Source organism: Tyto alba, unplaced genomic scaffold, assembly GCF_018691265.1.
Source record: "Tyto alba isolate M040663 unplaced genomic scaffold, T.alba_DEE_v4.0 Super-Scaffold_18, whole genome shotgun sequence".
NCBI lineage: Eukaryota > Metazoa > Chordata > Aves > Strigiformes > Tytonidae > Tyto > Tyto alba.
In genome coordinates this window covers 4,381,096-4,502,991 of record NW_024881280.1, presented here as the reverse complement: position 1 = coordinate 4,502,991, position 121,896 = coordinate 4,381,096, and the positions used below count along the sequence as shown (strand labels likewise).

The following is a 121,896-nucleotide window of genomic DNA, read 5'->3' as shown; positions in this document are numbered from 1 at the left end:
TATATGTTGGGAAGTCTAGGGCCAGTTTATTTGGTGTACTCTTCCTTCCTCACTGGCTTCATCTTAGAAGTCAGGACCTGTCACTGTAAGCAGAGTCCATTCAGTCAGTGTGGTGGGAACTCTTTGCAGCCAAGAGAAACTCTGGGCAATGGGGAGTCGGTCATCCCCAACCAGCAAGCTGCTCCATTTGCTGATTGGAAAAAGACCCACAGATTGCCCCAGTGGTGCTAGCATCTGAAACTGGGCGTTTGGGTGGAATGCAGAATCTGGCAAGGGCTTTGGAAGCAAGAAAGGGATTCACAGCCAGAAAATCCCTCTTCACATGGCTTCCCTGTTATCTCCTCCGATGGCCTGTAAGAGGTTTTTATTCCGGCCTCTGTTTTCAGTCTCTTCGGTCAGATAATAAAGGAGCAGCTGGAAAACGCTTTCCTGAAGGCTGTGGTAAAATAAGCTCAGCCCAGCACACATGGAAAATGACCAGAGTAATTCCTATTGCTTGCTGGAAGTGTGGTAAAGGCTTCTCTCAGATGAACTGCAAGATCTCTGAAGTGTTGTCAGCGCCGTTGATTAGACAGAAAATAAAAACTACAAAAGCGTCCTATTTGAAAACACCCTGTGTGGTGCAGAACCCTGTGATACATGTCCAGAGTAATGTGAGACACTGTACCTATTGTATGGTCTGGATCTGTATAAATGCACTCTGTAGCTCATTAATCCATTGAGGCTGGGACTGCTGTTAACTAACTTTCCATAAACTTAACATATTTAAACAATCCCACAAAAGGCACAGATGACTTCTCAAAATACATTAGCACATGGAACTATTTTGGAATAGATCATGTGCTAGCTAGTGGACTTTGAAGTTTTGATATTATGTATGAAAAGCTTATCTTGTCTTTTAAAAGTCTCCCCACATCTACTATGTAGGCTTTTCCTTCCCCTTGAACAGCTAAATTAATGCTACCAAAAGATCTTGGCTTTCTAGAAAGGAGGAGATTAGTATTCCAAATTGAGCATTTAACCTCTGTGATGCATTCCAAAAATGCATTGTGGCATGTGATGTTGTAAAGGTTTTATTAGAACAAGCTAGGGATGCCCTGCATATCTCACGGGTAGCTGTGCCAGAGGCAGGGTCAGAGCAGCAGTAGAGGGCTGCTCTGCAAGGGGCTGAGGGTGACAGCAGGGCAGGCAGGGCACTGCTCTCACCCACGGGAGTGCAGGCCCACAGCACACGAGCCTAGGGGATGCCCCTAGACCTAGTTCATGCCAATGACTCTTCTCTATCACCCCAAAGCTATCAATGCACGTATTAGCATCAATACCACGTTCTTTCTTCCTTTTCCAGCTCTTCCTAATCTCAAGAGGTGGTAACTCTCAAATCAGCGGATGCTACACCTCCATCAAGCAGTGCCCAGTGATCAAGGATGAGCTATTTTGTCACAGTATGGAAAACAATACACAGGTCACTATGTACTGGCTCAGCGGAAGAACCTAATGAAATCTCCAGAGCAAACAAGCAAACAGAAAAAAATCTATAGCATGTTACAGAGACACGCTCTGAAACAGAGCCACCCACATCCACAACCATTCACACAACACAGCGCAGGTTATTACAAAATTATATTTGTTTCTGAAAAAGAGAAAGAAAAAAATGTTTGAAGTTTCTTTCTCACTACATGTTTAGAACTTCTGATTCAATTTCCTCCCACTCTCCATTTGGTTTGATTTGACTAAGTATACCTTTCTCCTACATCAGCTATTTAAGTGGCATAACAGTCTCTACCACTTCAACCCATCATCCATGGACCTAACAGCAGCTGAGGTGGCTCCTGTAGCATACCTGAAATCAGATAAGGCTGCCTTGGAAACCTAAGGGACAGCCTCCTGATACTGCCAGAACAAAATGCAAGAGATGTTGGATATACAAACGTGCACAGTAGGCCCTGGAAGCTGAACCTGGGAAAAATCATAACTGAAATGCAGGCTATATGCTGAAGAGTATCTTCTTTGCTGCAGGAAGAAAACAAAACACAGCCCTTACAGAGTAAATCCAGACAGCTACAAGAAGAACCGTCTGGCTGAATCCTTGTCATTGCTCAGCCAAAACTTCGGGAGCATGCATCAGCACTGGTATCCAGACCCAGAAAGTTTGCCACTCCTATTATGCCATGCAAAAGACATTACTCAGGTGATGGCACAGACAGACACGCAGGAGATGGTGAAGCTAACTGGCGACACCAATTAACGCTGTGTTTTGTCATAGTCCCTTTAAAGACTCAGATTCAGATCCGAAACAAACTCAAAGTCAGGCGAGACTTGGAGATCAGCATCTGTCTGTCTGTTATCTAGAACCTGTTGTTGGTGTGTTTCTCATTCAAAACAGTAAAAACTGAAACACTCAGCAGTCCAGCCAGAGAGCAGATTTTTCACCCTAGACTGAAAAAAACTCCAAACCTAAAGGACTCACAAAAAGAAGCCCCTGGTCAGAAATTAGAAATGTTAGCAGTTTTGTCAGTGGAAAAAGCCCACCTAATGTCTGCTCAAGCAGCGTTTGGCTCTAGCTTGCTGCTTCTGCTTTAGCAGTGCTGAGATAATCCTGAAACTATGCAAAAAAAAAAAAAAAAAAAAAAAAGCGATCAAGAAAGAGAAGTGGGAAGCAAAGCAGTGCTGAGAATTTAATCTTTTGGTGAATAATAGCTCTGTGCAAACTGATTCCATGGCTGGTGAAGTAACACACTATGGCAAGAGGAAAAGGGACTAGAAAAACAAGAAAAGGAAAACAAACAGTCCTGTCTCACTCAACACCACCAGAGACTGTGAAGGAAGGGAAGAGGGTTCTCCTGAGCTTGGTACATCCCTCTACAGTGGGAAGGTCACAGGACGGCTTTTGAAAGTTACTGACCTGGAGGCCTTCCTGCTCTTTGAGGGCCACTCTTTCCACATCATGGTATTCCAGAAAACAGAGACCATGTCTCACAGTTGACTTCAACCACCAAGTCAAGGTCAAGGTAGTAGGAAAGCAGTTAACATTTACTAGGAAAAAATTCTTAGTATTTTCAGAAGCATCCTTGGCTTGGGAGGGGAAAGGTTAAATTAGTAGGTTCACTGTTGAAAAAAAACTACTGTCAAACATAGCCTAAAGGATTATTTTACTGTTAATCAGTGGATTTTATTGTAATCTGAATTAAAAACACACTGCTGGATTTCAAAGCACACAGGCTTAATCGCTGAGTGGGGCTTTCTGTAGTAGGGACCACAGGAACTGGAAAACAAGACTTCGAATGTAAGGCTTATTCTATTCAATTAATTCAGCTTACAGAAGGGAAGTTTTAGAGGTGACATAATTGCTGAATATAGGGATTTACACATAGAGAAGCATTTAATAGGAGGCGGAGGCAAGCAGGCAGGCGTTTCAGTCTTTCTGACAAAGACATAGTGTGAGCCAACAGTTGGAAGTTCAACAAGACAAATTCCGTCGTATTTAAATACGATGTAATTTCTGGGCAGTTAGAAGTACAACAGCATAGCTGTGGAGGCCACCATCTTTTGGAGCCTTTATGACAAGACTGTATATCTTTTAAAAACACACTTACTCCCTAGCTTCAGGGGAAAATTTGCAAAGGGTATGTTCAGGCTGGCTACTTCCCTCGCAGAGTCAAGATACCTCTGTGGCCCAGGCATTGTGTAAGCAGCCGAGGTCCAGTGCCCCCCAGCTACCCTCGTACGTGTGAGACAGCAGACCAGCAGCTTCGTGCTGCAAAGGTCTAGAAGGCTATTATGATCAGTTAAGAACAACTTGCCCACCGCAGGGATCATGTATCTTCCTCTGAAGCATTTGGCAGTGGCTAGAGCTAGCACGCTAAAAGAGACAGCCTCCTGGGCAGACACAGTCTGGCAGTTGCTATATCCTTGGCACAGGCTGATCAGCACACAGGGTGTCCTTGGAGGTCTCCTATGCATGCATCGACCAGAGCTGACCCTACTTAATTTATGAGCTCTTCTGAGATCACAGCCTCATGTATTATGGCTCCAGGCTCTATTGAAATGAACTTTATTAAAATAAATTCCAGCTGCTTGGAAGGAGTTAGAGAAATGACAAAAAGAAGGCAAACTCCTCCATTCCCTAACTCACTGAGAGCAGAAAAAAAGAAATAGTTGCAGGAGAACAACCAAAATTCAGCTGGCTCAACTGAAGGGGCGTAAGAAAAAGATTTGGTCAAGGAACAAGCAATTTTGATAAAAGAGGATGGCTACAAACGCTGAGGCAGTACTCACAGCTAGGCAATGTACAGGGCAAACAGGCTTAAAGCACGGTGGCAGAGGGACAAAGGGTCAGGGGGGCACTTGATAAAGCTTCTGACCAAAGGTGGGTTGCACTTTAATAAATCAGATTCATTTGCAAGGGGTCTTGAGTGCTTGTCCCTTTCCTGTTTTGTCTGTTCCCTGGCCTTTGGTCTGCTGTATTTCCTTCCCCAGGATGCCTGTGGGCTGTTAATGGAGAATATTAGGGAGCAGCACCAGGATGTACCTCATTTTGCATGTTGTTGCCAGCAGCCTACATGTTGATTATTGTCCCTATTTGGTAGATGCTTTTTTTATCCTTGCTTGGCTCTTTGAAAGGATGAAATTTCTAATGAAGTCTGGCATTCCTGTCCAGCCACAACTGACCAGAATTGCGATCTGCTAAGGATCTCAGAAGGAAAGCTTGACTTTTCTGCCCTTTCATGGGCCAGTGGCTAGGAGAATAGATCTAAACCCTACCAGAGCAGCAGAATTGCTCTTCTTGATCACGGGGTTGCCAGGAAGAGTGCAGTTTCCAGAGCTCAGATGCTCAGAAAGCTACTGTTGTGCACAGTGGGGAAAGAGATGAGCAAATGTGATTGGTTTCTGATTTAGGTGGGAACTAACGAAGTGTTTATGAAGTACTCACGAACTACTTACTTTTATAGAAGGTACAAAAGCTGTAACATTTATCCCTCTTTCACCGTCCCAGGCTGACTCCGTGCTGACCTTGGCGATGTGGAGAGCAGTGGCACGGCGGAGCCACCCACCCACCACCTTACGTATCATCACTGGAACTGCCTCTTGATTTCCACTGTGGGTGCCTAAGCCTTTGAGAGTTAGGGAGCTGAGACATCAGCAGTGCTTATGTGACCTTATCCCCACGCCTATCTTCCTGCTTCCCAGCAATGAATTCTCATGGTTTTCTAACAGATTTCTCCAGTTTTAACCAACGTGGCCAACAGCCTGATTTCAGCGAGGAATTCTGGAGTCTCCTCACAGTCGTTACTTGAGAGTCCTGAAATAGCCTTTCCTGCCTGGTGTCAGGCATCACAGGCAACATGACTGATATTTTACCTGATGTTCCAAGATCCAAGCCAACTATAGTGTAAGATAAAGCAAACAAACAAACAAACAAAAAAATCCTAGTGGTCTGAGATCTGTTAGCTTCAGTGAAGTGGAAGCAGCACATCTCTAGTATAGACAGCAAAGCAAAAGCATTTTCCAGATAATCCTGTAAATAGGGAAGATCTGCAGCTCTTCAACAGTTTCATGGCACGTATTACCACTGTGGGAAGGATATGACACCTCAGTAGGAGCAGGTTCTACTGAATGAGATGAGAACATTCCAGTTCAGCAGTCATTTCACTTAACGTCAGCTCTATAGCAGGGGTTTACTGTGAATAGCGTAGCTGAAAGCCGTTAGACTTTTCCCTCATGCTAGCATCAACCACTTTTGGCAAGGCCTGTTAAATGGAATAACTTGCGGAGTGAGCCAGAAATAGAGCCTGGGGAACATATTCTTCAGATCACAAATGTTAAACCATGGAGATGGATTGGTGACAAAGAGGGTGGAGTGGCGAAGTTTCCACATACCATTTTTCCTCCCCCCATCACCACCACAGATGTGGTCTACACCCCAACATATGTTCGCAATGAGTCTAGCCCAAGAGATGTTCCAGACCTTACTCAAGAGTTGAAACTTGAAAGAATCAGCTAAGTTTAAAATGAATCAAAGGGCAGGGTAACCATGTGTGCTAAGTGTAACGGAGTTGCCCATGTTCAGATAAATGGCCCTGTAGTAGTGCCACTAATCTGTAATCTGACTCTCCCTTCAGCAGGTACTGAAGGGCTCAGATCCCAGTTTAGATTAGGTTTTCGACTGTGGCTAGACTATCAGTTTAGGCACCTCAGGGATGTTCCCAAAGTTAGAGAGATGAAGCTTACTTTGGTGAAATCTCCGCTTTTGGAAAAAGACTCTTTAAATGGTTCTTTGAATTTTATGTCTCCTTCCTTTCTTGCCCCTACCTCCATCTCTCTCCCCACTACCACTGAACTCAGACCCCAAGAGAGTTATTCTGGTTTACCAATTCTCACAGAAACTCCCTGAGCATAAAAGAAAATGCCTCCTCATTTAGCTAAATCCAAAGTATGCCAGGATAAATGGTTGCTGAAGAGTAAATACCACATCAAGTCAGGTCAGGTCAGAAGTAAGGAAGCTAAATGTTATTAGCAAATAAGAAATGAAATACATCAAGAGGCTTACTGTGGGTCACAGCGTGTTCATGCTGTATCTCATACAGTTCTCCTAAAAATTGAATGTGTATGTATATGTTCATTGGAGATTATTTTGGAAAAATAATTTTCTAAGTTTGATAGACTTGGAAACTTAGAATTTCTTTAAAATTCCTGAAAAGATATTACAGAAAAGCAGAAATACAAATATATGTAGTAACACACTATGCTGGTAATGTAAGTTAATTTATGAAGCACCTATTAGGAGAATGAGATAGTTTGTGTAAATATGTTGCTTTATCACAGATGTTTGTGTACTAGATTTAAAAGACAGCTAAGTATTTACTAGGATCTGGGATATAGGCTGGGGCTTTTTATAGTGCTGTAAATGAAGAGGGAGCAGAAAGATAGAAGAAACACACTTCAAATTTACATACCCAGTACTGAGCCTTGACCTACATTCAGAGCAACAGAACAATGTTCCCGAACAGCCACAGCTCTGGCACATGCGACCTGTTAGGTAACACCTCTGATATCACTATGGAAAAGTTGGTTGGGACATAACCCACTAATTTTTGGCTTAAGTAGAATTTTTTCCCAGTGGAGTAAGTGCAGTAACTAAATAAAAATTTGTGGAATGGGCTGAACGCTGCAGGTCCATATCTTATCAGAGTTTGCGCCTATGTTCAAATGATGAATTAGTTTTGGCAACTGAATTTAGAAATTTATAGCTTTAGTACTGTGAATCTATTTATTGCTGTTTTTATTTTTCTTCAGTGAAGCAAAGGCTAGCAGCCAGGAAGGAAGCCTATAAATCTTAACATTAGAGAGGGGAAAGGGTAAGGTGTTTTACATACACACAGGGGCTAGACAAGAAATTGGGTTTTTTAGAGATAAAGGGCAATGTGTGGCAGATTTCTTTCGAAGATTTTTTTGGTTACTGAAAAATAGAAAAAAATCTGCAATGCACATCCCCTTCATTTTATTAATTCCAGATTTGATCAATTTTCACAAAAAATTTGTAGGCTTTTCAACAAGAAACAAAGACATTGTTTCTTTTAAACAAAAAAGTGATTGCGGATTATTGCCAGAAAGAAGAAATGACAGAAGAAAGCAAATCTGTTTATCTTTTTGGAAAATGATATGACCTTTGAGTTTTTCTGGGATGAGAAGAATTTGGGAATCACCTCACCTTTAGATGAGGTATCTGACCCAAACTGTTGTTTGCCGCTCTCTACTATGGATCACGCGTGGGAAATGCATGGTCCCCGTGCAGAAAGAACCAAGTAGAGCAATATGTGGCACAAGACTGCTGAAAGGGTGATGGGAGAAGCACTTCTAAATGATAAAAAACCCCTGGCATCAGCTGAAAGTAGTCTGAAGAACTCCAGCCTCTGTGGGAAAGCAGAAGTGGCAGCAGATATTGAACCGTTCTCATAGAACTTTCCATTGGCTATTTGCAGTGATTCTTCCTATCCCCGGGTGAGGTGAACAAAATTGCCTAATTAAGTCCACATCTTTGGGTGTCCCAATTAAACCAGCTTCTCATCTTCTCTTGCTGAGAGGCACCCTGCACTCCCTGATTGAAGCTGGCGGCAGCATTTAATGTAGTATGCTGGGAGCTTACGGCTAGAGTAAAATTTGTAGCTCTGAGAATCAATCCCATGCCCTTGAATTTGGGATGGAGCCGGTAAGCAGCAGGCTCTAGAAGGAATATGGATACTTTTGTTTGAAATGAGCCACTGAGGAAGTTCATAAACTCTCTGGTAATAGCAGGTGACGACAAGAAGCACTCGAGGGTAACGGGCTGGCAGTAGCTTCAGAAGAGGCTTGCCTATTACCTTGGCAAGCACAGGGGAAAATCCCTCCTCCTCCTCTTTCCCTTATACCAAAACAACCCCACTTCGAGGATTTTGGAAAGGAGTATCATTGCACTAAGGCGACAAGGCGGTCTGCCACATGGCTCTGAGGAACTGGTTCCAAGAAAGAAATCCTCAGACACACAGATCACAGGAACTTGAGCCCCTTCCGTATCAAAGCGACTTCCTCAAAGGCCTTCAAAATGCATTCTCCTTTCCAAGGCCTAATGAAGTTGGAGACCTTCAAGGGATGAGAAAAGGCAGATTCCTGCCAAAGAACCCCGCTCCCTGGATTTTTAAGAGACCAGAACATTTCAAGCTGCTAGTTCTGCAACTAAATACAGGATAAAACAAGATATTTTATCCTGTATAACAACACTGTCTTCATATTCCTTTTTTTTCAAGTCCCTAGTTTGAGAAGAGTTAGGGAAGGGAGAGGTAAGGAAGGGAGAAAAATTTCTAAAGGAGAAAAACTGCTAAAAGACAATGCAATGACATTTTAAAAACAAAAAAAACTTATTTATCCCAAAATATCATTCTATCATTGGAAGAGACAAGATCAAACACATCTGTGAGTTATTACCTAGCATGACTCTTGATTTCCAAGGAGTAGAATCAGTGCTTTGATAACGTTGTGTGACTCTCAAAAGAACAGTTTCAGTGACTGTAGGACAACGGTGGCAGCGAGATCAGCAGCTGATCACTCTGCAGCACCCTATCTAAGCTATTCCGGTGCAATTTCCACTCAAAGATCAGATCAGCTTGTGGCTGAGGTGCAACCTTAGATCACAACAAGCTTTGCTGGTGAGTATTTCATGGGAATCAGGTAGAAGCAGGCAGGAAGGGCTCTTTAGTGGTTAAACGTAAGATGAGAAGTGTGGGGGGTTCTAGGGTAAGGTGCTGAGTTCAGTACCCAGTTGAGATCTTGGTCCTTCTGGAACTGGATACTGGGAAGTTTATCGAAAGAGAATTTTCCAAACATTCAGACTCATGTCAACACAAAGAATATACTGAAGGTCTCATGAGGACTCTAGATCACCTGATGTCTCTTCTCCCAAAGGTAGCTACTGGTCCAAGCCTTCATCTGAACACTGTATATCCTACAGAGCTCACTGATAAGCCCATCCCTAATAACCATTCTTTCCTGATCTTAGTTTTAAAACTAGTCCAGCAACTACTTTCCACATTAAGCCTCATGCATTTGCCAAAACCTTCACCAGCCTTTCTCTTAATACTACAAAAACTGAATCAATCACCAAAACCCCTTTTAGTCCCCAGCTCTCCTGAATGCTGCCTAACCCTAACCTCACCTCAGGCTGTCTTGACTGGGACTTAAACATCCATTGGCCCTTCTTGGAACCAGCCCTTATTCTTGCCCTGTAGGCAAGGCAAGGCAGACCAGAACAATAAATCTTAACCCCAGCCCAAATCCTGGCCTTGACTCTGGTGGCACGACACCAAGCAGTTCTGTTTAGGGTCCTGTTGCCTGTGCCAAACTTCAAAGCAGCCCTACGACTCCATGCTCTCACTAGAAGATAGACTTAGGAATAAAATTACTCAACACTAAATTTGTATTCACAAACACATCCCAAAGCATAGACATCAGTAACATTCTAGAAACTACCACTGCTTTGAGACCGTTGGGCTTTAGCAGACAACAGTTTAGACTAGCATTAGGAGGTAGTAATAAACAGCTTTTACTGCAATACCAGAAGGCTTGCAGACATAATGAGGCTGTTGTGGCAAAGACCCAGTGGCTCCTGCTGAGCTTGCAGGGAGGCCTATTTCAGTGCTAAGTGAACTCCGGGGTTCAGATTGGATTTATACTTCTTTTTCCAAAATATAAGCATCAAAGAATTTCAGTCTGTTTCCTACATGTAGGTTTGCAAACGTATGCTGTGACTGTAGAACAGAAGGCTCCTCCAAGCCATGATTACATTGAGGGACACAGTGCCTCCAGCAGCCTTCCATTATGTTTAGGATTACAGATAGGAAGTGACTGTGAGCTCCTTTTGTTGATGAATCCCAGAAATTGGCACAAGTGGGCAAGAACTGTTGCAGCTAGGGCTCCTGGCCTTGTGCTTTATTTGTGGCTGAGCCTGCAACATCAAACTGTCTTGAACGTTGGCAGTACAGCTGGGGTTAGGATTTGCTTTTGGAAGATACGTACGGGCCATGACCAGTTCTTATTATGCCCTCAAGGGTTGCAGAAGTAGAGCAAGAAAGCAGCAGCATTCAGAGGTGTTTTTTTAAAAGACACAGGGTCTCAGCAGTCATGATGTAGTGTCAGGGTTTGCAAGAAAAGTGAGGAGAACGTGAGTTGTTTTTACATACTAAAATATTTCCATGGATAGTTTAAAGAACTATGTTCGGTAAGATCCTATAGCTTGCAGTTACTTCACTGACACCGTGTTGTGACAAAGTCTAGGCCTAGGAAAGAATCAGACTGAACTTTTCTCTCCCCTGACCAAGTAACAAAGTACTGGAAGTGGGTTGACCACAGCTGCTGGTTATTCTGAGCACAGTCCTGAAGCACTGCTGTACCATGGGTGCTGAGATAAAATCAAAGGCTGTTCTAGGACCTTGTGACCAACTGGCACCAGAATGTTTTGTATTTACTGTCTAAATATAATCAATAGCTTGATCTTCTTAACTCATTTCACCACAAATTAAAACATTTTTTTCTTTTTCCCATGTTACAGGCTTTTTAGAATTCAGCAGTATGTCCTCAAACTTATCCCAACCCTAAACTAACCCTAATTTTAGCCATATATTGATAAGAATTTCCAGTGCCTGAAGTTTTCCTAAACTAGAACCTCCTTGCACAGCTACTCATCCTTCAGTCTTAACTCACATCTCATTTAATTCCCATGAACAAGATGCTAGTGAATCTAAAGAATGCTATCAACATGAGCCTTCATCCATTCCTGAGGACTGGGCAAACTCCAGCTTCAGTGTTTCTTGCCCCAACCCTCACTGTATTTGTAACTATACCAAAAAAAAAAAAAAATGCTGTTAGACATTGCATCCACACTTTTCATTCACTACTGTACACTGTGCTCTTCAAACACTTCCTGCCTAAATTCTGGATAACCCTAAACCTGACACAGCACACCAGGCTGCTCCTCTCAGCAGGTCTCACAGCAGCAGTGGTACTTGGGCAAGCTTAGACTCCATGACACAAATAAGGGGGTTTATAAGAAAGATGGGGACAGACTTTTTAATAGGGCCTGTTGCAATAGGGCAAGGGTTAATTATTTTAAACTAAAAGAGGATAGGTTCAGACTAGGTATAAGGAAGACATTTTTTACAATGAGAGTGGTGAAATGCTGGCACACGTTGCCCAGAGAGGTGGTAGATGCCCCCTCCCTAGAAAGGTTCAAGGCTGGGTTGGACAGGGCTTTGAGCAGCCTGGTCTAGTGGAAGGTGTCCCTGATCATGACAGGGGGGTTGGACTAGGTGACCTTTAAAGGTGCCTTTCAACACAAATTATTCTATGATGATTCTATGAAATATACCCCCCCACACCCCTTAACCCGATTATCAAGACATTCTCTGTTTCTGTCACCAGTTAGTCCATTATAAACAGGTGGGATTTACAGTTTTAACAAGGTTTTTTTTTTGTCCTTGTGTGGATCCTAACCATAATCTTTTCTTTCTGGTGAGGCAGGCTTTGCTTTACTGATGGATTCTGACAACAGCACCCGTAAGCACTACAAGCCTTCCAGGATGCTGAAACATGTCAACCATTCTGGTCCTGGACTCTCATCCTTATGTGAAATATCTCTACATATTATAAACCAATTACATCCTCAACTGGAGTCCCCTCCCTGCACACAACAGTTAGCTAGTTTTAATGCTGAATTCTAGCGTGACCACACACACAGGAGCACAGGCAGGTAGAGACTGGCGTATTAAGGGCAGAGTTGGGATTGTGTTTATGTGGCACAGAACTGCTGGTAGCACTGCAAAGTCCTTACAAGGTCCCAACGGTAGTAACTGGAGCATGTGACAGAAGTTCTCTTAGTTCAGGAGAACAAAGTGTTGAGAGGGAAGCAGTTATCCTAGAGATTTCGCCATTAAGACAAGAGCCAGCGCGCTACCCTTCCCTGCCAAGCTGATTTCAGGGTAGAGACAAAGAGACTGCTTCCTCCTCTACCTCTGCTTTGCCCTCCTCTTTGCTGTTGGAGCATAGGCATCCTCAGCATGGCTTGTGATGAATTCAAGAGAAGAAGAGATGAGAAGATCTCATTACCATTTTGCTGCCTATTAAAGAGTGAGACGATCTAGCTGTGGTAAAAAAGAAATAGCTGTATACAGTTATGAGAATCACCAGACATCTCATTTTATGTCAGGCAAGACTATTGCCTAATACGAAGACAATGTAATCCTGCTGTTGCCTTGCTCAGATGAGAGGTGGCTTTGAGCTAATTAACTTCTACTATAGCCAGGCATGAAATTGCCAACTTTATGATAGCCATCTGATCAGTGATGTGCTCTCTGATGTGATCTTCTCATCACATAAAAGCTGGTGTAACAAGCTTCTTCATTACTCTAACAAACTGCAAGCTCCTCACTAATGACCACTGGGATACTGAGGGAAATCTAAGAGAAAACAGGAGAGGGTTCCCAAATCCCAGACACACCTCTGCTCTGCAGCCTTGGTCCCCGTTCAGACATCTTCCCACTTCTGCTCACCGCTCGCCAGAGCGAGGGGATGCTCTGCAGCCAGGAGCCTGCAACCCACAGCATTCTGCAGCCAAATTTTCTCATCGAGTTTTGGGACTTTGCTAGCCAAAGCAGGCGTTGCTGGGGACTTCAGAAAGAGCCATCAAGCGTGAGAAAGAACATTCAACCCGGGGTGTTACAAGAGGCAGAATATTGTTTTCATAACATCTGCGGCGAGACTGAATAAAGCAATAAAACTGCCAATACTTGGAAGTGCTCAAAAGGCAACTCTGGCAACCTAGTAGATTGTTTTGTAAACAATTGGTTTCAAACTGATCCTGAAATTAACGGGGATGGCAGCAGAGTCACTTAAGGATAAAGGTGCTGTGGTTTCTGCGTTCCTTGCTGACTACTTGCACAACAGCAGCCACACACGGGCGTGCTCCTGCTCGGGCACGGGAGCTGTGCCGGCCCCCCCTGCACCCCGCTCCCGCCACGTTCCGTGGCACCTCACGGAACGGGGGAGCGAAGCCTCGAGGAGGCAAAGGGCTGCTGGGTGCCCTGACTCCGCCGCCAGACAACTCTCGCTTGGCTTGCAACGGGCGAACGTCCCTGAGCGGGGTGGTCTCGCCATTGCCCAGCGGATCCCTACCGCCTCCCCACCCCGCTCACTGCCGGGGCCTGCCCTCTGCCCCGGCTCCCTCTTGTCAGGACAAACCCCACGCCACCTCCGTCTGTCCCAGACGCCTTCCCCTCCTTCCCTTCCCACCTCCCGGACGATTCCAGAGGCTTCCACGCTGCCCCGGCCCGCCTTCCGCACCGCCTCACTGCCACGGGCTCACACCGGCCTGGCACCAGCGCATTCCCACTTCGAAGCCAAACAAGACATAAAAAAAAAAAAAAAAACCACCCCAAACAACAAATAACCAAGCCCTATAAATCTGTATTGATGAAATACTGTCGCCAGCGGGTCAAATATACAAGTTGCTGGGATGTTGCTTTTCAGAGCCACTGAAGTACAGGCACGTTGTTGGCTCACAATGCACTTGTACCATTTACTAATTTTACACACAGCTTGGAGGACTTATTTCTAAGGGGGTTAAAATACAAAAAAACAAACCACCACACAAAACAACAGCCAGACATGACTTTTGTGCATTTACATTTCCACCATAATATTGAAGTATCACCTCTTTTAGATTTGATTGTACCAGAGAATTCCCTTTCCTCTCCCCCTCCCCAGCCGAGCAAACATCCAGTTAAGCATTTGCAGCAGGAACAACATGTGGCACTCAGATAAACAGTGCCACAGGCAGCTGGGATTACCTCAGGTGGGATTTCATGTCAGGTCAGGATTTCACAGCTCTTTCCGTGGTTTTAAAAACTTAAAACTGCTTTTTTTTTTTTTTTTTTTTCCCAACTCCATGCACAGGCTACACAACGTACAGTTTTTAAAATAACCTTCCCAGGAGGAAGTTGCATCTGCCCTTGTTTATTTAATAGCTCTCGATGGACTTTCCGCCCCGTGATCTTGTCCAATCTGCCTTTGAACATACACAACATTGTCATCGGTGGCAGCATTTCAGTGCCTCCACCACTCTCACAGCACACGAAGAGGCACAGTTAGCTCTCCACCAGGCAGCAACGTGAAATCGGTGACACATCTACTGCCACGAAAGTCGAAGGTCCTGCAAAACTATATGCCATTCCCAGGTGATCACAAAGAGTGTATTGGTTTTGAGGAAAGGGCACCCACTGTTTTCTCCAGGCAGCTTCTCTCATACACCGTGGGGGAGCCCACCTCGCAGCTCCTCTGCCCTGCTGAAGCCTGGCTGAGTTCTGCAGCTCTGAAGAATTGCCCATGGGGTCTAGAGGAGCTGCTCCAAAATACAAAGTGCTCAGGTGTGGGGCTCTTTTCCCAAGTCACAAGTGATAGGACAAGAGGAAATGGCCCCTCAAGTTGCACCGGGGGAGGCTGAGATTGGCTATTAGGAAAAACTTATTCACTGAAAGAAGTATTAAGCATTGGAACACGCTGTCCAGGGAACTGGTTGAGTCACCAGCCCTGGAGGCATTTAAAAGACATATAGATGTGGCATTTAGGGACACGGTTCAGTGGTGGACTTGGCACCGTGAGGTTAACTGTTGGACTCAATCTTAAAGGTCTTCTCCAACCTAAATGATTCTGTGATTCTAGGTGGTGTGTCAGAGTGGACCTGGTTTGCACATTTGTTACAGATAACTTTGCTTGAAGGGGAAGTATCAGCCAGCCCCTGTCAAATTCCGCACAGTCTGGGGGCAACAGTGCTATCTTTGATAGTTTAGTCTTTTGGGTTGGTTTAGTGTTGGAGTTTCCCCCCTCTCCTCTTTTTTTTTTTTTTTTTTTTCTCCTTGTTTCTTCAAGGCCCAGATATTAAGAAATACAGATTTAGAGGAGAAAAAAAAAAAAAAAAAAAACCAAACCCAAAACTTATTTCTCTCAGATTCAGCCAATTGATTATTCACATGGAAAAAAATGTGCTCATCTCCCCAGTCTGTCCCAACTACAGAAGACCAATACACGCTGGTGCTAGGTCACATATTTAGAATACAGTTTTATAACCCTATTTTGTCCAATTCCAAGTCTTTTACATAATATTTACTATGAGGCAACCACTAAGAAAGCTGAAGAAACCCCTCCATCAGAAGTTACCCAACTATTCTCAGTCCTGCTTAAGCAGAAGAAAAAACCTCATAAACAAAACACACTTTGTTTTATAGGAACCTACACCCTCCAGGGAAAACCTGTTTTGCCAAAAGAATTCCCAACTAGTGCTAACCAGAGTTAATTACAACATGGTATTAAAGGGACAACTTCTTTTCAAACACTTAAGAGCATCGTGAAACAAGCTCTGCCAAAATTAAAGGTCTGCTCTCTGCTGGGTTACTGTTCCAGGCTGTCTGCAGACCTCATTGCATGAGTTATACTATTCTGACATCATTTTGCAAGTTCAGTACCCAAAGCCCATGCCTGTACAATAACATGGCCTTGACAGGACCTCACATTTCCACCCCAGTAAATCCTAAATAGATTCCAGAAGTGCTATGTAGAAAATACCCAGGAAGCATGCTGGGTAAGCAATTCAGATGATCACATGCTCTGGGATTCTTGCTGTCTCTGAAGAACTTCCATATGTCCAGTCTGTAACTCTAAGCAGGTCAAAAAGAAGAAAGAGTCAGCCTGACACACGTTCCTCTGATCTCCAGCACTGCCACAACCGTTGTTTTGCAGTCAGTTACCTGATGCCAGGGCAGCCAGATCCAGAAATCGCTGCAGACCGAGAACTTCCAGGGAAATTGCTTGGACAAGAAGAGACAACATGGAGAAGGCTTAAGGTTATGAAAAGCAGGTAATGCTGGCAAGAGACACACGACGGACAGGGTCTACCACTATGGCAACATCGCGAGGATCTGGGGTCCTGGGGGAGATCTACATCTGATACAGGTCCGGAGCAGCAGCGTGATGGCTCACAGAGGTGTAAACCAGTAGTTCCCTAACCTGGTGAGCACTCACAGAACAAAGAGCAGTACTGAGATAACCCCTGAGCTGCTGCCAGTGCTCAAAGCCACATGGTGAATAGGAACGGGAGTTCCTAACATCTGGAGACTATAGGAGGGAAGGGAAATGCTCTCTAGTTTCCCAGACATGAGGCCTGTTGTGGTTACAGAAGTAGGTTTCTATGTTTTCTGCTTAACTCTAGGTTGTTGTGGACACACAGGTCACCTCAGGATGCCATTTGTTAGTGAGAAAGGTAGAGGAAAGAAGACACCAGAGAGATATTTAATTCAAGTGTGTGCAAATACCATCCTTGGGGCCTCAAGCAGGACTTTTCCCTCTCGGATTCCACACCTCTTAGAGTATCCACATAGTACTTGGAGCCTTATCCTTCTCTTAAACCCCTATTTTAAATGGGGGTAGTATTTTTGCCTGGAGAACTGAGAACATCTTTTCTCCAGATACAGAGCATCCAATATTCCCCTAATCCCTCCCCACAAAAGCCAAGCACACACACCCCAGCCAATTGTATTATTAGGAGTTTAGAAGGGAGAAACCAGAAAAGTCATACCTATGAGAAGTAAGAATATATGGATAGGTTTACATAATCTACTTAAGAGAATGCAATTTCCCATGTTTGGCAGAAGAGATTCTTGCCACAAGGCAAGAAATTGCATGCGTTCTACCAGCACACGCCTGCTAGAAACTGATTATAATGGCTAAAGCACACTTAGTAGCTTTACTAGCAATATTTTACTAATAGCTTTGGTTCACTAATAGCATAGTTTTATGTTAAGGATCTTTTGCCAGCTTGCGAGTATTTGAAGACTTCCACGTTAGTACATTTTACACTAACAAGTTTCTGGTGTCAACCTGGCTTAAGATGTCATTCAGAAATCCTGGCTGCTAACCGAGGTTTATTCTTTGTAATAAAAGGCCCAGGCTAGAGCCAAGAGTCTCAGAGGCTAATGGGTTAGAGCCAGACCATGAATAATTGAGGGTATGTTCTCCATTTATGGCATTGAGTGGCAGCAACTGGCTGTGAAAATGCATTTGTGGGAATCCCAGGGTCCTCAGGCTTCTCAGCCACGAGGCCCCGTGGCTGCTGCTCCTCAACTTCCCCAACCAAATCACGGCGTCTGACACCACCACTTGCAGTCTGTCTCTCAGCAGCCAGAAATCAGATCTTTTCTGAAGTCTACCAAATTCAGCCTCAGTTCCTGAACAAAGCTGCAGGGACCAGCCACACCACCACGTGGGCAAGTTACAGAGAAAAGAAGAGCTGCCACGTGTTACATTTGAGTATGTGTTGTGCAGAAACCATCACAGAAAACAAGACGCATTGCGACCTATAGGTTGGGCATGGGTAAGCCTAATGCAATTCCTCTTCCTTTTCCAGAAGAAAAAACTCACCTCAGGGGAAGAATTACAGGAGCTTCTGAGTTCTTTGTGATCACTCAGAGTAAGGAGCGTCACCAGTTCATTGCTTAAGGCCAGAAGGTCACCACTATACTCTTGCAATATTCATTATTGGCCTGGGGCAGCTATATAGCAGCTTATTGCTTACGCACAAAATGCTTCCATGTGCTGAGCTACTGCAGAGGCTGGCACTGTAGGTTTTGCTAGATGAACACTGCAGCTTCCAAGAAGCCTGAGCACTGCTCTATTTCTAGTTCCAGCAGCACACCTTTACCTCTGGAGATGAGCCTGGCCCAAGGAGCAACAGCAGGTTTCTTTCTCTCAGAAAGTCTGAGGACTTTCTTGATGGAATCCTTTTTTAGATCAGGTTTATAAGCATCAAATGCCCCCTCCTTCCTCCCAGATCAGCCACACAAAGGAACTGAGGATGGAGAGAAACAGGAAGATGATGAGGACAAGGAAAGCAGCAGCAGGAAAAGCTCCTCACGTTATCTTCAACTTCCAGAGATGCTTAGTGCAGAAACCCAAGAAGCAAGCACAACCCATATACAGTAGTGGAAGACATGAAATAAAATATCCAACTGTGTGCTGCTAAGAAATGGAAGGGAAAATTATCCCTAAAAATGCCACGCACGCAGCACAAATCGTTTATGAGGAGAATACATTTGTAATTACAACTTATTTTAGCTACCCTGCTGCCAGGAGTAACTAGGAGCAGAAGGAAGCGATCAGTGTCATCATCTTGCCCCCCCAGGGACCAGTGGATGCTGCTGATATTGCAGCACCCGGGCTGAGTTTTCTCGGTGGAACATCTCCCTCCAGCGGCCAAAGGCAAGTGGTTTCCACAGAGCTCGGGCAGTTGGGGACAAGCAGCGGTCCTCACCTTCCCTCCTTTCTCCTTCCAGCTTCACATCAGGCTGCAGGAGAACCAGCAGCGCCCTTCCCCACCCAGCAGCCGCCTGGTCAGGTTGGGCAGCTGTGCCATGAAGTGCAGCCCTCCAAAGCGTGAGACCCTGGGGAAACATCGCCACCTGGTTAAAGCTCTGGGAAACCAGCCAGAAAGAGGGGAGACCCCGTACAACCGTGAGCCAAGCCCTCCTCAAGCACAGCCCAGGACAGCCTAAAGGAACAAGCTGTAGTCACAGATCACTGCACCCTACCCTGGGTTCGGGATTCATTTAAGCACCTCTCGCTCTGCACTTGGCCGATCAGGAGTCTTGACAGCCATTTTAAATGGCCAGAAACACCATGGGGCAGGATCTGAAAGAATTTTGAGATCCAGCTTATGTCCGCTTCTTACCTGCTTAGCTGAGGGAAGCAAGAAGATTCATAGCTGCTCTACCTACTTCTCAAGAGCTGTTCAAACAATCAAGCCCAGTGTGTGGTGGCATAACCTACGGAAAAGGCTACCTTGGCTTTCTTTCTGCTCACAGTGATAGGGCAGGGGCTGAGAGATCTTTTTTTAAAATAGCAGCCTGGAGGCAGAAGCCTACTGAAGGTGAGTAGGAAGAGGAAAAAATGATAAAGCTAAACTAGCAGAGGCTGCATGCACTGTGGGCCTAGCAGCAAGGTTATATTCTGTCAGTTAGTCCCTGAGGCTTATGACTTCACAGAGTGCAGGCTGTACAGATTTGAAGCGATATCTTCAAATAGAGAGATCGCTTAGCTTAGGAGGTAACAGGTAATTCAAAGGAACTACCACTTGGTCAGCTCACCCTAGGACTGCCATACTTCTTAAAACAAGGCTAAGTTTCCTCTAGAATATAGCCCAGGAAAATCGTCATCTCCCTCTGCTGGGCAGTATCTCCACAGTCCACACTGATCTCCCATGTGGCCTCAGAACAGCTCTTCACAGGCCCTGTGCTACCCCCAACAACCAAGGTGTCAGTGATTTGCATGTAAAGCAGAAAGGCGTGGAGAGGAAGCAAGGGGAAACCACTGCAATGCACAAGTCGTAGGCAGAGATATGTATTTTTTAGCAAAGTCTTTATTACAGAAATATTCACCCTCTAGACTTTTATATCTGTACATGCATTTCTTCCGGTAGGAAGATGTTACTAAAAACAGACAAAAAACAAAAAGGAAACCCAGCATGGGCTCCTTTTTACTTGCTGCTCAGCATTGGCATCTGTAACTGAACAAGAATCTTACAAATGAGAACACTTTAGAGAATAAGCTTTGTGCTACAAAAGCTAGCAAGCTTTACTGCTAAGAAGGGTGCCTTCTGCTATAGCAAAGGTCAGCTTGAAGGATCCGTGCAGGAAGGGGCAGGTGTCTCAAAATAGCAAAGCCTTAGACCTCCGTAAAAAACAGTCGCCCAGTCTCATCTACTCCCCCCAGTCACTGCTGTCCAGAGATTAGGACAGAGCAGGGACCCACTGCTGGGGCCTGGATTGCCTGCATGAACCTTTCTTCCCAGAAGGAAAACCGAGTAGGTAGTGAAGCCATCCCTTGGAACTGCTTTTTGTGTTATTTCCACCATCCCCGCCCCTGACAAGGGGCAGTCCCGGGACCCTCTCTGTAAGGCAAAGACTCTCTCCCCCGGGTGCCTTGTACCAGGCCTCAGGCAAGGACCAGCCACTTCTCTCTCATACAGCTCCCTGCTGTCAGGGTGCTCGCACGCACGTCCAGCTGGAGGAAATCTGTTGTGCCCAAGACACCTCTAAGACTGAGGATTTGCACCCAGCTCCCTTATCGAAGAAGTTGGGGCAGCTGGTCACATACATTTCCTACTTTCTTCTGCTCTACACCGCTCCCTGCTGCTGGCCGAACAGCCCAGCCATCAAGTACAGAAACCACCCAGCCCGTACGACTGCAGAACCAGCTACTTGCCTGCTGCAGCACTTCCACTAAAGACAGAGCTTAGGCTGCAGCCACGGCTCCAGACCCCAATGGAGTCAAAATACCGGACAACTGAAATCAAAGCAACTTATCCTTGCATCCAAACTACAGAACCTAAACTGGGCACTGGTAGCAGTGATATCTCCAATATACAGCACCAACAGTCCAGTCAGATCCCTCCGTATTCCTAACTAAAAGCACAGCTAACAGATTTTATGTTCATAAAGGGGCCAGGGGAAGAATCAAGTCAATCATAACCTCTATAAAAGTTGGCAACCCAAAAATGCAACCAGCAGAGTCAGCCCGGGGCTGAGTCCCCACTACACAACAGTCTCTGAAGTGCCTCCAAGCTGACAGAAGCCAGCAAACCAGTGCTAGGGGGAGAGGAAAAGGTAAAGAGGCGAGTGGGAGAAACATGTTAAGTGTCAAATCCAGCACCCAAGGGACCCAATCCCAGAAGCAGCTGAGCACCACCACCACAATCTGCCAGGCCACGCTAGGAACAGGTAGGCTTGGCTCCCTCCCAGTGGCTTCTCATCACACTCAAAGGGAAGAATTCCGCCGAAGGCAAGGCGCAGCTGACTCCAGAAGCAGGAGAAGCAAGTATGAGGGTAGCGCTCGGTGTTTCAGATGAGAGCCTTTGCGGGAAGATGCACAGTAGGAGCCAAATCAGGTTAACTGCAAGGGAGGAGAAGGCCTATAAAGCACAACTAGTTACCACCACAAGTCAGGGAAGTAGGTGAAGCTGCAAAAGCACTGGAATCTCAACAGCAATCCTGGCTCATGGGACAAAGAGAAGGGACTTCTAGGGGAAAGAGGGAAGATGGGTGGGAGGACAACGAGGCAGGAGAGGAGTTATTGTATGTTAGGCCCAGTGGGTTGTAGAATGGAGATACGAATAGTATGATTTAACACGGAGCAGGCAGCAAAGGCATTGTCCCCTCAGGTTAATTGGCGTCTCGTGATATGCGACAGTTAGGTTCTGCTTCCTGAAGTAGAAATAATCCAGAGGCAGGATGAAGGTGGCCCCAGGGCCCTATTGCCAGAAGATCAGGCTGTATTGCAGCTCTAACAGTTCTTAGCAGAGTGGTATCAGAAATGGGATGTCACAGGAATAATGGTCAATGGTTGGACAGTCTGGGTATGAGGCAGGAATGTTCTGTTTGCTCCTTTCTCTGCGGTGCCGTAGCTCTGGAGCCAGCCAACTCAAGACTTGGGCACTTTGGTGTAGTCTTCGCTGTGTATGTTCTTGCAGAGCGAAATGGACAGTATCATCCCCAGCAGCTGGAATAAATAATGAAGAATGGAAACAAAATCAGTGACCAGACAGACAGTAAGGTGACACCACACAGGTGAACAGAGTTGCTCCCCAGTGCAAGGAAAATGTAATAAAATCAGAATAACAAAAATATTTTGCTTCAAAAAAAGGTGTGCCCGTATCTGGAATCTGTGTTATGGGCTTTTTAAGGCAGTAAGTGGGATCTCACTAGTGGGACATTGCTTGTCTCTCTCTTCCTAGTTATGCATGCAGTGAATTGCCAAGCATCAGACAGAGCAGCAGGAACCACAGGCAGACACAGGGCTTTGTTCAATTTTTAACCCAACCAATGCAAAGCAGCAGTCCAAAAGCTCCAGGCAGACACAACCAAGAGCTAGAATTGCACTGCCGTTAAACCAGGTGTCTATTACTTGAAAAAAACAGATTTGCCTTTAAAAGAGTCTCCACGGTAAGACAGTATAGGTTCACATCAGGGAGTGGCTTACCTCTATAACAGCAACACCGGTGCAGACCCCGAGAATGACACCAAGGTTGTCTTTCAACCACTTTTCTACACCTTCCATGCATCCCTAATGGAGAAAACATGGTCACAATGGAAGGAAGCATGAATCTAAATATCTCAGGGCTGAAAATCCATAACACATCTCCTTGTGCACGCAGGGATTATCCCAGCGCTGTGCTATACCAAGTTTCACAGTAGTTTTAGCAGAAAAGCGCAGGATGCCTGTCCCTCCTTGCCCCAATTTCCGCAGATACTTCAAGCAATACTGACGTGAAAAAAAAGTGCTCTAAATAATTCCCAGAGGAACAAAGACAACTTCAGTGGAAGCTTCACGGGGCCCAGACACAGCCACTCACCTGCTCATGAACAGGCCAGTCAGCATACGTTGCAGTGCCATTGATGGGGACATCCAGGTTACAGAAACCGCTATCTACCTGAAAGTCCTTGGAGCTATTGGAGCAGGAGCAGGGATACTGAGTCATGCTTCGGTTGATAAGAATCTCATTATTTTCCCAGTCCTTTGCTCCAGTCCAGCCACAGCAGGCGATCTAATAAAGCAGAGAGAGATCATCACGGTCTTATACTTTGTACTGGTAACATACTGCACGTGAAAACAAACAGGCAGTGGAGGTGGAAGAACACAGGTGCTCTCTGTGTATCAACAACAGTCAGGCCATGCAGTTTGCATGAATTAATTGAAGTAGAACATCATCCTGATTACCAGATGATAACCTATGTATAGGGCCATCCAGAAGACAGGGGCATTATTTCCTTCCAGAGGATCACTCTGCCAGCAAGACAAGAGTTACAGGGCCACTTCTAGCAGACTTTGAGCATAGTAGACTATAATAGCCATAAAGTTCTAGCACACTAGTCATGCTAGAATACGAATCCTTCACCAGCCTTACTGCATGAGGACTAGATACTCAGATTTCAGCAGCCCATACAGCTTGACATCAATTCTAGAGAGTGTAGTTTTAATCGGCTTTTGCAGACTAAATACTAGCAAATCTCATCTTATAGGCAGGTGACAATGCTAAACAGAGGTAAAAGTACAAAACAGATGTTGCTGGTGGGCCAGCTGGAGGAGGGCAGTTGTCCTGTGTGACACATCTGAAAGGGTTTTTTTTCAGTCCCTCCAGTTCATCGTCAGCAGATTGATTTGGTGAGGGAGAAGCAAGGCTGGCAAGAGACTCATGTGTTAACAAGACATCATGTGTATTCAAAGGCATCTCAAAAGGATTACTACCTAGTCTTCCACTAGCAATGCCATTTCCATAGGTTTGAACGCTCGGAGTTTTTCTTTGAGTAGCACGCATTTTCTGAGCAGACACGAAGCAGAAACTTTTCATTTCCTGGTTGCCATTTGCAAGATATCACTGATCTTAAGCTGTGGCCCCCGGGGGACACCCGCTGCACAAGGGTGATGACACGCCACCGAGTCACCACGAGTTCGATGTGGCTGACGTGGAGACTGGCTGGAAGATGGGATGAAGAAAATTTTCCATCCAACCAAACATTTACATTTCTATACAGCCGCGTGATAAAAGTGCCATTGTTGGAGGGGAAAGCACATCGGGAAGTCCAGGAAAGACTAAGATCTTCTTAGGCATGGATCCCAGTGCTTGTACAGTGGTACAGAGCGGAAAGGCTATCACACTTCAAGTTGGAAGTTTAGGGGAAAATCCCCCTCTGCTCATAAAAGGAAAAGTAATGTTTCACTCTGACGTAACAGACATGAGAGCAGAAGTACAAACAGCTGAACACCCACACCAGGATGAGCATTTGGTTTCCAAACAAGTGTTGAAGATCCAGCCCCCAGAAGAAACTACCTCTGCTTTACAGAGGTTTGGGCTTTAACTCCAAGACTCATCTACAGAACACCCACCCCCTTTCAAATGCTAACTTTAGTCTATGAGAGGAATTAGACTCCTAACACTCGACTACACCTCTACAAAACCTTCTTCTGTTCCTACATAAAAGGGCTCAAGCAGGATCCTCTCTCCACAGTAGACTCAGGCTTCTCTTGAGTTCACTAGTGAGGAGATGTAGCTACAGTGATAAAACATAAATAAATCATTCTGCCTCCAAGGGGAAGAAAAACTGCAGGTCAGTGTTTTGCAGACTGAAGAACAGACAGAAGAAAAATGCTATTACTTGTACTTACTACACATCAGTCCCCTGCTGGGCATGTATTTAACCACCACAGCCAGCCAGCTCTCAAGCTTGTGTTTTGGCAGTAAACAGCTATCATGACACCAGTGTGCCTGAACACCGACCTAGATGCTCAAGCACTGACCCTGATGCTAAACAGAAACTGTGGCCAGTTGGATGGCTCCCAGGAACGCTGACACTTGCAGAAGAGCCATCACAATAAGCAAGCAACATGCACCAAGTAGTAAGGCAGGCAGTGCTGCTGACTTGCCTGGCAATAAGCTAGGGACTTCACTTGCTACAAAAATAGTATGCACCGTGGCTTTCACACAGGCTAGTATCCTGGAGACCCTGCAGACAAAGAGAAGTATTGGGGTGCCGTTTGGTAGTCCAGATACATTAGGCTGTGCAGCCAATACTAGCTAGTTCTAACACCCAGCATGCAGGAATCATTCAGGGTCTTACCTAGTAATAGCAAGCAAGACAGTTTTCTAGTCTGCAGGCACCAAACTTCACAGGCAACTCTGTAGATCAACCAGATCAATGTGCTATAGTATTGCCTCCTGCAATACCTGTTTCCCTGTCCTCAGCCTAGTTTTAAAGGCCATTGCCTGCACTGACAAATAGCATCATCTGCCCCCTGTGACTCACCTGTGTTTGCACATAGTCCCATGCATATTGTAAGTTCCTCTCATCGTCATTCAAAGGGTCATAATTTTCAATCAGACTTCCAACTATGTGAGACAGCTCTTCTTTCAGCTGGCAAGGAAAAAAAGGCCGGAGAGTTAGGTTAGTCCGTCCCCTGTAGCCTTTTCTTTGGGGCTTAGGGTACATATATGCAGCTTTGGTCGCTCAAAAAAAGCTAACTGCAAAAAGTGATAAGGTGATATATACAGCCTCAATCTTGAGGGGAAGGTAAGACAGAGGCTTTGCTATGTAATGCAGCAGCCAAAGCACCGGTACTTCCCAGCAAGTCCTTTCCTAGACACAGAGAAAGGCTACAAACCTGAAGAGGAACAAGGAAATGGTTATCCTGGTAAGAAAGGCTGAACAACTGCTGCCTGCCCCAAATGAGATAGAGGTGAAAGATAAGTGCAAGCTGAAGGACAACACTGCTTTAAGTACTCACAGGTGATGTACTTCTAACTGTGCACTGCCAGCGAGACTCTGTTCCAGAATCTCAGTCATTGCAGTTCATCTCCAATGCTCAGGGAAGGTAGGAGTCACTCTACTCCTGTATGCAACTGGGTTTTCTGACATACAGCTGGTGGAAACTTCCCTTTTTCACAAGGTGTTGATCTGCCTTTCCCCAAACTCCTAGAACTGCTGCTTCTATTTTAAGTCATGAAGTACTACAACTATCTAAACTGCTCAGTAACAGCCTTACCACAAAGCTCAGGTATATAAAATCATCCCTTCACCCTCATTCCTTATCCAGACACATTTACAACACCTTCCAGTCTCCCGAGAGGTGCAGGCTACCACCTGGCAGACTGCTTCACCTTCTTCCTTCCACTTTCTGAGGAGAGCTGTTATTGCTAAGGACAAACCCAGGTCACAAGAGGCTGGAGAGAAGTGTCTTTAGACTGCTCAACAGATGGGATAGACTTAATTAGCCAGAGCACCAGGATGCTCCCATCCCATGTATTACCTTTTTGTCTGTGGTGCTACAGCATATTTCAGATCAGTGGAAACGGTTTTGCCTCGTTCTTTCTACTGTTAAGCATTGCAAATGACCATGGCAAACCCAGGGACACCCAGCAAGAAGAAGGAGTGACTCCCATTAGAGAGAAGCTTCTCTACATCAGCAACTCTTCTTCCTAGGAAAGCTGCAGCTCAGCTCGCTGGGATCAGCTATGTCTAGGCCAGACAGACAGGAGCTGCATAATCTTTCTTCTCAGGATGTCTAGCTCTTCCCCTTTTAATTACTTTGCTTCCCCTTTTTCTTCCCTTCAAATCAAGGCAACCTGACCTGGCTCTCACTAATGAGCTTGGCCTTGGCTGCTGCCATAAGCCTTATCAGTTACTGAACCTCTGAGTTCCCACCCTCACACTGCTGCTCCATGTGCCGAGGGAGGCAAGAAGAGCAGGGTTTGTTGTCCTACCCTGGGGCCCATCAAGCCCCTCGGCTACTAGGCCAGATGAAGCCTAGTGTCACTTCTGCAAGAATCCCAGTCAGTGCCTCTCTTCTCCATCCCAGGACCCCACCACAAGCAGAAACAGGGCCGAGCCAGACGTCCCCAATCGCAGCTGCATAGGGAAGCTGTGTCCCCGTTCTTCCCCTACTCTTACTCAAGAACAGGCAAGAAGTCTTAACAGATAGCTCTAATTTCAAAAGGTGACGCATTTCAGTTAAAGAAAAACTCAGGCATTCTCAGGTGTTCCAGAAGGTAATTGGAGAAAGGGGAAATATTGCGCAAACAATAGCATGGCTCTGAAGAGCACACACAGAGGCAGCTTGTTCGTGGGTTTAACCAGCAGAGCAGCCCGAAGGGGAAACACAGGCACCTGCAGCTGATCACCATTCTATACTAAGCAGAAGAAAACTGAAAGAGCAACAAGCCAGAAAGGCATCCTGAACACTCAGGCAGGCTTTCAACACCCTCGCCACCTTTACCCACTTAAGGCCCGTCAGGACTGAGGGCTCTGCGGAGCGTGACTGCCTCTGGAAATGGTTACCCCTTGCTTTCTGGGCTCCTGCTGCTTCCCAGCTCTAGCTGGCCCGCTGCCCGAAGGCACAGCCCTGCCATGCCACAGCTGGGCTATTCAAAGCCTGGGCACCAAAGCCACCGACCGCTGCCAGAAAGCGGCAGGGCTGTCAGTGCCCCCCTCACGTGGGCTTGCTGAAGAGGGAGCTCCGGAAAGCTGAACACCAGAGGCAGGAGTGTAGGTCTTCGATTCCAGTCTTGTCACGCAGGCTTCTTCCACTGTCAGACACCATCGGTCATCTATCCTGTCCCTCTGACACTCAAGCTAGATCCTTCCCCCAGCGTTTATTAGCATCTAGCCTGCATATGAAAATAGGCTCAAAAAAACAGAAGCGGGCCCTCACCCCCGCCAGTTACTTCAGATTCTGAAACTAATGCTTAGTCCACACCCCTGGACAAGTTGCTGAGTGCAATCCCCCTGGCCTGTTTGCTGCAAACAATAGCTAGCAAGTAGAGCAATTCCCAAAAGACCACTGCTCTCCTTCCCTCAAGGCATTTAGAGCCAAGCTGCAGAGAACTGCGTGATCGAGGCCAAGAGAGACCTTGCCCTGACTCTCGCATGTTTAGGGGCTTGTGATCCACTAGATGTAGGTGAGCAGCTCACAAAGCAGAACGCCTTTTGCAACATTTGTGACATTACTATTTTGTCGGCGCTAAAAAAAAAAAAAACAAAAAAAACCACCCCACCACACTGTTTCAGTGGCCAACAGAGGTAGGGAAAAGGATGTTGCATCAACATCCTCCCAATTAGTACTGGGCAATTCCAGTCTGGAGGGGCATTCCTCTAGCAATGCCCATGGGAGAGGCAAAGCAGCAGCCTTCCCGTCAGAGGCTCAGCCTTTTACAGTTACACTAACTCTGTTTCAGCATACTTTCGTATGTCAGAGGTGGGGAAAGATTTTGACACTGAAAAGGAACAGATATTCCAATCAAAAAACATCAAGTGAACCGGTTCCGTAGCTACTAATCAAGAAAAGGGCAGGTAGAGAGGAGTACAACAATAATCCTGCTTATTCTGCACTGCAGAAATAAATACTTCAGTTACAAGAAGTGGAGGAGCGAGTATCATCTTGCTACGTTCTGGCTCCAAGATCCTTTTCCTTGTTTTATATCCAACCAAGATCCTGAGGTCAGAAAGAAACAAACACAAAGAACGCAACAGAGATCTGGGGACTGGATCTTGAGCAGTTTTCAGTTTGCTTCGCTGTGCTCCGAGCCCCCCCGGGGATGACGTACATCAAGCGAAGCAGAGCGACATGCGTAGCGTCGCCGAAGCGCAGCCACAAACCAGCGTGTGGGAGGTTTCAGCCAAGACCTTCCTGAAACAGTTTTTCTGAAGTGCTCTAGGCAGGTGCTCCGGGGGATCTCCGAAACAGAAGGGCTCTAGAAGAGCTTTTCAGTAAGTTTTGTTCACTGAGGACTGAACAGGAGCATCTGCTCAAAGCCCGGCTTGCCCTGCCGTTCTGCTGGATCCGTACAAGTGACGATCGCAGCCACACTGGCTCCAATGGCTGTGCAGAACAACCCCCAGCCCTTTTAGTCTCTCCCTGGTCTGACTGAGGTGCAGATGAAGATCCACAGCTCAAAAGCTGGAATTTTCTAGAGCAGAGTGACAGCTGGAGGAGAAATACCAACGGAGGTACGGAATTTCATGGTCTCAAAAGTCACATTTCCCTGTCGCAGGGGAATGCCCGGCCCCACACCTCCTCCTCTGCATTAGTCAGAGCTGTTTGCTGAGAATCAGCAGCTTGTTTAAAGCTGTAACTTTACACACCAGCTAGCCAATGTTTCAGTTTCTCCTTCAACTCCAGCCAGCCCCGAGAGCAAGCTACATTCTCACACCATTTGGCAAGGAACCCAGCCAGCAGCTGCTCACAGTCACCACAGCTGCTTGCACAAAGCTCACATCAGGGGCAGGCACCTTCCCCCCCACCCCTAAACTTTCACCCCCGAGTCCCCCCATCCATAACTTCCTCAGCCACCTGCTTTCTGTAACCACCTAGCAGGAGGGCTGGCTTTGAAGAAGTAAGCACAGCCGTGCAGTGGTACGGATAGAGTTATGTGGCAAAGGACAGGGTTACCCACAACTGGTACCAGAAACCTGCATACCAGGACAGAAGCCAGCAGGGACCCCACGGTTATAATTTGCTCCCGCTGTGGTAATGTGGCTCCCAGTTTAGCTGTCAAACAGCTGGAAGCCTGACTGGGCACTGCCCTGGCCAGGGAACCTATAGCCAGAATGGGCTGTTGCAATGCACTTAAGAGGCTCAAAAGTTACTCCCTTTACACTACCAAGTTCATTGAAGCTCTAGAAGCATACACTGTGACACTGCACTCCTGACAGAGAGATCCACTTCAGAATGTTAAACCACTTGGCTTTAAGCTTACACTGTAATAACAGGAACTGTCAAGATACTTGGGTTTTCCCCCAGGGAAAGAGGACAGCTCTTCCAAAGAGAGTTTTACATACAGATGCAGAAGGACTGAAAGGACCCAACAAGATGACACAAGGAGGGAAGCCAGTCAGCAAAGCAATCACTCAGGTTGGCAACCCCTCAAGGCACCAATGACAGCAACATGGTACTGGTAATCACTGCTACTACATGCCCAAATAATAGACTGCAGCAGGATCAAGAGGAGGTGTGGTTAAAAGCCTTTCAGGAATTTCTTTTTACTGTTCCCACTACCCAAAAATAAAGCCTGCATAGCAAACAGTGCTTCATAATCCTTGAGAAAGTAGCGCTACTGAAGCTGGCAGATACAGAAGCAGCAAACTGTACAGCAAAGCTGCTGAGCTGGGATAGAGGAAAGGAGAATCCAGTTATGCCTGCTAATGGCATGGCCCAGTTTGGAAGAAAGAATTTCCAGGTGTCTCCAGTTCCCCCAAACCAAGACCAAGGAACATATGCACAGTAAGAAGCACTTACCATTTCTTTCTGGAAGTAAATGACCAGTCCAGCAGCAACCTGAGTTATGAGGATTACCATCAGGCACGTAAAGTACTGGAAACAAAGGAGAATAAATGACCACTATCACTTTAGAAAGGTCTGCATGTAACAGCACAAGTTTTAGTAAGATTTCATATACAGGAGGAGTCACAGCACTGAGCCAACACCTTTGCCTGCAGACAAGCTCTGCTATCAACAAATGCTCTCCCCAGCAACAGGCTTAAGTACAAGCATCTAAATCAGACCAGTATGCCTCAGCACTTCTCCCATCAGGCAGGCTTCAGGAGGGAGAGGGTTTACAAGCACCCTCTGTGTGTGTCATTCCAGCCAGAACTCCCTCTCCTCCCAACTCCAGCTCCATTCCCAGACCTCAATCACTCAGACTCTGCCTACCCCAAGCCTCCATGGCAAGAAAAGTCAATTTTAGAAACCTATATTTTTAAAATTATTATTTTTAAAGTCAATTACCTTTTTTTTTTTTAAAAAAAAAAAATGCTATTTAATTCGTTTGAGGATCTAAATTTAAGATTCACCAGCAAAATGCTTTTAAGGAAAGTTTGACATCTGAGGTTACTTTTAAACAGTTGCATCTACTACCATTACATTAAGAGATGTTCTTAATACCAGGACACACAACATGGCCATACTTGGTTTCCTATACATATGTGCTCTGAATAAGCAGGAGCCAAGTAGCAGGCTGAGGTGTATGAAGATAGTGACAACCTCATCCATCAGAGATGGACAGAAAACTTCCTGTAAATGAACCATTTGAAGAGAGGTCCTGACATACAGGACATTCCTAATCGAGTCTCTTGCACTTCCCACAGAAGATGAACTTTGCAGCACAGGAGGACACTGTACTCTTCTCTCTCACTGCCACTGATATTCATCCTCACACCAGTAAGAGCACAATTCCAACTGGGAAGTTGGGGTGGGGGGGGCATGAGGTACAGGGTCCCCTGGGACGTCCCTCCCCAGCTGGCGGTCCGCAACCCACTGTTTGCAGAAAGTGTCAGTGACATCCTCTCTCATTTTGTAGAGTTATTAGCTCATTGTTAGTAATGTCTGAGGGACAGCTGCTGCAGCCTCCTGACTGCTGGAGAAGTTACTGTGTGCAAATTAAGAACTGGATCCAAGTTGACCTACCAGAAGTACCATCCCCAGGAGACCTGAGCCCAAGCTACACTCCAACAGATATTTTGCAGGAGAGGTATGGATCTAAAACATAGCATGAATTTTCTCACCAGACCCAAGAGACATCGGATTTCATTGACTGCTCCAAGACAGCCCAGGAACCCCATCAGCATGGTCAGAGCCCCAACACCGATGAGGATGTATGCACCAGTCTTCAGGGAGGGAGATGACATCTCTAAAGGGGCCAGGAGAGGAAACAAAATTAGCTACTGACAAGAACTACATCTGCCATCACCATTTAGAGAACTGTCTCCGTTTCTACTTAAAATAAATAGTCTGTTGCCTTCTACAAAGGGACTGCAGAGGCATGTGGACCGTGGAGACAGAAGGCTGTTTCTGGCTGTCTTCTGATGAAGGAAGACTTTTAAAGCCAACCTGCAGGTCTCCATTATCTCAGAGCCTGGACGACTCAAGGTCACTCCAAACAAACGAACATTGTTTAGAGAAAGTTAGCTGCTTACTGGATTTTTAAACCCCTCATGAATGCACTCTGAGTAAGATAAAGTATGTTCTACTCCACGACTGCCTTTTTGCTTCACTTCACTGTCTTCAGAGAAGCTTTTTTCCAAGTCCTAAAACCCCTTTTTGGTTTGACTTTTCAATTTAATGCATTACTCCTTGTTCCAGCCATTCTGTTTTCATGTATTCACTTTCAGTCAACAGTGGGACACACAAACTCAGTGGAGTGAAACATGACACAAAAGCTACAGCCAGCGTTGAGCACAGATGATGTGACAGGTCACTTGAGTAGTCAGAGTTGAATGGATGGTGGCTGGGCACTCACTGCAGGCTGTGGCAGCACCTGTGCATGACCCCCTGCAAATAATACATGCTAGGTCAGGATCAAAACAAGTATCATGACCAAAGTAGCTACTTTTACATATCCTCCTAGCTATTCCCTGCTTCTGTGTCTGGAATGACTATGCTTTTGAACACAACAGTTTTTCAATCAAGTTTAGATAGTAGTATTTCAGACATGCTGGTGCTGTCAGTCCTCTCCCCTCAACATTTAGTACTCTGAGCAGCAGAAGAAACAAGCTCTTAAATTTGGGTTGGTCCCAGGACTATTTCTTGCAGAATAGGACTGGAGGGAGCAAGCATTGTGGCATAAAAGTTGAAGAGATAATCTGTCTAGAAATAGTAACCAGAAACCTCATTTATCATTAAAAGACATTCTTAAATCTGCAAGCTGCACAATGTAGGGGAATTCTGGATGTCCAGTGATTAATGAAAATTATGTTCCTAGAGCTCAGCATTTAGTTTCCTGGACAGAAGTCCAAGAAGGCAAGCTTCCTCTGAGCTCCTCCTGAAATGAGTTGAGAGAGAGTAACCGATTCCAGACCAATACTCTCCCCCCCTAACACATACCTCCCCCCACTTCTGATACCTGGTGCAAGTCACCAGCTTCCAAATTTTTTCCCTGGAACACGCTGAACAGAGGAAGAAGGTCAGTTATCAAAAAAATGAACCAGAGCTGTTTGACACACAGGTCATTGCAGGCACATCAGCCTTGATCCATTTCCAGGCCAGACTCTCCCTGGCTAGATGTCCTGGTTTTGGCTGGAATAGAGTTAATTTTCTTCTTAGTAGCTAGAACCACAGAAACCAGGATCCTGCTCTGCCTTCCTTACCAGTCCTGGAGCTCTTGCTCTACAGGTTAGGTGCTGATACTGCAAAGCATTTATTGAGCTAGCAGCCTTACAAGAGTGGCCTTCACAAGACTTCACTATTCCCTCCCTCAAAATCTGCTCAGCCATCACACAAGTGTGCAAGTGCCCCGGTTGCAGCACCTCCACAGTGCTAGAAAGCAGTTGCTTAGCCAGCTTCTCATCATAAGAAAGAAAAAGGTATTTCCAACTCAAAAGAGCTTTGGAGAAGCACCAGGGGCAGGGGGACAGGAGCCGTGCTTACACTTCTCACCCACAGTACATGTTGTCTTGCAAAAGAAGGCTCGGCTGGCACGACAACTCCTGCCCTGTTTGCTGTCCCTCCGTGTTTTCCCCTGCGCTGGGCAGGCGGCCAAGCAAGTACAACAGGCTCCTTTGGCCAGAGAGCCCTGCTGTGCAGAGCTCCCTCCCCATGCCTGGGTTACTAAAGCAGAGGGAAAAGAGGGGTAAGGCACGGGAAAGGAAGCAAGGGGGCAGGGAGAAAGAGCTGATGCTAGAAATCTCCAGGAAGGAAGCTAAATCCTTAAGTGCTCTATTTGCAGAGATTCTGGGTAAAAAATAAAGAAGCAGAGCCAAGCTCAGAGACGTCGTACCTCAGCCTGGGCGAGCAGCTGCTGGCCCACTGGTCCTGCCTCGGACCCTGAGGGGTGCTGCAAATAACCAGGCCCTGGTAAGCTCCTTTTTGTCTGCCTGTATTAAAAGCGTGCCTTTGCTCATGCTGCCACTTCATTAACCAACACCCCTTGTTGTGCTTCTTGCCCTTCCAGGACTGCAGCAGCAAACCAAATGTGGCAGGACAACAGAGCAAGGGGCAAAATCTGTGCCTATGGCATTAGTGGGGGTGTCACCTCCTCCCAGCACCTTCCAAAGCCAGGCCAGGGTGTTCAGCAGGACTTGGGAGATAAAGCACTTTGCAGGATCAGTGTGGTGGGGAACAGGGCTATGAATGCCATTGCTGTTCACTCCTTGGGGCTGCACGCAGTGTGCAGGCAGCTATCCTGCAAACACCTGACGCTGGTGCCAGAGTCAGCAATTCGGGAGGCAGTGGCAATGGCTAACCAGACAAGTTATGTGAAGCCTCCTCTAGGAAAAAAGCACAAAGGAAGCAGAGCTTGTGAAAGATGGAGCCAAGCTACTCATTTGGTGAGAGTCCACTTACAGCCCAGCAAAGCCCAGGCTCTGCTAAGCCAGCTCAGTTTTTTGGTTGTTGCAGAAAGCAGACCCTCTGTTAAGATTCAAGTTGATGCTTCTGGCTGACTTAAAGGAGAAGGAAGCTAGCCCCTTGCACGTGCAGCAACACAAAATACCTCTGATGGCTGAGTCTCATGAAGTATATAATCAAGTATGTTTTAGAAGCTTTTAGAAGTCAGAGCACTAAAGACTTCACAGACCCACTCCTTCCATCCCCGTTCAGATCTACATCCTCTACTGTTTAAGAGCAAACATACTGGCTACTTTCAATGCACATTAAGCATCAGTAAAACCAGGTTCTTTCTTTGGCATTTAAAACAGTCAAATTGAAATAGATCATTACAGAAAGCAGTGGGAGCATAGTGGACTTGCATAATAAAACTACATTAAGGCACCGGGGGCCTTTGGACATGATGGTAATAGGGAGGCTGTCACGGAAACACAGAGCAGGCAGTGAAAATAGGATTAAATACTAGTCCCTAGGTTTAAAATGAAGTATTTGGATTGTTGAGTGAAGAGGCAATGGTCTCACTCTGACTCTGGTGTTGCAATCCACAAGGCCAGGAGGAACGCTGTGTCTCCAGGGTTGCCCCCTTCCACCCTGTCCCCGAGAGGGTTCCATCTCACTATACACCACACTACTGATCGGGTCACAGGCCATGCATAAAGTATTGCCATCCCCAGACTACACCCTGGTCAAGCACAGTCCCGGATGAGACAATTCAGAAGGAGAAAGAAGATGAAGAAACATGGTCTTACGTAAAACTGCAATGAAACTGGTTTTGTCAGCCAGAATCCATATTCCAAAACCCAGGATCACAGCACCCAGGATCTGAAAGAATAAGAACAAAACACATAGAACTGGCTTATTAATCTAGACAAATAAGAAGAGGCAGTCACCATTACCCATATTTCAAGAGAAGAAACAACGATTCTTTTGCTGTTCCCACCCATGTCCCCATGGTACAACTCCCAGAGTAAACAGGATTAGCATGGCTCCAGGAAAAGCGTCTCAGTCAACTGCACAGGAGCCCCAGGTTCTGCTCGGATGTCCTTCACGTGGTATTTCAGTAGTACGTGATGTTGTACAGGAAGACTGTTCAAAACAGTCCAAGGAGATGCCTTGCTGCTAGAACCTTGTCAGAAGCAAAAGGTAAACACACTGCTTCTGTGAAGAACTGAGGAAGGACAAACATCTAGCACAGGATTTTAAAGATTTTTTTTGAATAGAGAAATCCCTGACCCTATGGAACCAGGCTGGGAGCCAGCTGCCAAAGGATTAGATATCTGGCAGCTGGAACCTTCCCAGGAAGGAAATCTTGGGCTTGTCAGGCTCTGTGATAATGTTATGGCTTCAACCCACAAAAGGAAAAAAACATAGCAGCATTCATTTTGCATGAAGGTTCCCTTGAGTGAAGTGCTTTGCCCCTTCCAAAGCCAAGCTTAGGCGTTTTGGCTTGGCCACTACTTTATGCCAGAATACCCCAGGCCCTCAAGTCAACACAGCTTGCCACCAACAGAGAATCAGGAGTTACGAAACGTCAGCCGTGATCTCTGCCTCGCTCACCACACAGTCTTATTTTATCTAGGGCAGGGATTAGTAAAGCAATATGTCCCTGTGAGGACTCAGCAGAATCCAGACATTGAACTGAGAAGGCAAGAGACATACAGTTTTCCCATCACATTTTGGAGGAAGGGGTGTGGGAAAGCATGCTCTGTTTTAGCTTCCACGTATCACCATGTTTTTTACTACACTGTGAGGTGTTTGCATGTAGATGAGCCTGGCTCCCACATTAGAGAGCACCATTATACCCATAATAAAGTAACTACGCTGAGAAGCTTGTAAGTCTGCAGGTTTGATAAGAAGTTGACACTTGTGCTCTTCTGCCATCGAGAAGTGGCAAAAGCTGAAAACCACTTGTGCAAAGATCTAAAACAGACTTTGAAGAAACAAGGGAAGAACAAGGGGTACAAGTGAGATGCTTCCAGAGGACATGAACTGCAAGCAGCAGTTCTTACACAAGCAGGGTTTCAAGATAGGATGAAGTGAAATACTAAATAAACCAACAGGGCTGAAGAGAGATTGCAATTCGGTGCTTTATTAGAGAACGTCCTGATATTTGGGAGACAAGAGAAATACCAAACCACCACCTGAAGCAAGTTGGCAGGGAGGGTTGTATGGACAGGCATCAGATCAACATTTTGCAAGTTTATGTTATGCTCCAGCTCTTCATACAAAGAAGCTTTTCTGAGCAAAGATAAAGCAATGGTCTGAAATAAGCTGCCTGCAAGCTTTCCTGGTTTGGCAGAGGGCACAACACATAGTTAGTTAGCTCTGGGAACAGGATTAGAAAGTCACCAAGCCAGTTCCCATCTGTGAAGATGGATGAAGAAGACTGACTCAGCACCAGAAAGCATGTAGCTGTTGTATCCCAGAAAAGAGGAAGAAAAAAAAAAAAAAGATAAAAAGACAGGATGGCAGTAACAAGAATTCCCCCTTGCCTTATGTCTCAACATGCTGCACCACAGCACTCAATCCACTGATCAAACTAGAAAGGCCCCTTGAACACACAACAGCTGTGGTGCCTAAAAAATTCCTCTCAAACTCGGTATTGCCAATAACTGCCGAATTTACAGTTGAAGGCAGTCTCACATTTAAACTGTAGTCTTAGTAAAATATTTGTTTTAACAAAGATGCAAACCGGGCTGTATGTGACATCTCTCTTGGCTCGCTGACCCTGAAACGTCACCTAAGTTTTGCTGTTGCTGACAAAACACAGACCAGCTGCAGAGCCCAGTTCCTGGGAAGTTATTTGTTATGAGGTGCTCAGGCTATCCAAGGCCTGTTTTCACTCTGATCTTTGCTCTAGTCCACAACTTGTGTGTTTGCCAGGAGCTGCTGTGGAAGACACTAAGAGGAGAAGACAGGGAGAAAATAAACCACAAGGAGAAAACACTGTCCTATTAACAACAGAGTATTTACCTCCTAGCAGGATAGTATCTATGGTCAGCATCTTCAGGAGTTTGCACGAGACAGAGAGGCTGCTTCTGCCACTGGCTTAGCTTCAGACTCTCCACGGAAGAAATCATGTCTGCCCTCAGTGGGGTTTAATTCCTCTGCTCCACTGCTTTAAATTCCTGAAGTGGGGGACAGATGTCTCCCCTCAACCATGGGGTGGAAATTTCACCCTGATTTCAGCAAGATCCCCTTCCACACCCAAGCCAGAAGGATGCAGGTTCCTCGAGGCAGGACCAACGGTTTCCCAGGGCAGAGCCCAGTGAAGAGGGACCTGGAAGAACTAAGGTGTGATGAAGCTGACTCACCTTTCTGGAAAGAGCAGCCGGGGGTCCCCGGCTGTCCTCCCCCAGCACCGCCTTCCTTCACACTCAGATTGCACGAGGGAACGTTGAGCCTGGCACAAGTGCCCACAGAAAGGCTCTTAAACTCCAGGCTTTTAGGTCGTAGCCTTCTGCTCCATTTACAGAAGGGTTTAGAGATAGGACAGACAGTTATATATTCTAAACAAATAGTTTCCAGAGACTGTTGAACTTGTCTCACAGAACTGTCTTCCCTTTAAGGAGATGCATCTGCTGTGGCCCACGTCTACTACCCCAGAAGGTAGAGATGTGTTAAGTTTTGATTAGAGAAACAAAGCCTATACTCCAAGCTTATGCTTTTGGTATCTTTTGTAGCAAGCAGGCAAGCATTCCAAATAACCTTCTTCCCTTTAATCAGAGCAGATCAAGCCCTTTCCTGAAGTAAGGCTCCAAGACTGCAAAATACTACCAAGTCCCTGAACTACTTCTGCTATAGCAAGGGACCTTCTCACAGACCTCTAGCTGTACATAAGCGCTATTTCAATTACTAACTTCTAAAAGTCACTGGCATGTCTCCAAGGGCGTAATTCGTCATCTCCAAGCAAGGCTGGAGAACACACTTCAGGCAGCAAGGGCTGGCCTGCACAGGGTGCAATCAGAGAGGCTCAGCTCAAGGTCCAGAGCAGACACAAATCTCCATCACCAGCATTAATGTTCACATTTGTGCAAGCACTCTCCTCAACAAAACTCAGCAGCTCTGGGAAACCAGCACGAGGTATGGAAAAACCTGTCCATGCTGGGAGCTCACAGCAACTCAACAGAAGCAGTTTCTCGGCTAGATTAATATTGATTTACAACATTTATCACATTGCATAAGCTCCAGAATCCCTCCCCTGCATTCAGACCTTGAACAATCGTAACGGAAAAAGCTTCTCATGTCAACTACTTCCTATGACAGGGAGAGAGTAATGGATACCACCTTCCTCAACATCTGGCACGTGCAAAAAGCCTGTCATTGGTCAAGACAGAAGCACGCTCAAAATCTTCACTCTAGAGAAGTATCAAGCTCCCCACCAGAACACAGTGGCTTCAGAGACCTCACTTCCACGGAGCAGCCGGAGGGGAAGACAGTGACCATGTCGCACGGTGGGCTCAGCAGAGAGCTCATTCAAGCAGCTTCTCCCTTCAGTCAGCACAGACCTCCTGACACCCCACCTTAAAACTCTTACTCTCCAGGCTCAGCTCAGTGCATCAGAACAGCTTTCCCTGAGAGGGAGAGGGGCTGGCTGGTACACGAGAGGAGTTGATTTGGAGCAGGGTGTGTGCAGGACAAAGCTGCTTCCCATCATCTGCAACCCAGACAGGAGTGCTCAAGCCCCACCCGGGAGCTGCAGAGGGACTCGGCGCCTGCCATCCTCCCAGTCTTGCAAAATGTAGGAAAATGCAGTTCAGCACTGACACAGGTCAGCCTGACAAAGCAGTTCAGCTCTGCCTCCTGACAGCACAGCTATCCCCACAGGCTGCCCGTGACCGTGCCTGGCTCAGCAGAGAGGGGAGAGGAGGGAAACGTGGAGTAGAGATGCCACAATGACCCCTGAGAGCATGCAGCAAAAACAGCAACACTGCTGTAAGGCATCATAGTATTTCAGGCTGTTGTCCTTCCCCTTTGCTCCCATGCTAGGCTGGCCTTCTTGAAAAGAACTTTCTCTCTACAGAGGTTAGCTAATGAACTTGGACCTAGGCTTGGGGATAGAGGAAGGGGCTTCAGGGAGACTCAAACACTGCCTTAAAAAGTGTAGCTCTTTTTCCCAGGGTCGACTAGTTAAAATATTTGCTGCTTTAAAATTATCACCTCTTCAAGAGAGGAGATAGCCTGGATGTTAAATCCTTCACAGGAGTCCTGCACTAGTAGAACAATAGGCCTGGACTCAGCTGGATTTTTCCTATCCTTAAAGCGGACCAAATCATACCCAGAATGATCTAGTCGCACTTGAAAAACCTCTTCTCTCCCCTCCCTCCCAAGAGTCTTCCCCATGGATGCTCTGAGCACCCCTGACTTTCAGCCCTTAGACCAGAGCTAACTACTCTTCAGACGGAAGCAAAATGCAGAGAGGAAAGAGCCAGCAGAGTAAACCAAGGGAAACAAGATCCAGATGTGTCTCAAGTTCAAGCCCATGTGCCAGCAGCACAGCACAGCCATGCAGGAAGCAAGAATGAAGCTGTGTGCAGGGACAGAGACCAGAAAGCAGTGCTCACACCTTATTGTGCTCCATTTCCCTCCCTGCCCTCCCAGCCTGGCCCTTCCTTCCCCTTACACGCTGCACAAAGAGTAAAAATATCAGACAGGGTATTTTCTTGCCGGCATGTGGAAAGCTGAAACCTTGTGCTTCCCCACTACGCCATCCCACTGCAGGAGGGAGGGCAGCACCAACAGTACCATCACCGCCCACACAACACACAATACCTGAGCTTCATGAAAGGATGCATGCAAGAACATGTACGGCTCTCCCAGACCCACTCTGATCCAAAAGAAGCTCATCTTTTGCTGAGCCTCATACTTGAAAATAACTGCATCCAGTGGGCTGCCTCATTTCCCCAGGCAAGCCTGCCCCAGTCTCCCCCACCTCCCTTTCAAACAGGGTACTTGGACTAATTCATCTTGTTAAAAATCAAAAACAGCCACTGGGACTTGAACAAAATTAGAGTTGCTCTTTGAAGCCTGCCTGGCCTATTTAGGAGGGCATTGCCATTAATTGGCAGGTTTTGTAGCTTCTCTGCTGCTCAGGGGCAGCTCAGCTGCTGCTCCAGATGTGGCAGAGGAAGCAGTTACAACTACTCTCCTTCTAGAAAGGACTTGTAACTCCCGTTTTCCCTGCCCACTGCAGGAAGGGAGCTGTGTGCACTGAAGACAGCAGGTGGGTACTGGGAGCAGAGCTGCTCGACGTACCTGGGAGCTGCACAGCAGCTCTGATGTCCCTCGGCTTCAGGGATTCCCTCCCTCCTTCTAAAACTGTGACCATTTTATTTAATGAACGCACTGGGCCAACATCCAGAAAAAGCACCTTTCCAACTAATTTTAGTCCAGGCCTTCCTTGCTACTCTGAAGATGCTCACAATACTTACAAGGAACAGGAGATTGAAGAGGAAGAGGAAGTATTTGGTGACTTTTAGGCAGCCAGACCCCATCTTCTTTCACTTACAGGACCTAAGGGGAAAGCAGAGAAAACCAGTTATTTTAGTGACGGGTCCTCCAGGCAGCTTCAGAGCAAAACCCTTACCCTGTGCAGAGCTCTGGATCTGCTGGTGGGCCTCGGAGCAGACACACAGAAAGCATATGCTCCACAGACAACCCAAGTTGCCTTTTCAGGGCAGCAAAACAGGGCATCACCATCCCTACAAATACAAACAGCCACTGCTGCCAAGACCTCCTGGAGAGCGACTATCAGCAGTTAGAGGGATTTAATCACAAATACACTGCTAAATCCATCACTATTGATATGGACTTTGCATTAACAGCATAGCACATAGCACAGGGAATAAACAAGAGGAGTTAGAAACGTGCACACGCCTGCAGGGCTATGATCTGATTGGCATCACAGAGATGTGGTGGGATGGCTCCTGTGCCTGGAGTGTTGACATGGAAGGGTACAGGCTCTTCAGGAAGGAGAGGCAGGGGAGATGAGGAGGGGGGGGCACCCTCTATGTCAGTGCCCGGAGCTCTGCCTGGGGATGGGTGAGGAACTGACCAAGAGATTATGGGTCAGGATTAAAGGGAGGGCAGGGACAGGAGGTGTTACAGTGGGGGTCTGCTACAGGCCACCCGACCAGGAAGACTGAGCAGATGAGGCTGTCTATAGAAAGAAAGGAGCAGCCTCATGTTCACAAGCCCTGGTCCTCATGGGGAACGTCAACCACCCCAGTATCTGCCGGAGGGACAAGACAGCAGGGCATCAGCAATCCAGGAGGTTCCTGGCATGTGTTGATGGTAACTTAACTCTCCAGTGACGGAGGAATCAACGAGGAGAGGTGTTATGCTAAAACTTGTTCTCACCAACGGGGAGGGGCTGGTGGGGAATGTGGAGCTCAAGGGCAGCCTGGGCTGCAGTGACCATGAAATGGTGGAGTTCAAGATCCTTAGGGCAGTGAGAAGGGCACACAGCAAGCTTGTTACCCTGAACTTCAGAAGAGCAGACTTTGGCCTCTTCAGGGATCTGCTTGGCAGACTACTCTGAATAGGATAAAGCCCTGGAGGGAAGAGGGGCCCAAGAAAGCTGGATAATATTCAAGGATCACCTCCTCCAAGCTCAGGGGCAATGCATCCCGACAAAGAGGAAGTCAGGTAAGAACACCAGGAGGCCTGCATGGATGAACAAGGAGCTCCTGGACAAGCTCAAACAGAAAAAGGAAGCCTACAGAGGCTGGAAGCAAGAACAGGTAGGCTGGGAGGGATAGAGAGAAACAATCTGAGCAACCAGGGATCAGGTTAGGAAGGCCAAAGCCCTGATAGAATTATCAGGCTTTATTTATAGTGGCCAGGGATGTCAAAGGCAACAAAAAAGCTTTTACAGGTACGTCAGTGATAAAAGGAAGACTAGGGGAAATGTGGGCCTTCTCTGGAAACAGGAGACCTGCTTTCCAAGGACATGGAGAAGGCTGAGGTACTCAACAAGTATTTTGCCTCAGTTTTCACCAGCAAGTGCTCCAGCCATACTGCTCAGGGGGCAGAAGACAAAGGGGGGGACTGGGAGAAAGAAGAACCATCCACTGTAGGATATCAGGTTTGAGACCATCTAAGCAACCTGAAGGTGCACAAGTCTGTGCGACCTGATAAGATGCATCCACGGGTCATGACAGAACTGGCAGATGAAGTGGCTAAGCCACTACCCATCATATCTGAGAAGTCGTGGCAGTCTGGTGAACTTTCCCCTGACTGGAAAAGGGGAAATACAACCCCCATTTTTAAAAAGCGAAAAAAGGAAGACGGGGGAAACTACAGGCCAGTCACTCTCATCTCTGTGCCCAGCAAGATCATGGAGCAGATCCACTGGTCAGTGTTGGGCTAAGCACTGTTTAACATCTTTGTTGACAACACGGGCAGTGGGATCAAGCGCACCCTCAGCAAGTTCACCAGTGGCACCGAGCTGTGCAGTGTGGTGACATGCTGGAGGGAAAGGATGGCATCCAGAGGGGCCTGGGCAGGCTGGAGAGGTGGGCCTGGGCAAACCTCCTGAAGTTTAACGAGGTCCTGCACATGGGTTGGGGCAATCCCAAATACAAATACAGGCTGGGCGATGAGTAGATTGAGAGAAGCCCTGTGGAGAGGGACTTAGGGGTCTTGGTTGACAAGCTCAGCATGACCCAGCAATGTGCATCTGCAGCCCAGAAATCCACCCGTGCCCTGGGCTGCAGCCAGAGCAGGGGGGGCAGCAGGGCCAGGGAGGGGATTCTCCCCCTCTGCTCCGCTCTGGGGAGACCCCCCTGCAGTGCTGGGGCCAGCTCGGGGCCCCCAACAGCAGAAGGACACGGAGCTGCTCGAGCGGGGCCAGAGGAGGCCACGGAGATGCTGGGGGGGCTGGAGCAGCTCCCCTGGGGGGCCGGGCTGAGAGAGTTGGGGGGGTTCAGCCTGGAGAAGAGAAGGCTCCGGGGAGCCCTTCGAGCGGCCTCCCAGGGCTTAAAGGGGGGACAGGGAAGGTGGGGAGGGACTCTGGATCAGGGGGTGGGGATGGGACGTGGGGTGACGGGTTTAAACTGACCGAGGGCAGATTTAGATGAGATGTAAGGCAGAAATTGTTCCCTGTGCGGGGGGTGAGGCGCTGGCCCAGGGTGCCCAGAGCAGCTGTGGCTGCCCCCTCCCTGGAAGGGTTCAAGGCCAGGTTGGACGGGGCTGGGAGCCCCCTGGGCTGGGGGAAGGGGGCCCTGCCCGGGGCAGGGGGGTGGGACTGGATGATTTTTAAGGTTCCTTCCAACCTAAACCAGTCTACGATTCTATGATCGATAGCATCAAGCAAAACACCAACCCTAGCTACCACTCCCGATGCAGAGAAGGGATGTGCTTATCTGATGAAGGAAATCAGAAGGCCAGCTCCCTTCTCATGAAAAATCTCATCTCCTCGTGACCCTTAAGCAGCTGAAGCAACACTGAAGAGAAATGCCAAAGGGTCAGTTTAAAAGGCAGCATTAAATCAAGCTTCCTGCAATTCAGCATCTGATGCCTTGACAACGCATGAGTAGTGAGTCTCCTCCATAATTACCTACTACCAATTCTGCTGCAAGATCAAGACAGGCAAGATTTCAACAAGTCTCAGTTTCCAAAGACAACCTCACAAGTTCAAGGCAGTGTGGGAACACAGATAAAACAGGATACTGGTTTTAGTTAGTTGGTACCAGCCACACAAACTACACACATCCATGGGACAGCTAACAAGCAATATAGGGAGGGCAAGAGGAAAACTCCAGGGCAGGTCTTCAACACAGAGAGAAGGTACTTTACTGTATCTGAAGTTAACTCTGCTGAACGGTTGAAGCCCATGTAAAGCATGAGGAGTGATGACAAGGTTGCTCTCAACACTGGGAATTAGGCAGCTTATCAGCAATGGATCTTCATCAGGTCTTTGCAGCACAGGACCCGGGGAAGTAAATAGATCTGTATTACTGCAAGCTACTTCATTTCTCACTTGTCTGACAGCAAATTGTTCAGAAGCTAGAAAAAGTCCCGCAGACCATCCCTGCTACTGAAGTAAGCCTCATCCTGGGGAAGCAGCACAGCTGAGTAACACATGAGGACCGGTGGGGAAACATCTCAGAGGTCTGCTTTCCTGCTTCTCCTTTCTCCCCCATGCTCAGTTATGTTTCCTGCATAGGCAACAGAGGACTTTTAAGTTCCTTAAAATCTGCCCTAGCAAGCTCCTTGCTCAAAACAGACCATGCTGCTTTAAGAAGCAAGTGTCAGAGGAAAAGCAGTACTTGGCTGGGGTCATCAGTTTGGCCTGGGAAGAGCCAGCCCCGGAGAGCAAAGTCAGCAGGGTTCCCTGCCACCAGCCTGGGTGTACCGAGGGTCACTGGAGCCCAGTGTGTTCTTTTGTTTCAATCAAAGGCTTTTGCTTAATCCTATCAAATATTTAGGTTAACTCTGGAGCTAAACTGGTATGTGGGCCTTGCTATAACTGGCTAGTCTTCCCACCAAGCAACAGTGACCCTCCAACTACCAGGAGAGAGCACAAGTCTGAGCTGTGTGGCTGAAAGCAACACAAACTCCTCTAACTTCAAGGGATGCCATAGCTAGAGGCTGTGGGAAGCCCATCTCTGCACAGCACCTGGCAAGATACTACTGAGATGGGAAAGCAGCACAGAAATACAGTCTCAGCCGGCTGTGCTACAGGCAGTTCTTAAAGATCCCATCTCTACAGCAGTCATTAGGTAAGAATCATCTCAGTCACTTTTTAGTCAGTTAACTCCTCAGGTCAGAGTCCATAACGCCAGCAGCACCCAAAAGGAGGTCCTTCAAATTAGCTGGGGAAAGCTCCTATAATAGTTTCTGGTCCACACTTACCCTAAGTATCAAACCCACAGCACTCCCACTTCCAGCCCACCCAGGTGCAGCCGTTGGCTGTGAGCCGGGCCTGTTCCAGCACCGATGAACTGTACATCACTACCAACGCAGGAAAAGTGAGCGAAGGCTCCCTGTGAGCAGATTTTTACCCGTGGTTAATGATAGCAAGTTTATTCAAGAAGCCTTGCCCGTGTTAGTGCAGCCCACCTACAAATTGTATGCCAGCTTGCTGTCACAGAACCAGCTGTAACCCAAAGACTACCGTGCCCTTTAACGGTACCTCAGAAAAAGGGGTGTTTCAGCAGGGAGAGCACAAATATCGCTTCCTTCAAACTGTGTGCTCCCCTCCTTTCCTCTGCAGGAGAAACGTTCTCTCAGCCCGTTAATCCTGGCAGACACTAACACCTAAAACTGCACTTGGAGAGGATAACGAAGACATAAGTTTTCCCATCCAGCTGGCCTGCTTACTGGCTTCACCATGAACACATCTCCCCTTAATAGCATCACAGACTGGAGCCCGTCAGTCTAACCAGAACACAGAGGCAGCCAGGTCCCTAGGCGATAATGAATGTCTGTTGTGGGGGATACAAGTGGCTTTCTACTCTTCAACCTAGCTCAGGACTAAGATAGATAACAGCCTCCTGCACAAGGCACTGGATTTCTTACCTTAAAATGTCTGGTCCCACGTGCAACCTTCCTTAATTTCAAACTGGAGGGGCAACTCCCAGTACTCCTAGCACTAAGTAGCCATGTGCCTATTTTCACCCCTGCCCACACTGCTTTTATCAATCAGGAAAACAGAGATTTGCAGACCTGTTATGATCTTTTCAATAGTTATCTAAGATAATTAAGTAGTCAAACAAGCTGAGAAGTGCTGGTGTGGAAGAAGACATGACTGAGGTGATGAGAGTAAAAGATTGCTTTCAGGGCTCTTCTAGATATATTTGTTCAAGGCATACCTTCTTCACTGTTCATCAAAAAAAAAAAAAAAAAGAAACCAAAAACCCAATTATGCATTACAGCATTATGCACAGTTCTCCTCTTGTTACAGGGAGATATACTGCTTTCATAGTGCCTATTCATAAAGTAATTCAAAGTAGAGTTTTGAAGCCAAAAAAGAGCCAGGTTTTTAGGGTTTTGCTTTCAGATTTGAAGATACTTTAGGGATCCACACACTGAAACGTTACAGATTTTCCAATTCTTCTGTTATCCGTAAGAAACTAAACTTTTGTTCACTACACTAATGAAACTCCTCGAAACCCTACCTTCTGAAATTGCACAGCCACAAAACTAGCAACGCTGCCACACAGTAGAAGCAACAGCTCAACCAAATTTGACATGGGTCAGGTTTGGAAGCAGAAGAGCTTGGAGTTATCACAACCGAGCCATATCCACGGGAGAGCTGGCTTAAGCACAGAGCCTTGCCAGACCGTGCTGCCTGTGAACTGTGGCAGTCAGAGCTGACCACTTGCCTTCTGAACTTGGTCAACTCTTGAGCCTTAACATCCTGCAGCAACACACGCAAAAGTTTAATACGTGAAGTTTGCAACTTTTAAATACCACTGATTGTCCACAGATGTTTGTTTCTTCCTCTCCACCCCAACCGCTTTGACCATTTAAATTTTCCTCTCCAAGCATCCATACCCACTCTTTTCAACAATCCTGCCCCTATGCCTCCAAATTTTCCCTGTCCTTTTCCAGATTGATGCCAGCTCTGCAGAGGATTTCGTAAGAGTCTGCACTGTTAACCTGCAGAGTGGCATTTGTCCCAGCCTCTCATTTCCAGGCTTATTTATGCACCTCTATCAGTTTACTGCTTTGAGGCACTACTGCCATAAAAACTCAGCTGCCAACACAGCCTGGTCAGCTTCTATGTAGTTGACCCTGAGTCTTTCTTAGCCCAGTTTCAGCCCCAGGACCTGAAGGGAGAACTAATTCCAAGAAGGCATCAATTGATCCAGGAGCCCAGGGTTCCCCACAGTGGAGGAACGGGACAAGTCTGCACAGACTAAACTGGCCTCATGGGATGGTTTCCTGCCTTCTGCACAACCTCCAGCTCTCAGGCCTGTCATTCTCCCCACAACAGCGATGACAGCAAGACCAGTATGCAGAGAACAAAATCCAGGACACGTGTGTATGAGGAGAGGCAGACAGAGGCCTGCTTTGTTAGCAAGACCCATCACAGCTGGGAGATTAACTTATTTTTGTCACAGGAGTCTGCTATACTCCCAGCCACCCCACAGACACACAAAAAAAAGGTGACTGCAGCAAAGGACGAGTGATATGGGAGAGACAAACCCCTCTGCCTCCCAGCCCCACCACCGGTTGGTGAGGTGGGAGGGGGAACACTCATACACAGACGTTATAAGGGGCAGAGAGGCTAAGTTAATTTTGAATTGCAATTCTGCTCTCTCGAATTAGAACCTGTACTGCCTCCACCTCGCAAGCACTGCATGTTTGGTGCTCACTGAAGTTTATGGTACGTTGCTCAGGCTAGTGCTATACATGCCTGTGCCACGCAGGTCTGCCGGTAAGAGCTCAGCCCTCGCTCTCGCAGGGCTGGCTTCTTCCTGATGAGCTCTGGCAGCTGAAGCACCTCAGCTGCCAAGTTACTGTACAGCACAAATAAGGGGCTCATTTACGAGCGTGGCGAAAGAGAAGACGACAAGCAGGAACAGTATCGATGCCAACCGGAGTAGATCAGTTATGGAAATCACCGCCTCAGTACATTTACAGGCAAGGGCAAAGTTCCTGCAAACCCTCGAGGAGAGCACACCCACTCCCGACAGCAAGGAGCTCTGGAGGTCAGCCCCGATACTCACACATCAAATAGGAAAGGGTTGTTCACACATGAATGCATCTACATAGCCTGGAAGACGCTGTCCCCTCTCCCCCACACCCTCTTTCATAAGGAAAGGAAACGATCCTTTACAGAGAAGCTGCAGGTTGTCCTTATGTACTTTGGCCAGTTGCTCCCCACTACCACCCCTCAGGCTTTAACCCCGGGTGATGTAAAACAAAGGCAGACCCCACAGGATGTGCTGCTACTACCTTTTACCAGGCTAGGGTGAGGGCAAACCAGCACCAGAACTGGTTTTCCAGTTGCTATTCCCCTTGCCCCCCCAAACACCCTGAGAGCCCCATATGGCTGGCGTGCCAGCTCAGGCCTGCTCTTCCTCCAACTTGGCAAATGCAGCGATGCAGCAGCCACCGCTGTGAACTGAGCTTCTGCAGCATACCCTGAGGCTCCTGATCCTTCACCCCTTCCATCTGCTGTGGCAGGTGGGATCTCTGGATGAAAGTCCAGCTAGTCCACTGAGAGACAACCTCCAAACCAGGCTCGGCTGATCACGAGCGCTGCAAGTGCCTCCCGACACAGCAGGCAAGCATCACCCTCCCCAGGCCTACAACAACTTTCCAACAGGTTGTTTCCCCTCAAGATACTAGGCTGGGCTTTGAAAAAAATCTCTGAAGTTCTCCTCTTGATCTGGTCTCACCTCCCTACTTTCTTTTCACACCATGACAGTGACCACGGCTAGCTGGACTCATTTGTAGACAGATGGACCAGGAATCTCTGGAGAAGGAGGAGCTCCCACGGATTTACTACCAGCTCCCTCTGACCACAGCAACTAGCATCAGTCCCTAGGAGGGGATCAGCAAGCTGTTGGTTCCATAAAGATGTTTATCTGCACAGTAATTTGCATGAGGCCATTCTGAAGGTTAGTGCAGTTACTTTTTGCAGTATTATCCCAATTCATAAACCAGAACTAGAGCAGCCCTATAGCAGGCTAGAGACCCACAGAAGACAGCTGGGGATGGGGAGTTGCTCACTAAATGGTCCCTTCCCCTTCCACCTCCAAGCCAGACACTCACACACAGGAGAGGCTGGGGAAGGGGCAGCCCAAAAAGCCACAATTTTTAACAGCAGGGAAGGAAACAAATCATCTTTTGCAGGATTTTGAGCCCTTGAGCCACAAAGCCCAGCTGCTGGGAATGCTTCTCTATCCATGCACATGAGGAACCAGCACTTGGCAATCAGAAGGTGTCCAGATCACGGGTCATGAGACCCAACAGCTTCACCCAACAACGCCAGTTAATGAGCAATGACAGAGTTACTAAGTCCTGTTAACCAGGTACAGCACTGCCCTCAGGGCAGAGACTGCAAGTCACAGCCACATTAGCACACTAAGAATATCCTAAGGAGTTCATCTTGTTGATGTTAATATTCAAAGGCCTTGGACTTTTAGTACACCTGGGAGGTACATCTTGTCTCTGGCAAGCAAATAACCACAGAGCCAATGAAAGACTTGGGTCTGAATTCACTGAACTCTTCTTTAAGCTCTACTGAGATAATACCAGCTGTGTAATGACCTTGAAAACATAAACAAGATCATGTTTGTGGTGGAGATTTTCCAAACAGCATCTCTTCAAAAGTTACAATGGAGGGATTGAGGGAGAAGCTGGACCCTAAAAATTAAGGCTGCTAATTAGGGTTACCCTCTCAAACAGGCTACACTTGTGGATGCAGAGATTATTTATTTATATATATATATAAATATAAATATGTGTGAGTGTGTGACCGATTCAGCTACTGTTTCTTTTTGAAGGAAAGTGTCAGGGCAAGGTAGAAAACTGTATGCCTGCATAATACAAACTTTGGAAACAGAAGGGAAGGAAAGAAGGTACATGGTACAGACTCTCTAATTCCATCTACTCTAGAGACAGTTGCTTCTTACCATAAGTAGAAGCAATTGCCTTCAAGCTAGAGGAGACGGTTTCAGGGCTAAGGACAAAGTCATAGATAGCACCACAGCCACACCAGCTGACTGCAGCATGATACTTAATTGTCAACAAACTTGGGTCTTCCACTTAGGAGCACAGACGTGCACAGTGACACCCTTAACATGAGCATCTGCAAGACATTTGCAAGCCAGAGGCTCCAGCGTGCATGCAGCCCCTGCACATTTGCTACCCCTAGACTAAGGGGAGCAGACTAAAGCAAGGCAAGAGTTGGCTGCAAGTACTGCAGGAATACCCCCGGAAAGACTAGATTTCTCAGGACACTAGATGAGTTTGAGGAAACTCATCAACTCACACTGCAAAGGTAGATTTGTTCCTGGTGCACCTGGTAAAACATTAAGCTTTTCCATTTGACTTTTGTAGTTAGTATACTCTTGTGTGAATAATCTGACAAGCAACAGCGTCATCGATGACAGAGGTTTTTCAGCACGTTTTGCCACAGCAATCACATGTTGTGCATTCTGCAAAAAGGAAACGCATATTTTAGAAATGTACTTCCGATGCTCAAGGGGAAGTGATTAGATATTTATAAACCACTACCACGCTGTTGAAAAGAAACCAACTCAGAGTTCAGTATCAAAGAACAGCACAGGTTTTAGAAGCGCCTGTTACCACCTCTCTATATTTACAAGGGGTGCAATCAGATCTTACGAACATCTGGACTTCATACTTCAGTTTGAAAGCCAACATTTAAGTACGTCTTCAGTCCCTAGAACTGGCAAATTGAGAAAGTTCTTTGCTATTTTCAGTCTATACGCTCATGCTTGCATAGCATGACAGTATTCGCAGGACAGTATTTCTCCAATTTAAGCAAATCTTTCCATTCAGCAAGACCAGAGATACAACTCTGCCAAAAAAAAATGGGGGGAAAAAAAAAAAAAAGAACAACAACAACAAAAAAAACCCCACAACCTGTCCCAGAAGTCATCTGATTCTCCCCTCCCCCTACAAAAAAAAAAAAAAAACCACCCAAAAAACCCCCCACACTTACCAGAAATAGCATACAGAAGAAAAAGCCAAAAGTACAGTTTAGTGGACTTTTTCTCTTTGATTACCACATACTAGTATCTTATTTGTGCAACAAATCATGCAGGTAGGGTCTAGAAAGAGGTCTCCACGCCAACTAAAACCAGCACAGGGTGCAGTAAAACCGCATAGTTTTCACAAAACTGGTTGGGCAAGTCTGTCACTTGACTACATTGGCTCTTTAATGGCTCCAAACCCAGAACCAGCTCAGCTTTGTTTTCTGCGCTGGGAGCTGTGAGGCTGTAAATGTCACCTCTGAAAGAGATGCCAGCCACCCCGGCAGTGAGCAGCGCCTGTGTCAAAGGCAGTCCCCCACGCTGGCTTGCCCCACGCCTCCCCACGGAGGAGCAAAGCCCATGGGCAGGACCTGCACCCCAAAGTGTAGTGGGGTGGCCGGCACAGACAAGCAGCACCCTGCTCGTGCTCTGGTTAGCTTCTCTGCAGCAGGCAGATGATGCTACTGAGCATTTGCCATTGCCATCTGACTCACCGGTGTGGAGACCCCAGGTGCAAGCACACGCACAGGACAGACTCCCGAGCCTCCCTTCTCACACAAGCAATGCCTTGGAGGTCAACCAATCTCCTCTGAGGAGTTGCACAATATCCCTCCCAACGCCACTTGGCTTAGAGAGACCTCCCCGAGACACAGCACCCTTCCCTCCCTGCCAAAGCACCCAAAGGCTACCACAGCCCAGGCAGGAAGAAAGACTTAACGCAAACTTTTTTTTCTATCGTAGGAGACAGCACCAGAGATTGCCAGACTGAGGGTAGGAACCAGGTAGTATGACTCATTTTTATCTTTTCAGCCTCCTCCTCCCATAAGATGCAAGAGGTCAAGGTCGAGGACTTTCTACTGTAAAGTTCCTTTTCAAAACAAACTGGTTTTCAGTTTCTTCCATTTTCTCAGAATGCTAGGGTAGATAACTAGTGGGTGTTGAGATTCAGCACACCCATGCCAGATGTGATTCTGAGAAGTTACAGCATCTGCCTGAACTGGGAAATGAGGTTTCTTTTCGGTCCTTTCCAGGAATTAGCAAGGATGCAGTAAAGGTGAAGAGGGAGTAGCTCTACATCAAGGGCAGGATGTTTTCCCTAGCGTAGCAACTTGAACAGCAAGTAAACAAACACCTTCTCTCTCTACCTTTTGAACCTTGGGACTGCACCCCTCTTCTCCAGGGGTGGATGAGGCTGAGCAGAGCCCAGGCACCAGTGTGGGAAGGAACCTGAGCCCCACCAGGCTTACTCCCCCCCCCATTCCCAGCAATACCAGGCTCTTCATTGCTGAAGCCAAGTGCTAAAGCGCACCTACCCAGATGAGCGTAGGAGGACAAGCACTCCCTCGTGTTTCTCAAGCTAAACCTTGGAGGAGCTCAGACACCCTGCCAAGCTAGCCGAGGGCTCATCAGAGCACTGAAGTCCCACACTGCTGGGGGACCAGCCCACTGGAGAATGGAAGTCTCTTCTAGCACCAGGATTCTCCCCAAAATCTCTCCCCCTAGGGTCCATTGACACGATCTTAAGTGGCAGAAAGGAAGAAAAATAAAACAAAAAAACACACCACAAATCAGAGAAGAGACTTCTGGCTTGTTACGCTGAGAGATTGTGAAGCTTTAGAATTAAGCCAGCTTCCTCGAACAACAGAATAGACAGGCTATTAATCTACTTTAAACATATCACATGCTTTGCATCAGGACCTTTGCTGATAGCAAGTTACTGATCTCAAGAAGCAGAGTTTTTAACCCTTTAGCCCTACAGACCAAGGAGAGCTGGAATATTACCGCAGACCCAGCATGACCAGAAAGTCTCAGAAGTCCTACTGGCACAGGAAAGTGCCTCAGCCCACAAAGGGATGCATCTTTCAGCCTGTTCACAGAAACAGTCCCCTTACTATTTGTGATAGTCCAGAATCTTGTTTTTGCCAAGTACACCATTTGCTAGTTGCAGCACCCTCACCATTTACCAGCTGTCCATATGCCTGTGGCTACCGAACCACTTCTGTTCCCCTGCCAGCCTGTTGGCACTGTTACCTGAGATTCTAGAGCAGAAGACCACAGACCAGCAGCTGCAATGATCATCCCTCTTCAAGAAGGTCTGCTCTACCATAATGATGGACCCTCCACTCTACCAACCCAAAGCACCCCATTGCAGGGCTGCCAGTACCCAGAGTACAGGATTCCTGCAAGATTCTCCAAGTATCTCACGGTCTCTCTGAGACACACGTATTGGGGAGGGTAAGAAAAGCAACTCTGCAAACCCATTAGCTAGAAGTAGACAGGGATGGCAAAGCTAGGGGTCTCCAAACTCACGGACTCGGTCGTACGGAGCCATTCACACAACAGCAGTGCCACAGCCACAAAAGGTTCCTGCCGGCTGCAGCCTCCGTGCTCGTGGCCCTCTGCCCTAGGAGGAGCTTTCCGTTCCCTCAGCTCATCCCAGAGTCACACGAGACCACCCCGTGCCCCGCCGTCACAGACAGTCTGAGGACAGACATTTCACAACATCCTGAATTTCACGCCACCGATATCACTTGATGCTACCAGCAGGCATGAATGAAAAGAGAAAGCCAGAACTATAAAAAGCTTCAGAGGAAGGGACTCTCTCTCAAGCAGCGCCTCTTTCTTACAAGAGGAAGAAAGTGGAAAAGAAGGCTGCACAGTACAGCAGTAAAAGGCAACGCTGTGAGGAGCATGAATAACACAGCACAAGCTGTTACAGAAGCTGCAGTGAAGCTGCTTTGTTCCCAGCCTAAGCATTTTAGGAAGTGAACTGCCACAATAAGAAATCTCAGCAGACAAACCTGTGAAACCAAGGAGGCCTCTAGAAAACTCTTAGCCAGCTGGAGGAGACGCTCAAAAACTTTTTGTTTTCCTTCTGTGAAGATGGTCCTGGAGGCCAAGGCAGATTGCAGTACATGCAGGTGTTTTGCTACCCTGCTGATTGCCACATTACCAGGCAGGTAAACCCAGCAGACTTAACTGGAGCAACTTAATTGGAGCAAGGTGAGAACATCACTCAATTATAGACCTGTCACCTGCTGTTAAGATCACCCCGTCACCAACCACCATCCAAAAAAAAGCAAAATAATAAATCCATCCTTCCAAGCAGCACATGTGTAGGCTATGGACAGGGCTGCTTCAAGCCAAGAGGAATAGACATATGGGATAAGTTCCCCGGGAATTTGGCAGTTAAAATAGACAGCAAGACTTCGAAAAGCTGGGTCTGTTTTGGGAAAAGGAGGGGCCTCCTTGGAGCCTGCAGACCTACACATGGCAGTCTGGAAAACGGGTTCAGCTGAACCGGAACCAAGGGAGGCTGGGTGGCCTTTTCTAATTTCTTGAAAGGGTCTCTTTTTCTAAATTTAGAGCACAAATATTTTAGGAGAGTATTTGATGGAGCAATGCTAGAAGAATGAGATGGAAAAAGAGTAGTTCAGATGTATTTATTTTAAAAAGGAAGAACTTTTATCCAGAATAACCGATTTACAAATATCAGATAAGCCTCAATGCAGAGATAAATGCTCCCATTTCAGGAGGGGAAAAAAAGCAAGGCTGTTTCATCTTTAACTAGTAAATCACAACTGAGACTGATTACTTTTTAATAGGGCTGCAGGCACATTTTTTTTTTTTTTCATACTTGCCTCTGTCCCAACCATGTTGTGCTTTCCCACACAGCCCATTCCTCAGAGACCCTTTCTACTTCACATCAGTTCTGCAATTTTTAAATCCAGCCAAACTTACTAATGACATCAAATTATGGCAAGGTGCATACTACCTGGGGCAGGTTATGGATGCGACACAAGGCTCCCTTCTCCCCCCCGGGATACGTGCCCACCCCTTGAAACCCTGCTCAGCAAAGCCCCATTGCCTGCTCCTCCTCTGATGGAGAGGCTGCCAGCAGCATAATCACCCACCGCAGGACACCGGGGCTTTCCACCCAGACCCTGGGCACAGGAGTAACCATCAGACAGCACCGAACCTGGCTCAGCTCCCACACCACTGAACGGGCTGCTCCTCCTGACAGCAAACACCCCGCGGCCAAGGCTGTCTCTTCTGGGCAAACAAGGAGCAACTGTGTAGGTTGCCATGGGACAACACCGGGTGCATGGCCGTCTGCTTGTATACACGCTGGTAGGTCTTGCTTGTAGCTGACAACTGGGCGAGGAAGAGGTTTCCCACCTGCCTGAAGCTACACAAAGCAGGAACTTACTGCTTTACTACAGGATCAAGTCTAACCCACCGCCACGACGACCTCCGAAGCTGCGACACGATGGATTGGGAATGAATGCAGGAACACCCAGGCTCGGAGAGCACCGGCAGGACTGCAGCGTCAAATCAAAGGAGCCTTTGAGGTCCTGGACTCGGGCATTAAAGCAGCTTGCTGGTCCCCAAAACAGCCTCTCCTGCCGAGGTAGCAGGCAGTTCGATGCTGCTTTTGACATTAAGAAATTCCCACATGGTTTCAGCAATAGCATTTTGGTCACCTCAGTTTTGTTCTAGGAAGGTGTGAGTCACAACACCTCCCCCAGGAAGCAGGGGCGAGAGGAAACTCCAACCTGTCAGGTTCCCTCACATCGGGCAGGAGAGGCACCAGCAACCACCGGCAACACCTCCCACCCCTCGGGAGCAGGCACAACCACCCCCATTTTTGCTGCACCCAGACAAGGTGTTACCACCCTCGGAGGATCTGGGGGGAGGGACCTGTCAGGCCCTGCACACAGGGAGCAGGCACCTCCTGCAAAAAGTCCCACAGTGGGGCTGGGGCTTGCCTGCAAGGCTGAGCTGCCCCACAGGGCTCCACTCCCCCTCCCCACCAGTGTCCAGGGACCTCCCGTTATACCCACAGCCTTCCCCCCACTCCTGTGCAGTGTCCCCAGGGAGGCACAGCAGATGCTTTGGGAGCAGAAGGGTTGTGCCTTTACCTTGTTTCACAGGGCTCATCAGGGCTTCTCCCCACCACCGCGGTCTAGCACTGTCCTGCGCAGCAGCTGCCGAGCAGAAGTCTTCTTTAATTAAAAGAGCTTCCTTTGGGAATAGGTGGATTTACTGCACAACTCAGAGGGCTCTTTAGTTATTCTATGTGCAGTGTCTCTGCAAACCTGCATTAGAAAGGGACCTGAATGCAAAGAAGAACCCAGCAGCTTCTCAGACTGTTGGGAAAGTACATCCAGGCAGCTGGGGTTTGTCTGGTTGGGTTTTCCATGCTCCCCGCCCCCCCAGAAGAGTCTTCAGAGATGAGCGTTATTAGAACTGCTGCCTGCCTTTTAAACCCCAGTTTTTTCAAGCATCCAGCAGAGATGCTGCAAAACAGTTCCCATCTCTTCTTGGTCAGTACAAAATTCAAAGCAACAGCAAGGGGGGGAACCTGCAGGCCAGCAGTCTCCACAATCCAAGCCCGGCACAGTATTGCAGATCCACGCTTCTGGATGAGCAGGGAGCCTAGCTCCACGATCACAAGACAAGGGAGGATGGGAGCGAGGGAACGGGAGACAGAGTTTACTTGGTAAAGCACACTGGGAAATTGAGGACGTTCCAAGCAAAGCCACTCAGGACTGACTCACCACCAGCAGCTTCAGTCCACGCTGACACACACGGCAAACACATGACCGGCTCCACTGAGGTCAAGAAGATGCTTTGATTGCACCATACAACCAGCAGGAAACAAGCCCCAGAACCAATGCACAATTATAACTGCAGTACTAGATACCGTGTCCTATCACGTCAGCCAGAACAGCACCCTTTCATGAAAAGATACTCAACAAATTATTCGATTACAAGCAGAAAGAGGAGGAGCAGAGCAGTCTGTGTGGTACATTTCAAAAGCAGGCATGTTAGCTCCAGTAACCAAAGTCCAAAAAACCACTCTACACTGACACTCATGAATGCAGAACCTCTCTTCAATTTCTGTCCACATGTATTCCAAGTAATGCTAAGTAAGCCACTTGCAGGATCAAGGAGAAATCCGAAAAAAAATCAGGTATGAAGCGAGTAAGATATTCCCAACACAAATATTTTTGCCTCTAAGAATGTAGCACCTAGAAAGTGAAATGCCATAAAAGCTACAGAACCTTCCCTGGAAAGGCCTAACCAGAGCACTGAGCCGTTTTGGGCAGCAGTAGAGCTCCTCCAGTTAAATTAGACTTCACAGCTGATCCCCAACCAAACTGCTAATCATCCATCACAGGAGACATGCCGGCTCTGGGCATTTAAGATTTGTATATTCCTATATTATGGGCTGACAGCCCTTGCAGTCCTAGCCAAGTGCCAGCCTGTCACCTCCCACCCTCCCCGTGTGCCACCCCTGAAGCCTTGCACCAACACCGCACGGGCCGTGAGCCCACAGCACCCCGGCGCAGAAAACACCTCGAGGCAGCTCACTCGAACCTGTGGCAGTCCAGTACGCCGGCTTGAGCAAAATCTGGGCCCTGGAGTGGGCTGCTTTCTAAAACTAGACAGACAATTTGCTGCGCGAAGCCTCTCTTGTGGAGGCAGGAGCTGAGGGCGTTGAGCTCCTTTGTGGCCCGTGGACCCCATCCCGGTGAGAGCACAGAAGCCTCAGGGGTCACAGCGGCAGTGGCCAAAGGCAGGTGCTGGTGGAGGACATGGCTACATCCAGTGACCAGAACCCCCTTCACCCGGGGAAACAGCTTTCTCCGTTCCCAACGGGTAAAACCACTTCACAGCAAGTTCGGGCCCTGCTATGCAAATCCCCATAACCTAGTTCCTCTCCATCCTCTTTCCCAAACCGCCTCCGTGGCAAAAGACGCTGAACAGCAGCAGAAGGGACCAAGGACAGTCCCCGACTCCAGCTGCAACAAGGTCAGCTCAGCTCAGGGTGCACGGCCGCAGCTCTGATGGCTCGTCCCTTCCTTTGCTTGGGCACGAGAGACCTCCCTCTGACTGAAGCAGAAATATTTTTACCTACAAGGGGAACTCTGCATTATATAACTGCAAATCTCCAGGCTGCTGGATATCCTAATGTATATAGCTCGCCCCAGATCAGCATTTCACCAGTACACATAGCCATGGGATTATCATCGTACTGGAAGAGATCAGTGATCTGCTTAAATCCCAGCAACAATTTTGCAGTAAAGGTTAAAGTGCTTTTGCAATGCACCTGTTTGCTTAAGGCTGCACTGTAGAGAAACTAAAACAGCAGCCCAGCAGCATCCTTAACAAATGCCACCAGTCCTTTGCCCATGTACAAGGCTCCTAGCAGCACAGGAGAGCTGTGGCTCTTCCCAGCTCCTGAGCTCCTTAAAGGCAAACAGGCCACCTACCTCAGCAGCAAGTTTCAGAAATTAAGTACATCCACAGCACCTTGATTTGACTTGCTTTTAAATGGTGGTGTCCCAGTTCTGAAGCTCCACCAAGGAGATAAAAGAACTAGAGCAGGGAGTCAGACAGCCCATGCCTCTTCCCACAGGAGAAAGCCTGGCGTCAGCTTAGTGTCCTTCCCTTTCTCCCCTGTACGTACCTTGGAGGAGCCCCGAACCATCCAGCTTCCCTGGCCCTGCACTGTCCAAGAGGACACACACTTGGGTGCTGAGCTGGCAGCCTCTGATCCCCGTCCCCACCCCAACAGCCTACTGGTTTATTCCCTTTTTCTGCCACCATCCACCAGGCAGTCCCTTTTGCAGAGCTGCCCACAGTAATGCCTCATCTTTCTTCCAGAAAATTAGCTCGCTCTGAATCTGTCGGCGCACACAAGCAAGGATTTAAGCAATCTCCAGCATGCAGTTCCTTGCACTTCACTTATCGCCCTGTCTGGGTTCGAGTCAGCCATTAACCGCTTCAGTGTTTCCGAGCCCTGACAGCCCAGAGAGCTTTCAGCAAACAGGCTCTGCCACAGCCCAGCAACCATCAAGGAACTGCTGGCGCAGGCTGTGCCTCCCGTATTATTCCTTTTACCATGCCAAGAGGGAGCCTGTAATTTTTAGCTTTTCCTCCATTTCATTCCCTCTCGAAGAATACAGACGTGCCAGGAAGAGACAGAGGTGGTTAAGTAACGACTGCAGCTCATTACACAGCTCCTAAAGGGAAGGTGGCTCACACAGCCATCCCTTCATGCACATGTCGTTAATCATTTGCTCGTGGAAAGCTCCGATCCCACATTCCCCCAACAGAAGCGTCAGTGCAAAAGCACAGCTTATTTCTTAGCTCATCAAAGCTGACAACCACGGGGCAGGGGCCAAAGCTACTGGGCCCAGCTCACCCTTTGCTCTGCATAAGGACTCCAGATCCCAGGATGTCATGATCCACGTTGAGAGACAAATGAAGGCAGGGAAGGAGAGGAAAGGGATGCAGATGTGGTGCTCCTATTTTAAAGAAGAATGCTTTAACTTCACGAGGGCCAGAGCTCCTGGCAGTAAGAAGTTCATTTTGGTGTAAATTTTTCCAAAGAGGAAACTGAGGAAGAAGTGTAAGAACCAAGGTTCCAGTCATCCCTTGTTGCACAGGCCCACTGGAAGCATCGCTACCTCCTCTGGCTTTCCAAGCCACTCAACCATAGCCCAAGCCCTGCCAGACCCACGCCAGCACCTCCCGCTCACCAGCGAGCAGAAACAGAAAGGAATCCAGGAACAAAGCGGCTGCCACGCCACAGGAGTGACAATAATTACCACTTCAGATAGCACGGGGCAGGGTCCACCTCCCAGCATCACCCTGGCCTTCCCGTCCCAGATCCTATGCCACTGGTGCCCAAGGTCCTTGCTGCTGTAACAGTGACAGAACCACAGCCAGGGTTTGAGCTGGGAAGTGCCTCCGGGCCTGGGATTACCGGAGGTCTGCAAAACTCCCACCCGCACTTCTCCCATTTAAACATCTACTGGATGAACACCTACAGTCCTGGGCGGTCCCCTGCTGCCTCACATCTGTGACACAATGACCCGGAGACACGGGAGAGGGATAAAACCTTTCCTCAGCTACAGTCAGACGAGGAATTTCAGACGAACTGCCCTCTGCACTTCATGGAGTTTGAAGCAGAGAGTGGGTTGGGTAGCAGGGCCAGGAAACCTCCATGGAGCTGTGGGAAGGCCTTCTTAGAGCATCTCCTGCACCAGCTTACGGTTGTGGGTCACACTACACCTGCCTGTCCCCTGAGAACTAAAATAGAGACAATAACAGGAATGAGGAGAGTCCTGATGAGCTGCATCATTAAAGCTGCTAAATCCTCTTAAGGGAAGCGCTTCCATGCAGCAGGACAGAGATCGCCTGTGGGGAGAGCTTTCCCCAGGCACTGAGCTTGCCTCTTGCTCTATTTCTGTCACAGGCAAGTAAGAAGCTGAGCGAATACTGCAAGATTTCACCCAGCCACCCCTGACCTGCCGCAGAGGGACAAGGATCTCAGCCCAGAGGTCCCCAGAGCCCTCAGCAAGGACAGAGAAGCCCAGGCCAAGAGAGGCTCCACTGAGTGAAGTTATTTTGGAAGCAAGATCCTTCTATAAAAGAGGTGTTAAATGAAAGGACATGAGGAGCGAGGAGAGGCGTCTCACTTCCCTGAGCCCACTCCAAGTCCACACATTGGCTTGCAGAGCAGCTGGCAAAGGTCCTTTTCACCCGTGCAGCAGCCCAACATGAGCAAGCTCCCATGGATTTTTTTATATATACATATATTTTTTTTTAAGCAGAGCTGTAGGTGTGGGAGTTCTGGAACCAGCCAAAGGGCCAGAAACAAGCGTGAATGTTAAAACCCACCCTGCCCTAGCAACCACAAAGAGGTCTTGCGATGGGACGCTGGCAGGACTGATACCACTGAACAGGTCACTGACTGCACCACCAGTGCCCTTCTCCCCCACTAACACTTTCTTCCCACTTAGTGCTCATGAAGTAGTTAGTAAGATCTGAGTAATATGTCATTTTTACAGCTTGTTTGTCATATGCTTATCTCGACATCAGCACACAGCAGCACACTACCAAGACTGCTCCTCTCACTCGACACCTCCCTTCAGGTTTTCCAAGCAGTATTTCTACACTCGGACCTTGCGGTCTGCCAAAAGGATCCTAGCCACATGCTTCTGCTCGACGGTTCTCATGCAGCGAGCAAGCTTCACAGCAGCAGGCTCACTCTCGAGCTTTGAAGAGGATTTTTCTCAAGCCCGAGGTGTCTGAGTTAAAAAAAAAAAAAAAAAATCAATTCTTCTGTGAAAAGGAAGTAACATTGATGGCAGATTTTAAGACAGCACTCTCCAGCTGTACACCCTCGCTCGCGTAGCAGTGCAAGGGTGTTTTCAGAAGCTACACATCGAGAGGCCTCACCAGTGCTGGGATGGGTTATGTCCCTGCAAACTATCACCACAGACATCTCCCAGAGCTGCTCTCCTCCCCAGCTGCCACCTCCGACAACACTGCAGCCGGACACTCCGTCCCTCCCCTGCCCAGCTAGGAAAGTTTCAAGCTCTCATCTCATACACAAGATGGAAATGCTAGAGCTGGGCCAAGACATAGGAACACTTCATCCTGAACTAGCTTTACCATTTACTGAAGCCAACATTTAGATTCCAGGATGGTTGTTTTCCCTTTTTTTTTTTTTTTTTTTTTTTTTTCTACCGAGTGCTCCACTTACGTTAAAGCATACACAGCAGAGCTTTTATGCCCTGGGACAGAAATGGCATGCCTGGCTTGCAAAAAGCCCTTATCCCCGCATCAACAGCTTTGTTAACAGTCACACTGCAACACAATTCCCAGCCCAGCTGTTGAAACGCCAGCGCTGCTCCCAAATCTTTCACTGGGCTCCTAAAAGGGAAGGTTGGGGGGGGGGGGGGGGGGGGGGGAAACGGACACAGGAGTGGGGGCCGGTACCGGATTTCTGTAGTCGAAATAGGATTGCTACAGGGGGGCATCTAAATCTACACCTTAAGGAATCACTCACGACGGAGTCCCGTGGAAGAGAGCAGCCCACCAGCCTCAGCGGCTCGGGCACACCAGCCCGCCGAAATCGCCCTCCCGCTGCACCTGATGATGATTTTTCTTTTGTATTTATTTATTTATTTATTTATTTTAGGCCATATAGCAGTTACACAAGACGATCAGACCTCACCCCCACCCGTTTAAGTTGAACGGGGATCCGCAGAGGCGGCTTCCCCCCCACACACCCACCCACCCACCCACCCACCCCCGGGGAAGGGGCTGCCGCCCCGCCGAGGCCGCTCCCCGCCCGAATCCCCCCGGAACCCCCCCCGGGCTGAGGGGAGCGGGGCGGCGGGGCCGGGCCCACGGCGGCGAGTGACGCCCCTCCGCTGCCCCCCCACACTGCCCCCGCAGCGGGCGGCCGCGGCGCTCCTACCTGCTCGGCTCGGCTCGGCCCGGCTCGGCTCGGCTCGGCTCGGCTCGGCCCGGCTCGGCTCGGCTCGGCCCGGCCCGGCCCGGCAGCCCGCTCCCCCCGCCGCCGCCGCTGTGGCCGTGCCTCGGCTCCCGGGGCCCCGCGGGGCGGAACGCGGCGGAGGCGGGAGCGGGAGCCGGCCCCGGGGCGGGCCGCGGCCGCTTCCCGGCCCCCCGCGGCGGGGCGGGGGGGGAGGCGGCGGCCTGGCCCGGGCAGGGCCCCGGCGCCCCGCCGGGCCTCCCCACAGCACCCCCGCTGTGAGAGACGCGCTGTGGCTGTCAGGCCGAAGCAAAGCCTGATCACCCACCCAAGGATTTTTTTTTAATCATTTTTTTTATTTTTTTTTTTATTATTATTTTACCAACGCGCAACTTTGCGGCCCTAGTGAACCCCGTAAGCATCAGCGGGGCTGCCCCGTTGTTCCCAGTGCAAACCCCGCCAAGCCCGTGCTTGCCCCGGCGATGACAGCGGCGGGACGGCGGCGAGGCTGCTGCTTGCTGACCGGTGCCATCGCACCGTTCCCCGTTTTGTGCATCGCGCAGCTTCTTTCCCCTTGGCGGGTGGCACAACTCGCCCGATGGGGTCCTGCCTCTTCTCTCCTGGCAGAACGGAGATCAAAATAGCAGCAACAGGGCAATCTGATGGTGACAGTAATGTGGTCCCCTTTAAATCCTCATTTCGAAGATACTAAAACCAAATCAGGCGAGCCAGTCCTAGAACGAGGGAAGCTCAGGAGGTCCCTCGCCCTTCTGAGGAGCAGCGTTTCTCGCTTTCACGGTTTCCACCGGAGGAACAGCAAGATCATGCAGCTGAAGGCTGCAGTCGTCATTCCTGAGGGCAGCAAAAACCAGTTTGGCCTTTGCACTGAGACAGGGGTACTACGGCCACCTTACTCTGTCCTTACAAGATGCCTCTCAATCACCCTTCTGTGCCTGCAGGGTGATTCCTCACTACGCCACCAGACTTTGAAGAATGGGTTTTTAGAGGTCCTTTCCGACGCCGTGCTTTATTCATTGCATTCACTCGGTTTTAATTCTTGCATTTAGAGCCCCGTCCTGCCCAAACCTTTCCCCGCAACTCCCATTCTCTTCCTCCGGTACCAGGATTAAACACATCCCCCTCCCCGTTGGCTGCAGTGGTGCTCAGCAGCCTTCCTGCTAGCCCGTGCCATTATCCTGCGTTTGGCATCGTTGGCGGGATGAGCGTGTGGTCGCGTAACGGGCGAGCACTGGCCACGGAACGAGCCCTCCTTTGTGCATCTTGGATCAGGAGGGGCTGTGGGAGGGGGCTGCGCCCCGAGAGCAGGTTCTCTGGGTGCCAACACACGGCTTCGTGTCCCGCTCCGTGCCACCGGCTGGTGACGGCAGGCTCGGCCCGGGAGGGGTGGCTGAAATGCAGGTGCTGAAGCAGGGCCAGGACAAGGTGGAAGGGAAATGACTCGCTCTGCACAGGGGATTTTGGAGGTGTGGTCTCCACACCCCTCCTTCTGCAGCTATCCATGGCCTGCAAACTGTCTAACAAACCTACCTTCTCTCCTTTCTCTCACCAAAAGAGTTGTAAAGTCAGTTATCAATCTCTGAGATGAGGACAAATTTTGCATCAGAATTACTTAGGGTAGCATCTGAAAACTCTTTTTGCGACCAGTTTTGAGGACTAAATGTCTCTCTGGAAATTGGTAGCACTCCAGCATCTCTTTTCAAGCAGATTTAACGTTGAGTAAAAACATTCCTATTCTCAAAGAGAATATTGAAAGTACTTTTTCTTTCCCCTTTCTTTCTTTGTAATAGGCTTTGGCTTTAATTTAAGCATCTGGTCAGGCTTATGCCCATAACTCTGTAAGCCAGAATGCTTATCTATAAAGATGCAAGGCTCTGTGGGGCAGGTGAAGTAGTGTCTGCCTGTTCTTATATTCAGTCTTCCTCATCCATGCACTGACAGAGTATTCCAGCCCACAGGTACTGAGCGTGTAGCTTGTTTCTGATTCTTACAAAAAGTGTCCTACTTTGAGGAAGGAAGCCTGGGCTCAAAATATTCCCCCTGAGGATTAGTGCAAAGGCTGTTTCTTAAAGAAAATGGGCTTAAAATAAAAATTGATTACAAGGTGCAGTGCAAATGGATTGTGTATCTGCCAGCAGCTCCGGTGCCTGAATGAATTTGTGTCAATGGCTTTGCGAATGGAATACATGTTAGCAAAGGCAGTGTGAAGGTATATATGCATCAGTGATTGCATGTATAATTGCTTATGCTTTAGTGCCACTTGGATGCGAATCACTGGGTCCGTAGAGAATCATTAAGTCAATACCACTGCGTTTGCTGAGAACAGGGGGTAGGTTTTGAAGAGAGCTTCCAAAGGGCCTGAATTTTATTAGAAAGTCTGAAGTAAATCGCGCTCTTCTGAGGGCTTGCAGCAGGGGCTTGGCAACAGAGGAGAAACAGATCTGCAGAGATGTTGCAGCTAAGCTGTGCACAGATGGTAAACTAAAAGCCCAAGTATAAACAGCATCTTTTACAATGTACACAGTAGGCTGGTTTCTCAGCTAGTGATTAGACAAAAGTGCTTGTAAGAAAACACGAAGGCTGGAGAAACCCACCATTATGTGGCGTGTAAGGCCGAAGACCCAATACCATTTCAAAGGCAGCCGGGGACCAGCCAGTAGGTCATTCAGCCAAGCAATCTGTTTTCGCCTTGGGCCATCTTAATTTCAAATACAACAGCCATTCCCTGTCAAATGAATACTTTCTTCTGAGAAGGATTTAATATCTTTGCCCGATCAAGTCATGGCCTATTCTGTGGATAAACACGGCAAGTTTGCAGATGAGTCCAAGTCCCTGGGACGCAGCCTCGTACAGGTCCTGATTCCTTTGTACAAAGGTCTGTCTCCTTCGGGCGCAGAGAATACTAATGCCCTACACATTGCTGGCTGTGCTGCGTCTGTACGGCCATTTGCAGCCTTGCTCTGGGTTGCGAGAAGTTTTTTTTATGTGCAGGCAGTGCTGCACATCTCCCGGGGAAGCAAGGATTGAAGGTCTTGGGGTCATTCTGCAGCAAGCTGCAGATTGGAAGGGACCAAACTGCTTTTCTCTAGTCTCAGAGGATCTCTGAGAAGCAGGGGGCTGAGGCTCAGCTGGCGCAGGTTGCTGCCCAGTGTTACATATATCGGAAGCAGGAAATTAGTCTTTGGCATCAGGGAGAACAGAGAAAGGGGAAGACACATGTGGATTTATAATGTTTGCATATTTCTTTCCCTTATAAAGTCTTTGGATTGACCGCACATTACTGTAACTCTAAAAGGGGAAGGATTGCTGTGCTAACAGGGCCAAAATATTGATGGGTTCAGGTGATACAGTGATGAGTGCTGTGATTATAAATACAAACTGCCTAACTTTGAAAAAAGCGTTCTTTCAAAATTGCTTTGATAAGGAAGAAAGACTTCAAAAATAAAAAAAAAAGCACTGCTGTGTTTTTTCCATTTAAATTCCAAGGTTTTTTTTTAAAAAAAAAAAAAAGGTCAAACAATTTACAGTTCACAGTTAGTGTCTGTTTAATGACACAGTATAAAATAGAGAGAATGCAAAGCACTATTTAAGATTACAGATTTTGTCAACTCTGATTTGACAGAAGTGCTCTCATGGCACTGTAAGTAGAATCCTCTTTTATTTGCCAAAAGCTGTGATTTACCAGCAGATTAATCATACACAAACAATAATGGTTAGAGTGAACAGCAATAAAAGTGCAGTGGTTGCTGGGGCTTGTTGGACAAGGGGAGACTATTTTAACTTACTGTCCTGGTTTCAGCTGGGATAGAGTGCTTAGATGCTGGCTGGGGTTAAACTAAGACATTTACATTAGGGAAAAAAAAAAAAAAAAGTTTATCAAAAGGTGTGTTTTTAAAGCAGACTATATTTTATTTTCACCAGTTCTATGTTTTATGACTTCGAAGTGAACAAGTCAGCTTTAGTAAGCTGAACTGATTTTCCTGATGACCAGTTGCCTTCCCCTGGTTGAAAAGAGAAATGCAGGCCATTGAAAATTTCCAGCAGGATTTAGATTTGGACAAGGGAAGAGGAAACTGTTCTGCTAGGGGCACCACATAACTGGGAAGCAGATTCCTCTGTAGCTTTGTCATTTTGGACCCTGGCGGGGGGCCCATCACAGCTGACTATTACAGAGGTGACTGCACTCCCAAACTCAGTATTTTGCAAGAAAAGCTTGCTCCCCCCACGATGGGCGCCGGAGAAGTCAGCACGCAGGGATGTGTCTTTCTAGGCGCTAAGTGTGCGACTTCTGAACTCCAAGCTTTTGTGGTCCATTAAACATTATTACGGGAGCATGTGCTCCCCATGAGTTGGATTCCTATCTGACCTTTGGGATGGGAAATCTGCTGGAAAAAATCATCAAGATTTGCCATCCCATGCTGCCCAGAATTTATCCCTTTTTAAAAATCCTCATAGAAATTAATCTCAAAAGGACTTCTACAGAGTTTGAGCAGGTCACAGACATCTCTGGATTGAGAAGAGACAGTGACTGCTGCTGTGGGCTTGCTCACTTGTGGCAGATAAGATAGAAAATGCTACATGAGTTTCAAAAAAGCACCCGGGTCACTAAGGAGCTCTTGCTTGTGCTGCTGAGCTCTGTTCAGTACCTGGGCATGCCCAGGCTAACAACATCCATAGTCTGACTTTGTGGAACTTGGTGGAAATACAAGTTAACCTCATCCTCTTCGTGCCTTTTGCAGTCATCTTTGGCAACCAGAAACTAATTCCAGAAAGGCAGCAATCAGGCTCAGTTCTTTTAAACACCTGTAGGTGTGGACAAATACCTGAAGCACTTGACCTGACTCCCAAGGCTTCCACACCAGGCACCAAAAACTTTCTTCTTCCTCTTACATAGAAGCATTCTGCTTCTTCCAGTGTGTGCTCTCTCTCCTTGGAGGTACAAAGCCTCTTGTTCCTGCCTTTTGCAGGAGAGACCTTACCTTGCATCACAACCTCCTGTTGAGAGGGCAACAAGAACGTCCACCATTGCTTCAGGGACCAAGTAGGGTCTTGTTGCTAAAGGCAGCCTGCTGGAGCACGATAGGTTCCACTTACAACCTTGTTTTGATCTAGTACTTACCGATTGAAGTGATATCCTGGATTTGATGTCCAGCTTTGCAGCTTTGCAGTGGGAGGTTATGAAATGCCAAAGCACCATGAGATCCCTCCCACAAGATTTGAGCTATTTTGCACAATGTCTTTCCATAACAGTGTTTCTGAAGTTAGGCTGCCTGGATGAGTGTATGCCTTTTTCTGCAGAGTTCTGCATAGTAGGAAGAAGGAGCCAGAGCGCTGCTAAGAAGACTACTTTCTTCCAGAGATCATAACTTGAATGCAAAGTTGCATGGATCTGCCCTTGTCCGAGAACAGAATTGGCACCAGAGAAACATGGGGACGTCTGGCCAGAGCTCATATATTATTCACTCCTGGCACCCACGTTGAACTGGACCAGGTCTGTCTGTGATACAAGACTAAATAAGTGTGTTTAAACACTCATCTGTTTCTTGACAGTTCTTTTAACTGTCTGTTACCTTGGATTGAGAGGAATAAACATTACCCAGCAGTGGGGAAAGCTTCCGTGTTGATCTGTGTACTGGGGATCTGCCGGGACAGATGTTGTTGCTTAGGCAGCATTAACTCCACTCCCCCCACAGCCCCGGAGACTGGTGAGGAGTCATCCCTTTCAGTCCAGTTAACATAAACACTTTAGAAAACCCAGGAAAGGAGAACCCAGTTCAAGGTCTGCCAGGGTGAATGAAAGCACTCAGGAGCTGTCACTGGGAGGCTGGCTATTTTCTCAGGGAAATGTGTGCAACACAATTTACCTGAACGAGCAAAGCGAGTGGAACAACCGATCCTATAACACTACTACTTCTTACATAAGCCCAGATCCACAACAGTATTTAGAGACTTAATTCCCTTCAACTTCATTTATGAAGGCATCTAAGCACCTCCTTTGCTACGTAGAACCAATTTTAAATCCTGAATTGGAAGGAGTCTCTTTTCCACCTTTGCCTCCCTGCTCTTTCTCACCCAGATGCATGTTTCAGTGCCCACATCGGCAGTGAGGTACCCAAATGAGCCCCTGCATCACCTATTTATGCACGTAAAGCTGCAGTGAACCCCATGTAGGAATTAAATCCTTGACATCTGTCGATGACTTGCAACAGGTCATGTGCCTTTCTTCCACTTGGTGTCTCTCTTTAGTCTCAAATCTGGGGCTGGATCTCCGGTAGTGCTCTCCGGGGGATGATTATTTATTATTTGCATCGTAGAAGTACCCCCAAGTTTCAGTGGGGCACCACCACCCCATAGTGATGAACAACGAAGAGAACTCACAAAATGTGAGATTCCCTTTCTCTCCCCTCCCAGTTCTATAGCTTTGCTGTATGCTCCCCATCGTTTTTAAATATGTTTAGGAAATGAAAATATTTCTTTTTGGTGACTTTTTTTTTTTTTCTCTTCCCATTAAAGTAACATATTAGTTGTCCAACTTGATCTAATTTGTGTTACAGAGAGCAAGGGCTGGTTTGAGTCACCCTCTAATAAGTGCTAGCAAAGTTACAGGCATGCAAGCGAAACAGAAAGTGTTACTTTATTGAATTCACAAAACAGCATTTTTGAAAGGGATAAATTCAAAATAGCATTAAAAAAAAAAAAAAAAACCAACAAAACTGTATTTTCTCATGTGCACAAACAGAGAAGATGAGTGAGAATTTAAAATCCTTGTATAATACTTCTAATCCTTCTTCATATTGTAGTGGAAAAATTTTTTTTGGGGGGGGGGGGTGGTAGTGTGCTATTTTAAGCCTGTTTGCACCAGAAACCAGCTTCCTTATGGTACATAAGACTGACTTGATAGGGGTATCCATAAACTTGGCTTCCGTTTTGATTTCTGTATAGTGCAAGTCAGTTTTTCAATGACAAAAGCTACGCTGGAACTCTCTGCTTTGAAAGACTTCAGATATTTGCTGCTACACATGGAAAACGCTGTGGCTTACAGCATAAATGCCTTAATGTGTTTGATTCACTCCTGTTTCTGGGCCTTTTCTGTTTTGCCAGTTCCTCTGAGATTAAATCTCTGAGAGAAAGTGGTCCAAATCTAATGTGTTTGGCAGTCCCCTCAAATAAAAGCTCCTTTCTCCAAAGACCTCTTGGTGTCTTGCTTAATTCTGATCTGGAGACCTAGAGACTAGACTCTCAGCTAGTATAAACGAGGGAAGTATACCACATAACAGCAGCTGAGGATCTGGAAAATAGTATCTACCAATAACTTCTTACTTCATGTGGGTTCTACCCAAATAATTCACTAGCCCTCCTGTGGGAGAACAAAGCACTGTATATTTCCTTTTACGAGCTGTTTTGCACATAAATGCTCTTTGCAGTCCTAGTACATCTCCACTGAAACCAGCAAGAGCAAGTCTGCAAAATCTGTGCTCAGCTTATTTTTAAATCCTTTCAAAATCACAGAGGAATATTCATCAGATTGCAGATCCCCCACACCAAATAACTGCAAAGTGTGCCAGCATTTTCCTAGAGCAGTTGCTGAGATACCATTTCATCCTTTTGCCATGCCTGCGGGGGATGAGCGGGGACGTTCGTGGCTGTGGGGTACCGAGTTTGGACGAGGATGGACGTGCCATCTAGTGGCTGCTCGTCCGGATTGCTTGGACAATCTTATCCCAAACTCTTCACAGGATTCTCATTTCTCTGTGGAAAGTGTGAAACTAAGCGTCAGAGAGTCTTATCTGAAAATCTTAAATTGACTGCCTTTTCTGTACAGAGCCAAGCTGGAAGGTCCCTAGCAGGCTCCATCTGGTTATCAGGATTTGCCACAACCAGTGTTTCCAATACTCAGTCGATTGAGGGTCTGCCCAGTGTCGCTTCCACCGACCCAAGAAAAGGGGCTTCTGCCAGTTGCTGTGGGTGAAGGTCTCCCCCCTCCAGAAGCTTTTCTCCCTCTTCCACGTGCAAGACGTTCCCCCCCCCGTGCCCCATTTCACTCCTACCCTTTTGAGCTGCCCTCAGCAGCCCCTTCCAGTCCCCGGTGCCGGGGTGCCGCAGGCCTGGCAGCACCGCAGAGGAGGCTCCGGAGCAGCTATAAACAACTCTTTAATTCTCCTCCTCATGCCAAAAACTGACTAAGGCTGCTATGAAAGGGATGTTAGATGTGGGAAAGCAATTTGCAACCCTCAGGATCCTGCTTGCCACCAGCAGAGTCTCCCCAGCGAGAAGAAGGCAGAGAGGCATACTCCACGCTGTTTCTAGACACCCTCCACCGAGCCGGCACTGAGCGATCCCATACATCAGGCCAATATCAAATGCAACCGCAGAGGAGGCTTTCCCTTATCTTTCAGGACAATTACCAAGCTATACATCACCCGAGCAGTCTGGGAACTATGGGAGATTGTGGTTTCTGGTAAAACGGGAAAATCTTTTCATGGTTAGCACTGGCAATGAAATTTGTATCCCACCTCCATCTGGGCTGAGCCACGGGTGATCGTTCTCTGAGAGATGAGCTTCTCTCGATGTCAAAGGGCAAACAAATAAATAACTATGTGTGAATGTGCGTTTCAAGGAAAAATCATGCTTTTTTTTTTTTCCTTCTCCCCTCCTGCTCCTCATTTTGCCTTGGAGAAGTTACGGATTTCCTCAAGTCCTCAGAGAGGTTGAAAACTGTCCAAAATGTGCTTCAGGAAAGTGATCGCTCAAAGTGAATCAGTTTCCAGGGTCTGCTCACCATCTGTGCGCCTTTAGGAGATTGTCACACTTTCGGCTGGCTTCATCCATCTCTCTAATTCCTTGGTTACAGTCAAAACAGTTTTAAAAGGGTTCGGTTCCCACAGTGGGAAAGTAACTGGGACGCTGCCTGCTAGCATCACTTCACCCAAGAGCAGCTGACGCCTCATGGAAAACTTTGAAAAGCAAATTTCTCTTCTGAGTCAGTTCTGCTGATGCAGCTTCCACTTGGAGAATTTGTCTGCTCCCTTCTGCTTCTGTATTTACAAGGCCATTTGTATGAGAAGGGGATCCTGCTTTCCTGGAAGGATGAGCTGCTTCTGGTGAAGTCACGAGCATCTGTGGCATTGAATCACCCACCCTGAACGTTCTGGACTGGTTGATTTTCAGGCAGAAGGACTCTGATCCTATGAGCCATGGCTTTCTCGTCTGGCATGTTTTGAATTATTATTCCGCCTCTGTTACATTTTTCACAGAAGTGCCCCAAGCCACTGACAGACTCTGTTTAGCAATAAAGAAAAAATCATCTCCGCAGCAGCTAATGGGATGCCAACAAAGATACTATGTGGCTGAGTCATCTTCGTGTTGCAATAGTGCTGCCCAGCTAGCCACCCTACGAGATTTAGCAGGCCCAGACTTTTCAGCTGGGATAATTCATCTCTTGCAGTCTCCCTCAATAAGCTTCAGTAACTAGAAGGGTGAAAAAAGAGCCCCTTTCATTGCAGAAGACAACTGATGGTCTCACCACCTAAAGTGCTGACTGTCCCAATATGTGTCTTCATTAAATGTGGCAGTCAGTGAGGAGGCTTGGGAAAAAAACCAGTCCTTTCATTGTCTGAGAGCTTGGAGAATGGTCCCATAGCACCCAGTCGTCTGTCACAGACAGCTCAGGCTGTTGGCCAATAGCTGGATCTCTAGTGCAGTTCACAGCAGCTAGAGGGGAATTTGGTATCTGAATAATTCTGGGAGATCAGGGCCTGGATTAGAAAGAGAGAGGAAGTTCACTGTGAATAAATGATTACACCGTATTACTTGCCTACATTCATCCTGCTGATGAGCCAGCTCTGTGCTGCTTCCATGTCATGAGCAGAAATGGGTGTCTCCATGGCTCTTCTTGCCCCTTCTCATCCTTCCACCTCCCACTGCAACATGAAAACTATTTGATTTTGCTCTGTTGGACCATCCATCTATGCTGGATCCATCCTAGAGGGGCAGAGTTGCTGTTGTCTCACTTTAAGTCCAGTGAGGCTCTCTGCACCCTGCTCGGGAGTGGATTGTCCGGGTTAGCCGGGGCTCTCCTCACTCACCTCTCCAGTGGCATCATGTGTCGACTGGCTTTTTAGATGTGAGATCAAAAAGCAGCTACCGAGCTGTGTCCTTTATGTCACCTGTTAGGAACTGAGGCCGCGACCCAGAGTTTTGGACACAACTGAAAGGAAAGGCAACTTGTCATGTCCCGTGGTTGAACACACCACCATGCTCAAGACAGATTGGGTCCTCTCTAAGCAGCAGCGGCAGGCACCTGGCCCTTTCTGCTCCAAGAGTGACTCGGTGGCAAGGAGCAGGGATGGAGCTGCTTTCTGGTGGCCTCGGGGGACAGCCTGCTTCTTCCTGAGGGTGTTGAGGCCCAAGTGGACATTTATAGCATGGCTCCCCAGGAGGGATTTATGGCTTAGCTCTGCACTGTGGCAAGCTGCTAAGTACTCAGGGTATGGTACGAAATGGTTGGAGGAGAAGCAAAAAAACAGAGCTCCATGAGCAACAGGCAGGAGGTCTTGCTGACTTATGATGTGTGTGGCAAAACGATGGCTGAGGAGGCTGCTACCATAAATGTGGGTATCACATGTGTTGCTCTGGTAGATGCAGCATCATGTAAACATTAACACTAAGTCTCTTAAAATGGTATTCGGTAAGCACAGGGTTGTTTCCTCTGCAAAAGAGGCCATTGCTCTTCTCCATTACCAGAAGAAACGAGTAGCATCCCTCCTTTCCTATTTCACTTTGCCTTGCTGTACACTAAGACAAAACAAAAAGAGGGCGAAGAGGGAGGTAGTAAAGAAGAATAATATGGATTTCCACTTTCAGCATTCAAACAGTTTAGACATTGCAGCCTCACTTGGACCTTCAAGGACACTCTGGACCCTAGCTGAAGGCCAGCTACTTCTGGTGTGTTTGAAAATGGCCCGTTGGGCTGAGGAGGGAACATCAGTGCGTGGCATTAGGCACCTACGTTCCTTTCTAAATGCCCTCTCCTGGCCTGGGGGCCGGTGTGCCAAAGCGACGTGAACCCAAAGCCTAGCAGGGCTTCGGTGTGCTTCTAGGCTTTCCAGCACCTCGTTTCAATGTGTGCTGCGGGGCTCTGGGGACGGAGAGGAAAGCTGTGGTTAAGATCCCGTTGAGAGCTGAGTGTTACTGGAGGTCATCACTGCTGATGGCTCTTGCCTGTGTGAGCAGAGCGGCTTGGTTTCCATCCAAGCCTTAGACTCAACAGTGCTGAACCCATCACCACGTCTGCTTGTACAGCCACACAGCCCCTTGCCGGCAGGCTCGGTGGAGAGGACAGTGCTGAAATATGGTGCAAAGACTGATGACACAGTGTCTTTTGTGGAGATAAAGGGAGGCTGATCCCTTTCATCACTGCTTAAGGAATTGTTTCAGATGTCTTTGACTTGCTTTTGTGCCGGTCGGGGTGGAAGCCGGGGGCCCTGGCAGCTGCAGGACAACTTTTGCCAGAAGGTAGATCTCCAGCGGTGGGGCATGGCCAGCTCCCACTCCCAGTTTGCTGGAGGACAGCCCCACACCGGGCATCTCCGTCTGCCTTGGCCATATCAGAAACTCCTGGTACGCGGGGACATCCCTGCTCCCGTCTGTTGGGGCGCCTTGTGAAAAGGAGGGCTCTTCAGAAAGGTTTCTGCTTCTGGCTGAGGAGCAAAATGCAACACAAACCAGCAACACTCAGTCCCATCTGACCCCCGCTGCGGTCCTTCTCCTAAGCGGAGGCCCAGCCCCGCTGTTCCCCTGCATGCAGTATGGCAGCCAGGAGCGTGGCTGCAGAACATCAAAGTTAATTAGCATCCAAAAGCAAATAAATCAATCAATACGTTCCCAGCCCCCTTAGAAAATCTCATTATTGGGAACCAACCCAGGCAGGGACTCCCAGGAAGAACTACAGAGCAAGAGATTCTCCAAAGCTGTAATTTTTAAGGTTGTACCACTTGGAGAATAATTATAACCAGCAAAACAATGTTCACATCTCACATTAATATAAAGTAATGACTGCATGCCTGTAGCCAGCTAACCACAGAACTGAGAAGAGACTGTCAACTCTTCTGTCCTGCCATAATACAAAGCATCTTGGAAATGCTAACAGCCGCTGCACGCCAGCCTCTTGTCATCCCTCCTTCTTAAAGTCACAGACCGAGGGCTGCTTCGGCCTCCGAATGCTGCTTGTACAGGAGATGTCGTCACCGATGAGTTTCCTTTCTCTCTAAACTAAAAATGAAAACTAATATGTTTATAATTTTCATCGAAGCAGAATTTTAAGATCATCTCAGACATTTAAAAAAGCTTTTGTTTTAGAAAAATACTGCTTCCAGTTTTGGAAACGTGTCAGATTTCAAAATACCATTTTGTCTTCCTTCCTTTCGACATTAGATTTGCTATCCTTTTTATTCTAGTTCCAAGTGTGTCTCGAGCATGTGCTTATGGCGATGGGCAATAAAATAGTGGAAGCAAGAAGAATATAAAAGTAAATGAAATTAAATAAGATAAACCAAACCAAACCAAATAGTATTTTTGAAACTCCAGCACAAATCCTACAGCTAGAAAAAAATCTAATATGAAGTATTTTTCTGTGGGAACTTTCACCCAAATCAATGCAATTTCAGCACCTTCCTCCAAAGTCATTGGAAAGCCTTTCAAATACCCAACCCAAAGTCTTCTGAGATGAGCCTCAACAGAAGAGTCTTCATGGAAATTTAGGTCAGGATTGGACCTCAGCTTGAAAGGCATTTGGGTCTAGTGCAGCCAGACCGTAAGATCCTTGAGATGGAGCCTGTGTTTTTAATTTAGTATCAGTGATTATCTCAAGGATAATCACCTAAGGAGACCATGAGGCAAATAATAAATAGTATATTCACTGCATATAGTGAATATAGTGAGGTTTTCTCTGGCAAAGCCTCGGGGGAAGGCGTATTGGACCAGGTCAGCCCTGGGGAGGGCTGTGCTGCCCTGGCCCCTGGCTCTGTGCTGGCTGCCCAGGCAGTCCCACGGGGGTAAAGCCAGTGACAGAGGTCTGACCCAGAGCCAGCAGATCTTGATGCTGAGTTTAAAAAGGAATTTTAGGAACACATTGAATATTATGCTTTTTCCTTGGCAGTCCTGATGTCAGGAAGAAGAATGGTCACATATAATTCCAAGCTGGTCCTCAACATCTCATCAATATTTATGACTCTTTAGTCTGATATTTGCAAAAAAAGAAAAAAAAAAATGACATCTTGGTTAAATAATAAAACAATGAGAGTGAAAATCTGAAATCGGTGAGTGTGAAATCATCTCCCTTTAGACTGAGATAAAAAGTTAATAAAATATGGTAAGAGTGCTCTGGAGATCAGGATCCAGAGACGACATCTTTATTGCTGGTAACAACTGTCTAAGGGATTGTGACAAGATCATCTGCCATCAGAAGGAGACTTCTGCAAGCCAGTTTGAGCACTAACATGGGTATGGTTCAGAGCCAGTCCCTAATCCTAGTAGTGGAGGAGGTTCAAGTCACAATCTTTATATGTCAGATTAATTAGCTGTATCAATCAAAGTGTTCAGGAGGCTGCACTATTTTGTCAATAAATTCTTCTGCTGTGGCTAATTTTGACTCTCTTGAGGAGATCTTTCAGGGGTGGTGTGGTCCACTTATGCTTCAGCACCCAGGTTCTCATGCAGGGTTTTGGAAGGTTCAGTTTTGTTCTCCCTCTTGTCTGTTGTGATTTCAGGCTATCGTGAGAATTAGTAAGACAGTTGCTTAGTGGCTGTTGATGGCTATTGATGCTTAAACTAACTAAATAACAAAAGAAAGGAAAAGTCAAAGGGATGTTGAGGGTGGAGATCATGGCAAGATCCCTGAAGTCAGCAGAGCCTGCAAGGATTTGTGAAAGACTAGAGCACCTTCACAGTGGTTTTAACGGACTGGAGTAAATCTAGTGGCAAAATTATATCAATAGCATGGGTGCGAGGTTTTGCAAACGGTGTTCTGCAAAACAGCCAAATCAGCAGAAAATGAATTCATCCCCAGCCAGGAGTGTGGCACGGGATCCAGACACGCAGGAGGGAAAAGAAGCCTCTCCTATTACTCGGGAACCTGAAAGTGTCCTTCTTTCTTCCCCGGGAGATTAACCACTGCCTGGACACCTGCGTTACCTCCGGGAAAGGAGGAGCTGGGAGCTCCTTGTGTGCATCTTGCTATCTAGGGAGCCAAGCCCTGGCCTGAGGGGAGGTCAGCCAGCATTTTGGAACTGCGTATCCAGGAGTGTCCCACTTGGCAGCCACTGAGGACATTCTTTGGCTCATCCGCAGAGCTTAACACCAGAGGTATTCCTGCCATAGTGGGGGGAGAGACTGAAGGCCGAGGCAACTTCTCTGCCTCACTTTAGTTCTTTTCCACTCTCCAAAGAGCCCAAACTTGCCTCATGTCCCAGAGCAAAGCTGTCACCACTGGGCACAGGGAAGGAACAGCTCACTCCTGTGCCGCTCTGCCAGCACCCCCTGAGAGACCGAGGGGTGGGACTCAAAGGGGAAGAAGTGGCCTGAGAAATTGTACTCTCACTCTGTCACTGGGAGGTCACCCCTGGAGGTCTGTCAGCAGATGACATATTGAGGATAATCTTTATGCTGCTGCAATCCGGTCTAGGGTCAAAAAGCAAAATAGAGAAGGTGTCATGAGCTCCCAGCTGGAGCCTCATCTTCTTCGCTGGGGACAATTGCAGCGAAGCAGGAGCTCTGCTCCTACTTTGCAGGATGAAGCCGCCAGTCGCTTTGCAGAAAGGAGTGGAGTTTCTGGGTGTCCTGTGCCTTCACGGTGCTAGGCAATAGGCAGTGAATCTCATTTATCTTCCAAGAATCTCAGAAAGCCTGGCAACTGCCCCGACACCATCTCGCTCCAACTGAGAACTAAGGAATTTTGCCGCAAGACCCATCCGAAACCCGCTTGAGCTTTCCAAGCCCTCTGTTCCCTTGGGGCAGGGGAGGCAGGGAGAGAGGCTTGTGTTGATTAATATTAGAAGAAACTCCCCTGAAAGAATGATAGATCATGGCTTGGTGACTCCAGAATCTTTTCTTGTTTCTTTCTTTGATGGGAGGAGGGGGAACTGGAAACAAAAGGCCTAGGAAGGGGGGAATGGAGGGAGGGGTGTGTTTTGAAATCTGCTTCCTTTTGGCCACGCTTGAACTTCCAAGAGCCTGGTTTTGACTGACATCCCTAGGAAATGGGAGAGAAAACTCCATGCTGAGTCGGCTCTCTGCCCAGCGGAGGAAGGAGGAGGCATCTGGCTCCAAGGAGCTGAAATAGATGCCTTTCATGTGTCCGTCATCCAGCATCACAGAGGTGCACTTGGGTTTTTCAGCTGGAGCACTCTGTTCCTGCAGGCTTCCAGGGCCTCTTCATCCCTCTCCAGAGTCCGTTTACCCGGGCAGTACATCCGCAGGCTCTGGGATGGCTCCAGGTGGAGCAGCAGAAGATGCCCAGCCCGCGTGTCTTCACAGCTGGCAAGAAGGGAATGGAGCCACCTTCTCAAAACCTGGCTTCACCCTTCCCTGCAATCCTCTCTGCTGGTGCAGGAAAGGTGGCAGAGAACAGGGAATGTCACCCGGAGCATTTCAGAGACATCCCGTTTCAGGGCCCAGGGAGGAACCGTGTTAATGAGGGTATCGCCCATGTCGTGCAGCTGCCCCCCCCCGTCTGCAGCTCCCCAGGGGACCAAACTCTGGCACATATGTGAGGCATACAACTGACCAGAGCATCACCGGAAAAAAATGGGAAAACGGCCCTGAGAAGGGAGATCTGCTGCTCATGTTGCACGGACCTGGGATGGGCAGGTGGGAAGGGAGTCAAGGAGAGGTTGAGGGAAAAGTCTAAATGTCAGCATTATCTAGAGCTTGCAAACTGCTGGAGAGGTTACATAGGCATCTTCAGGATGGTTGTGCCAGGGCGGATGCTCAGAATAACATCTGGGAGCATTGTAATTCTGGCTGTCTCCAGAGAAGCTAGGAGTGATGCCTCCCGGGTGGGCACTCACCGAAAACCCACCTGATAGTTGCAAGTGGGTCCACAGCTTTAAAAACACCTTTTTGCCTTCTAATGCCCCTCACATCCACCACCCTGGACACATCACTGACACCGTATTTGCCCTTACGGCCAAGTCAAGTACTTATTGCTGTCGTCCATGTCAGATCTCTTGTGTTGGACACCAGCTAAGGACATGAGATCTCTCCCAACAGCCTGGAGCTTCTGAAAGGCTCTTGCCTCTGGTCTCCAGTTTTCCGTGTCTGAGCACATGAATTTCTCATCAGAGGACTTTCAAGGTTCCTCCAGCAGAACTCAAAGCCTGCTGCCTTTTACTGTGTGTTGAAACATTTAGTTGTTTGCATTGGCTTTTGCTAACTAGCTGTTTTTTTTTTTTTTTTTTCTGAAAGGAGGAAGAGAGGAGTTCCCATGTTTCTTTTACCACTGAGTTCTCATTCCATTATTTTATACTCATCACTAGGATGTAGAAGGTTGAGCAATGGATCTGTCTACCCACAAGTTTGATGAGGTGCTCCTTGCTGCAGGTGGGTACTTTCCTAACGCTCACCCTAAGCAGTATGTTCTAGCAAGTCGCTAACACAGAACATGGTCAAACCCTATTAAATAAAAAGTAAGGGAAAGTCTAGCAGACCAGATCTGCTAGGGAAACAGCAAGGACAGTGTAAATGCTACTGCAGTGCAGTTTGGGATCTTATTCACATTTCTCAAGCCACAGAGGCATTTTCTTGGCATCCTCCTGCCAGCGCAGCTTTGTTGAGCTTGTTTTTTATCATGGCAGTCGCATGACACATTGCCACGATCATGAGTGATATCAGGGTGGCTTAAGGAAGACTGTGGCTGCAGCCCGGGCTTTCTTTAGGTTAGGGAACTACTGGTGCCAGATTAAAGGAATGAGGGTGGCTAAAGGCAGAAGATGTTGACACTGACAGACTCCCTTTGTGCAGGTGGCCTGCTGAAGTCCATAACGTGTTGGACAAAGTCCTCTGTTACAGGTTACATTTCCAAGCAGTCACTGGCATTTGCGCAGCGGGTTTGGACTGGTGCTGGTGTCCCTGGCCTGCTAGTTTCTCTGTAAGTTCCTCTCTTCTCCTTGGGCATGTCTTCTAATGTTGCATCTTCCCCAATGCTGCCAAAGGTCAGGCGGTGCCAGCAAGGAAGGTTTCCCCTTGCCAAGTTGCTAAACGAAGTACAAGTTCAGCCAAGAGCCGCAGAGAGCAGGGCTGACCCCGCTGCGCTCCCCGCTCCCGGGGGAGGGAGGCACAGGCTGGCTGCAGAGCTTGCCCCAGCGCAGGCAAGAGCCTTCAGCAAGAGCTGACCGTGCTCCATCCCACGGCCTGTCTCCAGTTTCACACGCTGCCTGTGATGAATAGCAAGCCTGGGGAAACCCACGAGGCTTTAGCTCGCTGTGTTTTAGCTCTCCCAGCACACTGAAATCCTGCCCTTACTGTTGAGAGACACTAAGCTTGCACGCGTCCGTTCGAGGACTCTACAATGATAGATAATACCAATAAACCCCCTGAGCTGTTCTGGGGAGGGGAGGGTGATTTATCCCCAGCCGGACGGCTGGGCTGAGCGGAGCAGAGAGCGGAAATCCTACGGGAGCTGCGGGGCACACATCAAAACTGCATGTCACAGCGTCCGCGACACCCGGGGCGCCAGTTCAAAGCCGTCACGTGCTGCGGCTGGAGACTTAAGGTGATGCCAAGCTAATGAGCAAACGAAACAATAAATAACCCCAGCAATCATTATACATCCCCCCTCCTCGGAGCTCGCCTGCTCCGGCCCTGGTGAGCAAGCGCTTCTCACACCCAATTACTCATGCCGAAGCCCCTCGAAAGGAGCCCGGAGCAGGCTCAGCAAACCATTCATCTTTGCAGAGTGGAGCCCTTTCAAGTTTCTCCGCGGCAGCCGCTCTGTTTATTGTTAAGATGAGCACACAGTTTACACGGACTGTTCTTATTTATCTTTGACTTTTACCTTTTAGGTCATTTCTTTGCACGTCCAGCACTTTCCAATGCTGTCTTGACCAAATTTTTATTTATGTCCTAGGCTTTGCTGTCTGAAACTCTCCAGCTCTCAGTGATGGAAAGGCAAGCTGCTCTCTTCACCAGGGGCCTTTTCTCCAGCAGAACTGGAGTTCCTGAGGCATATCACTCCTCAGGATGGAGATTTAGGAAGCTGCTGAAGGGAGGAGACACACGGGGTTGTGTGTCAGAAGGGGGTGCTTGGGTAAATGCTAGCAGCTGAGTTTTGCGTGACTTTGGGCTGAGGCCGGACTTGCAGCCACGTTGGGTGAGAAGATGGACAGGTACATGGTTTAGGCATGACAAAGGTGTGTTGGGAATTGCTTGTCCATGGTGGTTTTTTTGCAGGATGCTGAGATGCCCAAGGGGAGAACAGGCCCAGGTATCATCCCCAGTGGGCTTTGCATGTTGACCACTGCTGCTTGCATGTGAAGTCTTTCCTAAATTCCAGGTTGTCCTGGGTTTGAGTGAGTGGTGGGGTTTTGGTAGCAAGGGAAGGAGCTACAGTGGTGGATCCCCTGTGAGAAGCTTCTCGAAGCTCCCCTGGCTTCAAGTTGGCCCCACCTCTGCACCAAGGCCGAGACCATCAGCTGCTCCTCTGCGATAACGTATTTAAGAAGGGACGTGGTGAGGAGCAGTGGGACTTGTGAGGAGGAGTTGCTGCAGCTGCGTGAACACCAAGGTCAGTGGAGGAACAGAGGAAGAAAGGAGGGGGGAGGTGTGCCGGAGCAGAGACCCCCCTGTATCCTGTGGGGAGACGGCAGAGCAGCTTCCTCTTTCCACCCCCCACCCCCACCCCCAAAGGTCTATGGTGGAGCAGGTGCCGATCTACAGCCTATGGGGAGCCTCACACCATATCAGGTGACTGAGCCCAAAGGAGGCCAGGACCCTGTGGGAAGAAGCAGCCCCCCCTGTTGTAGTTCAGCGCTGGGAGGATTGCAGCATGCGGGGGAGTCCCACGCCAGAGCAGCTCAGGAAGGGCTGCAGCCCGTGGGAGGGACTCCAGTTGGAGAAAGTTTGTGGAGGACTGTCTCCTGTGAGAGGGGGACCATGATGGAGCAGGAGGCAGAAGTTCCAAAAGCTCCCCCCACCGAAGATGGAAGAAGAGGCATCACTGACTGCACCCCCATTCCCTGCCCCTGCGCCGCTGAGAGAGGAGGTAGAGATATCAGGAGCAGAGCTGAGCCCGGGAAGAAGGGAGGGGTGGGGGGAAGGTGTTCTCAAGATGTGGCAATGCTTCTCACTGTCCCACTCTGTTAAGTGGTGGTGGTGTTGTTAGAGTCTGTATTAAATTCACGTTCTGTTTTTTCTTCCCCTAAGCTGTGCCTGTGACTGAAATTCATCCCTCCCTGTCCTTATCTCAATTCCAGACCCTTTTGCTTTATTTTTCTCCTTCTCAGCACTGAGGGGGAAAGGGAGTGCATGATGCTCAGTCACCTTCTGAGGTCAAACTGCAACAGTTGCTAACACACAGGCTAAGGCAGGAGCACCAAGAGAACCTCTCCAGAAAATTAATCGCTTGGAAAGACAGAGTGTGAATTGTGTTGCAGTTATTATCACACAGATTTGGAGACCTGGAGTCAAGCAGCCAGAGTCAACACAGCAGAGCTGCCAGTACCACAGCCTCTCCGGAGGGCTCGGTTGCAGAGGGGGCTGGTGGGACCGGTTCTGGGCTGGCCTTGGGCTCAGTGAGGGACTCCTGGCCTCTGCACAGCTCCTCTGGCTACCTCACCTGTGGCTGTGGGAGACTGGGGGCAAACTGGGCTCGCCCCCAGCCTCCCACATCTGCCGGCAAAGGAGGGGGAGCAGCCGCAGCCCCGCTGCTTGCAGCCACGTTGCACAGAGGAGGAGGCACCCCGGGGGGAGTTGCTGACCTTCACAGCCAGTTTGGTCTTTCTGTCTCAAAGAAACTTTGCCAAAGCAAAAGTTCGTGCATTTAAATTTCCTTCCAGGGGTTAATAACTCCCTCAGTGATTAAAATGGAAAAAAAAATCTAAAATTACATATTACTTTTTACTGCTTGTTTTTTACTCTGGCCTGCCCATGAAAATACCTCAGAAAGTTTTGCTGTGTCTTCCTACTCATGCTCCCTGAGTTTTCTTTCTAGCTCTGTCACCAATGTCATCACTTATGTTAGCCAGTGCCTCTTCTTACCGTGGCTCTTTGACCCATGAAATAGCTGAAGAGCCTTTGCATCTCATGTGTCAAATTGTTACGTGCCAGCCGAGTACTGTGAGCACTTTCCATGGGTGGTACTAAAGAAATGCGATGTCTTCACAGTGTTAAGAATATTTTCTCACGCGTAAGGGTCAGCCTGCAGGTGTTTCAGTCCAGAACTAACCCATTACAAAACTGCTCAGAAATATGCAGAGCCAAATTCTGCTCTGAATTACACCCACCTGACTCGGGGGAAGCCCACGGGAGCCATGCAGGTTCTTCCACAAGGCAGATGGAGAGGGAGCAGGAGCTGGACCCACTTCTGGGACATGGAAAAGTATCCTAACGACTGGGGTCTGGTGGTTTAAGAGTAGTCCCCCAGCCTGGGAATCTGCAGTGAGCCCTTGAAGGAAAGGAAAGCAGTAACGGGGGAGGCTGCATCTTTTGAGAGGCTTTCCTGAGCTGGAGAGTTATCAGACATAGCCAGGTTGCATTCATGTCTTTCTTCCTTTCCCCGGGGGATCAGAAAGAGTTAAAAAACCCCTGTGATATAGGTCTGTGTTCACATCGAATCTGCACCCATCATATATATATCGGGTTTTGAGGAGGGGGGGTGGTTTACACATGTCACTGGCCATAACTCAGACTTTTATTATAATCGTGACCATATGGTTAATGGGACTTAATAAACCACTGTTGACCTGGGCTCTGTGCACAAATCTCTTGCTCCCTTTCCTTTTTTCCTAGCTTGTCTGGACACGCTATGCCAAGCAGCTGTGGTTTAGCGATTCTAAAATGCCAGTTTCGGTGGCCAGCAGCTAGTTAGTTTAGAAAGGATAAAACCCCAAGAAAATAAAACCCACGTCGCACCGTAGCCCGACTGAGACAGGGACGGACTTTCCCGGGGTGACGGGGCAGAGGCTCTGTGCCTTGGGCAAGGCACGGGCAGCGTCTGTGGGAAGGCTGGGGCAGGGGACACAGTGGGGACATCGGGCAGGCTCCTGGGTGAGCTCCAGTGATGGCTGTGGAATTAAATCCATGCTTCTCCTGGTGCAAGAGAGAAGAGCATTTAGCCAAGCATTTCAAAGACTCCTTGCATTCTAGTTTTGGCAGGCACGAAGCCTTCCACTTAATGGAAATTAGAACAAGGGGGGGGGGAAGCTATTAAACCCTATCTCAAGCTTTCCCCTAGGAGCCCAGTGCAACACTGATCCAAGCCATGTTTTCTTCAACTCCTTATCTAATCTAGTTTTAAAATGACCTAAATGATGGGCATGTGACCCCAGCCTTGGATAAATATATTCATTTTTGATCAGTGCCGTGCTAACACCTCTCCCACTTTTAATAATGCTGCGTTGTCACCTGTCTGTCCCCGACCAGCCTGCTCAGCCACCTCTGTCCCCAAAGGGGTAACGCAGACCCTCAGCAGGCTCGGCTGGACATCTGCTCACCGGTATCGGTTACCTGAGCTGCGCTGCTCCTTGGGCTTTTGCCTCCAGCCCTTTAGAAGGCATCACCACCCAGAAACTTCCCCTAGCTTGCTTCCATTGCATTACCCTCAGGAACGCTGCTGCCGACTGATTTTACAGGTGGGGGCCCAGGATGAGAATCTCCTCAGTTTTCCCGGAGAGGCGAAATATGCACCTTGGAGGAATGAGGAATCTTGAAGCTATAGGTATTGAGGCATATGGCTGACACATCAGGCTGAGCCAGGGTAGAGGGTTTGGTTCATTCTTTTGATCTTGAGCTGAAACTTAATGTTTTTATTATTTGATTGGTGTTTTTGTGATTACATGCACCTGCCAATAATGATATCCAGGCACATGTGTAGGTGGGGTGCTGTTGAAATTAAACTCTCTTTCTTCCCTAAAATGACTGTGTAAACACCAATTCCAGCTCCTTGTGTCATGTTTAGAAATGAGGGCTCCTGGTACTGTATTACCCTTTCTGAGCTGTACAGAACAGACACGGAGGAAGCCTGCACTGTTCTGCTCTTCTGGTAATTTTTTTTTTTTTTTTTACTTTTTTCTTTCTTTTTTTTTTTTTTTTTTTTTTTTTTTTTTTTAAATCAGTTTGCCTGCTGTTTGGGAAATGTCATATCCTTGCCACATCGTGCACTTAGGGCTGTGTTTCTTCTGTCCACAGATAGTTCACATGGCTTCATTTAGGACCTGATCCAAGGGCTGGTGGTCACAGCTGGAGTCTTTATGCTGTCTTTGATGGATTTTGGAGCAGCCTGAGTAGATTTTGGTACATCTTCAATCATGTTGGGTAGGTATCAACTGTTACCCTTCCCAGAGATCTGTCTCTCCTGAAATTGGAGGGGTTTTCTCCTAACCAGTGGCAGTCTTAGTACTTGGATAGCCATAGGAAGCATCAGAGATAGATGGACAGATAGACTGCACAGTGAGGCAGAAACATGAAAGGATATGTTCAAAATGTAAAAGCCAAAGATCTTCATGAAGGTTTGGCCTTCAACAGGTGGGTTATGAGAGGTGAAACCTTCTACGTCATGAAGAACCTGATCCCATAACAGAGCCAACCCTGGCACATCTCACCTTCCGCTCCGTCCCCCTCCCCCCACACAAAACACCCTTCCCACCCTTCCCCCCGCAGCCCCCTCTAGCACCAGCCTGCCCATTTCTGCACCAACACACACCAGTACCACCTGGTTAACAACTGCCAGGTCGAGGGCTGGTTGCCAGAGGCGGGCACAGGTAGTTGGGGTGCAAGTGGCAGCACAACCACCCATGCCACTGGCTGGAGATCACGGTGGGGGGCAATGGTTCCCCCACTCTGTCCTCTCCAGCAAGCCCCCACGGGTCAGGGGCAGTGGCTGATACAGAAGAGCAACCTCTGAAAGCGTAGCACCGTCTTTGCCCGTGTTGGATCTCCCTTTTTCTCTCTTCCTCAGCGCAAGCAGCCCAACACAGGGCTGTCCACTGCAGGATTTTTCCAACAGAGCCTCGTATTCTTTCGGCCCAAGGTAGGGTGTTGGGCCATGCCCTTTAAACTGAGATAATTCCAGCCGTGCTAGAGGCTGCCAGTCACACGGGAATGAGCCCTTCAGAGCATCACACAGCAGACAGGTGGCATGCTGCCCGCCGGGGGGAGAGCGGGAGGGCTCCCCTACGCCCCACGGGAGGAGCGTGCCCAGACGAGAGGGAGGCATGTGGTCTTCGCTCCGAAAGTGCTGGCAATGTTTACAAAGTCAGACACGTCAGCGCAGTTACAGTCAGCGAAGTGAGTGTAAAACTGGCCTTGTTACTTCCCAGATCTGAGGGATACGAGTCAAACGCGCACAGATGGTCGGCCACTTTCCATAATGAAACACGTCTTTATTGTCCCGAGGAAGCTGCGTTTCACAACCTAAGCATTGAGGCTTGCTTCTTTTTTTATATATTTTATTTTCTCTGCAAACTGTGGGCAGTTTTGCCCCTTTCCTTAAATCAAAAATTGTGGACGATAAAGACGTGTTTCATTACTGAGAGCTGGCCAAGCATCTGTGTGCAATGGACTTCATTTTCTTCTCTAGGTTGCTGGCACAAACATTCCCAGCCGAAGCCAGAGAGGAAGCTGAAGTGAACGCAGCGATCTGAGTACTCCCAAGCTTGGGGAGAGTTCAGACTTTGTGGCTGCTTCTTTCTGGTACGTGCCCAACTGCCACATCCCAAACTTTAAATGATGTGGTGAAGTTTAGGCACAGACTGGCTTTGCCAGGTATGAAATATTTGGGTGCCTATGCTGTCACGGTTCCCAGAAGCAGCACAAGCTCACAAGAAGTAGATGCTATCCTTCAAGAGATGACTAAATTGGTTCAAAGCTGCCTTGAGCGACCTATCTAGAAAACACATAACGTTGGACATCCCTGGGCTTTTTTTTTTTTTTCTTTAATTTCTGCCCTCACTAGTGAGATTGCAGCCCTTAGGTCTGTTTGCACGTCTGGATCCACGGTCCTGCTGGGGCTCATGAGCACGAGTTTGGGAACATCTTCTTATGAGCTGGTCCTAAGCATCTCCTCACCACCAAGGGGAGAATGTGGTGTGATGTTAGGAGCCCATAACTGCCATTCATGAGGCCCTAGGATCCTGCTAGGATCTTGCCTGCCCAGCAGAAATGACGCTGTCCTGTTCTGATTTACTCTCCTGACAGAATACTTAACAAATACACTACTTTAAAGCATTACCATATTCACCTTGGGACGAATCCATTCAGAGACACAGTACAAAGCATATGGTTGTGATGACGGGTCTGGGACCAGGATGTATTTGTCCCCGGTGCAATGGGGTTATGCCTGCAAGCATATATTTTGTGAAAAGTAGTTGGCTTTAATGATGTTTAAACAGCCAGTTCTCTTTCTCAGGAAAGACAGAAAGACTAAGAAATAAAAATAGAGGAAGGAGGAAGGGAGAGGGCCCCAAGAAAAAGACAAGTCGTTTTTACCGCAAGTAAAAGTGTGAGGCTTTTGACCAGGCACCTGAATAATTAGAAGCATGTTTTTAAAAGTTTCGCTATCTGCATAATTTGTTGTCTGCCTGCTGGTAGGTTCCCAAAGACAATACAGGACCAGTCTGGGAGGGGAGCAGCCACGAGGGATTTTTGAGAATCGTGATTCTGCTCCTGGCTTTGCCGTCGGCTTGCTGTGGGAGCCAGGACTGAGGCAGGATATGTGCTTTCCCTTCGCGCCGCAGCACGGACGTGGGCTCAGGCTGCTTTCTTGGCAAGGCTCAATCGATTCATGACTGCGGGTACAGTCACACCATGTCTTACACTCCAGTTAGACTTTCCTGGCTGTCTCGGTCCTGGTTTCAAAATCTGCTCTGCCCCCGGGTTAGGGGCCAGCCAGCACACCAGCACCGATTCGGGTCCAACTCTTACTGCAAGAGGCAAGGGTGATGAGACACATTCCCACACCGTGTGACAGCAGCATGGCATCTCATGCAGTGCCTCTGCATGAGATCTGTGTCTCTCAGGATGCTCAAAATACAGCCTTTAATGAAAAATTCAGGCATACCAGTGTTTAACCTACACAATTAAAAATAAAAGTAATTGACTCACTAGAAGAAAGTAGGTATTAAATATTCTTACCGTGCTGTTGGAAGCCTCCCCTAAATATAGCAAATGCTTACAAAATACAGCACAGGCATGTTCCAAATCTATACAACTCATATTCTCCACTATTTAAATCCCAACTTTAGCTTCTTAAATTGCAAGGACAATCAAGGGACTTAAATTGCAAGGACAATCAAGGGACTTAATTTGCAAGTCCTTTGACTGTTCTTGCCTAAAGCGCCTGGCTCCTGGGGGACCTGACCACCACAGAGTTTTGGGGATCTTCTCCTTAAGACGTGTTTGTGACAGAATAAAACCTCAGTGAATTCCTTGTCCTGTTGACAGTTTTGTTAAAAACCCGAGTGATTTCTGGTGACATATTTGAAGAGCAGCTAGTGTCTTGGCTGGGCACGATGGAGAGCTGAAACTTCACTGACAAGCTCTGGTTGCCCTTTGGAGGAGCCTGTCCCTGTCCCTTGACTACATGAGGGAGAAAGAGGCTGGCCTCTTGGCTTGACATGGCCAAGTGAGGTGCTTGGTGGTGGATGTTTTGATTGAGGAATGAAGTAGTAAGAAGCTATAATGCAGCGGAGCACTGATCTATGTTAGAGGGCCAAACCATGATCCCACCAAAGTGGTTATATTACTTGGGAAGTAAAATAAGAAAGAAAAGCCCAGTCCCAGTTTAATCCTGTGCTGTCCTCCTCTGTCTCACCTCTTGCTACATCACACAATGTCCGTATGGCAGTGCATGGAGTGTGTTTGCAGCATATCTGCTACAGCTCTGGTGTAGCTTTCTACACCTACGGTTACCCACCAGGTCTTAGTCTTCAGGGCAGGCTATCACCTGGCCAGGTAGGTGACCAGAGTCCTCTGTGGTCTTGCACAGCAGGTGTATAAGGTTCTGCTGTTGATTATTCTCTGCCACTGAGGCCGTGGAAGCTACACTGAAGACAGCAACTGTTTCTGTATACAGTGGTCCTTGAATTACAGGGTAGACACTGCAGGGCACAAAGTTAAGTCTTGAGAAGCACCAGTTTTTAAGCTGCAACTCAGAGGCAGCTCTAATCTGCAGCTAGAGCCAGGCAAATCACCTTAGCTCTCACAACAGACAAGTCTTCATGCTCTTTTTCTTCCTAAAAACATGTACAGCAGTAGATAAAGCAGAGAACCCAAACAGTTCCCAAAGGCATTCAGTGTTTTCACAACACCACCATCAATGAACGAAAAGCCTGTTCTGGTAAGAGCAGCATGTCTTTTCCTTTTTTAGATTGCAGGCTATGGCTAGATATAATTGCATGAAGTCTTCTTTCATTGGATTCCTTGTGTTTGTAAGATCAAAGCCTCTCAGAATGTAGCAGGAATCTCTACAATAGCCTGTGGATACTCATTTTAATAAAGAGTTGCTTTTAAAATAACCCAAAAAGAAAAAAAGCAACCAAAATCCAGGTCCTGATGGGATAACATATTTATTCACTCTCAATTATTTTCAGCTCTGCAAGACAAGTCTCAGAAATGCCTTTCCCACATCAAGTTTGTCTCATATGGGGCTGTATTTCCCAGCTACTCAAGTAGAGGTGGCATGGAGAAAACGAGGATTTTAGAGGGACTTAGAAGTAGACCAGATGGAAGCACAATTATGCCAGCAGCCCAAGAAGATCAAGAAGTGCTATGCCACTCCGAAAGGGAGACTCAGCAAGCCCTGTGCTTGCAACCCCAGTGACATCCAAATGCTCCCTCAAAACTCCCAAAGGGAAGGCTTGGTGTCAGGCAGTCATTTGGTGGTCCAGTGCTACTTTCTCAAATAGTTCAAAGCCATACACTCCTGTATGCCCTCAGATCTTTCTCCTGTCACTCAGCCCTTCCTGAGATGACGATGGAGACGTCCCTCACATGCCATTAGCAACCCCTTTTGTTGCCCTAACATAGCCCTGCAGCCCAGTGAGTGTGAGCAGGGCAGCTCTGCTTGCTTTGACCAACAACTTCCCTTCTGCCAGAGCTTGCTGGGCAAACTAGAGGAGTTCAAGAAACCCGTCGTGTTTGGCAACACGACCTCACCCATATCCACAGCTTGACGTTCACCTTCTTGACACAGTGAGGAGCTCAGGGTGTCATAGAGAGAGGTTGGGGTAGAAAACGTTGTTGATAAATGGTGTCTCTCTGAAGTTGTAAGCAGAGAGAGTGTGGCTGAGTTCATACCATAAAGAAAGCCCTTCTTCCACTGCTAAGCCAACAGTGAGGCATGCTGAGGGTTAGGCCTTTGGTGGGTGATTCACAGCTCTGGGGTCACACGGGTTAAAGATTCTCATCTGAAGGGGATTAGGTGTTTCCAAGGAAGTACAGTCCTTCAGTGCCTCCAGCGTTTCCTTGAAGCTTTTGGAGTCTCAGACCCGCTTAAGACCTACCTCATTATTCTGCCTCACCACATGAAAAGTCCATCATAGCTTTGGCAGATGGTATGGAGGGTGCGTGGTGCTGGGGACATGAAAGGAAATCCATTAAAAGGTGCCAGTTCCTTCCATGGAATCCAAACACATCTGGGTGCAGGGGAAGCCAGGCCAGCTCCAGGGAGTTTCCTTGGTGCCCAGATAATATATTCACCCATCTGATAGCCTGTCAACAGAGCATGCTGCCCGCTTGGTGCCCGCTGTGCGCCCCATATTTTGCTGTGCCCCTGCACCTTCCACCCTGCTCGCTGCAAACCAGCACGAACGTCTTGTTGGGGTGGGGAGAGGTGACTAGGAGGCACATCCCATGTGGTGACGACTCCTCCGGAGAAGACAAACATCTCCTGCGGACATCACACACAAAGCTGGCTGCTTCACTGATGAGACCTGGCTCTCATGAGACTGCCTGGGGACAGGGCTGGAGCGGGCTCTGTTGGCCCTTGTTTACCTCCTCCTGAACTCTCTCCCTCTGCTCCTCTCTCCTCTTCGACATCAAACGCTTCTCTCCTAGCAAGGTGTTGTCTGATGCTTTTCATTAAGTTCACAATGTAAAATTAGAATGTATTGGGCCACTACAAGATGCTGAGGTTGTTAAAGCTCCGTGTGAGCGTGTGTGTGTGCATGTGCGCAGGCACATGTGTGTGTGTACATGTGTGTTCAATGCAGGGCTTTACAAAACTATCAAGCACTCTTTAAAGTGCCATTAAATTTAATGCTCAATAGGGAAGCCTAAACAAATGAAGCTGCATCATAAAATGTTTAGTGTTTCTATCGCTTTCACTTTGAACGTGAAGACTTACTGCAACTCACAAGGGGGATTTCTCTGTCTTTTTCTCTTCCTTATCCTTCCTTCCTTCACCTTTTTTCTTCTATGTTCCCTACTCCCATGGAATTTACCATGGATTTTGTACGGGAATATCTCCAACTCCTGTGTGTTTGGTTCCAAAAAGTGTGGCTGTCTGCCACTGAAGGGAGCTGCCTGTTCTCTGTTCCTTGGCAAATACATAATTCAGATTTCAAAAAAGAGCATTACTCTTTCACCTACCCCAAAAAGCCACTATGTTTAATTATTTCACTGTGTAAAGTGGCTGCCAGAAGTGCCTGGTGCAACTCTTATCTTTGGCCTGCTGTGATTTTGTCGGCTTTTGTTGTGAATTCAAACGCAGATCTCGAAGTGTAATCAATGGAGAGCCAAAGTGTGCCCAAAGATCTCCCAAGGATAGGCAACGGGGACGTTTTGTACTGCCCAGTGAAGAGAGCCAAGCTGAAAGTTCTTGTCATTATCAATGAACAAAACCGTTGCGTGACCTCCACCTCACTTGCACGTCTCCCAACACCCTCTCTCTAAGGTAAGGCAGGACGTGAGCAGGTGAGGTGCCCTTCTTGCTGCTCTGAGAGGACCTCTCAGCTAACCCTCATGGAACAACATAGTCAAGTGCTGGTGAGTAAAGGTAGGCAATTAAATCAGTTGCCTCCTTTCAAAGGCAACGGGGATTAGGTATTACCTCCAGCACCCCAGCTGAACAGTACCAGACCACTCTCAGCCACATGGTCCTCACCTGTACTCCAATGGTGGCAATGTTCACTTTCTTCTGGTATGAAGCTTTCAACTCACGCATTAAGGTTTATGACATTTGGTTTCTCAGGACCGAGAAGCAGGCTGGGATTGGCGGGGAAGATCAGGACACACTTCTCCCCGGCATAGCTGTGTTTGCACCAACAGGCAAGGGGGGTGAATAAGAGTCAGTGAAGACTGTAAGCTGTCCAGCTGTGAGTAGTCCATCTCTTCTGAACTATGGCACAATATTATGTAAATGTATGGCTTCATTTCTGTCCACACTATGATCCTTTTGGAGAAAAGATGTAGCCAGATGCCTTTGTCCAAATAATTTTCCCAAGTGCAAGGCTTCAGATTATCGAGGAAATTGAACGGCTCCTCTTTTTCTAGACCTCAGAGAAGCCACAGGTCGTGGCTTTTCCTATTGTTTCAGCCATGTACTTCAGTCTCATCAAGGGAACATTGCAGGGTCACAGCCTCTCCTCCTGACTGGAACCTAGGAAAGTCGGGATTAAATCTTGAGCATACTCTAACACTCCTGTATTTGGACACAAGTGGAAGGAGCTTGTCTGTTTTCTAGTTTGCCTTCCATCTGCCCCGAGGCCTGAACTTAGCTGCAGGTTTCGGTATGAGAAGAGGCATGAAGTTCCAACATGCACATCTGGAATTAAGAGCCGAAAATTGGGCTCGGTGCTGATAACGCTTTATTGACAGGAGATGAAAGTCTTGATTCCAATAACTTTCCGAGCTCCAGTTCCCACTGCTTTACGAGGTGTTACACACTTTGGTACCTTTGAGAGAGAGTTTGCTTCCCCTCCTTCTCTCCCACATCTTTATTGCTTCTGTTCCACAGACTTGAGTCATTAAAGTCTGAAATGCTTCAACCCAGGAGGGTACGGAAACCTCCTTTTCCTGAGCCCCAGTGAGAAAATGTCAGCAACCAGGTTATCTGAGAGGGATGGGCATGACAGACCCCGAGGCTTGCTCAGTTCATCTTCCTTCCTCTGCCCGCTGCGTGGCACCAGCACGGAAACTCCCACGCTAGCCAAAGAGGGTTCAGAGTGAGGGGAGCTGGAGGGGATGGACAAAGCAAAAACAGAGGAGCGAAAGGTAAATCACGTACCGCAGGATTGTCATTCCCCACTGCCATGTGTTCCTGTGCTAGCAGCATAGTCGGTGAGGCAGGACTCCTGTGATCATGACCTTACCCAACATCAAGGATCAGGTTGGTCTCAGAAGGGTCCAAAGTCAGGGGGGCACCAACCGCTTCCATCAACCCTGTCTTATAAAGCCCAGGTTGGTCTGCGTCCATTGGACTTTGGAAAACCAAGGCAATATCTGTGTTCTTGTTTCCCTTTGAGCTGACCTGAGTTACCCTTCTCCTCTGTGCTCTCTCCACGGGTTGAGGGGCTTCCTCCTGCTTGTCTTGGGCTACCTGGTTATTTGCCTCGCTCTCCTACTGCCGAAAACGAGACCTAATAAGAGTCAGCTGCTGTTAGGGACCCCAGTCCCTAAATCAGTTCTGCTTTAACAGATACAGCTCCATGAAGGGAAAGTCAAAGGCTGTAGGCCATTATAATTACAACTGTCAAAATATAACATTGCTCAAATTTGGAAATATTTTATAAAGTGACTTTTCTTTTTTTGTGCGGAAAATGTGTGTCTGCCTGCAGAAGGGCTTCTGTATTTGTAAGTATTCTTTTCTTCCTTATATTGATTTACTTCCTAACAGATACTAGCCATCTTTAAAAATCTTGCCTGTGCTTTTCTGGACACTTTCAAATTTTCTTTAGAAAGGAAAATGCCTGAAAAAATTAAGTTTGAGATTTTCAGCCAAAAAGAGGGTATTTTGTCTCCAAAAAAGTTACAGTAGGAGCATTAGCCAGCTAGCATAAGTCACTCTTCACTTTTAAGAGCCAATGTCTTCAGTTACTCATCATCCCATATTGCTATATGGTCATCATGGGATCTGTAGTCTTATCCCAGCACCTCAGCTGTAGAGTTGAGTGTGGGCATGAAGAATTCTAACTGCAGCTCCTCTTAGGTAAAGCAATGACCTATATATAAAGCAGAAAAACGATAAACATTTCCAATGTTAAAAATAATTCAGACGAAATTTTTTACATTTTTAAAGTTCACCACCTCCCTGATGTTTTCAGATCAGCTGTAGTCGCAGCTCCGTGACAGCACTATTAAGGCTCCTGCCATAACTGCAGGCAGTCTGTTCCCCCTGCAGGAAGCTGCTTCAGTATTTATTACAACACTGGGGTTATCGCTAGTGTTAACTAACAGCTGTCCCTAAGGGTGGATAAATTGTGATCCAGAAACCTTATTTCATTTATTTGCTGTCTCTTGCCCGCCTCCTTTTTCTGACTTTGACTCCAAATTGAGCCAAACCACCTAGGAAGAAATTGCAACTGAAAACAAGAGGCTCCTCTGGTCTTCCCCCTTACTGCTGAGCATCTCATCCTGCGGTGATACCCATCCACAGCACTGCACAGCCCAGCGCTTCCAAAGCCCACGGAGAAGGAGGCAATTAAAAGTGGCACAAAATTACCAGTTTCCTGGCTGGATTCAGAAATGTGACCCCTCCAGCAGGTCTCTGGGATGCTGCTTATCTGCAGGTCTCCCTTGTTTGATCTGGAGACCCTTTTTGTCTTTGGTGTTTTCTTCTTTCTGTAGAAGAAAGGAAGCACTAAGTCTTCTGGAAGCTAACCACTTTCTCCAACTCTTGCTAACACTACGAAGCCCCTCAATAACGGCTGGCTGCTCCTGCCTCTCCCCAGAATTTCAGGTGTGCAAGACTGTCATGAAACCAGGATCTCAGAGAAGATTTCCCCTTCTTAGAAGGTGTAAGGTTGCTTTCCAGTTGTAGCAATCCTGATGCATTTGGGAATAGATGCCAGCTCTTTGGACTGCTTTTCCTAACGCTTGCTGAAAGACTTGGGTGGCTTTAGTTTTGCACCAGATACCAGAGAGTGGCTCAAAACCTGGAAAGGTCTTGAGTGCTCACTTGAAAAGATCCCCAGAGAGCCTGAGAGTGGAATCCTTTCCCTGTCTTCACAGATCTTATTTTAAGCTTTATAGTGAGCCGTTTGCTCTCTTCTGGACCTGAATTGTCTCTGGTCTGTCAACCACATGGTGCAGATGTCTGCATCCCCTTCCCTGCCAGCATTCTCCCGGTCATTATTCCCAAAACCTGATCTCCTTGTCTGAGCCTCCATGTGTTAAGGATCCCTTTGGGACAATGTGATTATTTCCTTCTGCTTACTGTGTACCCTCTGACAGCTTGTCCAACAAAAGCCAAGCTTCAACCACAGGCAAATATCAGTCTTAGAACTGGTTCGTCTTGAGGAGAGAAGTCCAATTGCATGGACTTGCAGTCCTTTCACCAAACAGATCTTGTCACCAGCCTCAAAAAAAAAAAAAAAAAAAAAAAAAAAAAACACAGAGAAAGAGATGGTAACTTCTGAGCTTCTTTACACCATAGAAGGTGCAATCATTTACTTCCTGTTCAAAATAACTTTCAATTTGGAATGAGAATATCAACAACGAGGAAAAACAAAATTAGAGTGCGTGTAGGCCAACAAGGCGTATGTATGCACTAAGTTAGCAGCCCCTGGCTTCCCACCAGGTGAGTCAGCTACAGACCTGGCTATGAAATGTTGTATCCTCCATTGCCTGTAAAGAGACGCCTGGGGGAACACAGGACAAGGGCCTACACAGTAATGGTTGGCCTGGGTTAATCATCAAATCTATTCCTAGAATGGAAGAGAGTTAGGAAAAAAACAGCTAGTGACTGTCTTGAAAGACCAAGAGATACTTCTTCATCCAGCCTAGAGTTAAGCTGTGGAATTCCTTGTCACAGGATGCTTGGATGTAAATAATGTACTTACTAGAAGGGTAAATTGAGGGGAAAAATAATCTAGACCTGTTAAACACAAAGATATTAAATTGCTGGATGTCTGGGAACATGTGCTTAAAATCTGCCTTGTTTTCCCATCCCTAGACATCTGTTATGCAGGTACCAGAGGTTGCCAAAGTAGCTGAGCCTTCAGTCAGCTACTGTGTTGAAGGACCACACGGTCCTTTGTATATTTGGATCATGTTGCACTACAGCCTATATTGCTCTTTCAGAGGACCTTGCTTCTATCTAAAGCTTACTGCATTTTCTCCTTTCTAATACGCAGCCACAGCTCAAGAGAGAGACAAGCTGCAGTTGGTATGCTGGGGACTACTGGTGTACCAGCGTTCTTAGGGTTAGGGGATGCCTAAACATGTTTTCCTACTAAAGTTGGGAACATCGTCTCTCCCAAAGTTTGGGCCTCTGCTGTAACGAGAAGGCAACACTCCATCTCATGCTGCTTCTGCCTTCCTTTGCATTGCTCCCACAGACATATAATACTAAAATCTGGACAAGAGGATGTCCTGGGTTGAGTGAGTGGTGGGTTTTTTTGGTAGCAGGGGAGGGGGCTATAGGGGTGGCCCCCTGTGAGAAGCTTCTTGAAGCTCCCCCAGCTCCAAGTCAGCTCCACCTCTGCACAAAAACTGAGCCCATCAGCTGCACCTCTGCGATAACATATTTAAGAAGGGACGTGGTGATGGGCAGTGGGACTGGTGAGGAGGAGTTGCTGCAGCTGCGTGAACACCAAGGTCAGTGGAGGAACGGAGGAAGAAAGGAGGGGGGAGGTGTGCCGGAGCAGAGACCCTCCTGTATCCTGTGGGGAGACGGCAGGGCGGCCCCCCCTGCCACCAATGAAGATCTACGGTGGAGCAGACACTGATTTATGGCCTGTGTTTTTTTCACATGGATGATCAAGGTGCTCTGCCCAAAGAAGGCCGGGGTCTTGTGGGAAAAGGCAGCCCCGCTGCTGTAATTCAGTGCTGGGAGGATTGCAGCATGCGGGGGAGTCCCACGCCGGAGCAGCTCAGGAAGGGCTGCAGCCGTGGGAGGGAATCCAGTCGGAGAAAGTTGGTGACCCGCGACGGAGCAGTGTGGGGAACGCTGCGGCCCGTGGGAGGGACTCATGTTGGAGAAAGTTTGTGGAGGACTGTCTCCTGTGAGAGGGGGACCACGCTGGAGCAGGGGGAAGAAGCTTCAGAAGCTCCCCCCACTGAAGATGGAAGAAGAGGCAGCACTGACTGCACCCCCCATTCCCTGCCCCTGCGCCACTGGGGGAGGAGGTAGAGATATCGGGAGCAGAGCTGAGCCCGGGAAGAAGGGAGGGGTGGGGGGAAGGTGTCCTCAAGATGTGGCAATGTTCTTTTTTTCTTCCCCTAATGAGTCTGCCTTTTGCTCATGCCCATAAAGGGTGATTTTTTTCCCCATCCCGGTCCTATCTCTAACCCCAAGCCTGGCTCTCTGTCCCTTCTTATTGCCGGAAGAGAAGGGAGAGAGAGTGGCTGCATTGTGGTTGGCTGCTGACCAGGCTCAAACCACAACAGAGGAAAACTGCACTCATGGTTGTGGAAATAAAATCGGCTGCTAAGCAGAGTATACTTCATTTTGAACTCTTCGATCAGACCCCAGAACTCCTCTCAGCCTGTCCTGCAGAAGGGCTGGGTTATCCCAGCTGTGCTGACTGCCAGCTTGTACCAGAGCTGCTCAGTAACCTGTTCCTTGGAGCTGCTCAACATTTCTTCAGAATTTTCCCAGCATTAGTATCCATATGAAGTATTCCAGGTACAGATATTTTATTAAACATGGAATTCTGATTTCAGCTCACCCAAAAATAACTTCCTCAAAATACTGGCATGAATTTGTTGGTTTTGCAAATAAATGTCTGAGTAAAGGAGACAAAATTAGACATAGAGTTGTTGAATCTTGGACAATTTCATGTTGCATACCTTGGTTCTCCGAGATGCCACAAGCCTGCCTCAGCTCTGGTGTGAAACCTTTCCTTCTGGCTCCTAGACCCATACACAGGCAATCCATCACACCACTTCTAATGAGCCGATTTCCTTCCCTTGCCAGTCCTGGCTTTCCCCTGACTAATGAGGGAGAACAGGTACCCGTGTGTCTACCCTGACGGGCAACAAAAGATTTTAACCCTTTGCCACCGGGATCCTCTGAGGTGAAAGAAAAGGAGCACAAAGTCAAGCATGCTGCACCCCCGCCACGGCTGGCTACCATCTCCTGCTCCCCTTTGACAGATGAGAAACACCCTGAAGCAAAATTAAGAGGAGCCCTGTTTATTTTGGGACTGCAGATTACTGTCAAACATGAAAAGAGACAATTATTTCCATTGTGGAAAATATGGCATTAGTGAACAAGCAGTTCCCTCTGCCTTGGCTTTATGTTTTGCTTTTCTCTAAGGAAGGTTTCCTTTTTTTTTTTTTTTTTTGTATCACAGGCTTGAATTAAGTGGGCAGAGAAGCATTTAAATACAAATATTTGTAAACTAAGTGGTTTTCCTGAACAAAGTAGATCCAGATGACAGACAGTCTGTCGGCTGCAGCATCTCGGTGCCTGTCGCGCGACGGCCCCATTGTTCGGCAGCTGGGTACCCACGGAGGCATCCCGGGGGGGGCACAGGGGTGGGCAGGCAGCACCCAGAGCCCAAGCGGGGTGCACCCCAGTGACAGGGTGGAGGAGGCAGGGCGTTTTTGGCCACAAGCCCCAAACTGCCAGGCCTGAAGGCAATGAGGACTATGGTAAAGCTGATGATAGAGAGCCTGAAGGTGCAGAAGATGCTACAGAGGTGCAGAAGAAGACTTCGGTGGTGTCTGTCAGATTTTTCAGGCATCAAATTAGACCCTGGAAGCCTGGAGATGGTGTGAGAATGTTGGAGGCAGTGTGGGTGAGCAGCTTCAGAGGCAACATCAGCTTTAGACAGCTCTAGCAGTTCATCAGGTCATGAGAGCGAGGCAGGAATTTTCTTGCATAATCTTTTTCTGCCAGGAAAAAATTTGTCCCCCATATCTTAAACCTTCTGAAGGACTTGGTAAAAGCTTAATCAGGAAAAGTTTCTCATGCCTCAGAAGGTTAAAATCAAGGTGGGTGTCCCTTCTTGAGGGCAGCCAGAACCTAAGGCCTTCTCTGGGGCCGTAGGTGATCCAGACCCAAAGCCCTTGCTTAGAGTAAGTGCAAGCAGTCCCCACCCCTATCCAAACCTTGAAGAATGGGTAGTGACATTTGCTCTGTTTTTCACTAAAAAGCTTCAAACAAGCTCTAATCCATCCTGAAGAGAAACAGAAGAAAAATCTTGAAAGCACAGGATGGGAAACGCACTTACCGCCCACCGGCACGAATTATTATATCCCAGGCTTGTATGTGCTAACACAGTTTCTGCCCCGCGTCGCTCACCTCTCGGGGCTCACCTCCGTGGCAGCTGTGGAGCTGCATATGCCAAATGCCAGGAGAGTGCCAGGTTCAGCTCTGCTAGCTGTTATTTTTAATTCTTAATAAGGCCCTGAGGCTTTTGTTACTTTCCATTGTTCGTTTCTGGGGGGAACTGTACTGCCAAGGTCTGTTCACTTGTTCTGGCTTTTTCTACAGAGGCCTGAAATGCCTTTTTTCTATTTGTTCTCAGAAATAAAGCATCTCTGTAAATGGCACGTACCAGCTTTCCACCCTCCCTGTGTCTTAACCACAAATGTCTGACTCCTGACAACTTCTCTCCTGCTAATTTGGTCTTTTTGCAGCGGCTGCTTGCGCTCTCCTGGTCTGTCTGTACGGCCGTGCCAGGACAAGATGGGGAGGAAGGAAAACTCCTGGTACAGAATACCTGGATGGACCAGCCTTCCAGGTCATCAGGACGGGCACCCCCCATCTGCGGGGGGCAGGTCCTGGACCCTCTCCCCCCAATCCCTGTGAAATATATCCCACATTAAATCGCCTGTCACATTACTGAAGGGGGCACTGATGTATTTGATTAGTAAGGAAGCTCCGAAGGAACCCATCTGTCTTAGCATTCGGATGGATATTTATCTCTTTCATGGGTTTCTTTTGTCCAAAGGAATCGTTTACTCTGATGTGAAATAATGCAAGATCTGGTCTCTTTGGGGATTTCAGCGGGAAGCTATCCTCCCTGAGCCTCGTTTTAATCTCCCACTGTCGTAAATCAGGAATAACCGCAAGAAAGTCAGTAAAATTAAGCCTGTGAAAACTAATGTATAAGACTTGGGGCCTCTGATCTCCACCAGCAATGGAGATGAACTGACTCCCTGAATCTCCTCTCCTGTCTGCAAATGCCGCTGGTCTTTCGAGAGTCTCAGATGTGGCTCTGAACCCTGTATGCTGGCACATGCCGTCCAGGCTTTGGAAAGTGGCTTCTCACATGATTTTATGGACTAGGCAGAAGAAGGAGATTTTAGGATTCATGGGGAAAAGTCCTCTTTCTGGAGAAGGCACAGGCCAAATCAGTCGAAATAAGAAATTCCAGTTGTGCAGAAAAGCTTTTCAACCTACTCTCATCCCAACCAGCCTGCTGCAACACACTTCCTACTTGCATCAATTAAAATGATGGGTATGGAGCAGATTCAAAAAGGAAAACTAAAGGATGTTTCTGTGGTATCAGAGCAGCCTGTTTCTAAAACTGGTGTGATCACAGGAGCTCCAGGTAGCAATGTTTAGTCCTTTGTTCTGCTTACCCTCCAGATATGGTCAGGAAAAATGTTTTTGTTTTCTCCTCTGCCAGAATGGCTAAAATCCGAGTGTAGTTTCTTTCCAGTTTCAGATAAATGGAATGGACTCAGATTAAAAGCTACATTTAATTGGAACTGCCAAGACAAGGAAACATTTTAAGATTTTGCTATGTTGAAAATATGAATTTAAGAATAGATAGAATTTCAACAGTCTGATTTACAAGATGCCACAATTTATTTGTTTCCCTTCGACATTTTATTTGTCTCAGACAGTAAGAATGGTCTGCTCACTTTCATAGTTTGGGGAGATGCTGAGATTTCAGGCCACGCAGGAAATACCTAATAATACCATTCCTTCTTGCCATTCTCATGCTTTTGCATTAAGGTTTGGCATTAGACCAGATTTAAGAGTGAAACACTGCCTGTCTGTCAAAGTTTTACGGTTCTTCCAGTGATGTCTGGGCACCTTATTGTTTTTGTTAAAGCTTGAGAGATACACAGAAAAGTGACCTTTCTGTTTTCATAACTTGTATAAATACAGGGGCTTGAGAACTGCTTCTGGCAGCCCTGGATGATGGAAAGCTAAAATCCCACTTTGTAAGAAATTTTCTCTTTTAAAACTAAGATGTTATTCTGACTGGAAGTGAAAAGACAGTCTTCATGAATTTCCCTTGAAATAAAACGCTGAAACGTTTCAATTTGTAGCTGTCAATGCATCGTCTTCTGCTGACGCGGAACTGTGTTGTTTTTACAGCATCAAAACGTGAGGTGGCGCGTTAAATGTGATACCTGGTATATCCAGGAATATTTTACATATTTTGCAAATGACAGCAAAATTATCCAAAGCTCTGGACGTAATTTTGGAAACAAAACGAGGGACAGGCAGCCACGGGAGCGAGAATCGTCAGGCAGGGGCTCGGCACGGCCGCCCTGCCCAGGCGTTACAAGGATCCCTCAGCCGTGTCCCGATTCCTGCTGCAAACCCCAAAAAGTCACGGCAAAATCTCGCTCCCCGCAGGAGATCGTGCTGCCTGCTGAACGCGTGCCTAACGGTAAGAGCCCAACCTCGCTCCAGCCCGCGAAATTGGACACTGACTCTCGGCAGCCTTTCTGAAAAGCAGTGCCCTTGGTTGAGTTTGCTCCTCTGTACAAGGGGGACAGCCCGAGCTGCGGTCCCTGACGGAGCCTCAGGATGCTGCAAGGTTTAATCAATCCCCTAATACTACCTGAATAAGGGCAAATCCTACCAACTTGGTTTTTAAAACTCCTAGATTAAGGAAAAGAGAGTGGCTGCTGACGGGAACATCTGACATGTACCAATACCCATCCTAGGGTTTCCTAAACCACCTGGCCTGAACCCTTCCCTTTACAGCCACTTAAAAGGTCCCAGCAAGCGCACAAGGGGAGCAGCCGTGTCTCCCCGCCACACACTTCCCCCCGCTGCCTCACCCGTGGGTGCTGAGCCCCATCCACCCGTGTCCCTGGGGAGGGGACAGGCTCCTCAGCTCCCCGCTGGGCAGGGCCGGGCACTCGGTCCCTTTTGCGATGGCTGTCAGCAATTTGTTCCTCTCGGGTTTCTCTGCCCTCCTCCTCCCCCGCCCCGATCATTGCACAGACATCAAGAGGCTGCGATAGGCATGTTTGAATAAGACAAATGAACAAAGACATTCCCCCTGCATTTCCCACTGGATAAATTACAGATGGGCCCGAGTCAACCCCCCCTCAATCCAGTCTGTCATTACATATCTGCCACTATTGCTTTCCAAGAGGAAGGATGAATATAGCTTTAAATGATTAGCTGCCTTATGTACTACCATGTCTCAAATCAACGGGGGGTAACACGGGCAAATAACTACACAGGCAAGGAAGTACATGAGGGCTGAGCATTCAGGACTCTCTAACAACTGTGGTTTCTTTATAAAGAGCAATAAAGATGGTTTTAATGTACTGTATATGATGCAACAGATGCAGGATGCCTCTGGCAAAACTCCTCTGGTCCAAAGCTGACTGAAGACAGTTTGATGATTTGCAGGGAGCTACAGATCCCAGAAGGGAGATTGTACATACCTGTCAGCTGGTAATCAAAGCTCCAACTGGCCTTGAAAAAGCTTAATTAGTACTGACACCGACATAACTCTGTGAGCTTGGGAACAGTCGGGGATGACGGAATTTGGTGCCTCTGCCCCGTTCTCCCCCATCCCGCTCTCAGTCTGGCTGAATTTAGGGGGGCAGCTCATTCTCCCGTGTGCCCGTGGCTCTGACACCATGCTTCACACCGACCGTGTCTCCGTGCTCAGCAGGAGCAAGCAGCGCTTCTGGTTCCCGTCTCTACCGGCTGCCAAAGGCTTCGAGGCTGCAGTGACATTGATAAATGCAGGGCAAGAGCACGCTCAAGGGATAGCAAAACATGTTCTAAGAAGCCCGAGGAAGCACATGGAAAGTAAAGCAAGAGGCTGCAGCCTGTCATCTCCCAGAAATACAACGATGCTTCAACCTCAGAAGGTTTATATCAATTAGGAATTGATTTAGACTGAGCCTCCAAATCCAAACCGTGACATGGAGCTCCTGTCCCTTTCCTTTCTGTAGTGAGAGCTGCAAACACCCCTTTCCTTTACAAGGACTTCAGAATTCAAACCTGGTTTACATATCGTGATGGCTGTGATGCTTGTCTTCATAAATAAATTCACTCGTTTGATTTAATACCCCACTTGAAGTCCTTCCTATAGGTTTTCTTGGCTTCTTTTGCTCCCTGCTGCTTGTGCCAATCCCTCCATATTATCTGGCTACAAAAGCCTTCCCAAGATCCCTTAACTGATTCACTAGAGACAAATTTTGCATGGAAGCCCAGAGACAGAGCAGGCACTGAAGGGGGGAAGCAGGAGTTTCACTGCGTGTTGCTCACAGGAAGCTGCAAACAGTGGAAGGACCTATCTGGGGTTGAGAGGAGCCCAAGCCTTGCACACTCTGGCCCAGAACTGGACCCACAGCTGGATTTCCCCATGGATTTTGCGGCTACGTCAATGTGATGCTCAGCACTTTAGAGAAAAGTGCAGTGTCCAGTTGTGGGCCCAGCTCCAGGGTTTCCTGAACTCCTGGGAGATGACGAAACTATCCCTACCTCTAGTTTTCCATCCACAGCATGTCCTCCATACTCCCAGCCTCTTTTAAGAAAGACTGAAGGCAGAAGGAACTTAGCCCTGAAGGCTCCGGCAGTGTCAGGAAGAAGGGAAAGGAAACTCTTTCTGCTTGCTTTGTCAGAACTAGAGAATAACAAGCATTATGCCTGCAGACTGTTTGGCAGAAGATAGACGGCCTGTCGATACTGTCAGGTACTGATCACCACACACATTTCAAGCTATGCTGTGTGACACGGTGCCAGTCCTGAAGATGGCTGGACACGTCCGAGGGCGGCTGTGTCAGCACTGGTGGGTCTTTAGAGTGCTCTTACCAGGATCCTGGTGTGGCTCCAGAACTGGACTGGGTGAGGTTGGGCAATCTGGACTTGATTTCTAGATATAGTCAATGGGATGCTCATGGGATGAAGAGCTGAGAAGGGAATTGTGCTCTGTGCAACAGGAGCTCTTCCAAGCCTCCTATTATGTGAAGACTGAATTCTAATCTATTTTTAGAAATTTCCCCCCCAAAATCCCATCAACAGCTCAAAACAAAACGGAAAGCTGCGCATGTCTTGAAAGAAGATGCAACCAGAATTCATTTTCGTTGCAGAAATAGAGGTAAATAAGTGGGGTCATCTCTGTGGTCATCTGGCCCAGAGTGACCACACTTCCACAAGCCCCATTTGAAAATGTCCATTTGTCTGGAAACCGCAGCAGCCCTGGTAGTGCCAAGGGGGCAGATATCCAGGAGCAGCTTCCAGACAGGAGATGACATTGTCCTCAGGGCTCCCATTGTTCCAGGAAGATGGCAGCTGGCCTGGGCTGGGAGCGACACGGGATCCAGGACAATGCAGTGGGGTTGGTCCCAGCGTCCCATGCTGGTTTGCTTCCTCCTGCTTCTGCAATTCGGAGTCCCCAGCAGCCCTCCTGTCAGCTCAGCACCGCGGGCTGGCGCAGGACATGGCTCCACATGTTAATGGCTCCTGGCGCGCGGTGGGTTACACCCACAGTAGCCTGAGAACCAAAATCACAGAGGTTTTTCTGCTTGAAAGGAAGCATATCCAACCAGTCTGGAAATCACAACCGTCAGATGTCATTCCCGAAACTACCAAGGGTAGGTACAGTCTTGGAGCACCTTATTTCTCTCCTCTCTGTTTGAATCTAAACCTAAAGGCAAGGCATTTTTTTACCTAATACTCCAAAACTCACAAATGGCCAGGGCTGGGCTCCGGACCGATGACACCAGCAGATCATGATGCATTTACCATTGCTCCATGGAGAACACGCTTGGCCAGATCTCTTCATTCTTTCTACATACTCGCTTTCATGAAAAAGCAGCTATAAAGACAGAAAACATTTTCCTCATGTTGACTTGCCAGATGAATGACTTCAGGATGGCTGGAGGAGAGTGAGAGAGAAGGAAGATAGTCCATGCACTGAAGGAGGGCAGTCAGGAATGGAAAGAAGCATGAGGTGCTATATTGAGATCTGATGCAAACGAGGGAACTGCTTGTAAACTCCTGAATTAGACCAATCATACTAAATTTATGGGAATGCAAAAAAATAGTCGCATCCGTTGCTGTCTCTTGCCAACTGTAAGCTTGCCAGTGCAATTTTTAGACCAGAGGGAGGAAGTTACATATATACTTACTTTTCTTCTCTTCCTTTTCACTCGGTGTCAGGTTTCAGGCAAAAATGCCTTTTGGTAGCAGAGGTTCATTTTCTGCATTTATGGGGTGCATGCAAATCAGCTCAACAAACACTCTCAGGCTTGATAGAAAAGGGCTTGATCGCAGGCAGTTCTTCATCCAAAACACACTTAAACTTGCATGGTCCTATTGCCTGTGCTTGTCTAGCCTCTGATGGGCCCAATAATCCATCAAAAGAAATGTGACATCTGGAGCTGGGGGAGCTTCGAGAAGCTTCTCACAGGGGGCCGCCCCTATAGCCCCCTCCCCTGCCACCAAAAAAACCCCACCACTCACTCAAACCCAGGACATTAATAAAATTTTTTATCTCGTACCTGATTTCCAGAATCTAGATGTTCTCTTGATGACACTGATAGCCACAGGTGAACAAGTAAGAGTTACAGGATATCTAGAAGCATGCAATTCAAGCAGCCAAAATGAACAGCAACCAAATTCGGGGTATCCATGCCAACTGTTCCTGCTCTAAAACCTCTTCTGTGGCAGGAACTGCCCCACTTGCCACGGGAAAGCCCAATAATGTGACATACTTCACACGTGAGTGGAATTGAGGAAAGGCAAACCTTTAGAGGGAGGAGGTGCTGGAGGGAGCTGTCATTTGCCCACTCTGGTAAAAACTGGCATAGCCCCACAGCCGCCGGAGCCGGCCGCCGAGGACCCGCAGGCCAGCCCGTATTTTTATCCAGTGACATGCCCACACTCTGACTGAGCATAGCAAGCAGAAGAAAATGGTTTCTCTGCTCAGAGGCACAAATTTTTCTGTCTGCACCCATCCGAGGAGGAATCCCCCTTTCTAGACAGCTATTAAAACCCACAATGTTATTCAGCCTTCGCTGTAGCAAATCAGAGTATTATCTCATGCTCCTTTGGAAGCAATAAAGGGAACATTAAACCAGCACCATTCCTTATGTCCGTTATTCTCCTATTTCCCTCCCTTTTAACGCAGCTTCTAATCTATGGCTATACCTCTAACCAAGAAGCTGTAGTCTGGACTACAAGGTGAAAAATTCCCTGCGAGAGCCCTGTTCTCCAGACAGCTACCCCCCATGCTGGGGAAAGGCTCACGCGAGATAGCAGGGCATGGCCCAGCCAAGTACTGGACATGAAACACTGAGGGTGGATTCCCCTGCCTGGCTTTAGACTCTTGCAGTGTTGATGTTTAGGCTGACACTAGCTGACTGTCCGCCCTAAGGTGTCCCTAACCGGAGAGAAACAGGTGTTTCCAGGGTGTAATGCTTCTCATCCAGAGACAGAAAGCTAAAATCAGTGAAACAGATGGTTCTCTGGAAGTGCTTCTTCTCCCCCATTGATTACAAGAAGGGTCTCAAATGCCTCCAGCGTAGGTGTCTAAAGATAGAGCAGAAAAGTCTGGTTATTACTGGTAAAGGCACCCAGAATAAAACATATGCCTCAGATTATGAACTTTTTCTCAGAGTGGATGTTGGTTTCGTGAGAAAGTGTACCACAGCAGCAGTTTTCACCCTTCTGGCCAGACCTCCCTTATTCTAGCGATACACTGAGGCACCAGGCTCAGCCCAGGGTTCTCCGCAGTGGAACAGGGTAGGACCCACCTTTGTCTTAGACAAAACTACCTTCAAACAAAATCCGTGTGATAGAAGAAGTGCCTTTAGTAGCTGACACTGAGACTGGACCAACACCTCCTGGGTTATTTGAAATGCCACTCCACAGGTGCTGTGCCAACTATGCACGGTCCTAAAGGGTTGTCATAAGATCTGAGACGGCCCTGTTCAAAATTCTGTTTTCCTAGACCCTCATGCAGTTTCAGCTCGGTGTAAGAAATTGTGCTCCTCCCCTTACAAAGAGGTATTTACGGCACACAAGAGCACAGTAGGTTACCTGTGGCAAAAGTTTATACTGTGACCTTCTGTGAGGCTGCATTGTACGATCAGAAACTGGGAACTCTGCCATCTCCCCAAACAGGGCTTCTGGGCCAAACTGCTCCACTGCACTTCTCCCCCCGCTCCCCCCGGGGCTGCTGAGGGCTGGGGGTGCTGGGGGGTAGCCCCGCGATGCCTGAGAACAGCCCCTGCAGCCCAGTAAGCCGTCTGGTTGGAAAAGCACCAGGGGAATTATTAAAACTAGTGAAGAGCGAAGCCAGTGTCTCTCGGCACTTGCAGCGTGCGAGATTTGCCCCCCTCTCCTGATGCATTGCAGCTGGTCCTGCAAACCCAGAGATATTTATTGTCCGGGAGCAATCCTGCCCAGGAGCTGAGTCTGAAGCGATTTGAGGGGAAGTAGGCACCTAATGTGTCCCTTCAGCCTCCAGGTAGCCATAGGCCAGAACTGGACAGTCAACCAAAGAGAGCAAAAATCCCAATCTTCACCCAAAGCTGAGTCTGGAGCTGTTCAGGCACTTCTTTAGCTTCCGGCAAGAACCTTTACGAATTCTTCTAGATGATTCCTCAGCCCAACACGCCCACCTGCCCAGATACATTATTTAGGAGGCTGTCTCAAGCCTCCTGAGCACGTAACATTAAAACCAATGCAACCTCAAAGTGTGATGCGTTCAGCTCTCTGCACCATTCTGGACATGTTGTATAATAAGAGGGTTGCTTCTGAGGAGCTCATCTGCTCCAGCTTCCAGTTACACATGCAGAAGTCCCTAACTCCTCCTCAGCTACTTTTCACATGCCTTTGCAGCTATTACAAGATCCCCCTAGGGTGGAAAACAGCCAGAGTGGTTTCTCCAGGTCCCAAAGCAATAAAAACCCTCGAAGCGTCACCATGAGTTGCCGTCTTGCTTTTTTCTAATCTGCAACCTCTATCACACAGTTATTTTTGTGCCCCATGTATTGAGTAGAGGGGTATTAAAGGCTGACTACTAGGCAAATACAGTAATCCTGGATTTTTTGTTTCCTCCAAGGTTGAAAACTGCTGTCTGTTTCCCTGATTACCGCACCGTCCCCAAAAGGAACAGCCTCATTCCAAAATAAGGGGGGCTACTGTGAGCTTTGTTTTCTGCTTTATTCTCATTTCCATTCTCCAAGCCCCGACCAGAGCCAGGACAAAGCCGGAGCTACCGAGACGGTCTCAGAGGTGTCTGAGAGCCCCCTCCAGCTGACAGCGTGAGCGCAGTGCGGAGCGCAGGGAGGATTTCTCCATAGCCACGACCCTTAAGCGCCGCTGTGTTGATCTCCGGAATACTACGAACAAAACTGTTAATTTTGTCCAGAGTTTTCATCAGAAAAGAATTACCTGTGTGCCAAAGTCTCCCTTTCACATACATTTGGGGGGGGGGGGATGCATTTGGCACGACCCTTTTTGACTCTGGATGCAGCATCCCCCCGCTCCGTGGCTCCTCCGTGCCAAGGTCCACCCACAGCTCTCCCGTCCCACGCTGGCGTTCGAGGAGCTCCTGTTTCCCAACTTGGTGAGCACAGCTCTCCAGCGCTGGTGTTCCTGCTTGGTGATTTCTGGCACTCGCAGATCCAGAATTCACTTTCTGTCAATGTGATGAGTGGATTTATGCAGGGACCGAAGGGGACTGCTCTCCCTCCTCCTGCCCTCTGCTCCACATGCACCACCCAAATGTTTTGAGGCATATGACACATGGCTACACAGCCTCTTTTCCCCTAGCCTGGCACCTCCCCAGTTCACAACACAGCTGGGTCCAGCCCTGGATATTCTCTAAATGCTGCTGACCCTGCCAACATTCCTGCTAGCAAATCCATTTTGCTCAAACACTTGTGAAAAGCCAGCATGAAAGGGGGCAGACAAAGCCAAAGAGAAATTGCCTGTGTTTTCAGGCAGAGCTTGTGTTTTCTCAGCCCCTGTTGCCATCCTTGCCCGTAGGGCTATTGCTCACCCGAAACGGGCAAGAGCCACCGGTAGCAGGGAGCAGGCTGCAAGCAGAGGCCGATGAGGCAGGATGCCCAGGGACGGTGCTTTGGGCTGCTCACTCAGCTTGGGGGCCCTCACAGATGCTCCCAGCGTGGACCACCTCACGAAGGGAAGCGATGGGTGGGCAGGGTGGCTCCTGGTGAGGTGGACCCGGGGTGGGTGCTCCCTGCCAGGCAGGCACCGGCAGAAGGAACCGGGGATCTCCCCATGGCACTGCTGCGTTCTTCCCATCCCACGGCCCCCGGGATGAAGGAGAGAAGGAAAGCCTGCCCTCTCTCAAAATAGTTTTTTTTTGCACTGAAAATGCTCCATGTTATGCCATAGTTGCTCAGCACAACAGAGGGAGGGTGTTGTGCCAGCCATGAAATGTCTGCCCCTGGTTTTAGGGAATTTTTCACCAAATTACCAGTATCTCCCTTCAGTTTTTTACTGCGATCATTACTCCAAATACCATTAATAAAAATAGTAATAATGATAAAAAGCTGTTCCCTGGTTCTCAGTTTTCCCTTCTGGGACACTCAGACTTTGATAAATGAAAAACACCACAGTGATAATGTACTGACAAAATCAACAACATTAACAAGATATTCTAGCTGTAATTTGGGTACACGTGGTTTGAAAGGGGACAAGCCTACCTCACTTTTTCATCATGTGGAGTGGGAGTAGCCTCAAAAGGAGCAGGTTTCCCTGCAGATGACCCCTTTGCAATACTGTAGCCACCCCTCAGCGTAATCTCATGGGGGCAGTGGCCTTTCCACCCCCACTGGGGCTTAGCTGTGTTTTTGCAGGGGGACAACCTCCCCTGGGAACCCACCAGTATAGACAAGCCTTCAGGGGCCTGTGCAGGTATTTCTCCATCTCATCTGCCCAGCTCCTGTCCCTGTGTTGTGGGGGCCTCTTGGGGAGTTTATTCCACAAATGTGGGGGCCTCTTGGTCCCACAACACGCCTGTCAAGGGATGGGATGCTATTCAACCTCTTCCTAAAACGGGGACCTGTAACTTGGCCTGGACATGAGCACCCAGGAAATGTGTAGCAGGGTGTCCTGGGTTTGAGTGAGTGGTGGGGTTTTTTGGTAGCAGGGGAGGGGGCTATAGGGGCAAGGGACAGAGCAGTGATCTGACCTGGGAGCCATCCCGTCTCTGAAATGCGGGGTGCAGCACAGAAAGCTACTGCACTCTTTATGTTCAAAAAGGGACAGTATCTTAACCCAGGGTTCAGCTGAAAACAAACCCGAGCCATCTCTGATGTTCAATGAGAGTGGGTAACTCTTTCATTTCCTTGCCCTCCTGCGCTATTTGCTCATTCAGTTTCTTCTTTTTCATGTTTTGGTACCTCAGGAATAGCGGGATCCAGCTGGTTTAGGAAACAGCATTGCCAGAATATCCTGAGAAAAGAAGATCATGAGTTATTTCTGGCCCAAGCAGGAGCTGGAAGTATCCGACATCTCCAAGTGCCCGGAAAGCTTGTTCTCATGAGAACCGAGCTTCACACCGCACGCTCACGAGGGCCAGAGTTCGGGGATTTGGAGAAACCCCTGATGGCCAAACACAATGGGAACCCCCGTGTGGTAGTACCGAGGCCACCCACCCCATCTGAGGTCACCCTGGAGAAGGTCTCAGCTAACCACGACTCCTGACCTAGCACAGCTCCCGGACACCGCCACGGCTCTTGGGTGCCTGCTTCTTCTGGGAGCCTCCCCCTCTTCTCCCGCTCCCCCCGCTCAGGCGCTGCTCTTGGGATTATTTTTTTTCCCCTCTGACAAAGCACATACAGATGGTGCGTTGTCTGCCACAATCAAGGGGCTCAGGTGGGTAATGGAGAGTGGCAGAACTTGGCATGTACTCGTTTGCCTTAGTGCAATTTTCCCATAATTGCACTTCCTAGCTTTTCAGCATCTGCGAAAGATCAACTTGTGACACAGCAAAATCAGCCTCGCACTTTCCTGAGTTTGCATCCGGTTAGGAATCAGGCATCCTTCTTTTGGCTTAAATCATTTTGGAAGGGTGGGGAGAGAGCCACCCCGTTTTTGTATATAGTCGGTACTGGCTGGACTTTAAAGCCCCGCAGGAAAAACACAATCTGTCAAACATACTTAGCTCAACCCTCTGGTCTTGCTTTTTTGGTTTTGTTTTTAGAAAGGTATTGATGAATCTGGCACAAGTTCTTTTAATTTGCCCAGGTCTTGAGGTGAATTCACTAAGATGGAACAAGGGGGGATCCTGGAACAGAACAAAGCCAGAACTTGGAACTCAAAATAGTTCAGAGGTGCAAAGAATAGGCAGCAGTTGTGCAGATGGACAGCTATACTGTGACAGGCAACTCTTTCTTACCTCTCCTTAAAAATTCCATTTCTTTCCTGTAAACGTATATCGATGCCAGTAAGGCAACAGAGAGATAGTGAGGAACAGAAATAACTTTAGGACTGAAATGACTGACCTCCCTTGTCACTTGGGAGAGGGCAGAACTAGACTGTGGTGCATCGAGACGCTGAGGATGACAAAGAGCAGTCCCGGCCTCAAGGAGCCTGCAGTCGGGGTGATTGGAAACAGAAAACAAACCTTGGAGGTTTGTGGGGAAATACCTTCTGCTCAGACGATCTAGGAGACAGCTTGGGATCACGCTCTGTTATTCATCAAGGGTTGCAGGTTTTTGTACTAGAACAAGCGTCTATTCTTGTATCTTCCCCAGTATATTTCAGATTTCTTCAAGCTGCAACATTAAATTGAGTTGCTGGAACAAATACTACACTGAAATTAAACTTGGTTCTGAACAAATGGGAGAGCAAGGTTTACTTTTCTGGAAAATCTCAACTTTAGTGATCCTCTTACATATGTTTGCAGCAATAGCCACTATTCAGCCAGGGCGCATTGTATTTTTTCAAAGGTTCTGCAGCATTTAGCTCCTTACCGATGTCTCTTTCTGGCCCCTGAGTACTCTTGGGGGGTTGTTTAGGTTCCCTCTTGCTTTGAGATAACTAAATCCCCTACTTTGTCAGTGGGGCTTTTCAGGTCAGACAAGACACCCACTCCCCTCCTCTACTTTCATGAATAGATTTTTGTCTGTTTATAATTACATTTTAAAGAATATCATCAGCTCAGTTTAGGCTCAGAATTAAGCTTTATCATAAAAGGGACAATAGAAACACTAAAGAAAGCTATTCTTTTTTTCACTTTTTATTTTGTTGATGTGGCTTTTGCTCTCAACATAGATAAAAACAGGGTTGAACCCAAGCAACTTTAGTGATGTTGAAGACCCAGACAAAACAATACCTGCCTATGGCATAAGAACTGCATTAAACTGCCAGGAGAGGAGTGCAGTTTCGTGACCCAGCCAGAGCAAAAGGAATAAAATAAGCTTATAGAAAAAGACTGAAAATGATGGAGGTTTGTTGGTTTGGGGTTTTTGTTTCTGTTTTGTTTTGGTTTGTTTTAAATTAGCCTCAGCTCAGAATGAATTTTGTTTATTTCCAGTTTGGTCTTCTCTTTTTTTTTTTTTTTTTTTTTTCTTTCATTAGAGACTGTAGAATGTTCATACCTTTGAGTCATATCTCAGTGCCTGCTCTGATGCTCAGGATGCTCAGACTGAGGTTTTGGCCTCAAACACACACATGCACTCAAAAAAAGCACGAGAGTGCAGCTTGCTGTGGCTTTTGCCAGTGAAGTAAAAGCTAACCAAAAACTAACTACTGTCTTAGCAACAGAGGGCTCTTCTGTATTCTGAATTACATCAAGTAATTGGAGCTAAATCTCTTTCCACTTGAGTTATACGCCAGACCTGCAAAGTGATACCCAAACCACTACTTCATCCAAATATTCTTCCCGTCCGACGAGTAGCAGGCAACAATCTCCACAGAGCTGCCTATGTTAATATTGAGCATCTGGGTATGCCTAAGGAATGATGCTGCAATCCTTTCTAAATCCTCCTCTTGCAGGAGAGTTGGGGAGGGAGTTAACTCTTCGTCTGCAGGAGATGAGATGAAGTCCCTGGACCTGCTGCAGTGCAAAAACCTGGCACGTGTGGGCAGGCACGGCGCAGAGGCGAGCAGAAAAAGCTGAAAGTAGACAATTCTGAATTTTCCCACCCCAACCCAGCAGCAAAACTGATTCAACAGCCAGGCACAAACAGTGGGTTTGGCCCTGTGTATAGTGCTGGATAAATACAGCGATTTACTGACCCCAGGTGGCATGGACCCTGCCCCAATGTGCTTATAAACTCACCGCAGCAGCTGATGTACAGAGCAATGAAGAGAAGAAGTGCTGCTGCAACAGGAGGAGCCAGGAGTATCACAAGGAAACAGAAATGGAACGTTTAAGATAAACAACTGAGTATTAGAGAGATTAGAAATAACAGGCTCACTTGACACTTGGTATTGGCACAAACTGCAAAATGATATAGTACCAGAAAACAACCACAACAGCAAGAGAAGAGGGGTTTTCACCCGGCAAGATCACTGTGGGAGCAGGAGGAGTCTGAGGGGGACACCATAGTCCTCTCTGTGGAACAGGAGACACTCTCAAAAGCTCTGAGGTTCAGGCCTATTTGCTCAGCTCAAGGAAAGTTAGTGGCAATGCTTCTACTGGTTTCCAAGAGGACTGGATCTTACCTCTTAGATTTGGGAAAACAGCGAAAAGAGTTTTTCTCGGGGTGGGTCGATTTTGTCAAGAGATGCCAAATATTAAACATGGAAGGGAGCAAGCCGTGATGATGTGACAGCACTGTAGCCCATAGAGTGATGCAGGAGCAGCTGCTGAGCTGGTCTCAACATCCTCTGTTGGGGCAAAGATGTTATTTCATCCTCTTTTCATGTCCTTTGGGTCTTCCTCCCACAGAAAACAGAAGGCTTCCATACCCATGGGGTTTGGTGAAGCAGGTAGAAGGTGCACCATCCTGCCACTGCCAGTAATTAGCAGATTCCTTATCATCCACGTATTTCTAAGTACCAGGGCTGGGAAACCTGGCTGTTGCATCCTGTCTGCTGTGCTCTCACACACCCCGTATTGTAGATCCGTATGTTTTGCTGTCTGCTTTAAGGCTGCCAAGCTAAAAATCAGGTCCAGGTTTCAGATAAAAGCAGCAGTCAATCATTATTCCTAGAAGTAGCTGAAAATTTTTAGAGGTTTCTTCCATTAAAAAAGGGTCCCTCTTTCATCTTAAGGGGTTTTTTTGGTTTATTGTGGTTTTTTTTTCTTTTTGGTGAAAGTGGTGTAGTTTAGGGCCTTCTTTTATTGGAGAGCTAAGGATTACTTGTAGTAATAATAGGCTATTGTTTTGGGGTTTATTTGAACAAAATGGAGAAATCACAAGGTATGGGCTTGAAGGGATATTGTACTTTTTCCTTTTTGGCTCTCAATTGTGCACTTTTTTGGCTCTGAAAACTACCTCATCCTTCTGCCTTTCCCTAAATAGAAAGAAGAGATTTGAAGGAGGTGAAAAAAAAAAAGAAGGGAAAGAAAGGATAGAATGGAAAATAAGAAAATGAAAAAGTGTATATAAAAAAAAAAAAAAAAAAGAAAAAGCCAACAAAACTTTTCAAACTTGCAGAACAAGCACCACCTCAAAATTGCCTCTCTTCCTCAAAGTGCTTTTTTGATGAGCAATGATGCTCCTCGCTATCGTGCCTTCGTTAAAGCTCAGTTGTCACAGAGAGAGGGAGAGAGGAGCCCCCTAAGCCCCTGCTCCTCTGCCGCGTCCAGCCTTGCCTGCATTGAGCCGTGGGTCATGATCACGGAGTGACACCTGGGTGGCTCCCCTTCCAGCCCTCCCACGCCTGGCTAACAGCAGCCCTGAGCACCTCCCCTGGATCCCAACCATTTCAGCCCAACCGCTGGTACGGAGCTGGGGGTGGCTTTTCCAGCAGAAGCTCCCACATTTCGCGGGGTGGTTACCAGCAAAGCCCTGCGAGCACTGGTGGCTTGGCAGGACGTCACCGAGATGGCAGCTGCATTCTGCAGCCTGACAGCGACGGAGAGGGGGGGGTCGTAGTGCAGCCCGCGGCTCCGGGTGGGATTTTGATTTGGGCACATGTGTGCGTGTGTGTCTGCTGGACTTGGTTACCAGAAGAGGTGGGAAAGAGAAGGTGTCTGGCTCTGAATGTAAGAAAAGTCCTTCAAATGGCCTGGCTGAAAATGCCAGATCAAAACAGCCTTTCGTTTTGGAGTTAATCCGGTCAAGATCTGCCTCACTTTAGATCATGCCCATCTCTAGCTTGCAGTCACGTCACAATCAAAAACACTCTGTTTACCTTCAGATGCAGCTTGTGATGATTTTGTCCTCTTGCAGCCAACTATGAATTTAGAGGAGGTGAAGAGTGTTATGTAGCTGCCACATCCCGCATGCTTTCCTACCTAGATATTGTAAATTATGTGTGCAATGGGCCCTGTTACTGTGCAATAACAAGGAGGAAATCCCTGCAATGTACGGCTTAATGCATCATCTTCTGCAGCCCAGTTCCACAGGCAGATATAGTTCTGCTTTCCTTTCTGACTTGTTGTCAACAGCCCTTCTCCATATACGTGCATAATATATTTTTTATAAGCAGTGAGGTAATCGCTTCAAATCACCCAGGAGATTCTCACCAAGCTGCTCTGTCTGAGGGCCAGTGCTTGCCCAGGACAAGTGGTCTGTTGCTTTCATCTGATTGCCTCAAGCCCTTCCACAGACTGTCTCGCTCTGTGTCAGGCGAACCCCTGTACTAGCCAAGAGTCACCTGGAAACAACCTCTCATAAAACCAGCTCCGTAAAAGCTACAGCTACTCACTTTGATAGCTCCCAAATTGCTTTTCTCTCTCTCTTTTATTTTTCATAGGACCAGTAAATAATAAACTGGTCCCCTGTAATCTACTGGAAGGAGCCAAGAGGCACTCAGCAATATTGTCTTATTCCAGAAGCTCAGCTATCTGCTAAGCACAAACAGGGATCTGCAGAGTTACCACCTCTATGTAACTCAAAAAGATGAGCAAGGCTGGCTTTTCTTACACTCCTTGAGAGATGGTAGAGCTTCCAGCCTGCTCTGATCACTGCTGGGTACCCGTGACTTCAGCCTTTGGGATAGCAAACCACCAAGGGACTCATTCTCCTGGGCACAGGTTGCTTCTAAAACAAGATGATGTTGAAGGCACCAGGCAGTTGACCTCCCTCTTACATCTTCTTTTGGGAGCTGGAGAAATGAGATCTCTTCTGCTCACATGCCATTTTTGTATTTCTTTCTTGCTCGGGACTAGCACCATGCAAGCCCCGGGCTCTGCACAAGAGAAACAAGCCCCTGGAGAGGGTAGTAATCCTGTAGGTAGGTGGGAACCCTGAGGAACCCAATCTGGCCAGGGCACCCAGAGCTCAGGCTTTAGCTGCTTTCTGTAAAATGTAAAAAACAAAGCAAAAGTCCTGCAGGCTCTGAAGGACAGAGCCCATCTTCCAGGGATGCATAGATATGTTGGGAGCAAATGCATGAGAGGAAGCAGTATCTACTGGGAGATGAGACCCGCCAGTCCTTGGAAGAAAAAATGCAGAAGATGTATCTGAAATGAGAACTGAACGAAGAGCAAGCCAGGGGAGAGCAAAACTAAACGTGCAGCAAGCCAGGGACAGCAAGGAAAGCCGGAGTCCGGGTTTGTGCATACATAGACCTGAAGGAGGCATGCATATTGCCCAAGTCCTTTCTCTTGGCCAGGAATACCCAGAAAACTGGCTATCCTGGCCTTTTTCCGTCCTTTCTCGGGCTGGGTTTTCGTGATCTGTTTCCTTGGCCACTGGAAATTTACTATAAATACCAGGTACTGAGCAGCCATTGTATACTAATATCTCCTAACCACCCTTTCTAGCTGCCCAAGGCTGCAAATGATGTGAAAATTGCATATCCCAGTCCCGGGCCTTAGTAGCTATTCAGGGTTTTGGCCACATGTCATTTGTTATTCTTGATTTATGCATACATTCTTCTTATTTATTTTTTGTAAACATTTGTGTATAATTATTCACTCCAGAGTTTCCAGTGATTTTCCCTGGCTCGCAGATGTGGCAAAGCTTGCTCCCTGCATCCAGGAAAGAAGGGTTTTTTTGACTACTGCAAAATGGGATCCTGACAGATTTCAATCTGCTGCTTCCATGTCCGTTCTTGTGATACTTAAGCTACCCATGGCAAGAGACAATTAGCTTTTTAAATATAAACCAGAAATGGTCCCAAGCCACAGATTTCGCATCCAGATCCAAATTTGGGGCAGTTCAGATTTGGCCTGACATTTTGGGTTTGGGCCCAGGCCTGACTCTCCTTACGAAGCAGTTTGACATTTCCAGTTCTGGGAAGCTCCCCTCCCCGGGCGGGCAGCCTCTCCCCGGTGCAGAGCCACCCCCGGGCTCTGGCCCCTTCGCTGCCGAAAGCTCTCCCACTGCTCTGGGTTTTTCAAAAGCCCCCGCCTGTCATTACTGCAGCTATTTCAATTGCTGCAGTGACAGGCGCTTGCCTTCCATGATGCTGCTGGGGCATTTGGATTCCTGCGAGGGCTAAAACCTAGATGGGCTGGGCTCCCTGCAGCTATGTGTTGCTCATGTGGTTAAAAAACAACAACAACAAAAAAATTGATCGAATGGTAAGAGTTCTTGGGAATTCAGGTTAAACCTCCAGCCAGCTGCCTGCAGATCAGACCCCACAATCACCCTTACACGCAGGAGCGACATTATGTTCAGAGTACAGGACACAGAAGCAGGATCCCGGGGTTCAAAGCTCCCACCTGTGCTAAAAATTTAGGATATGGCCTCAAGCATGTTACTCAACAGCCATGCGTCTCCAAGGTGGGGAAAACTACACCATCTACTAGCTATTGGCCACCCCTCCAGGGCAGGCAACGTCTCCTGCTGTGTTAATACAATGCAGCACTGACCTCCACTGCTACAACAAACCCTTAAGTTCAGTGCAATTAACTTTCATTAGCTGCTGGAAATAATGACCTGAGCTGTAGTTCGCATTTTGATGAACTGAAGTGTGTTTCCCTGGAGAATACTGTGCTTCTGGCCCGCCTTTCCGCTGGCTGAGCAAGCTGTCACTCAGCGCCTGACATTTGCTTTGCGGGGTGTGTTTTGGATGTGAACTTTCAGTTGTGATTTTACAATATTCTGCTTTTTTTCTCAACCAGCTTAAAGCCTCTTCTTCAATCATTTTACAAGCGGGTCATCAACAGAACTGGATCTTTCCATGAGAGGGCCAAAATTGGCTTTTTCATTTATATTTGTTGCAAATATAACACACTGACATGCTATCCCTAAACTTTAATCAGTTGTTTTATAGATAATTTCAGATGGATGCACCATCACACTCAGCTGACAGCTCATCTCCTTTCATCAAGAGCGAGGTGCTATAAAGAGCTCATGTAAGCAGAGTTTGCCAAGTTCACAATCAAGATATCAAAGAAAGAGATTCTCTTAAACATTGAAGTTAAATACAATCACAGTATGTTTATCTCCATAATCTCACCAAGAGGAGATTACTGCAACCTCTGAAGGGAGAAAACTGAAGCACAGCTAGATGAGGTGATGTGCTCAAAATGACACGGGACTTTTTATAGCAAAGCTCAGAAAACAGTTGAGAGCTCCTCAATCCTCTTGGTCTTTGTCCATGAGATCATACTTCCTTTGATATGCACACCATTCATAGGCACTGAAGTTGTATTAGGAGATCACAGAAGGATCCCTGCAAGTATTTAGCCTAATTTTAGCCCTGACATCAACTTTCAGAACATCCTTTTAAGAGAAAATGCCTGGCAGCAAGCTTGATGGAATGGTGCTGGCTTTGCAACAGGCTCCGAATGGGCTCATAATGTCTGAAAGCATTCATTAAACAAGGCTCACAGATAAAACACACATATGACACATTTCTTTTTATAAAGAGAGGCTTTTATAGGCCAAATGCCGAGGAGCCTCATGAGATTACTAAATAATCCAAAGGGAAGTGCTTGGAAGCCTGTTTCTTGGGTCACAGAGAACCAGTCTGGAAAAATGCCATGGAGATGAGACTCTGGGGATGGATCAACCCTTCCGCAGGTCCCAGTTATGGATCAAGCTGGTTTTTCCATCCGTATTTTCTTCCATGAAATACAGCCCCTCTGGATCCAGTGCAAGGAGTGCCAAGGAGCAGGAGGAGAGGGGAGGTGGCACCTGTACTCAATTCCAGTTGTTTCATCAGTTCCTCGCAGCCTGCTTGCAAGCCAAGGTGACACAAATGAGTTAATTTCCATGGTATACTGAGGCTAATTGGAAACAGCTCTCGGGCCCTGTAAAGCATTAAGCTAGATTGCAAGTGATAATTGCTCACCTGCTGCATGGGCCTGTAAGAGGCAGTGCATTAACTAGCGCATGGGGTTTTATCACTTCCCTGGGACAGCGGGGGCTGGACCCTTTCCAGCACCCATAGCACTGAAGGCAAGATGCTTGTATGAGGCTTGTGGTTTATGGGCACTGAGGCAGGTGATATGGGGCCAGATTCCAGCTTTCATTATCTGCTCTCTTAGGTCAGGGAAGATTTTTGTTTTGTTTTGTTTTGTTTTGTTTTTTCTCTAACATGGCTGTGATATCAAGCTGGCATAAATGGCTTGATCCCTTCTCAAAGGCCTGGAAGAGAGGTTTAGTACTATGTGGCCGGGTAAAAGTACAGATATTTGAACCTATAAGAAGCCTAAGTACTTCTTATGGGTCTAGAACTCTCTATTGCAGGGGTTTTGGCTGCAGAAGTGTTAGAAAAAGGCTCAGCCTGTTTATTATAAATTCCAACAACACTTATTTTATAGCTACTCATAATTCTCTTCTATCTCATTTTTTTTTTTCTCCACTTTCTCTTCTTTACTAGAAAAGCTGGACATTTCTCAGAAGATATAAGCAGTACTTTGACTGAGAATGGGAGATGAAACTGTTTGTTGTTGTTTTGGGAGGGGGTTGGTAGATTGAAATGAGATTTCATTAAAGAAAGTGTCTATTTTTTTGAAGTGTTGACCACTCTCTTTCTGTAGCCTTAGTGGGAGCAGAATGCTTATTTCCAGAGCCTGAAATGGCAGCTTTTCTCAGGAGAGAAAGATTAGAAATATCTGAGAACTGCAGCAGGACATCACACTAGGGTCTGAAAATGATAGAATAGAAAAAAAAATATTAGAGATATCCATCAGGGGAGCCTGGTACCATTAATTTCTTGTGTTGTTCAGGAACAGCTGCAAATCACACAAGAAGCAATGGGGATCGGTACGCTGTACAGACCCACATATCCCAAAGTTTGATGTGAGGCTTAGCTTTTACAGAAGCTATCATGAGACCCTCTGGATTTTGTGCTGCTTGCTGCCCTTGGAGTTTCTGTCATGGACTGGGACCTGAGAACAAGTCTCCCAACCATGTTCTTGGATGACCATAATATATTAGCACTAATTTTGGCTTTTACTGAACCAGTGAATGGCTGGTTCAGGAATGTGATAGAGTTATTCTGCCTTAATGGCATCAGCTGAACTTTCATATCTGAGTATTTCCTGAAGAAGTCATCTTAATGCCCTCAGAAATAGTGGCAAGTGGTGTGGCTTTTCAGAATGACCAAGTATCTACGCTTTCAAATCAATTAAAATTACACCAGGGAAGCAATCTAAACATCTACAGGTATTTAACTCTGCCAAAACCACCATGAAACCAGGCTTTTTTTTTTTTTTTTTTTTTTTTTCCCCCCATGAGATTCTTACCACTTCTATTCTGATCCTGGTCTTGAAACATAAATTAAAGAACAGGCTAACTTCCAGCCTTTTCCACTGGTGCCTTTACACTCTGGGGTTGAGCCAAGATCCAGAAGCTCAGAGGCCAGCAGAAACGTAGCGACAAGCATGTGCCAGAGCTTTGAGACTGTATTAGATTAGCTTGAGCACAAGGAAAGAGGAAAAACTTCTGAGCTGTTCTGTCAAAGTGAAATGGAGCATCCTTTTCCCTGGGATCTGTCACGTCCTGGCAGTCCCTCATTAATAGTACATTCCCATCAGGGGCTCATGGCAGCACTGCGGCTCTTGGAAAAACCCAGATACCAGTTCCTAGCGGGTGGGAGCTGTGAAGCTGCTCTTATTGGGACAGACTGATAGAAAGTGGAAACTGTTTCCATCTAATGAAGGTGTTTAAGCAGTTCCTAATGAAAGCATTGCTGTAAGGAGAAAAAGGAGTGTCCTGTGATTATTCTCAAGTAGGAAACGTTTTATGGCCCATGAACTTCTCAGGAATGACACGTTTTTCAGGTGGTCTGACTATCAGATGCCTGATTTTGATGGATGATGCTAAGCATGGACATAATCACTATCTTGGTCTCAGAACCAGCCAGTAAGATATGTTAAGATTTTCCAAATGTTTCTCCAACAATAAAAGGAAATGTAAAGTTAATCAAATTGTCATGAGAGATCAGAGCCTGGCAAGGAGGGACTAAAACTGACATTTGAAGTAGAAGCACTAATAAAACAGACGGCTGCTTTCTGATCCTGTCCGTGCTTGTGTTTAATTTAAACAAGTTAACAATGAATGGAGTTTGCAGAGGAGGGGCAGGGGTGCTGTCGAAATCGATGTATGTACCAGCCATTTAAAGAAAGCAGAGAAGTGGTATATCTCTAGCTGCATGCGAATATCATGCCTCAGCAGAGAGGTTCTGCAAACATCTCTGTTGGCATGTTTGGAGCAAGAGGCCATCCTGCTCCCTGCTCTGCCTTACCTACGGCTGCTTGCTGCCCAGGCAGAAGCTGGATAAAGTTAATCCCTGGTGCCTTTAGATTTATTTACTGCGCTGTGCTCAGCCACATGATTTCCACCAAGATAATTTCCAAAAAGGTGAGCTCACCTCAT

General features: G+C 47.6%; 1 protein-coding gene across 6 annotated transcripts; it reads right to left on the bottom strand.

Annotated features, from left to right (window-relative positions):
- Positions 1 to 19,966: 19,966 nt before the first annotated feature.
- On the bottom strand, positions 19,967 to 62,580 carry CD82 (CD82 molecule). Of its 6 annotated transcripts, none has more exons than XM_042791074.1 (9): positions 62,492 to 62,580; positions 40,923 to 41,006; positions 35,241 to 35,313; positions 31,674 to 31,798; positions 30,409 to 30,483; positions 25,425 to 25,532; positions 22,976 to 23,167; positions 22,603 to 22,686; positions 19,967 to 22,122 (listed from the first exon to the last, which is right to left on the bottom strand). In XM_042791074.1, the coding sequence occupies exons 2-9, from the start codon at positions 40,983 to 40,985 to the stop codon at positions 22,045 to 22,047; spliced, it is 798 nt and encodes a 265-aa protein (XP_042647008.1). In that variant the 5' UTR covers positions 40,986 to 41,006; positions 62,492 to 62,580; the 3' UTR covers positions 19,967 to 22,044. The 6 variants fall into 6 exon arrangements, with proteins under 6 accessions (XP_042647008.1, XP_042647009.1, XP_042647007.1 ...); XM_042791075.1 differs by having other exon boundaries at positions 62,482 to 62,498; XM_042791073.1 differs by having other exon boundaries at positions 40,923 to 41,004; positions 62,455 to 62,495.
- Between the last annotated feature and the right edge of the window lie 59,316 nt (positions 62,581 to 121,896).

Coding starts and splice junctions, on each gene's coding strand:
- CD82 (XM_042791074.1), bottom strand. CDS start 40,985: ATGGGGTCTGGCTGCCTAAAAGTCACCAAATACTTCCTCTTCCTCTTC. Junction 31,799..35,240: donor CAGTTTCATTGCAGTTTTAC/GTAAGACCATGT, acceptor TGGCCCCTTTAG/AGATGTCATCTCCCTCCCTG. Junction 25,533..30,408: donor TTTACTTCCAGAAAGAAATG/GTAAGTGCTTCT, acceptor TTTCCTTGCCAG/CTGAAAGAAGAGCTGTCTCA.